The sequence below is a fragment of the Amblyraja radiata genome, chromosome 26, assembly GCF_010909765.2.
Source record: "Amblyraja radiata isolate CabotCenter1 chromosome 26, sAmbRad1.1.pri, whole genome shotgun sequence".
Classification (NCBI taxonomy): domain Eukaryota; kingdom Metazoa; phylum Chordata; class Chondrichthyes; order Rajiformes; family Rajidae; genus Amblyraja; species Amblyraja radiata.
In genome coordinates this window covers 16,864,453-16,974,502 of record NC_045981.1, presented here as the reverse complement: position 1 = coordinate 16,974,502, position 110,050 = coordinate 16,864,453, and the positions used below count along the sequence as shown (strand labels likewise).

At 42.9% G+C, this 110,050-nt stretch overlaps 1 protein-coding gene across 1 annotated transcript; it reads left to right on the top strand.

Moving 5' to 3' along the window:
* Positions 1 to 2,500: 2,500 nt before the first annotated feature.
* Positions 2,501 to 75,160, top strand: arsg (arylsulfatase G). Its single transcript, XM_033044331.1, has 12 exons — positions 2,501 to 2,647; positions 8,862 to 9,155; positions 11,410 to 11,597; positions 34,608 to 34,655; positions 38,773 to 38,884; positions 43,603 to 43,740; positions 45,624 to 45,820; positions 50,968 to 51,048; positions 54,117 to 54,225; positions 59,416 to 59,536; positions 66,447 to 66,537; positions 74,457 to 75,160. The coding sequence occupies exons 2-12, from the start codon at positions 8,935 to 8,937 to the stop codon at positions 74,732 to 74,734; spliced, it is 1,584 nt and encodes a 527-aa protein (XP_032900222.1). The 5' UTR covers positions 2,501 to 2,647; positions 8,862 to 8,934; the 3' UTR covers positions 74,735 to 75,160.
* Positions 75,161 to 110,050: the final 34,890 nt, after the last annotated feature.

The window sequence follows — 110,050 nt, the reverse complement described above, 5'->3', positions numbered from 1 at the left end:
ACAGATAAAGTTTCTCCTGCAGATTTAGTTCTCAATGCCAGACACTATATGTGCTGAATAAGATTTTCAAAAGCAGTTTAAAAATGAGCAAAAAAAGCAATTAAGTAGTTTAGCATGATTAGCAAATCCACATACCTCAGCAAATAATTCATCAGTTTCTGATGAGGTAATGGAAAGGGGTCCTAGCTAAAGGGCAGAGCAGTCGACTTTTAAATTTTATGAGGCAGTACTGTATAATGAGTTTGTTGAGAGGGACAGATTTTTTCCGTAGTCAGTTCAGTAACGTGACAGATGCTAGACTGACCACTGTCTAATCTTGTCTGTCATCTCCACCAACTTAGCTTCTAAATGGTGAAAATAAATGGTGCCACAGTAAATTAAATGTCGACGGGGTCAAGGACACCTCAAAACAGAAACATTGCTTGATCTACTTGTATCTCACACCTTATTATTTCTCATCATAATGAGCCTCAGAATTCCCACGGTGTTTTGCTCTGCTTTTGAGGTTCATTATAATAAACAACTTTGAAGAGACTTCTCTGCTAGAAAATACTAAAACTGGTTTGATAAGAATAACAAGATCTCCAGGAACTAATTTATCACAAATGCATTGTGTTCTCAGAGGGAAATGGCACATGGTACATGGGCCAAAGGAGCAGGTCCGCAGGTATATGAAACTTCTGAATTACAAGTCAATGGGTGAGTGAATAGAAGGCAGGACACCAACCAACCAATCACAAATGCAATGTGTTTCCAGAGGGAAAGTACTGTTATGGCACATGGAACAAAAAAAGCAGATCCGCAGACATTTGAAACTTAAAAATCAGCTGGTAGGTGAATACAAATCAGGATATCAAGCAACCTGCCAATAACCATTACAATGCAAGAATATGTCTCTAGTAACCAAGGTCATTTACAGTCAAAACAGAATACCCTATCAAGAGCCAGGAATAAAGGAGTACAGAGTGGCAGTCACTGTCTGCTGGAAGGTGATTGTTGAATATGATATTTATTCATATCAATATTCATATGATATGAATGATTGATCCCATCCCACAGCATGCTATCCATTACAATCTTGGAATTCCCCAAATCTAGCAAAAGCCATCCATTAGAAGAAAAACAATAAGGCCTCTGAAGGATATGAAACCCTACGTGAGGCAGAAAATAACTTTTCATGCAAATTCATGATCTCATCACAAAAAAGAAGAGCATGTCATAGGATGTCTGATACACCATAACTGTGACCGTATTTACGAGAGAAGGGCGTCCACGCAGTCTATTATAGACAGCTTTCTCCCCTCTTCCTTCTAGCCACAGAGACAAGAGGCACAGTACATATTCCATCCATCAGGGGTTATAGTACTGCCCAGTAAATCCACTGAATTCACAATACAGCGCATGGTCTTTTTTGATTTCATGAAAGGCTCTGTCAACCAAGAAGAAATATGAGAATCCTTCTCAAATTGCAATGCCCTCGGAAATTTGTTCGCATTTCACATTTGCCACACAATGACGTGCAAAAGATTAAAGATGCTAGAAATTTGGGGTATAAACAGAACATGCATTGGTTTATTTTTGTCATGTGTACTGAGGCATTGTGAGAAATTCTGTTTTGTGTGCTATTTGGGCAAATTATGTTGTACATGAGTGCATCGGGTCATGCTATAGAAAAAATAAACATAGTGTAGAATATAGTGTAGGAAAGAACTGCAGATGCTGATTTAAATCGAAGGTAGACACAAAATGTAAATTGAAAGTAGACATAAAATGGTCAGAATATTATGTTGCACAGAGTCGCTTGCCCAGAGTTGGGGAATCGAGAATCAGAGGACATAGGTTTAAGGTCATAGGTTTAAGATTTAATAGGAACCTGAGGGATAACTTTTTTACACAAAGGGTGGTGTGTACATGAAAGGAGCTGCCGGAGGAGGTGTTGAGGCAGGTACTAACGCAACATTTAAGAAACATTTAGACAGGCACATGGATAGGACAGGTTTAGAGGGATATGGGCTAAACTCAGGCAGGTGGGACTGTGCAAGTTTCATCTGTGTGCAATATGGGTCTGTTTCCATGTTGTTAGACTTTATGAATGTGAGCAATGAAGGACATGCACAACCACCTCTGGTGGGTGGATCACATTTTTTTTGCATGAAAATGTACCTTGGACAGGTACATGGACAGGAAAGGTTTAGAGGGATATGGGCCAAACATAGGCAGGTGAGACCAACGTAGATGGACACATGGGTGGTTTGGGTAAATTGGACTGAAGGGCTTGTTTCCGTGTTGTATGACACAAGACTCCTGGAACAAGCACTCTTCCCTGAGCTCTGTTGTGGCAGGAATCTTCAAAAAGGAATTAAAATGTTTCAAGGACATTGTTAAAATCTCCTTGAAAACATGTCCCCGTCTCATAGGAAACACCGAGACATGACCGGACAGAAGAGAGAAGAAGCATCTCGGCAGACACTGAACACCTTCTGTTTTTCTACAGCATGTCCACAAGTCTCGGTTTCTGCAGAGATATTTTCAACCATCTCATAACTTGACTGGAAGCAAGAATTCCTCGACTCCGGGCAACTATCCAAGAAGGAAAAGATCACAAACGTTGCTCTTCTTGATACCTATGAAAGACTTGGAGCTGGAGGTAGGGGATGTCATTTAAAGGTAACTGAAGAATATTTGCAAAAGAAAAGAAGCAATAATGACTAAATAAGGAGATTTTTTTGGTCCACTGAGACCATACCAGTTGTACATCTATACCCTCTCCCCAATAAAGTTTACATATTCTTATCCAGCTCACTTTAAAACACTACAATTGAATCTGCTTCTGTGATGTACTTTTCAGGTAGCCTTCTGTGTAATTTTGCACAGTTTTGAAGAAATATTTAATTGTGTTTTCAGTCAGGCATTGGAATGTCTGAGCTGAACTTCAACACTAGTTACTGTTTTCCTAGAACGTTTGGCTCCTTCAGTGATAGAGAATACATTACTAGCAAATAGTTTATGAGTAAGAGGCATTCCAAAAGAATGACATGCAATGGGAATGTTAAATTTGCAGAAAATAGTGTATGGAGATGTCATTGGAAGCATATGTCTGTAACTCCCATGGAAAAAAATCCACCCTACTTAGAAGGTTCTAGGCATTTCCCTTGTTCTAGATGGGTCATTGATTGTCCTCCTACCTCACCTCTAACATTTCTTCAGATTTCTCCTGGCATCCCTTTCATCATCTTTCTGCAGTTCTGTTCTCACCATCACTCTGTCACATCAAGAAACAGCTTTCCTCCCAAGAATTCATAAAGTAAGGGCCTAACACAACTCAACATTCATGTTAGTGATAGATTGTTGAAGGTCCTCCAGCAGGCCAATCCAAGGAGCCAGTCATAGGTTCAAATAGCACAGAAACAGGCCCTTCACCTCAATTCATCCTTGCTGACCGAGAATGGTCATTTTTTAAAATCTAACGAGAATGGTGTGAGGTATTTCCCTTCTAGTCTAGACATTTATATCTTTGGGAATGCAAGTTTCAATTCTCCATTTGTTCACACATCCTAAAACCTGCAACCCCAATAAATAGCTAATGTCATCACGGGTGCTCCTTTTATAAACTTGGGTTAAGCATGTCAAATATTTTAATATTTATTTTGACTTTATTGATGAACATTTCAGCTCCAATTAATTGGGTGCCACTGTGGCGCAGCTCATACAGTTGTTGCGTCATAATGCCAGAGGCCTAGGTTCAAGAAGTACAAACATTGTTAACAAATGGGTCAATGCCAATGTTGAATTATTTTGTATTTACCATTAAAAGAGTTAACAGGTTTAAAATCCATCATGCTCTTCACAATGAATGAATGAATGTTTATTGGCCAAGTATGTACACATACAAGGAATTTGCCTTGGTGCTCCGCTCGCAAGTAACAACACGAAATAGTAACAATTAAGAATGACACATAGAACATGAAACATCTATATAATTAAAAGTCTCATCTTGACCACTTACTGTCTGTGCTGTACATTGATTTTTTTTTAAAACACTATCGCTATGATTTTTGGCCATCTTACTCACAGTCCTCCTCCGCTGAGCAGGCCCTGAGGATTTTTCGCATCGATGAAAAAAAAAAAAAGTTATGGGTGTTTAAAAAACCTTGTGATCCTCTCGCCTGTCAATCACCGCGATGAAGCACCTTCCGGGGGGGGGGGGGGGGGGGGGGCAGGACTATAAAACCCCGGATGCCTGTACATGACTCAGTCACTCTGCAAGATCGCGAGGGAGAGGCCACGACTCTCAATCTAAGCTGTGAATCAACTGAACTGTGAGTCTGCAATGTACTTGCAATAAATGATTTCTTAACCCTTAATGAAAATGAAATTAGCTGTTTGGTCTGCCATGGGCTTGAAACTGCAATGGCAATGGATATGAAATGAAAATGCAATGAACTGTTTGGCTTGGGCTGCCCTGTGCTTGAAACTGAAATGGCAATGGAAATGAAATGAAAATGCAATGAGCTGTTTGGCTTGGCCTGCCCTGTGCTTGAAACTGCAATGGCAATGGAAATAAAATGAAAATGCAATGAACTGTTTGGTTTGGTCTCCCATGTGCTTGAAACTACAATGGTAATGGAAATGAAATGAAAATGCAATGAGCTGTTTGGCTTGGCCTGCCCTGTGCTTGAAACTGCAATGGCAATGGAAGTGAAGTGAAAATGCATTCAGCTGTTTGGCCTGCCCTGTGCTTGAAACTGCAATGGCAAAGGGAGTGAAATGTAAATGCAAACAGCTGTTTGGCCTGCCCTGTGCTTGAAACTGCAATGGCAATGGAAATGAAATGAAAACGCAATCAGCTGTTTGGCTTGGCCTGCCCTGTGCTTGAAACTGCAATGGCAATGGAAATGAAATGTAAACGCAATCAGCTGTTTGGCTTGGCCTGCCCTGTGATTGAAACTGCAATGGCAATGGAAGTGAAATGAAAACGCAATCAGCTGTTTGGCCCGCCCTGTGCTTGAAACTGCAGTGGCAATGAAAGTGAAATGAAAATACAATCAGCTGTTTGGCCTGCCCTGTGCTTGAAACTGCAATGGCAATGGAAGTGAAATGAAAATGCAATCAGTTGTTTGGCCTGCCTTGTGCTTGAAACTGCAATGGCAATAGAAGTGAAATGAAATTGGACCCACAATACCTCAACACTGGTCAAGAAGGCTCACCAGCGTCTCTTCTTCCTGAGGAGACTAAAGAAGGTCCATCTGTCTCCTCAGATCCTGGTGAACTTCTACCGCTGCACCATCGAGAGCATTCTTACCAACTGTATCACAGTATGGTATGGCAACTGCTCTGTCTCTGACCGGAAAGCACTGCAGAGGGTGGTGAAAACTGCCCAGCGCATCACCGGTTCCTCACTCCCCTCCATTGAGTCAGTCCAAAACAAGCGATGTCTGCGGAGGGCGCGCAGCATCGTCAAGGACTGCTCTCACCCCAGCCACAGTCTGTTTACCCTCCTCCCATCCGGGAGGTGCTACAGGTCTCTCCGTTGCCGGACCAGCAGGTCCAGGAACAGCTTCTTCCCTGCGGCTGTTACATTACTTAACTCTGCACCTTGGTGATTGCCAGTCACCCCTCACCCCCGGACACTCCTTCCCCCAGAAAAATTGTACTACTACTACTGTATATATATTTATTGCTCATTATTCTATGTTCGCTCTTCTGGGGAGATGCTAACTGCATTTCGTTGTCTCTGTACTGTACACTGCACAATGACAATAAAGATTGAATCTGAATCTGAATCTGAATCTGATGAAAATGCAATCAGCTGTTTGGCCTGCCCTGTGCTTGAAACTGCAATGGCAATAGAAGTGAAATGAAAATGCAATCAGCTGTTTGGCCTGCCATGTGCTTGAAATTGAAATGGAAATGAAATTAAATGAGTTGTTTGGCGTGCTTGAAACCACTAATTTCGTCCCACAAGGCCCCTATTAGCCGAGAACCCAGTCCTTTTTGCCCAAAATGCCCGTATTATTCCAGGATAATCTTGGCCCAAAAGGCCCATGCCAGCCCAGGAAAAGTCCAGAAAAAGTGCCTTTCACTGAGATTTCACTCTTTAAAGAAAAATAGACCATTTGGCCCATCAGGCATGTACTAGCCTAGGAGGAGTCCCTTCGGCCCATCAGTAAGTATTCCCCCTGCAAGTATTAAACCTCACCCCAGTATTTTTCTCCATTGGCTCCCTGTGAGATCCAGGCCAGGATAGACTTTCCTCCTTCATTGCTGTGATCTGCAGAAAAATATGAAAAATGTCTAAAATTGATTCTCCACCCTCTCCCCTTTCTCTCTCTCTCTCTCTCTCACAGAGTCTCTCACCTGTTTTGGGCAGAATTTCTGGCAGTTTCTGAGCTGCCAGCCCACAGGCCTGAGTGACTGAGCTGCCAGCCCACCAGGCCTGAGTGATTGAGCTGCCAGCCCACCAGGCCTGAGTGACTGAGCTGCTAGCCCACCAGGCCTGAGTGACTGAGCTGCCACCCCACCAGGCCTGAGTGACTGAGCTGCCAGCTCAATAATCCATTCGGCCCACAATGTCCATACTAGCCCTCTGGAAACCGGTCCCTTCGGCCTACAACACCCATACTAGCGCTCCAGAAAGCCCCCCCCCTCCCTTCCCCCTGCCCACTGGCCACCAATATTGGAATTGGTGGAGAGGTGGAATATTGCATTGGGTGACCAGCCCTCCCATGTGAACATGGGACCCAACTGGTCCCACTTTAGTCTAGTTCAGGGACGGGGAAACTTTTCATGTTGGAAGGCCGCATTAAGTTAGCTGTAATCTAATAAGGCCGCATCCTAGAAACTACAATTAGACATAGGATTATTTCATTGAATCTTCTTTTACTCTTTGGTATTTTAAATTTAAAGATTAAAATTCATTTAAAGATTAAAATAAAAATAATAAAAGACGAACAAAAACATATTAATAAAAATAAAAGGATTTGTTCTACAAAATTTGGATTTATTCAAAAGGCCGCACTTAATGGCCTAGAAGGCCGCATGAGGCCTTAAGGCCGCAGGTTCCCCACCCCTGGTCTAGTTAATAATAAAACAAGGGAGAATCTAATCACCTGCACTTGACATTCAATACACACAGCATCACTGAACCTTGCACTATCTAACAGATGACAGTTACTATTGAACAGAAATGTACTGGACCAGCTACACAAGTACTGTGGATGCAAAAAGGACAGATCGGTGCTTCCTGTAAATTAATTAATAGCATGAGAGAAAAAATATCATTAAACAGAAATGAGGCCATAAATAAATTGCTGCATTTTTTCCACACGCCACACCATTTCTACACTTGTTTAAAAACCCTTTAACTAGCATATATGTACGACAAAATGACTTTTTATCTTTATTTCAACATCATAGGTATTTTAGCAGAACTTGACTAATATCTTGCTTAATTTATCTCAAAAACTCAATAATATTACAAACAGCATCTAGTGTGTGTAATGTAGTTTTATTTAAGTTACTAAAGGAGGTCAGATATCTGTAAGGATTGCTCCAATCATCTAAGAGCTTTGGTGAGGAAGTTGTAGCAATCCCAGAAAGATGATGTAAGTAGAATTATGTTTTTATGATTTTTAAACCATGAAATGAAATATAGAGAGAGGAACTGAAACATAACAAAGTCATAGATGGGTGATATTTTTGCTATTTTTGTAAAATCTGTTTTTTATATATTGATACATGGCCACAGACTAAATATACAGTATCGTATCAAAATGGCTGGAAGAATTATATCAGAAAGCATGACAGTTTATCGGAAAGAAAACATATTGCTAAAGGGCAGAGACACAGAGTGAGCTGATATGTGCTGAATGTATTTCTGTGAGATAAAAATAGTGGTAATTCTGGAAGTAGGAGAATTGAAAACAGTAAAGTGAAAATAATAAAATCCTCAAATGGATTCAAACATTGCACTTAGAAAAAGGACAAACAGACTTTTGCATCGGGAGGGATTAAATAGAAAATCAAGTGGGCTATCATTAGTTGGTGCAAGTCATTGTTAAACAAGAGTTGAAATATATATATAACCTTTGGGCAAGAAATTTAAAAGAATTTTGAAACCATGGAATTTTTGGAATGCTGATTAACCAGGATGTTAGCAGGCATTAGAGGATTTAGTTATGATCAAAAACTTGAACATGCACATGGGTAGAGCAGAGAAGGCTGAGAGGGAATGTTGAAAATATTGCAGAGAGATTTGAGATATTAAATAGTAAATTGCTATTTCAATGATTAGCAAATTGACATTAAGGAGGGTATAAATGTAGGATTAATTCCGAAAGTTAAATAAAGTGTGTTTTATACTTGCTGCCGAAGGTTATCATAATATTGAATGCATTATACATCTGTTACCCCAAATCTACTTCAGAATTTTACCATCTGAAGCCTTTTTAAATTTCAATTGTACAAATCATACATTAATTCAATTTTTAATTCTCCCCATCACATCTCCCCGACAAGATAGGGACAATTTTCCATGGTCAAGTAACGCACAAACTGGCAGATCTTTGGGGTGTGGGAGGAAATCAGAGTACCCAGATAAAACCCAGGCAATCACAGGGAGAACATGCAAAGTTTGCACAAAAAGCATCTGAGGTCAAGATTAGGCCTATTTCTCTGGAGCTATGAGGCTGCAGCTCCACTAGCCCTGTCATTGTACTGTGCGGTACTTAGCTAGCTTCAGTTTTTGCCCAGTATTGAAACAATGCACTGAATGGGCTCCCTGATCCAAAAAACTCTTTATTGAAAATATAATAATTTTGACTAATTTGAAATCTAACATCAGAATTATTTTGTTATTGCAGTAAAAGCAACATGACTCTGGCTTAATGGCTGAGAAGCTTTGGCAATATCAGGAAAAAGCATTGACCAAGGGAAATGGAAGCTTTCTTCTTCATGATCATCATCACTGCAGCACTCATCAGTGGATTCATTTATTGTAACATTGGCTTCTATGAGGCTCAAGTTGACAGCCATGTAGGAAAGCCCAACTTCATCATAATTTTAGCTGATGACATCGGATGGGGAGATCTTGGTGCAAACTGGCCACTGACTAAAGAAACACCAAATCTGGACAAGATGGTTCAGGGTGGAATGAGGTATGGATGTTGGGGAAGGGAAGATGGAAGGGGGGAAAGAAAGGATGTGAGAGTTGAGAAGATGTTGGAAGGAGGATGTTGGGTTGCCAACAATCCCATATTTTAAAGGATGCCTCGTGAGAAATTCAGCTTAAATCATTCTGTTCCTCATATAAATGTTCCAATCCAATACTATACTTAATAGGATTGAATTTCTTGCTGGTCCCGAATAGTTGGGTGACTGTAGGACAAGGAAAATCCAGGTGTAACCCAACTGTTGATAGCTCAGGATTTTGTGATCAATGAAAAATGCTGTCAGCTCATTGCTGAATTCAGCATTAAATACAACCTATCCTTGAACAACCGTCCCAGGTCTACTTCTGGGTTTCACAGAAACCCAATGTCAATCAAGCCCCATCCAAATGAGCAGTGCGGGAGCCCACTCTTACTGTACCCTTTCCAAAACATCATTCCACAGTAGGCTCTTACAGTTTGGCTTTCTTCCCAACCAATTGTTCAAGCGCTTTTGATTGCAACATGCGCCTTAATTTAGTTCAACAAAGAAACTGACAAGTTACTAAAGAACCTACACTAACCACTTTACAGTGGCCGAACAATTTGCTACTCACGGCAAACAACACCCTCAAATGCACTGCCCACAATTCATCCCTGAAGTACAATGCTGACAAATTGAGGGTTCTCTCACCTTACTGTTAGGTAAGGAGTTAGGTAATGAGTTGCAGGATTTAAACTTTGTGATGATGAATAAATGGTGAAATGTGGTGGAGTCAGATCCAATCACTACTTTTTAGACAGCCACTAAAATAACTAAAGCATATAAGTAAATAGACCTAATGCTGGCAAATGGGATTAGTGTAGGTGGGCAAAAAGGTCCGGATGGATATGATACGACTGTGAATGTATATGATGCAGCCAAGAATATCCTTGGGGGATAACAGAGATAACAGGAAAATGACCTCTTACAAGTGACTCTCTGGCTAGGACGTAAATGAAACCAGGGTCTAACCTCACCCAGCTGGATGCAAGTACAATGCCTGAAATTTTAGAAGCGTTTGTGCTTCCACAACAATTACTGAATAAGCAAATAGATGAATCCTTCAAATTGTGTACTCCCCTGCTTTGCCTTGGTGCCATTATGAAACATAGAAACATAGAAAATAGGTGATGAAGTAGGCCATTTGGTCCTTCGAGCCAACAACGCCATTCATTATGATCATGGTTGATCATCCAAAATCAGTACCCCGTTCCTGCTTTTTCCCCATATCCCTTGATTCCGTTAGCTCTTCTAACTCACTCTTGAAAACATCCAGTGAATTGGCCTCCACTGCCTTCTTTAGCAGAGAATTCCACAGATTCACAACTCTCTGGGTGAAAAAGATTTGTCCTCATCTCAGTACGAAATGGCCTACACCTTATTCTTAAACTGTGGCCCTTGGTTTTGGACTCCCCCAACATGGGAAACATTTTTCCTGCATCTAACCTGTCCCCTTAAGAATTTTATATGTTTCTATGTTGAGATAGGATTTCTTAAAACCCATTCTTGTGATTGATTGACGTTGATTGAATGGCAAGTGATGGAGGCTGTTCTATTCCTACAGGAGTTGCCTATTTTTGTAGAGACACGCATCTACTCACAGTTCAGTCACAAAATGATTTGCATTTGTCTCCTTTTATGTTCAGCCACTTGGGGAATTGGCAGGATGACTACAAAGAATAACACTGGCTTTCTGGAACAACAACAAAGACTAGCAGCTGTGGAAATAGAGCAAAGAAGTGGTCGGGTTATTCTTTGCAACAAACATAATGTAACTTGAATCTGAACCATGCTTCTATGTCTAATGGAAGGCAGTGGCTGATGTGTGAATGAGTATCTCACACCACAATGATTATCATGTGTAGGAATGAATTGCAGATGCTGGTTTATACCGAAGGTAGACACAAAGTGCTGGAGTAACTCAGCAGGTCAGGCAGCATCCCTGGAGAAAAAGGATGGGTGATGTTTTGGGTTGAAACCCTTCTTCAGACCCTTCTTTAGATAGATTGACTATCTACAATGATTACAGCTCTGGATAACAAGTAAAATCACCGCTACTTTGAATAGAAAGTAAGGGAAGTAGTAATTCCAGTACTTTGTGTGGGCTGTTCTTTTACTTTCCATCTGAACGATCCTCCAGCTATTTAGAAGAACAAGATTTTGCTTTATGAGAGGATATTTGTAATAATATTCTAATTTCGCTTTTCTTTTCTATTTCAGATTTAAGGACTTCCATGCAGCTGCCTCTACTTGTTCCCCGTCTCGTGCTTCACTGTTGACCGGGCGTCTGGGTTTACGGAATGGCGTCACCCACAACTTTGCTGTAACCTCAGTTGCTGGCTTACCGCTAAATGAAACTACATTGGCTGACGTTCTGAAGGAATCCAATTATTCTACAGCAGTCATTGGTATTTATAGTTTTGTTCTTGTTTCTCCAATCCTGCTATTTCTTGGTCCATTTATGAACGGCATTATTGTAGGATATAACATTTTGTGCACAATTAGAAGCACAGATAAAAAGAGACATGTGCATTCATATAAAGCAGATTCATTTTCACCTTAAATTTGTAATGTTACTCTGATTTTTATGAAATTGCAGGTAAATGAAGAACTAGTTGGCTTGCTGCATTTACGTTTCAAAAAAAAAAAATCTTAGTTCATTAGTTCAACATTTGAGGCTTAAGAATTGGTCAGTTTAATAACAGGCTAATTACTATGTTATGTAATTGCTACTCCTCACAATTAACAATTGTATCCACATTTTCCTTCCCCAGGGAGTATGAAGGATTAATTGCAATTACTTCTTGACACTGAGCGCCTGTACCATGCAACTGCAAACATATTGCTATAATGAATGAGAAAATGCCCATAACCTATGTACATTATAAAGTGCAATTCCATGCCATCTTTCAGTTCCTAATGATGTACTCCTTACTTCTTTTCGCAACAGTCAACTAAATGCAGTTTCATGTCTATTATAATATTATTTTATCAATAGCAACATTGATTTCAATTTGGAAATTTGGAAATTTGCCTAAATTTCTAGCACTGGTCTTTCTTTGGTGAATAAAGAATGGCACAGTTATGTATCATATAAATCCAGCAGTATTTCCGAATGATACAAAAAGGTGCAGTTAGGATTGCCTTCCAAGCCTTCTCACAAGTGCCAAATGAGTAGCACTTTAAATTTACTCATGTGATTTTATCAGGAATATTGACAGTGTAACGATATAGATTGGGTAATCTCCAGAACCAGGCATAGAAATTGTATTCTGGCAATAACCCACACCTTGTACATGCAGTCTGAAGAAGGGTTTCGGCCCGAAACGTCGCCTATTTCCTTCGCTCCATAGATGCTGCTGCACCCGCTGAGTTTCCCCAGCAATTTTGTGTACCTTGTACATGCAATTTAGTTTTAGGTTTATTGTTGTCATGTTGTAATGGAATCACAGACCTTCTGGCATGCAATCTTAGTTTGCTGACAAGCAAGGTGAGCTTGCTACCATGCAAACTGAGGTCAGGAGTGCTAACACATGTATGATAATCATGTTCAAAGCTTGGAGGTTTCACAACAGTTAAGGATTCTATCCTCCAACAGCATTTGCCCAGGTATTGGCAGGGAGATCTCCATTAAGGATGCAATTACAATCTGTGAATGGTCTGACATAAGGACAGAGATGCGGTGGCACAGTGGCGCAGTGGTAGAGTTACTCCCATTACATTGCCAGAGACCTGGGTTCGATCCTGACTGAATGCTGTCTGTACGGAGTTTGCACGTTCTCCCAGTGACCACGTGGGTATTGACTCTTTAAAGAGAAATGGGGGAGTACAAATCTGGATGTTTTGAGAGTAATTTTTTGGGGGGACTGCGAGTTTGGAAGTGTGGTTGCAAATAAATTCTGTGTAACAATATTGTGGACATTATTTGAGGGAGTTTTACACTGAAAAAAACAGCTGCAGCAAACAAAAGGGCGCAGTTGCTAATCCTTTACATTGTTGTTAATTGGTTGGTGTCCTGCTAGTAACGTGTTCAGCCAAACAAGATTAAGAGAGGAGTTAACCGGAGCGCTATAATCCAGATTAAATCTGTAGGATCACATCAGCATTGCATTTTCATTAATGTTAAAAACAGATTGTAATAGATCTGGTGAATAAATGTAATTCCGGAACCAACTGTGCACCTATGCTGGCCAGAATGTTAATGTTATGCCTGATGTGCTTTAACCTCCTTCATGCTACAAAGAAAATAATATCATCCCTTCACTGATTGCTTATTGTTCCTTAGGGTATAGTGTATTTTTTGACTCCACACCGAACCGTAGGAATAAAAGTCAGCCTTTCGTGGTCATGGAGATAAATTTCCCAACAGGTGCTTAGGCAGTGAGAAATGTTATGAATTGACCACATGTGCCTGACACGTGCAAAAATACTTCTACTTTCCATGAATTTCATAAACGTTTATAGTCCCCCTCAACCTACCCATGTTTTACTATGACTCTGGCTGTAAAATATAAGAAGCCATGTAATAACATCCAAAGTCCACAGATTTGTTCTATTGGATCATACAGTAAATGATCCCGATTGTGCAAACTGCTTTAAGAACATGAAATTGGCTCAAATTTCTCCTCAAGTCTTTAGCAAAAATGTTGCTCTCAGATCTGAACAGTATTACAGCATTTTCTATTTGGCGGTAACTAAGAAACCAATGTAAGTTTATCTTTGTCTGCAAGGGTATGGATTTCTAGTTATGTCCAGCGTTGTCTCATAATTTGATATTTAGTGAGGCCTGAGTGATTTGAATATGAGTGTAAAAATGACGATACTCTCCTTGCAAATAGGAATAACCCAGCTGTTCAAAATGCAAGATGGAATAAACCGTGAACTGTCTGTACCAGTTGTCAAATGAAGCAAATTTGGAATGTTTGTCACTTTGCTGGGTGAGAAAATATAAATATAACTTGCTTCAGAGGGTAAGAAATTAAGTGATTTAATCATTTGATCACAATCATGAGTTCAATGTACTCTAATAGTTTCAATAAAAATAAATATATAAAGGGATGATTTTTCAATCTAACTGAGAAATAAGACACGTACCTTAAATAATTCTTATACATTTACACTGCACACTGATAGAGTGAAATCTTTCAACTTCTCTAACCCAGAAACTGTAATTAATGGAAGTACCCAGCCTGGGTTCAGTGGGGATCCGATAATAGAATAAACCCAGATTGACTTTGGTTCCTTCTAGATCCACATGACTCCAGATGAGAACTTCTCAGTTGCTATTTTGACTGAACTACCATCCTTGCTCCACGATATGAATTTTAGGAATCCGGTCTCATGACTTTCAGAATAAAAAGAAACACCACACAGCACATTATAGCACAGGACCAACGCACAAAGTGGTTAATTATTTATCAAGTGATTGTTTAAATAAAATAATAAAATAAAACTTAATGTCTCCAAAGCACTAATTGCTTTCACTCTTTGTTTGTATTGGTCTGATATAAGAACTGACATGTGGAGAGATGTCTTCACTTAGAGGGGGGTGAACCAACAGAATTCCCCAAAGATCTGCAGAGGCCAAAAGGCTGAAGATTGAAAAAAAAGACAAAGCTGAAAGTGGTTGATAAATACCTAACTACAAGAGGCATCAAGAGATACGGGAACAGAAATATGGAATTGAGACAGATTATCATATTGAATGATGGATCTTAGTTGAAAAGCTGCATGGCCCACTTTTGCTATTTTCTGTGTTTCCATGTTTGTGTTGCAGCTTAGTAATGCATGGTACTAACATTCTGGTGATAACTTTACTGTTGACTGCGGTAGATAAGGGGTTAAACATGTTTTGAATTGCATTACACACTGTTGCCTTTTTTAGATTGCATGCATATCTCTGCCACTCATTAAAATATTCGGATGTGGTTACCACCATGCAGTTGGGAGCCAAATATAGTTAGATATAGTCGGCCTGCCAGAGATCGCACAAACTGGGAAATTCAATAGCCAATTGGGATATCTAAACAAATGATGCAAAGTCCTGCAGTAACTCAGCAGGTCAAGCAGCATCCCTGGAGAATATAGATAGGTGACATTGCAAGTCGGGACCCTTACTTCTGACTGATTGTAGCGGGGGGAGAAAGCTGGAAGAAAGGTGGGGCAGGACAAAGCCTGGCAAGTGATATGTGAACACAGATGAGGAGCACAGATGATTGGACAAAGACCAGATATGGAAGGACAAAAGGCTATGAGATAAGGAGAAAAGAGGCATGCTATGTGAAGCCATTGGAAGGGATGTGGTTGGGAGGAAACGGAGAAGGGGAAAATGGGGAGTATTATGGAAGAAATAGTTGTGCATTCAGGTGGGGCACAGGGAAGAGAGAGGGAGTCTACATTTGGTCACTGATGTAAAGGAGGCTACATCAGGAACACCAAATGCAGTAGATGAGGTTAGAGTAGGTGCAGGTGAACCTCTGGCTCACCTGGAAGGACTGCTGAGGTCTCTAGGTAGATGTGAGGAAGGAGGTGAGACAGGTGTGTTATATCTGCGATTGCTGGGGAAAGTACCTGCTGGAGGAGATGGTGTGGGTGGGAAGGGATGAGTGAACCAAGGAGTTGCAGAGGGAGCGATTTTGCAGAAGCAGATAGGGGTGGGGATGGGATGATGTGGGATCACTAGTGGTGATGGTTTCAGTAGCATCAAAAAGGTATGTGCTTTGTAACAACATTTTTGCAAGGCTGCATCCAGACCAAGGATAAAGATCAGTCCCAGGACTATCTCCCTGGTGTCGTAGGTTGCAAATTATGCCTTCAGTAGACGATCCAGATGAATGCTTCAATGGGAATTCTACAAAAGGAGAAAGATTTGTATGTCCCTTGAAACATTTGATGGGTTTGTTGGATTCTAGGAAACCTGAGAAAATTGTCATGGGCTTCAACATAATTTTAAATATTTTCTGCAGAGCTTGGCTGTCTCCATTCTAGGACTGAAGTAGTAGTAGTGGTATATCCTGTTGACATACTTTTGAATGCAGGATCAATTACTAAGATTGCCTGTTCTATTTCAGCAGAATCAAATGCCACCAAAAGTAATTGTGTTCATTTGAGACTTAGGGTCATACAGCATTGGAAATGGGCCCTGAGGCCTAACTCTTCCGTGCCAACCATTCTCCTGATCTAAGTGCTCCTCTTATTCCTTCTCCTCAGCAGGTCATATGATAGAGAATGACCAGATCTGCACTCTTAAGAATATGACCTTGTGCAGTAAACATTTGAATTCCATTAATCTTTTTTACCTTCTCAGCTGAACACAATGGAGCACCCTCTAGGGTAGACAAGGTAGACAATAATAATTAATTCAGCATAATAGTGTTCTGCCTGCTTCCCCCTCCCATGCATGGGTTGTGCAGTGCTGTCACGGGTCATGCCATCAAAAGAAAGCTAACGGCTGCCCCTTGTCTTGTCATTGTGGTAGCTTGCATGACTGAATTCATGATTGATGCACAGCATTACAGACCATTTGTATGTTGCAGGAACTGCAGTGTATCTTAGAATTGATATGAAACAACTGTAAATTGACATGCAGGCTTGTACCATTACAAATCTGTGCAATCCTTGGGAAACTGTGTGCGTGATCCACTTGCTGCTCTTTCTAAGAGGAAAACAACTTTAACAACTATTTTTATGTAGGGAGGATCCGCGATCCAGCTAATGCCACAGCAGTAGGCAAACTGCATGATTTTTCCATCCACGGAGTTCATACAAGTTCATCCCTCTTCTTGTCATCAGGAATTAAGTGACCACCCCTCTGCTAACTATGCCTATGATTCCTGAATGGATTTCCACTGGTTGTTGGTGATTTCAGATATTAATGTGATTTGCTGAAATCAGTAGGGAGTTGCATGGCGGATGCTGAACAATTTTCTTCTCAAGTATCAGGCAAAAAAGTTGATCGCAGATCTGGAAGGTGTTATGATATTTCCTATTTAATCTTGGCTTTATCTAAGAGGCAAAAGTAAGTATATCTTAATCTGGGAGGAGTAGATATTGATTCCAAGTTATGACCAGAGTTGTCTTATAGTTTGTTATTTTGTGAGCCCTGAGTGATTTGAATACCATGTAAAAATGATATCTCAGTGTAATCTCACCTGACTGCCTGTGACTCTGGTCTAAGGACCAATAAACAACCCAATAACATCACAATGCCAAGCTTCTGATGGATTCATTTTCAGTAAACCTGGCACCAGTCAGGAGCATATAACGCTGTGTGTTACCTAGCTTCTTGATTTAGCAAACCTGGAAAGTTTATTTTGATGGTTCTGGTGAATTTGTAAGATGTTGAAAAGAAAGTTGTTTGAGACTGCAGTCAAAATTCTCAAACCTTCTCGAATGCGGCGCAAACTCGATGCATCATGACAGAAGGGGGAGGAGTTGTACAGGTGGAGGTGGTTAGTGTGGCGGCACTCGGCCATTTCCGTGATGGGCAGCCAGGAGATGTGCCAATACTGTGAGATGTGGGAATTTGTCGACACCATTGATGTAGATGATCCCTACAGCTGCAGTAAGTGTTTGAGGCTAGCGGAACTCGAGCTCCGCATTGATGAGCTGGAGACCCAACTTCATACCCTGCGGAACATCAGGGAGGGGGAGTATTACCTGGATGTTTTGTGCCAGGGGATGGTCACACCGACCAGTTTAACTAATTCAGTAGTTAGTGAGCAAGGAAAGGAAGGTGTGGCCATAAGCGAGGCAGGTAGGGGGAACCAGGAGGAGATGCGGCAGGAGCCACAGCCCTTGTCCCTGACGAGCATGACCGAGGCTCTTACTCAATGTGAGGACGGGATCAGGGGCTGTGGGAGGGATGAGCAACCTGGCTGCAGCACCGTGGATCAGGGGGCCATTCAAGAGGGGGGAGTTAGAAGAAATGCCGTTGTGATAGGGGATAGTATTATTCGGGGGGTAGATAAGGTTCTCTGCGGCCAGCAGAACATGTCCCGAAGGCTGTGTTGCCTACCCGGTGCTAGGGTTAAGGATATCTCTGCGGTGCTGGAGAGAAATTTGCAGAGGGAGGGGGAGGATCCAGTGGTCGTGGTCCATGTGGGGACCAATGACATAGGAAGGACGAGGAAGGAGGATCTGCTGAAGGAGTTTGAGCAGTTAGGGAATAAATTAAAAAGCAGAACCTCGAGGGTACTGATCTCCGGATTGCTACCTGAGCCACGGGCCAAATCGGCGAGGGTACGTAAAATTAAAAAGCTGAATGCGTGGCTCAAAGACTGGTGTGGGAAAAATGAGTTTGGTTTCTTGGGCCACTGGCACCAGTACTGGGACAGGGGGGATCTGTTCTGTAAGGACGGACTTCACCTGAACGGTGCTGGGACTGGGGTCCTGGCAAATCATATAACTAGGGCAGTAGAGAGGTCTTTAAACTAAGTAGCGGGGGGGAGGTATCAAGGGGGGTAATAACGGCAGGGGTAGAGGAAATAGAGCAGGGTATCAGTGGGGAAGCGGAAAATCAAAATGTGACAGGAGGATCCAGAATGTGTGAAGATAAAGCTCTAGATGTAAAAGGGGCAAAAACGGAAAGGAAGGGTAGTAAAAATCATCTAAAAGTGCTTTATCTAAATGCACGGAGTATTCGAAATAAGATAAATGAATTAACGGTGCAATTAAGTATATATAGTTATGATATCGTGGCCATTACGGAGACATGGCTGCAAGGGGATCAGGACTGGGAGTTAAATATAGAGGGGTACTCGACAATTAGAAAAGATAGACAGGAAAGAAAGGGAGGAGGGGTGGCCCTTTTAATAAGGGAGGGAATAACGGCAATAGAGAGGAAGGATATTGCGTTGAAGGATCAGGATAGTGAAACAGCTTGGGTACAGATAGAGAATAACAAGGGGAAAAAAACACTAGTGGGTGTAATTTATAGACCTCCAAATAGCTGTGACGCTGTTAGTCAGAACATAAATCTGCAAATAGTTGACGCATGTAAAAAGGGAACTGCTGTAATCATGGGGGACTTCAATTTTCATATTAATTGGGCAAACCAAACTGGGCAGGGTAGACTAGAGGAAGAGTTTATAGAATGTATTAGAGACGGGTTCCTAGAACAGTATGTCGCAGAACCGACAAGGGGGGAGGCAATCTTGGATCTGGTCCTGTGTAATGAAGCAGGATTAATTAAAAATGTCATAGTTAGGGACTCGTTGGGAACAAGTGACCACAATATGGTCGAATTCCATATTCAAATAGAAGGGGAGCAGGTTGAAACTCAGGCTAGGGTGCTTAGTCTAAATAAGGGGGATTATGAAGGTATGAGGACTGAGCTGATCAAAGTTGACTGGGATAGCAGACTCAAGAATAAGACGGTACATGAGCAGTGGTGTACGTTTAAGGATCTACTGTATAACCTTCAAGAAAAATTTATTCCTATGAAGAAAAAAAGGGGTAAGGGTAAGAACAGTCAGCCATGGCTCAGTAAAACTATAAAGGATAGTATTCGGCTGAAGGCAAGGGCATATAAGGTAGCCAGAGATAGTGGGAGGGCAGAGGATTGGGAAGCATTTAAAGGTCAGCAAAAAATAACTAAGAGATTAATTAAGACGGGGAAAATAGACTATGAAAGGAATTTAGCGAACAACATAAAAACTAATAGTAAGAGTTTTTATAGCTATATAAAAAGAAAAAGGGTGGCTAAGGTGAACGTTGGTCCATTGGAGGGTGAGACTGGAGAGTTGTTGGTGGGGAACATGGAAATGGCAAAGGCATTAAACGAGTATTTTTTATCAGTCTTCACCATAGAAGACACAAAAAATATTCCAACGCTGGATAAACAGGGGGCGGTAGGAATGGAGGAGCTAAATACTATTAAGATCAACAAGGAGGTGGTATTAGGGAAATTAATGAGACTGAAGGAGGATAAATCCCCTGGGCCTGATGGATTACATCCAAGGGTCTTGAGGGAGATAGCGGTGGGGATTGTGGATGCATTGGTGATAATTTTCCAAAACTCCCTGGAGGCAGGAACGGTCCCAGTGGATTGGAAAATGGCCAATGTAACACCTATATTTAAAAAAGGAAGTAAACAGAAGGCGAGTAACTATAGACCGGTTAGTCTAACATCGGTGGTGGGTAAAATGTTAGAGACAATTATTAAAGAAACACTAACGGGGCACTTGGATAAACATGACTTCATCGGACAGAACCAGCATGGTTTTGTGAAAGGGAAGTCCTGTTTAACGAATCTGCTCGAATTCTTTGAGGAAGTAACAACCCGGGTGGATAAAGGGGAACCGGTGGATGTGGTATACTTGGACTTCCAAAAGGCTTTTGACAAGGTGCCACATAAGAGACTATTGCTAAAAATAAAAAATTATGGGATTGGGGGTAATATATTAGCATGGGTAGAGGATTGGCTAACAAATAGGAAGCAGAGAGTGGGGATAAATGGTTCATACTCGGGATGGCAACCGGTAACTAGCGGGGTTCCGCAAGGGTCGGTGCTGGGACCCCAGTTGTTCACAATTTATATAAATGATTTGGAGGAGGGAACCAAGTGTAATATATCAAAATTTGCGGATGATACAAAAATGGGAGGAAAAGTAGGGGATGAGGAGGATAGGAAGAGTCTGCAAAAGGATATAGATAAGCTAGGTGAGTGGGCAACAACTTGGCAGATGAAATTTAATACTAATAAATGTGAAGTCATTCACTTTGGGAAAAAAAATGATAGGGCAAGTTATTTTCTAAATGAGGAGGAGCTGCGTTGTAATGCAACGCAAAGGGATCTAGGGGTATTAGTACATGAATCACTAAAAGTTAGTATGCAGGTACAGCAAGCAATCAGGAAGGCCAATGGAGTTTTGGCCTTTATTGCTAGGGGGATTGAGTATAAAAACACGGAGGTCTTGCTGCAGCTGTACACAGTATTAGTGAGACCACATTTGGAATACTGTGTACAGTTCTGGGGTCCATACTTAAGAAAGGATGTACTAGCCCTGGAGGCAGTGCAGCGAAGGTTTACAAGATTAATTCCTGCAATGAGGGGATTGACATATGAGGAAAGGTTAAGTAGGCTGGAACTCTACTCTTTGGAGTTTAGAAGAATGAGAGGCGATCTCATTGAAACATATAAGATCGTGAGGGGCCTTGATCGGGTGGATGCACCGAGGATGTTCCCAATGATCGGGGAAACTAGAACTAGGGGACATAGTCGCAGAATAAGGGGGGGCTCTTTTAAAACTGAGATGAGGAAGAACTTCTTCACCCAGAGGGTGGTTAATTTATGGAATTCACTGCCCCAGGGAGCAGTGGAAGCAGAAACGTTAAATATATTTAAGTCTAAAATAGATGTTTTTTTAGCTGCCAAGGGGATAAGGGGCTACGGGGAGAGGGCAGGGATATGGACCTAGGTATGGTTAGTATAGTAAGACCTGAGTGATCTCCTGGACAAGTGTCGATCGCCTGGATTGGGGTCGGAGAGGAATTTCCCGGATTTTTTTCCCGAATTGGACCTGGGTTTTTATCCGTTTTTTTGCCTCCCCCAGGAGATCACGCGGTTCTTGGGGTGGAGAGGGGTGATAGCGGTATAAAGGGGAGGGTAGTGTCTTGTGTTCTGTGTCTTGTGTCTACTGTTTGTGGGTAAGTGTGTCTGTTTAGTGTTCAGCCATGAGCGAATGGCGGTGCGGGCTCGACGGACCTGGTGGTCTACTCTCGCACCTACTTTCTATGTTTCTATGTTTCTATCAGATGATGTTTTGCTCCCCATCAATTTTGCACAGTTGCAATTAACCTAATAACTGGAATAATGTTGGTTTGTTGTGACTGATGAAAGCCTCTCTTTTCAATGGCTGATTTTGTTTGGAAACTGCCCATTTCACACAGGGAAGAAGTACTGTAATTTCTGTAACTGCAAGTTCCTTTTTCAGTTTTGGTTATCAGATTCAAATACACCATAATTATTTCTATCTTATAAATATGTCCTGGGTCCTTTTCTCAAAAGCACAATAATGATCTGGAACCTGAATAATCTGCTTGTTGCAGAATCATTACTCCTGAGGATTATGTTTTAATTTTCCATAAATAAGGAATGGGATGGTGAAATCAGGCATTGAATGAAATGTATTTAGAATCTACAGTATTTTACCTTTTATGGATGAAGAAAGTTGATATGATATGATATGATTAGTTTTAATCTGCAATTTGAGAAGGAGAAGGTTAATTCGGAACTGTCAGTGATGCAGTTGAACAAAGGGGACTATGAAGGCATGAAAGAGGAGCTGGCCAAGGTAGCCTGGAAAGGGATCCTAGCCGGAATGACAGTGGAACAGCAATGGCAGGAATTTCTATGCATAATCCGGAAGATGCAGGATCATTTCATTCTATATTGGCTATATTGGTGACCCCAACGATCCAAAACGGTTATTTTGGATTTGAAAAATGCAAGCAGTCAACGCTCAACCCGAGGTTGCCACCGATCTGGCCCAGCAAAATGCTGTCGCTCTTAAATTGAATTGAATTGAATTGAATTGAATTCCTTTATTGTCATTCAGACCTTACGGTCTGAACGAAATTTCGTGCCTGCAGTCATACATACAATCATACAATAATAAACAACACTAAACACAAATTAACATCCACCACAGTGTATCCTCCAAGCACCTCCTCACTGTGGTGGAGGCAAAAATCTTAGGGCTGCAGTCTCTTCCCTCCTCTTCTCCCTCTGCGCTGAGGCGATTCCCCACCGGGCGATGGCACAAACAGTCCCGCGGCTCACCGAACCCCGCAAACGGGCCGGCTCAAACACCGCGGCCCGGGGTGGTCGAAGCTGCCGCCCTCCAGTCCAGCGGACGCAGCCGGGAGGGCGGCAGTTTTACAGAGGTCATTACCTAAAAACCTGCAGGTCGGGAAGATAGGCCTGCCCTCCAGTCCGACGGGAGCGCCATTCCACCCTCGGGATGGGCCGCTCCGACGGGAGCGCCACAGCCCCTCACGGGAGAGTCTCAGCCCCTCGCCAGGCCGCCCTCACGGGAGCGTCACAGCCCCTCACGGGAGCGCCGTTCCAGCCCCAAGCCGGGCCGCCCTCACGGGAGCGAGCCCAGGGTGAGTCCTGACTGGCTGCCTCCGGAGTCTCGAGGTCGCCAGCTCCGCCATTAGGCCTCAGCGCAGACGGAGGCAGAGAAGGGGGATACGACAAAAAAGTCGCATTCCCCCGAAGGGAGAGACAGCAAGCCACATAAACGCAGCCCCCACATAAACACAACCTAAAAACCAAAAACTTAACTAGACAAAACGAAAAAAAACAACACAAAAAAGTAAAGACAAATGGACTGCAGGCGAGCCGCAGCCGTTCACCAGCGCCGCAACTTCCGGATTGCCCGTGTACTGGGCATTGCAGCTCCAAGTGTGGTTTCAGCAGGCCGAGGCCCAGTTCCACATTCGCCGCATCACGGTCGATGACACCCGGTACTATTATGTGGTCAGCGCGCTGGAACAGGAGACGGCCGGTCGCCTGGTCCCTTACCTACGTGCGCCGCCAAGAAGTCATCACGTGGCTTAGGTGTGTGCCCTGTGATATGTATAGAACTTTGGGAGAACCCTCCCCAGTCACATGTGAGCTGTTCTTTGTTCAACTTAATAAAAATCACTTTGTTTAACGATATGTGTCTCGCTATAATAACATAGAACCCGTGTGAATGGGTGATCGATGGTCAGTGCGGACTTGGTGTGCCGAGTGGCCTGTTTCCATCTTGTGTTTTTTTAATCGATTCAATCAATCAAAGATGTTAGCGGAATACATATTTAGAAAAAAAACAAGTCCATAATCATGCAAGAAGTGGTCTGTAGTGTTTTGTTGCTAAGGTAGGATTAGAGTTGTGTGGGATGGTTCAAGAGCCTGATAGTTGCAGGCAAGTAGATGTTCCTGAACCCTAGTGGTGTGCAACAGTATCAACAATTTCATCATTTATTTTTTTAATGTTTTGAGATGCAGCATGGAAGCAGGCCCTTCGAACCCACCAACTTTACGCTGAACAGCAAGCACCTTCATTGCAGTATATAGCCCTATGACATGTCAGTGTTTTATTTAATATATGATAGGGCTATATAAATACAACTCCCTATTGTATTAATCATCACATTAATGGAATATTTTATCTTACTAAATATGAAATCACTGGAATAATGTTGCAATAAAAAAATCACTGATAACATCTTAGTAATGTTCATAGGGCATTGGACGTGGGGGTACAAATGCAAAAAAACATCTTTAGCAGAGAAATATCACAATTTTATTCAGTTAAACCATTTCATAGCTAGCATAATGGCACAGCTGATAGAGAACCTGCCTCACGGCTTCAGAGAGGGGTTCAATCCTGACCTCAGGTGCTGTCTGTGTGGAGTTTGCAAGTTCTCCCTGTGACCACATGGGTGTCATTCAGGTGCTCTGGTGTCATCCCACATCCCAAAGACCTGCAGGTTTTTAGGTAATGACCTCTGTAAAATTGCCCCACGTATGTAAAGAATGGATGGGAAAGTGGGATAATGAACTAGTGTGAAGGGGTGATCGATGGTCGCCCGTGAACTTAATGGGCTGAATGGTCTGTTTCAATGCTGTATCTCTAAACTTTAAACTAAACTGCTGAGATAACTGAATGGATTAGCAGCCTTTCCAAAAGACAAGGTATTCATGCTGCACAAATATACATGTTAAGCAATGGGGGGAGGTGGCAGGAATATGTATTTTAATTGCGTCTGATATCTCCAATTACGCATGCTACTCTTTCATACAATAAATTAATCCTTCAACTAAAACTTAGTGAGATTAATTTGAGCTTGGATAATATATTCGGCTTTTCAGTCAAGTTTGTAATTCTAAGAACTCTTCACATCTCTTGAGATCAGTATCAACAATTTCACAAGGTTAGGCTGAACAGCAGGTTGCAACACCGCAGCAAGTTTATGTTTTTTCTCTGATGTTAGTAGTTAGAATTAATCAGTTCATGACCACAGTGGGAGAATAATATGAAAAACAAAATCTCACTGTAATGTAGTTCCGCTTTGTGTTAAATAATGTTCTTGTGCACGTTGGGATAAAGATCGGAAATTGCTTTACAGCTCCTGGAGTCTGTTCCACCAATGCGTGAGATAATGACTGAACTCTGCATCTTTGTCTTTACCGTGCGTTCACCAGTAGCTTTGACAAACAAATATCTATCAATGGTTGATAGACACAAGAAGGTGGAGTAACACAGCGGATCAGGCAGCATCTCTGGAGAAAAGGAACGGGTGGCATTTCGGGTCGGATCCCTTCTTCAGAGTTCTATCAATGGTTGAACTATCTTCAATTGTCATCAGTAGATGAGTGCTCCAAACTTCCACTATCCTTCTTCTCGAAAAATGCTTCCTTAGTTCACTCCTAAAAGTCATGGCTCTAATCATTAGTCTAAACCCACTGATTCAAAACTGCACATCCAGCAGAAATAGTTTCATAACATAAGAAACAGAAGCTGAAGGAAGCCATTTGACCACTCGTGCATTCTCTGCCAGTCATTAAGATTGTGGTTTTCTTTTTTACCTCAGCACCCTTTCCTGTACTAATTCAATCCAATGTCATTTGATTCCTTAAATATCTAAAAATCTATTTCTCTCTGCTGCATCACAACATTTCTAAAAGTCAACTCACCTTATGCTCATCTCATCACCTTATCTACTCTGTTAGTCAGACATCATTTCTCCAGTCATTTCAGTGCAAATTTGGTATATCCTGCCTTGTAATATAGTGATTTTCAATATACCTGGGTATCACTAAGGAGGTAGAAATGGGGTAAACAATACATACTTATAATACAGGTGTTAAATTTGTCATTTGACACCCCCCTTACGCCTCAATGAACCATTGATTTATTTTCTAAATGCTCTGTTTAACTACAAATTTGCCTTAATAACAACTTTGATCAAATTCTCCTGTAATCTAATTTCAGGAAAATACAATTTTGATTTGTGTAATCTGTTGTGTCATCTTGAGAGCAGCACAGTGGTGCAGCTGGTTGAACTGCTGTCACACTGTGCCAGAGACTAGGGTTCGAACCTGACCTCGGGTGCTGTTTGTGTGGAATTTGCATGTTCTCCCTGTGACCACGTGGGTTTCCTCCATCTGCATTGGTTTCCTCCCACATTCCAAAGGCATGCGGGTTTGTAGACAAATTGGCCTCAGTAAAATTGCCCCTTAACAAGTAGGGAGTGGATGAGGAAGTGGGATAACATAGAATTATTGTGAATGGGTGATTGATGATCGGAGTGGACTGTGGGCTGAGGCTATGTTTCCTTGCTGTATCTCTAAACTAAACTGTAGTCATAATCTACACCTTATTGCTATGACTAATATTTATCTCCCTTGGTGTGGTTCACACAACTGCTTGTAGTATTTCAGATTAGATATAGCCAGGGCATGGTGTTGAGATTGCATAACATCCCCCACTTTAAAGGCAGGCGTTCTAAAATACTTGATTTTTTTTATACCTGTCCATGACTTTTATCTATTTACGTGGCACTCTAAGACTGTTTTGTTTTATTTCCTGCTGTTCCCCAGCTATTTGCTTTGTTGTAACCTACCCACGTCGAAAGAGGATGTGCTCACATTTTCCCACATTAAAATAGGTTTGTCACAGTTTTGCTCATTTGACGAATCCGTTAATTTTTTTTTCTCTGCAGAACGATTTACCCACCCACATTGTTCATAACGAAGTCTATTTTTGTGTCGTTGACAAACTTGGGTGTGTATTATTCAGTCATGTAATCTAAGTCCATTATAAACAGGAAACAGCAGAACAGATCCTTGAGAGACACTGGTAGTCACATCCTTCCAGTTTGAGCACCTGGCCATCATCCTCACCCTCTGTTTGCTGACTTTCAGACAATTTTCTAGCCAGTCAATTACATCCATTCAGTTCTGTGAGCTTTAAGTTTAGTTTGCAGTCTCTTATGAAGGACTATTTCTCGAAGTCCATATAAATATCTGAAGGCATTTCCTTGTCCATTACTTCTGTCACCACTTTAATAATTCTACCAGTTCCATTCGGGATGAATTAAGTTAAAAATCAATGCTGTCTCACCCTGTTAAGGTGGACTTGTTCAGTGTGTTTAGTCTCCCTGACCTGCATATTTGATTCTAATAATTTCCTGAGAGAAGGCATTGGACTAACTAACACAGTATCCCCCATTTTCTCTCTCTTTATATATTTAAATAGTTGAGTGATATGTACAGTTTACCCATTTGAAGGAGATAAACCTTGCTAAATAATAATTGCTAAACTGGGGGTGGGTGGGCGGGCAATATGTATTTTGTCCAAGATTGTAGATTGTGTCAATCTAGTGTCTAGTCCAGAGATACTGCATGGAAACAGGGCCTTCAGCTCACCAAATCCACGCCGACCTTCGATCGCCCATTCACACTAGTTCTATGTTATCATACTTTCGCAGTAATGAAGAAAAATAGTCGTGTGTGAATGCCAGGACCAAAGTCAGAGCATTGGGTTGTAGGGGAGGGGTTTGGTGGCCTGTGAATGAACACAGGAAATTGATAGTGACGATTTGTAGATGTCGTAGTCAAATCAGGTACAAATCAGGTATGATGCTGGGGAAGCAAGAGGGGGCTAAGTCAAGGGATCCCCATAGTAAGGATCAGTATTTAACTTAAGGAAACCTTATTCACAATTATTTGTTGTTGTATGACTTAACAATTTTTATGTACACTTTATTTTATGTTTTTCTCTTTCCCTTAATTATGTTTAATAGTGTCAGGAGAAGTAGAACTACTGTAGAAATTATGAAGGACAACTCTGGATTCGGGATTCCGAGGTACTTGGCTGCATCACATGAATCATACAGTCTGGTAATAATAGCCAATGCAAGATAATAGTCGAATAAATATCGGAGGTCTCACCTTCTGTAGTTGGAACATCAGAGGTGCGAATGAGCCAATTAAGAGGGGTAAAATTCTGGCACAATTAAAATCATTAAATATGGATATTGCTTTCCTACAAGAGACACATCTGAAACAACAAACTCAGATCAGATTAAGGGCAAATTGGATAGGTCAAACCTATTACTCCTCATTCACCTCTAAAGCAAGAGGCATGGCTATTATAATTCGGAAGGGTATACCTTTTAAATTAAAGAAATCTATATCTGATAAAGAGGGAAAATATGTTATAGTCACGGGAGAAATTTACAATACACCATTAACTATGATAAATATTTACGCGCCTAATTTTGATAACCCACAATTTTTTAGGAAAATAATAGATTTAATCGCAGAGCATAATTATCAAAATATAATAATGGGGGGAGATTTTAACTGTGTTATAGATCCATACTTAGATAAATCAATAAAGCTAGGGAAGCGTCTTGTTAAAACTAAGACCTGTGAATTTTTAAATACTTATATAAAAAATAATAACATAGCTGATATTTGGAGAATAGCAAATCCAAGTGGTAGGGAATACTCATTTTATTCATCAGTTCACAAAACTTATTCGCGAATTGACTATTTTTTATTGGACACAAAATTAATCCCGTATACGAATAAACCATCATATCATAATACAGGTGCACAACCTTTTATCCGAAAGCCTTGGGACCAGACACTTTTCGTAATTCGGAATTTGTCGGTCTTCGGAATGGATTTTTTTTAGCGTAGATTTTAATGGCTGGCTCAGTGGTAAAGTGCTCGGCTCATATCCGCAAGGTCGCGAGTTTGCGCCTTGATCACGGCAGTTCCTCGGTCGCGAGTTTGAGTCTTCAATGTATTTTTTTCTTGCAGAATAAATGTCTGTATGAAATGCAGTGTGTTGAATGAATTCCTGAATTTGTAAATGTGACCGCAGCATTGAATCACCTCTCGCACTCATGTCACCCTAGCGGGGCTTCATGCCCTTAGGCGGCCTAAGGCGACATTTTCACACTCTTATATCCGTGTGCAGCAGAGGCGACGTGCGTTTGGCGCCAAACGTGAGCTTTGGTGAGCTTTGGTGTGCAGACGACATCCTGGAAAAAATGTCCGGTTTCTTCCAGGTAGGCGATATACCCTCCCGGGCAATATACCCTCCACTTCTCTTTTATGAAGGGGATTTAGTTCCCCTTTCTTCGAGGACCGACCGGAGGTTCCGCTGTCACCTCTGCGGGCCGCCCTGGGATAGTAGGGGGCGATCAAACAGCACAATACCCCCCTCCCCCTCCAACTCCAGAGGAATCCGCTCCCCGATGGGCCGCTACGGCGACAAGTGGCAGTTCGCCCACAGCCCGAGCTGCGCGACCCCAAGAACAAGACGTACCTTGCACACCATCAGCTTCTCCCCATACGGGGAGCGTGTTCCTCTGGAGTTGGAGCGGGGCTGGGCTGGAGTTGCTGATCTGGGATCTCCGTGCTTGCAATGGGCCTGGGGGTCGGTGTCCCGATGAGGGGGCTGTGGGCGAACTGCCACTTGTCGCCGTAGCGGCCCATCGGGGAGCGGCTTCTGGTGGTCCTGATGTCTCCGGCCAGTTTGCAGTTTTCCTCTGGAGTTGGAACGGGGCTGGGCTGCTGCTGGCTGTGGGTCTCTGGGATCTCCGTGCTTGCAGTGGGCCTGGGGGTCGGTGTCCCGTTGGTCCTGACGTCTCCGGTGATTGGCACTGACCTGCTAGCATCGCCGACATGAAGACAGTGCATAGCCCCCGCGGCGGTGCAATGGGCGGGGAGCTGGAGAGGGGAGGGAAGGGGTCACACACATGGCCGGGAAGCAGAGGGGTGTAGGTGGGGTGAAAGTGAAGGCAGCAACAATCTGCTGCTGCCTGCCCGCTGAGTTAAAAAGTTCCCACGCAAGACTCACGATACACTGTGTATCGTGCTACCGTGGGAACTTTTTAACTCAGCGGGCAGGCAGCAGCATATTGTCAATTATTAACCCTCCCGCGCAATATACTCTCACCTTCTCTTTTATGAATGGGGATTTAGTTCCCCTTTCTTCGAGGACCGACCGGAGGTTCCGCTGTCACCTCTGCGGGCCGCCCTCGGTGAACGTTTTCAAGGACCTTTCTTCAAGGACCGAAAAAATGTCCGCTATTCGGAGGTTTTCGTTATTTGGATCTTCGGATAAAAGGTTGTGCACCTGTAGTATTATTTCTGATCATTCACCATTGACTTTTATACTTAAAATTGAGGGAATGCCGAGTATAAAACCTTTTTGGAGATTCAATGTACATATATTAAATAACCCGCAGGGTTATGAGTATATAAAAGAACAAATAAAACTTTTTTTCGAAATAAATGACACGCCGGGTATTTCTGCACCGCTATTATGGGAAACCTTCAAGGCATATATTCGCGGCGTCATAATTTCTTACCAAAGTTTTCAAAATAAGGAAAATAAAAGAGAACTTCAGCGGATAGAACAGAAAATAAAACTACTAGAACTGGACAATGCAACTGACCCAACCATAAATAAACATAATAAGATAACTTTATTGAAATATAAAGTCAATAGAATACTATCGGCTAGAGTAATAAGATTATTCCAAATTACAAAACAAGCACACTTCGAATTTGGGGATAAGCCACATAAACTACTTGCGAGGCAACTGAAGCAACAAGAAAAGGAAAAAACTATTACTAAAATTAAATCGGATAAGGGTGAGTTTTTAACACTGCCTAAGGATATTAACAAGAGGTTTGCCCAATTTTATCACAATTTATATACATCTAAAATAAATACAGATGTAAGTAAAATTACAAATTTTTTAGATAATTGCAAGCTCCCAAAATTGGATAGTTTAGAACAAGAGCAATTCGGAGCACGGATTACTAGTGAAGAAATAAAACAAATAATAAACTCACTGAAAAATGGGAAGACCCCAGGACCAGGCGGTTTTAGTAATGAATTTTATAAAGGATTTCAGGAGTCAATTATACCAAGATTATTCAATTTATACACGCAGGCTTATACCGAAAATAAACTACCAGAAACCCTAGCAGAAGCAACAATAACACTTATACCAAAAAAAGATAAAGATTTAGATGAACCGGGTTCTTATAGAGCCATTTCACTACTAAATACGGATCAGAAAATTTTAGCAAAGATTCTAGCTAGAAGGCTAAATAATTATATTAACAATTTAATAAATACGGATCAAACGGGATTTATACCCAAAAGACAATCATTTAATAATTTGAGAAGGCTTTTCAATATAATGTACTCTCATAATGAGGACAATGAAGATATTTCAGTTGTCACGCTGGATGCAGAGAAGGCATTTGATCAAGTAGAATGGCAGTATTTATACAAGGTACTCCAAAAATTCAATATGGGAGAGAATTTTATTAGATGGGTTAAACTACTTTACGATAGACCTACGGCAAGAATATTAACTAACAATACGCTATCTCCAAAATTTTACTTATCAAGGGGTAATAGGCAAGGGTGTGCCTTATCACCATTGCTATTTGCCCTTATGATAGAACCGTTGGCCGAAAGGATTAGAAATCACCCGAATATTCACGGATATAACACTAAGGATTCAAAGAATAAAATTTCACTATATGCTGATGATATTCTTTTATATATTACTAATACACAAACGAGTATACCCACCTTATTAACACTAATTGAGGAATTCGGCTCCTTTTCAGGATATAGAATAAATTGGAATAAAAGCGAAATTATGTCTTTAAAACCACAGGATTCGAGACACTTACTAAAATTCCCCTTCAAAATTGCAACAGAAAAATTCAAGTATCTGGGTATTCAAATTACGAGAAGACACAAATCATTATTTAGTGCCAATTTTATACCACTATTAAATAAACTGAATGATATGATTAAATTTTGGAAAACACTTCCGCTCTCATTGATAGGTAGAATTAACGCTATAAAAATGACTTTCTTACCACAATTAATATATTTGTTTCAAGCGATCCCAATATATATTCCAAAATATTTTTTCAAAAAACTAGATTCCACTGTCACTAATTTTATATGGGATTACAGAACACATAGAATTCAACGAAAGCATTTGTGCAAATCTAAAGAAGTTGGGGGTTTATCATTACCTAACTTTATGTATTACTACTGGGCAGTGCATATTAAGAACATAATGTACTGGCTGGATAGTTCCACTCAGCAGTTGGAGTGGATAAGAATGGAGAAAGAGGAGTGCTATCCGCACGATATAGGAACGATCCTGCTCTCACCGATAAAATTGAATAGTATAATATATAAGAAGAACCCAATTATTCACAATATAATAAGAATTTGGAAACAAATACAGTATCCTTGAAATTAAATAATTTATCAGTACTAACCCCACTATTGAACAACCCCGCATTCAAACCTTCTCTCATCGACAACACATATCAACAATGGGATAGACTGGGGATTAGGAAAGTAGGGGATATGTATGAATTGGGTAAACTGTTATCATTTCAACAATTAAAATTAAAATTTAAATTGAAGGATAATCAATATTTTAAATATATACAGGTATGTGACTTTATGAAGAAATATACACATAGATTTCAAACTATATTTTTAGACCCTTTAGAAGAAGCAATGAATATTAAGGCTGATTCACAAAAATTAATATCATACTTTTATAATAATATATTATATAGAGAATCACCCTCAACAGAAGCACTAAGGGAAGATTGGGAACATGAGCTGATAAAGATCTCGAAGGATAGATGGGAAAAGTATTTGATGAATACACATAACTGTTCTATTAATACAAGACATAATTTAATTCAATTCAAATTATTACATAGACTATATTATTCAAAAACGAGGTTGAATAAATTTTATCCAAACGTCTCTCCCAGATGCGATAAATGTTTGTTTCAAAACGCTAATATAACACATTCATTTGTAGGATGTACAAAGTTGAATAAATTTTGGAGTGATATATTTGATATATTTACAAAGCTCTTCAAGTCAAGAATAGAACCCAAAATGGAATGGATTATATTTGGAATAATAGGAGAAGATACCAATTTAAATAAAGACCAAAATGTTTTTTTTAAATTATGGGTTAATAATTGGAAAGAAATTGATACTTAAATTTTGGAAAAATACAACCATACCAACTGTTAAAATGTGGATTAGGAATATGATGGACATAGCACGCCTTGAAGAAATGAGACTCCGACTAATAGATAAATATGACCAATTCTTAAGGAGTTGGTCTCCTTTCATCGACTTTTTGGAATCATGTGATGCAGCGGTACCATAAGGATTGCTGATTTCAGTTCATGACGTGGATAGATCTACATCTCCGAATATAGATTTGAAAAATTCTCTTTTAAGGGGCCTTCTCTTCTATTTCTACTTTCCACCTTTTCTTTTTTATTTTATTTTTTTATTTTTATTTTTATATCCACAGTTCACATTTTTCTACTCTCTACCATCTATTTTTCCACTCTTTCCCCTTTCTATTGTTTTCTTTTTCTTGTCTTGCTTACTTCCTTCTCATAACATAAAACTAGAGGTTGTACATAGAATGGATTACGGTATGACATAGTTGGCACCTAAAATTAGGTGCCACTGTATTGTTTTGTATTGTATTAACTTCTAATAAAATAAACAAAAAAAAAACACAAAAAAAACAAAAAAAACTTAAGGAAACCTTCCTGCGGGCTACAACAAGTGTCAGACTCCATGCACTATGACTGAAAATTAGAAAAATTGCAGCTTCTGGAATGCTGATGCTTGGTCTAATGAGCTTCTCCAGAACTTTCTGGTTTATTACATATTCTGTGACCTGCAGAAGCCAATAATGATTAAGTAACACTGAAGCGGGTCTCAAAGTTGTTGACGAGTTTGCTTCTAGACATGTGGTCTGTTATATCCGATTGCTACGAGTGGATAGTTTAATTTCTAGAACTTTAATAGAAAGATGCTGTGAGTGATGTTGGATATTACTGCACGCCTGCGTGTTAGTGAATAATACATACAGAGAAACCAAAAACAGCTTTATTTCGAAGATAGACACAAAAAAATAGGAGTAATTCAGCGGGTCAGGCAGCATCTCTGGAGAAATGGAATAGGTGATGTTCCGGATCGAGACCCTTCTTCAGACTCGACAACATTAAACTTTGTTGAAGGTGCAGAGAGTATCCAACTGCATTCAGAATTGGTTTTCCAATCAACTCTGGTGCATAGCACACGTAAAGGTGCACTGCATGATAGCATCTCTGATCCCCCCCAATCTAACCTGTTCTTATTCCTCCATGTCTAAATATGTCAGAATTATTTCAAATTCTATTTCAAAGTAATCAGTAACAATGGTGGTAAAACATTTTTTCATTTAATATAAGAATGCTTATCAGTAAAATTATGACCACTTTGTCAAAAATAACTTCAAATATATTTATTTATTTCATGCAGGTAAATGGCACCTCGGACATTACGGGCCTTATCACCCTAACTTTCGTGGTAAGTAAGATTTTTTCTGTTAGAAATTAAGTCCAAAGCTGAGCTTTCTGGAATTTATAGAAAATAGAAAAGCGCCGGAGACCCGAATTCGATTCCGACTACGGGTGCTGTCTGTACGGGGTTTGCACGTTCTCCCCGTGACCACGTGGGTTTTCTCCGAGATCTTCAGTTTCCTCCCACACTCCAAAGACATACAGGTATGTAGGTTCATTGGCTTGGTGTACGTGTAAATTGTCCCAAGTGTGTGAAGGATAGTGTTAATGTGCGCAGATCGCTGGTCGGTGCGGACTCGGTGGGCCGAAGGGCCTGTTTCCGCGCTGTATCTCTAAACTAAACTAAACTACCGTTGTAAATAGTACATTGCAGAGCTCAGCTTTTCCTAACTTTTAAGAGGATATGGGATAAGTAACAAGAAAACACAGACACCTGAGCCAACACCTGAGCCAACATGCCTATTTGTTATAGCTACGAATAAAATATGCTTCGGTGTCACCTTGCATGGAACGCCGAGGAAGAAGTTATTAATGGCAGCGCATGCATTAACATGATTAGGTATAATTTTTCCAGAAAGATGACTGAAAGATTGCCTCGACAGAGCACAGAGAACTTAAATCATGTTGGCTATTAAATTATCACATTCACCTTTTCTGCACTGTAGGGAGCCATGTTCAGAAATGAAGCAGCAGCAGAGAGTGGAGGAAATCTGGTGTTGCTAATTTAACTGCTGGAAGTACTTAGGTAATCAGCTAATGAGTTCTGGCAAGAAGCCTGAAACCTTTTTTATAATTAGTTTTCTGATTACTTTACAGCAAAGTCTGCAAATGCTGCCTGCTCCAACTCATCATGCATGCTGCCAAAACATCCCTGTTCTAGGTATTTCAAATGACAGAAAAGAATCACCAACGTAATATTAGCACTGCTTTCCTAAATTAATGATAACAAACAAATGTGAATTGGATAAGATCATAAGGAATCATAAATGATAGGAGTAGAATTAGGCCATTCAGCCCATCAAGTCTATAAAGTATAAAGTATTCTTTATTGTCATTCAAACTTTTGGTTTGAACGAAATTACATGCCTTTGTAGTCATTACAGAGAATAAAATAACAGAACACACAATGAACACAGTTTAACATCCACCACAGTGAGTCTACCGGCACCTCCTCACTGTGATGGAAGGCAAAAGTCTTAAAGTCCTTGTCTCTTCCTTCCTTGTTCTCCCTCTGCGTTGAGGCGATCCAGGCTTTCGATGTTGGGCCCCCCCCCCCAACTGGTGATGGTAAGTCCGAATCCATGCTCCGCGAACGGGCCGGTTCAAACACCGCGGCCAGGGGCGGATGGAGATGCCACCCTCCAGTCCAGCGGACGAAGCTGTTGTTGCGGGAGCTCCGGAGAATTGGTCACCAACCTGGGACCTGCGAGCACCCGATGTTGTCGTCCACTGGGCCCGCGGCCGAAGCCTCTGAGGCTCCGAAGTCGGGCCGCTGCCGCAGGGCCACCACAGCCCCGAAGTCGGCCAGCTTCGCGATGGTAAGTCCTGGCTCTGCCTCCGGAGCCTCGTGGTCGGTCCCAATTGGAGGCCGCCAGCTCTGCAATTAGGCCTCAGCGCAGAGGGAGAAGGAGATAAAGCAAAGAAAAGGTCGCTACCCCCCGAAGGAAGAGACTAAAACAAGTTTCCCCCGCCCCCCCACACATACACAACTAAAAATAAACTAAAACATGCGTCCAACAAGACAAAAGAAAAAGATAGACGGACTGCAGGCGAGCCGCAGCTGCTTGGGCAGCGCCGCCACTTCCGGATGGAGAGATCTACTCCGCCATTTAATCATGGCTGATCTATCTCTCCATCCTAACTCCATTCTCCTGCCTTCTCCTCATATCCTCTAACACCCGTAAATTAATCTATCGACTGGATTAATTGGTAACATTTTTTCCCGCAAATTTTTCACTTTTAGTGAGTATGGTGGCAATTCAGCAAAGAAAAATAATCGTGACAAAAGTGACACCGTGCCAAAGCTCTGCTTCAAAGGTGGATTCTAGAATCTTCCTGTCATCCTGTTATAACCTTCATCCCTTTGCCAGTAGGTCACCACTCCACACTTTGTATTTAAACAAAAGGGAAGACATTGTTAAGTGTAATTGCCCCCTCTTGAAAATGTCCACTGGTGCTACTGAGTCTGCAATATGGTCCTGAAATGGGAAACAGCTTGAAAGGTGACAAGTCACACAAGAAAATTATTCCACAATATCCGTCATCTTGTAATAGCAAGGAACTGCAAATGCTGGTTTACCAAAGAAAAGCACAAAGTGCTGGAGGAACTCAACGGGTCAGGCAGCAACTGTGCAATGTGGTGACTGTGCATTTGTGGGTTGTACAAAAGAATTTCACTATGCTGTGCATACGTGACAATAAAAAATAATTGAACCATCTCTGGAAAACATGTTAAGTGAAGTATCAGGTTGGGACCATTCTTCAGACTGAATGAAGCAGGAGCAGAAAAGAAAGCTGGAAGAGAAGAGGAGCAGGACAGAACATGGCTGGTAATAGGTGAACAGTGTCAAGGGTTTTTTTTTTGATTGGCAGATTGTTGGACAAAGGCCAGGGATGTAAAGACAGGTGTGAGCCCAAAAGGATAAGGATTTGTGAATTGTGAAGCTCAGGGATAGAAAAGTTGTGAATTGCGTAGCCAGTGGTAGGAGTGGAGGGGGAGGAGGGGGCTTGCTTTTTCCTTAAAAACCTTCTTGAAATCTGCCTCTTTGCCAAAACTAAAGATAAATACTGAAATGATTCTCTGAATGCTACAGCAACGTGAAAATTAATGGAGTAGCAAAAATAGATATGAGCCCCATTGAGAACTGATCAGAAAGGTTATCTGGGAAACAAAGAAATGACGGCAGTTCTGGCGAATCTGTGGGGAAATGTATTTTTCCTCTGTGTTCACTGCATAATGCACAAACAAAACAAGGCAGAATGCAATCTGATGTTCTAGGTGCAGTGAGCAGCTTAAATAACTAATATTACTAAAAAGAAATATCTAGAGATATTAGGATGATTAAAATATGACATATCCTAGAGATATGATATTCTGCATCCTAGCATTCTAAAGAAGTGGCTATCCAGGTAGTGGACACATTTGTGATGATCGTCCAAAGTTCTCTTGATTCTGGAGTAGTCCCAGCAAGCTGGACAGTATTAAATTTAACATCACTATTCAATAAAGTGTTGCATGATAAATAAGAAACTATGGGCCATTTTGACTGACATCAGCTGTTAGCTTTCTGATTGCATCTACAGTAAAGCAAATAGCTGGAATACATCATTAAAGCTATGGTAACTGAGTGGGCCTGTTTCCATTCTGTATGTTTCAATCAATTAATCAAGACCATTAAGAGTCCATAGATCTGGGAGTGGTGAGAAGATGCTTGTTGATCCTGTCCATTTCCTATGAAATGGTGTTAGTTTATTCAAGAAATCGAAACAGGAAATGGCCCCTTGAGCTTCCTCCAACACTTTGGGAAGCCAGCATTGACATTTCTGATAATAAACCATAGTCTTTTTGACCTTTTTGTTAATTCAACTGCTAGTGTTCCAACTAGTAATCTTCACCAGTACTTAATTTCTGATAAAGGGTTTCAAAGGTTTCATGGTTTCAAGGTCAGTTTATTGTCACATGTACTAATTAAGGTACAGTGAATAGGTGTCGTTTGCGACTTAAAAGAGAGCGGTAAACACTCCCAAAAAATTAACTCAGTCAAATATGGCAGTCTAAGACTACACCTGATTTATATTCATTCCGTTACAGACTTTCAACATAAATATAAAAGGAATGTGAGTGAAAGTATTCTCGACATATATAAGCCATGGTTACGAAAGACACAAGGTGCTGGAATAACTCAGTCATGTAGCATCTCTGCAGATCATGGATAGCTGATGTTTATATACACAAGAAAGGTCAGAAGAAGGGTTCTGACCTGAAACATTACAAATCCATGGTCTCCAGAGATGCTGCCTGACCCACTGAGTTATTCCAGCACTTTATGTGTTTTTTAGTATCTGCAGCTGCTTGTTTCTAAGCCATGGTGAACAACATTAACCATTGTTTTTGTTTATTACAGGTTTTGATTACTATTTTGGAATCCCTTACAGTAATGACATGGGTTGCACAGATGATCCTGGGTACAATATTCCTCCAAGCCTACCATGCCCCAAGGATCCTGTAATGGAAAGGTAGTATTTTCTAATCCAAACCAGTCTGAGTAGCAATCAGATATGCAATTAACCATTGACAGTTAGCATCTTTGGAATCAAATGAACTGTTAAGCATGAGTATACAGTTGCACATAAGTATTACCTGAGATGCTTGATGTAGCTGAAAATTGCCTCTGGTTCTTAGAAGCTAGAATCTGTAGCACGGAAGGTGACTAATTGACCTAGTGTGTCCGTGCCAACACTCTGCCAGATCAACTCATTCATTCCACACTCTTCTCCCTTTCTTTGAGGCCTAGCACTTTCTTCACCTTATATATTTTTCCAGTTCCCACTTGGAGGTCATGAAGGAATCTGCCACCACCGCATCCACAGGATATGCATCTCGGATTCCATCTACAGTACATGCTGTGAAGAAAATATTTTTCTTATGTCACTCTTAATTCTTTTCACTTTGATTATATATCTATTACTTCATTTTTGTGTCATCCGCAAACTTACCTTTTTACATAGAGTTGTGAGTCTGTGGAATTCTCTGCCTCAGAGGGCGGTTCTCTGGATACTTTCAAGAGAGAGCTAGATAGGGCTCTTAAAGATAGCGGAGACAGGGGATATGGGGAGAAGGCAGGAACGGGGACTGATTGGGGATGATCAGCCATGATCACGTTGAATGGCGGTGCCGGCTCGAAGGGCCGAATGGCCTACTCCTGCACCTATTGTCTATTGTCTATTGTCTATTACTGATCATACCTTGTGGTTTAGTTTATTAATTTATTGTTATGTCTACCAAGACACAGTGAAAAGCTTTTTGTTGCATGCTATCCAGTCAGTGGACTATACATGATTACAATTGTGCCGTCTACAGTGTACAGATACAGTATGAAGGGAATAATGTTCAGTGCAAGATAATGTCAAGTAAAGTCCGATTAAAGGTAGTCCGAGGGTCTCCAATACCACTGTCTACTTGTTGATAGGATGGTTTAGTTGCTTTATGACGGCTGAGAAGTAACTGTCCCTGAATCTGGAGGTGTGCATTTTCACGCTCCTGTACCTCTTGCCTGATGGGAGATGGGAGAAGAGGGCATGACTGGGGTGATACTCATCCTTGATTATGCTGGTGACCTTGCCGAGGCATCGTAAAGTGTAAGATGGAGTCAATGGAAGGGAGGTTGGTTTGCGTGATGTTCTGGTCTACGTCCACAAATATAAATATAAACGTACATATATATAATTCCCAGAAACTTACGACACAGGTGAACAGGGTGTTGAATAAGGCACGTTGCCTTTATCGCTCAGTGCATTTATACAGGAATTTGGATGTCATGTAACAGCTGTAAAAAAACGCTGGCAAGACCAAATTTGTAGAATTGCATGAAGTTCTGATCACAATGCTGCTGAAAGGATGTCATCAAGCTGGAAAGAGGGTACAAAAAAATCACCAAAATGTTGTCAGGACTTGAGGGCTTGAGTTATGAAAGGCTGGGATGTTTAGGAAGCTGAGGAATGACCTTCCAGAGGTATAAAACAATCGTGAGGGGCAAAAAAAAGATGAAAAGTCTTTTTCCCAGGATTTCCCTGAGGGGAAAATTTCTTTGGACAGGGGGGTTGTGTGTATATAGAATGAGATGCTGGAGGATGCTGTGTAAGTCAAGACAATGGTGACATTTAAAAGACATTTTGACATGGGTAGAAAAGATTTAGAGAGACATGGGCAACACACTGGCAAATGGGATTAGCTCTGTTATAATAGACAATGGACAATAGGTGCAGGAATAGACAATTGGGCCCTTCGAGTCAGCACCGCCTTCAATGTGATCATGGCTGATCATCCACAATCAGAACCCCGTTCCTGCCTTCTCCCCATAATCCCCTGACTCTGCTATCTTTAAGAGCTCTATCTAACTCTCTCTTGAAAGCATCCAGAGAACCAGCCTCCACCGCCTTCTGAGGCAGAGAATTCCACAGACTCACAACTCTCTGTGTGAAAATGTTTTTCCTCATCTCCATTCTAAATAGCTTACTCCTTATTCTTAAACTGTGGCCCCTGGTTCTGGACTCCCCCAACATCGGGGACATGTTTCCTGCCTCTATCATGTCTAAACCCTGAATAATCTTACATTTTTCGATAAGATCCGTTCTTATCCTTCTAAATTCCAGAGTATACAAGCCCAGTTGCTCCATTCAATCAAATGACAGTCCTGACATCCCTGGAATTAACCTTGTGAACCTACGCTACACACCCTCAATAGCAAGAATGTCCTTCCTCAAATTTGGAGATGAAAACTGCACACAATACTCCAGGTGTGGTCTCACTAGGGCTCTGTACAACTGAAGAAGGACCTCTTTGCTGCTCTACTCAACTCCTCGTGTTATGAAGGCCAACATGCCATTCGCTTTCTTCACTGCCTGCTATACCTGTATGCTTACTTTGTGACTGATGAAATAGGACACCCAGATCCCGTTGTACTTCCCCTTTTCCCAACTGGACACCATTTAGATAATAATCTGCCTTCCTGTTTTTGCCACCAAAGTGAATAACCTCACACTTATCCACATTAAACTGCATCTGCCATGCATCAGCCCACTCACCCAACCTGTCCAAGTCACCCTGCATCCTCACAGCATCCTCTTCACAGTTCACACTGCCACCCAGCTTTGTGTCATCTGCAAATTTGCTAATGTTACTTTTAATCCCGTCATCTAGATCATTAATGTATATTGTAAATAGCTGCGGTCCCAGCACCGAGCCTTGCGGTACCCCACTAGTCACTGCCTGCCATTCTAAAAGGGATCCGTTAATCCCTACTCTTAATTTCCTGTCTGCCAACCAATTTTCTATCCATGAGAGCACCCTACCCCCAATACCATGTGCTCTAATTTTGCCTACTAACCTCCTATGTGGGACCTTACCAAATGCTTTCTGAAAGTCCAGGTACACTACATCCACTGGCTCTCCCTTGTCCATTTTCCTAGTTACATCCTCAAAAAATTCCAGAAGATTAGTCCGGCAGCTTTTGCATTGATCTCCTCGCACCCCTCGGGATCGCCCACAGCTGGAACGTTGACTACGCCCGCGGGCCCCTCCATCCCGACCCACGCCCGGGGTGCCCCCGACCCACATGCAGGAGCCGCCCTCGACCATGCTTGCGAACCTTCTTGTAGAAGGTTAGCGCATTCTATTCCTTCCTCCGGTTCTGGGGGGGGTCCTGTGGCGTCAGCTGATACACAGACCACTTATGGTTGAATCCTCGTCAGTAGTTACGAAGGCTGTCACGTGACGTCAAGAGCTAAGGGGAGTGTCCTGCTACATTAGCATATCTCACCTTGAGATCAGCCCAGTCAACAGGTAGTTGAGCTCGAGACAACACCCTCGCTCAGCTACAGCAGCAATGGCAATTATGTTAGTGGACCAAACTTACTTTTAACACCTGAATAAAGCAACTGTTTATTCACCACGTTTGGTGACGCTACACAAGCATGATTTCCTCTTCATAAATCCATGCTGACTCGGACTGATCCTGCTACTGCTTTCCAAATGTGCCGCTATTTCATCTTTTATAATTGACTCCAGCATCTTCCCCACCGCCGATGTCAGGCTAACTGGTCTATAATTCCCTGTTTTCTCTCTCCCGCCTTTCTTAAAAAGTGGGATAACATTAGCTACCCTCCAATCCACAGGAACTGATCCTGAATCTATAGAACATTGGAAAATGATCACCAATGCGTCCACGATTTCCAGAGCCACCTCCTTAAGTACCCTGGGATGCAGACCATCAGGTCCTGAGGATTTATCAGTCTTCAGTCCCATCAGTCTAGCCACCATTTCCTGCCTAATGTGCATTTCCTTCAGTTCCTCCGTCACCCTAGATCCTCTGGCCACTAGTACATTAGGGAGATTGTGTCCACCTTAGTGAAGATGAATCCAAAGTACCTGTTCATAAAATCTGGTCTGCATAGACGAGTTGGGACAAAAGGCCTGTTTCAGTGCATTATGACTCTATGACTTGTTCATCCATTTGACATTTCTGACTGAACAATGTTATGAATGGTTCAGGTTTAAAAGTACGTTCAAAATGTAGTTTAAAATTCTTGACTGCAAAGAAAAGACTATGTTGAAGAGTCACACTGCCAAATTAGTTCCAGCCAGTTCAGGGTGATCCAATGTAAATTTTAATTATTCAGAAACTAGTTAAGAAGGAGATGGGATCTTAACCGAGACAAAAATTAAATTGAAACATTGCGTGCTTCATTAGTATGGACCTACGCCCAAAATATAGAAATCAATCAGAGTGTTGGCTGCTGTACCAAAATAGTCATGTGCATACTTACTAGTTATCACTAATGAGACAGCATTTTCAACGTTATCACTGTAATCAAATCTATATATACCTTGCATTTGTTAGTGAAGTGATGAATGCTTCTTTGTGTGGCATTTTAAAAGCTTTACTTGAAACTGCATCAAAGTTTATGTGGTAAATATTTTTATTTAAAGCCTTACAAAATCCCTAGGTTGAATTGTTTAGTTTGGGTTAGTTTAATTTATTATTATTGTCACGTGCACTGGGGTACAGTGAAAAGCTTTAGTTTGTGTGCTATCCAGTCAATGAAAATACTACACAAGAATACAATCAAGCCGTCCACGACGCACCATTATAGGATAACATTTAGCGCAAGGCATAACCTTTCTGTTTTAAACCCAAAATCAAATGCTTATGTTCCCCTGTTTTTTTCTGTTTTAGCTGGAAAGTCAACCCACATACAAGAGGTGTAGCATTGCCACTCCTTGAAAATAAAAGGATTATAGAACAACCGGTCAATCTTAGCAGCCTGACAGAGAGATATACAGAACAAGTCATACAATTCATCCAGAAAGCGAGGTGAGTGAAAGCCAATAAATCATTCAACAGAAATGACACATAACTCTGCAATTTACCAAAAATGACCTTCACTCAAGTGTAATCACAGTACTGGTTGTCATTACTTAATACAACGCTAAAATAAAAATCATAATACTATCCAACACGTGACTATGATCTCTCACTCAGAACTCGACATTTGTGATACTGTGCCACTGGCACGGGTACATAGTGGAACTGGAATACAACTGTGGTTATTTGAAGGCATGCATTGCCATCCAAAACAACCACCCCCACAACAGAAATGGTGCATGGCACTAGTAACTATTGTAAAGAGAAAGTAAACGTCTGGGGAGAAGTGATAATCTGGCTACAAAATTGTACCTGCAGCATAGGGTTGCCAACTGTCCCGTATTAGCCGGGACATCCCATATATTGGGCTAAATTGGTTTGTCCCAAACGGGACCTCCCTTGTCCCGTATTTGACGGCTACTACTCGGGTCGAAGAGACTGTCGGGTCGGAGTGCCGGGTCCTGCCTCGCTTCACCTGTCCCGATGTAGTACAGCCCATGGAGTGCAGCAGCAGCGCCTCGCCCGTCGCCACGTCGGTCGGCAGCCCGGCCAGCTGTCCGACCTTCAGACCTTTGCTTATCGCCGACACCACCACCCCTCCTTCTCATGGCCGATCATCAGTTCATGAATTGGATGGGGTGCCGGACTTTGTGCGCCACATCGTGCGCAAAGTCCGGCACCCGGGCGAAAACGCCTCAATTGGCCTGCCGGCTGGGCTTTGTGTGCTGTCCAGAACCCGGGCCAACTCATCGTTCACCCAGCCATGGCCAAGTTGGTCAACAGATTACCGTTATTTTGACCTTTTGTCTCTTATTTGGGAGTGAGAAAGTTGGCAACCCTACTGCAGCACCAGTTTGATTTTTGAGTTATATTTTGTCTAAATTCCACCTCCCATCCACTATCCCACTGTGTGCCGTCGTGGTGTTCCACACCTGCCTGTTAGTCTCTTGATCTCATCCAGGAGTTCAACTCCAGAATGGAGGGGCACTTGAATGGAACTGGATCTGTAACCATCTGACATCGAACATCAGCGCCCTGATGCTCAGTATGTGCTGTACATTAACAGATTTTTCTTTGAGAATGTGACATTACACGGTGATATGACTTTAGCTTATGCAGGGTAGTTTGAACAGAACTTTACAACTAAGAGTAAATATGACAGATTTTTTGAATGTCAGTAGCAACAACTTGTGGGTAATTAATCACCCATTTTTACATGAATAACGTAGCCCAGTAGTGAGGGTGCATTGTGAACCAGTGTGGAATGAAAGTGACTCCTGTTTTATGGGTGACCTTTCCACCTTTTTGCGCAAATATCATTGTATGGAGAAAAGTGACTTTCCCTACTTAACCCAAGGATTAAAGGAATTATAGCACAGTTTCTGCCAATGAAGATTGGTTATCACACTTTATAGATTTCTGTTCTGTATGGACTACTTATGCTACTATATGGAGTAGAACCTCCAAACCTCAACCCCTGACCTTTCATGGTCTCTCACCTGATCTGTGTTTAACATTGAAGGCATTGTTAAGTGTAAATGCCCACTCTTGAAACTGATGGTATTCCTGACCTAAATGGATTTGGGACATCCAAAGCCATTTAGGTCAGAAATACTGGAATCTGTCAACTCAAAGGTTTTGTCTCATCAGTTTGAGCTGAATTGGACCTGGTGTTTGAAAGGTTAAAAGGTTGATTTGCCAATTGGGCAAACCTGCTGTTATCAAGTTGCCTCTGTCACCAAGGCCTCGGTTACAGTATTATCAGATTGCACATTAAAAAATATTTTTTTAATCTCATGATCCTGTTGACTATCCTCTTCTGTTTTTCTTAGGAAGAGCATGCATCCGTTCTTCTTGTACTTTGCACCAGCCCATATGCATGTTCCTTTACAATATGATTCTCAGTTTGCTAACACCTCCACACATGGTCCCTATGGAGACGGCCTACGAGAGCTGGACCATGCGATCGGCCAGATCCTGGAGGAAGTTAATGCAGATTTTCAAAATAACACACTAGTGTGGTTTGCTGGTAGGGGATGTGTATTCATCCTTTTTCATTCAGATCCTTTTAAGATCTTATCTTCCACAGCTAATAGAGTTAATAATTCTCATGTTTTGTACTGTACATACTATTATCATAATGTTTCTATACATGGGGTGGCACGGTGGCACAGTGGTAGAATTGCTGCCTAAAGCCCCTGCCCCACTTAGGAAACCTGAACGGAAACCTCTGGAGACTTTGCGCCCCACCCAAGGTTACCGTGCGGTTCCCGGAGGTTTTTGTCAGTCTGCCTACCTGCTTCCACTACCTGCAACCTCCGGCAACCACCTGCAACCTCCGGGAACTGCACGGAAACCTTGGGTGGGGTGCAAAGTCTCCAGAGGTTTCCGTTCAGGTTTCCTAAGTGGGACAGGGGCATTAGGTAGTGGAAATGTAAAAACATCACTGCTGTTTTAACAATAGTATATCTCCAGTCCTAAAAAAAATGGACCACATATGGAGAAGCTGATTGAAATAAGCGGAATAGGGATATCCAACTTGTTTACTCATTTGTGGATGTTTAATCTAAGTTATAATGCTAAATGATTGTTAGATTGCAACATAGTTAATGAATGATGCTTGCACCTTAATGATACATGTTATTTGAAATCTGTTGTGAACTTGTGCATTTTAAACATTCATCATATTTCAGCTTCAATCCTTCTGTGGCTATAACAGAGCTTAAACATGTCCCATAAGTTAAAAAACAACACACATCTAACAGGTGAATATTTGTAAGAAGAGCGGCATAGTGGTATCGTAACATTGGCCATTCCATCTAAAACATGTGTGTATATGTACTGTATGATGTGAGAGAACAAGTGACAAAGAAAGAGAGGGTGTTATTGAGGGAACCAAGTGTGCAGTTTTGAGTGTTTTAAGGCTGGGTTTTGTGAGCTGCCAAAGTATTGCATAATAACATTTTGTTCTATTCACACGCTCTGCCTTCTTCTGTCTCTGCATGTTTGTCTCTGCTTTCTGTACAGGATGAGAAAACTCTTGCTCTTGTGCAATTTCCATAAATTACAAAACTTCTGCAAATAATCTACTGCACAAATAATCTGTTACAACAGCAGCTAGTTTAGAGTACAGTAGATGTTGCATAAACCTACAAAATTATAATATTTCATGTAGGTTTGCAATGCAAGGTGATGAATAATGAAAGAGAGCGTGTATTAGCTGCAGGAGGACACAGATATTTATCATCTTGAGGGCATGCCAGATACTGGTGAGGTCATCATTAGGCAGTCGGTCGAGCTGGAAACACCCCTTTTGCCCCTGTCCCACTGAGGAAACCTGAACAGTAACCTCTGGAGACTTTGCGCCCCACCCAAGGTTTCCGTGCGGTTCCCGGAGGTTTTTGTCAGTCTCCCTACCTGCTTCCACTACCTGTAACCTCCGGCAACCACCTGCAACCCCGGGAACCGCACGGAAACCTTGGGTGGGGCGCAAAGTCTCCAGAGGTTTCCGTTCAGGTTTCCTAAGTGGGATAGGGGCATAAGCAATTCAATGATTGATGTCCAAAGAATTAAGTCATGTATGGTACCATTTCATACTGGCAAATATCCAAATTCATACAATAATAAAGATGTTGCGATGGTTCTGATTTTCTAGTGTCCATTGGTGTTTTCCATTGAAGTTTGACTAAAATTAAAAGCTCACTGCATTAGAAATTACATATGTAGAAGCTTGCAACTTAGATAGACACATAATGCTGGAGTAACAGCGGGTCAGGCAGCATCTCTGGAGAGAAGGAATAGGTGACGTTTCGGGTGACAGACTGATCAAGGGTCTCGACCCGAAACATCACCTATTCCTTTTCTCCAGAGATGCCGGTTGACCCACTTAGTTACTCCATCCAGTGGTAGAATTGCTGCCTTACAGTGAATGCGGCGCCAGACACCCGGGTTCGATCCCGACTACTGGTGTTTGTACGGAGTTTGTACGTTCTCCCCATGACCTGCGTGGGTTTTCTCCGAGATCTTTGGTTTCCTCCCACACTCCAAAGACGTACAGGTTTGTAGGTTAATTGGCTTGGTAAATGTAAAAATTGTCCCTAGTGGGTGTAGGTTAGTGTTAATGTGCGAAGATTGCTGGTCGGCGTGCACCCAGTGGGCCGAAGGGCCTGTTTCGGCGCTGTATCTGTAAACCTGCAGTTCCTTCTTACACACAAAGCTTGCATCTTACCATGTTGTACGGTACCCGGACGTGGCGTTGAAGGACGAGAAGCCGAAGCAAAGAAGTGGAAGCTAAATAACCAAACGGAAACAAAGCCAAAGCGCCAAATAACCAAAACCGTACAAAGCCGAAATGTCAACTAACCGAAAGGTTGGGACGCCTAAAAGCAAACTAACCAAAAGGCTGCTCTGCCGAAACGCCAATTCACTGAAAGGTTGCGTCGCTTACAAGCCAACTCACCGAATGACCGCTCTGCCAAAGTCAAATAACGAGCATGACGTCGATGGGGGCGGGACTTATCAGTGATTGGTCCAGATCCCCGCGTCCATCACATCACTGCCCGATCTCCATCGATCTCCACGGGAGGGTGGGAGTCATTTTCCCACACAAGCCATAGGTGACTGGGCACTCTGAACCCGAGCACCAAGTTGTAAGCGGCCGAAGGAGCGCATCCCTCGGGACAGCCCCCACTCTCCCACGGCCACGGCCGCCCTCCGCCTCGTCTCCCCCGTGCGGCCACACTGTGACGGCCTGTGTGTCAGCATCACCGGGTGGAGCAGAGGTGTGGACAGGCTGGTCCATCCGCCCACCCAGAGTCACTGACCGCAATGCACCGCATTAAAACTCAAAAAAGAGTTACTGATTTAAAAACAAAAATGTTTCATGTATAAATAGTGCTTACATTCAGGAACCTGGTTAATTAAGTGGTGGGATTATTTCCCTGTCCTAACCATGCCTTTACTTTAGCCGGTGGTTACATCCATTCCATCCCTCCCTCGCAAAGATGCGAGATTTCATTAAGAGCACACTTGGATGAATAGATGCATAGTCTAGCAACTCTTCCATGCGTGCAATACATGATGCCGATGAAATAAGACAACTGTCACACCAAAGATAGACACAAAATACTGGAGTGACTCAATGGCACAGGCAGCATCTCTGGAGAGAAGGAATGGGTGGCGTTTCGGGTCGAGACCATTCAGACTCAGTCTTCATGTCTGAAGAAGGGTCTCGACCCGAAATGTCACCCATTCCTTCTCTCCAGAGATGCTGCCTGTCCCATTGAATTACTCCAGCTTTTTGTGTCCATCTTCAGTTAATACAGGTTACAGATTATCTGGTGTTTTGTGCATGGGAGCTTGTTGTGTGCGTTACGCAGGCAACTAGACGGTAATAAATAAAACATGCTTCTTGTTGTCGGGGGGGGGGGGGGTTAGTGTTAATGTGCGAAGATTGCTGGTCGGCGTGGACCCAGTGGGCTGAAGGGCTTGTCATCGACCCGCTTGTCATCGGCCCACACTTGTCATCGGCCCGCCAGGGAATTTGTGTGTGTCCCCCGTCTGTCCCCGTGGCCGGGGTGGGGGGTGAATCACCCGGTGTGGGTGTCTGGGTCCGGGGGTCGGGGGAGGTGAATCGCCCTGGTGTGGGGCAGGCACGTGCCGTGAGTAATTAGTCAGGGTAGGCAGTGGCTTTTAAAAATCTTGAAAACGGCACATGCGCAGATTGTTCTCTCCCCGGTGAGCTGTCAGTCAGCTTTAAAAAATCTTGGAAACCGCGCATGCGCAGATTGTTCTCTTGACTTTTATCAAGTAATTTGTCTCCAATAGGTCCTATCTCTTAATAAAGTATTTAAAAACATATAGCTCAAAGAAATTTACTTACCATATTATTTGTACACGAAATCCATTCTTCTCTCTTTGTTTCCTGTTGTACCAAGCTGTTTTAAATGTTCTAATTATTTTTGTTCCTTTGCGCTGTTGAAGTTCTTTAAGTTCCGGCGTTGGTCTGCCATTTTTAATTATTTTGGTCTTTTCCTCGTAAGTTTGCTTCGAGAAACTCTTCAGGTAATCAATATCCATCTTTGAAAAACCCGCCAAGAAACTTGCACATGCGCATGCGCAGTAAGATGGTGCACGTGCGCATCGCAGCACATGCACGCAGTCCAGGGTGTAAAGGCAGAATTTCAGCTGCCTTTATGGACCGTTCCCACCGATGGCTTGAAGCATCGTCGATGGCACGTGAGTAGCACATACTTCTGCATTTTTAATGTATTGCAGATGAAAGGCACGGGAGAATTATGCCTCCCTAAGAGATCATAATTCTCCCGTGCCTTTACCATTTATGATAATTTATATATGTTTTATATATATTTTATATATATAAAATAATGACCATTTTATAATTTTAGTCAGAGTAGGCACTGCCTACCTTGCCTACCCTGATGGCACGTGCCTGGTGTGGGGGTTGGGGTCCGATGGCGGTGCATTGCGGTCAGTGACTCTGGGTGGGCGGAGGGACCAGCCTGTCCCACACCTCTGCTCCACCCAGCGCTGCCGACACACAGCCCAGTGTGGCCGCACGGGGGAGACGAGACGGAAGGCGGCCGTGGCCGTGGGAGGGTGGGCGCTGTCCCGAGGGATGCGCTCCTTCGGCCGCTTACAACTTGGTGCTCGGGTTTAGAGTGCCCAGTCACCTATGGCTTGTGTGGGAAAATGACCCCCACCCTCCCTGGAGATCGATGGAGATCGGCCAATGATATGATGGACACGGGGGTCTGGACCAAAGCTGACAAGTCCCGCCCCCCCGGCGACATCATGTCCTTTATTTGACTTTTCGGCAGAGCGACCACTCGGTGAGTTGGTTTGTAGGTGACGCAGCCTTTCGGTGAGTTGGCGTTTTGGCAGAGCGACCTTTCGGTGAGTTTGCTTTTAGGCATCCCGTCCTTTTGGTTAGTTTGCTTTTAGACGTCCCACCCTTTTGGTTATTTGGCGTTTTGGCTTTGTTTCCGTTCGGTTATTTGGCTTCCACTTCTTTGCTTTGGCTTCTCGTCCTTCGACGCCACTTCCGCACACATTTTGTACAGTACACTTGGATTCATATAAATATCTTTTACTGACCGGCATTTTCAATTTTACCCATCTCCTTGTGATCAGTTTTTAATTTTCTTTCCTATGCAGGTGACAACGGGCCTTGGTCTGAGAAATGCCAGTTCTCTGGAAGTGCTGGCCCATTTGTAGGCAAGTGGCAAACACAACAAGGTAATAAAACAGATAAAATAAGTTGTTTTTCCAAAAAATGAAATGTCTCATAATTTTAAATGTTGATACAGGGATTTAAACCAGCATCTGCAGTTCTTTCCTAAACATACAGCTGTACATCCAGATATTTGTGTTTTTGTTTCTATTTCAATGTTTTAAACTTTAAAATGGCTAATTGGAAGGAGATGAAAAACAGATTTGGTTGAGAATGTGTGGGATGGAGGAGTGGGTGTTGGTGGGTATTAACTTCCTGAAGTGATCAAAGTTGGGAACTTATCACAGGCCACCAGACAGTGTTTGTTTTTGCTGTGTGTTGGTTCATAAGTTATAGAAGCAGAATTAGGCCATTCGGCCCATCAAGTCTACTCCGCCATTCAATCGTGGCTGATCTATCTTTCCTTCTCAACCCCATTCTCCCGCCTTCACCCCATAACCCCTGACACCCTTACTTATCTAGAATCTGTCAATCTCAGCCTTAAAAATATCCATTGACTTAGCCTTCTGTGGCAACGAATTCCACAGATTCACCACCCTCTGACTAAATAAACCTCCTCATCTCCTTTCTAAAGGTACGTATTTTTATTTTGAGGCTATGACCTCTGGCCCTAGATTCTTCCACTAGTGCAAACATCCTCTCTCCATCCACTCTATCCAGGCTTTTCACTCTTCAGTAAGTTTCGAAGAGGTTTGCCCCTCATCCTTCATAACTCCAGTAATTACAAGCCCAGTGCCGTCAAGCGCTCATCATATGTATCCCAATCAATCCTGGGATCATTCTCCAACGCCAGCATATACTTCAGATTCCCCCTCAGAAATGTGGTGCAAAACTGCTCATAATACTCCAAATTATGACCAGTGCCTTATAAAGCCTAAGCATTACATCACTGTTTTTATATTCTCGTCCTCTCGAAATAAATGATAGCATTGCTTTTGCCTTCCTTCCCACCGATTCGATCCAGTACCAGCACTCCCAAGTCTCTTTGCACCTCTGATTTCTGAATTCTTTCCCCATTTAGAAAATAGTCTACACCTTTATTCCTACTACCAAAATGCATGGCTGCACATAATTCTACACTGTATTCTATCTGCCACAATAGACAATAGGCAATAGGTGCAGGAGTAGGTAATTCGGCCCTTCGAGCCAGCATTGCCATTCAATGTGACCATGGCTGATCATCCCCAATCAGTACCCCTTTCCTGCCTTCTCCCCATATCCCCTGACCCCGCTATTTTTAAGAGCCCTATCTAGCTCTCTCTTAAAAGCATCCAGAGAACCTGTCTCCACTGCCCTCTGAGGCAGAGAATTCCACAGACTCACCAGTCTCTGTGAGAAAAAGTGTTTCCTCGTCTCCGTTCTAAATGGCCTACTCCTTATTCTTAAACTGTGGCCCCTGGTTCTGGACTCCCCCAACATCGGGAACATGTTTCCTTCCTGTAGCATGTCCAAACCCTTAACAATCATATATGTTTCAATGAGATTCCCTCTCATCCTTCTAAACTCCAGAGTGTACAAGCCCAGCTGCTCCATTCTCTCAGCAGATCACAATCCCGCCATCACGGGAATTAACCTTGTAAACCTGCGCTGCACTCCCTCAATAGCAAGAATGTCCTTCCACCAAAACTGGTGCTGTGCCAGGAGCTCCATCAGACTGCATAGAGCAGCAACAAAGGATGCTTGAGATGCTGGGAGATGTCCCAACTACATTCCATTGTTCCTTCATAGCCACTGAGTCTTAAGTCCTGGAATTCCCTACCCAACAACACTATAACACTGTAAACAATTCAAAAAAAGTAACTAAGCACTACTTTTTCAAGGGCAATTAGGAATGAGTCATGATTTCTGTTGGAAAACACACACCCAAAAATGTACTTAACATAATCCACCCTGTCAATTGTTCAGAACATCTTGAAAACTGAGCTAAATTATTGAATTACCTTTGTACCAGGGATTGCCATACTGGTTTGTGGAATAATTCCTTTTAATTTAACCCTTGGAATCTGCTTATTGCCGCTTTAAATCTACTCTGCAAAATCTTCTAGGTCAGTTGGGTGATTACTCCATAAAACCGGGAACTGTAGTATGTTTAGCATCAGCTATCCCGACAATGATTTAATTTTTGTCACTTGTTGGCATCTTATTCAACACGATACGATATGATACGATAGAACTTTATTTATCTCAGGAGGGAAATTGGTCTGCCAACCATCATAAAACACAACAAGATACATGAAACATGAAATTAAAGTGGCGGGTGAAAAATCCATGAATGGGAATATGCAAAGATTGGGGGAAGGGTCAGTCTATCCCACGACAGAAGGGGAGGGAGTTGTACAGTTTGATACCCACAGGGGAAAAGGATCTCCTGTGGCATTCTGTGCTGCATCTTGGTGGAACCAGTCTGTTACTGAAGGTGCTCCTCAAGTTAACCAGTGTGTCATGGAGGAGGTGAGCTGTATTGTCCAAGATGCTGCGCAGTTTGTGGAGCATCCTCCCCTCCAAGATCATCTCCAGTGAATCCAACTCCGCACCCAGGATGGAGCAAGAAGCAAGAAAACCACCAAACAACACCGGTTTAATTGTTACCAAATTTCTCGAGCCTTCAAACTAATGCTGGATGTGCTTAAGTCTAAACTATCCCATTGGTTATACCAAGCAAAATGTTACATTGTAAATTATTGCTTTCACAGTGTTCGCCCAATGGGAGATGTAGGTCTTGTTATTACATGATGTGATAGGGGTTTGCATGAGAAACACTCCTTGTTAATTACAGCGAATACAGTTGCTCAGCTGAACTTTTTTGGTGTGGGTGGGAGAGAAAATACTCAGTTTTCAATGCACAATCTGGGTAAATTTGCAAGTTAAGAAGTTTATTATTAATCTATAGAAACAAGGAACAGCAGATGCTGATTCACCAAGGAAAGACAAAAAAGCTGGAGTAACTCAGCAAGTCAGGCAGCATCTCTGGGGAACATGGATAGCTGACGTTTTGGGTCTGGACACTTCTTCAGACTATTATTAATCCGTTGACTGCGATATTGCATAATTCAATTATAATGATTCGACTCAGGTGGCAGTTCAGCCAAAAGAACTACGTGGGAAGGTGGCCATCGAACTCCAGCTGTAGCGTATTGGCCAGGCAAAATCCCAGCCAACACAACAAGCAGCTTACTGCTAAGGTAGGAGAATGATGAAATAATTTGAGTTTGCTGCACTGACATGCTACAGAATCAGGTTAGCCAAAATAATTTTCAAAACAAACGCCATTCACTTTGTTGTTGTATTAGTGACCTTTATAGGTTATCTTCCTCCTCGAGAAATGATAACTGTAGACATAGTGTGGCAATTGAAGAATGTCCCGAATTATTCTTCGATATGTATATAATATGTTGAGTGTCAACAGTTATTATCAAGAGCAACTGCTTGAACTTAGGCAAGCGCCAGTGGTTTCACAAGAGAGGAGAAAGCTGGCAAAGATATCAAAACACATGCTTGTTTGTAATCACTCCCATATAACCATATAACAATTACTGCACGGAAACAGTCCATCTCGGCCCTACAAGTCCGTGCCAAACAATTATTTTCCCCTAGTCGGGAACGACAGATGGCACAATGGGCTAAGTGTTCGGCTGGCAACCGGAAGGTAGCTGGTTCGAATCCCGCTTGGAGTGCATACTGTCGTTGTGTCCTTGGGCAAGACACTTCACCCACCTTTGCCTGTGTGTGTCCTTGGGCAAGACACTTCACCCACCTTTGCCTGTGTGTGTGGATGTAATTATGCGAAGCACTTTGGGGTCAATGCAAGTTGACTAAAAATGTGCTATATAAATAAAAGAAAAAAAAAAAGTCCCATCTACCTGCACTCAGACCATAACCCTCCATTCCGTTCCCATCCATATACCTATCCAATTTATTTTTAAATGATAAAATCGAACCTGCCTCCACCACTTCTACTGGAAGCTCATTCCACACAGCTACCACTCTCTGAGTAAAGAAGTTCCCCCTCATGTTACCCCTAAACTTCTGTCCCTTAATTCTGAATTAATGTCCTCTTGGTTGTATCTTCCCTACTCTCAATGGGAAAAGCTTGTCCACGTCAACTCTGTCTATCCCTCTCATCATTTTAAAGACCTCTATCAAGTCCCCCCTTAACCTTCTGCGCTCCAGAGAATAAAGACCTAACTTATTCAACCTTTCTCTGTAACTTAGTTGCTGAAACCCAGGCAACATTCTAGTAAATCTCCTCTGTACTCTCTCTATTTTGTTGACATCCTTCCTATAATTGGGCGACCAAAATTGTACACCATACTCCAGAATTGGTCTCACCAATGCCTTGTACAATTTTAACATTACATCCCAACTTCTATACTCAATGCTCTGATTTATAAAGGCTAGCATACCAAAAGCTTTCTTTACCACCCTATCTACATGAGATTCCACCTTCAGGGAACTATGCACAGTCATTCCTAGATCCATCTGTTCAACTGCATTCCTCAATTCGCTACCATTTACCATGTACGTCCTATTTTGATTTGTCCTGCCAAGATGTAGCACCTCACACTTATCAGCATTAAACTCCATCTGCCATCTTTCAGCCCATTCTTCCAAATGGCCTAAATCTCTCTGTAGACTTTGGAAATCTACTTCATTATCCACAACACCACCTATCTTAGTATCATCTGCATACTTACTAATCCAATTTACCACACCTTCATCCAGATCATTGATGTACATGACAAACAACAGTGGACCCAACACAGATCCCTGAGGCACCCCACTAGTCACCTGACTCCAACCTGACAAACAGCCATCCACCATTACTCTCTGGCGTCTCCCATTCAGCCACTGTTGAATCCATCTTGCTACTCCTGCATTTATACCCAACAATTGAACCTTCTTAACCAACCTTCCATGAGGAACCTTGTCAAAGGCCTTACTAAAGTCCATATAGACAACATCCACTGCTTTACCCTCATCAATTTCCCTAGTAACCTCTTAAAAAAATTCAAGAAGATTAGTCAAACATGACCTTCCAGGCACAAATCCATGTTGACTGTTCCTAATCAGACCTTGTTTATCCAGATGCTTATATATATTATCTCTAAGTATCTTTTCCATTAATTTGCCCACCACTGAAGTCAAACTAACCGGTCTATAATTGCTAGGCTTACTCTTAGAACCCTTTTTAAACAATGGAACAACATGCGCAGTACGCCAATCCTCGGGCACTGTTCCCGTTTCTAATGACATTTGAAATATTTCTGTCATAGCCCCTGCTAATTCTACATTAACTTCCCTCAATGTCCTAGGGAATATCCTGTCAGGACCTGGAGACTTATCCACTTTTATATTTTTCAAAAGTGTCAGTACTTCTTTTTCTTTGAATCTCATAGTATCCATAGCTACTCTACTTGTTTCCATTACCTCACATAATTCAATATCCTTCTCCTTGGTGAATACCGAAGAAAATAAATTGTTCAATATCTCCCCCATCTCTTTTGGCTCTGCAGATAGCTGTCCACTCTGTCTCTCTAATGGACCAATTTTATCTCTCGTTATCCTTTTGCTATTAATATAGCTGTAGAAACCCTTTGGATTTACTTTCACCTTACTTGCCAAAGCAACCTCATATCTTCTTTTAGCTTTTCTAATTTATTTCATAAGATTCTTTTTACATTCTTTATATTCCTCAAGCACCTCATTCACTCCATGCTGCCTATAATTATTGTAGATCTCTCTCTTTTTCCGAACCAAGTGTCCAATTTCATTTGAAAACCATGGCTCTTTCCAATTTTTACTATTTCCTTTCAACCGAACAGGGACATAAAGATTCGGTACCCTTAAAATTTCCCTTTTAAATGTCCTCCATTTCTCTTCTACATCTTTCCCATAAAACAAAATGTCCCAATTCACTCCTTTTAAATCCCTTCGCATCTCATCAAAGTTAGCCTTTCTCCAATCAAAAATCTCAACCCTAGGTCCAGTTCTGACCCTCTCCATAATTATATTGAAACTAATGGTATTGTGATCACTGGACCCGAAGTGCTCCTCAACGCATACCTCCGCCACCTGACCTGTCTCATTTCCTAACAGGAGGTCCAGAGGTACCTACTCTAGTAGGTACCTCTATGTAATGCTGCAAAAAACTATCCTGCACACATTTTACAAACTCCAAACCATCCAGCCCATTTACAGAATGTGTTTCCCAGTCTATGTGTGGACAATTGAAATCTCCCACAATCACTACCTTGTGCTCATTACTAATATCTGCTGTCTCCTTACATATTTGCTCTTCCAATTCTCGCTCCCCATTTGGCGGTCTATAATACACCCCTATAAGTGTTGCTACACCTTTCCCACTTCTCAGTTCCACCCAAATAGCCTCCCTAGACGAGCCCTCCAATCTATCCTGCCAGAGCACTGCTGTAATATCTTCCCTGACAAGCAATGCAATACCTCCACCTCTTGCCCCTCCAATTCTATCACACCTGAAGCAACGAAATCCTGGAATATTTAGTTTCCAATCACAGCCCTCCTGCAACCATGTTTCACTGATCGCCACAACATCATACTTCCAGGTATCAATCCAGGCTCTAAGCTCATCCACCTTTCTTACAATGCTCCTAGCATTACAATATGCACATTTAAGAAACCCACTGCCTCTTATTCTCTGTTTATTTTCTTTTTCTTCTTTCTCCCCTAGATTTTGGGTCTGAGTGCTTCCCTTCTCTGCCTCCTGCCTCACACTCTGTCTACTAGCTTTCTCTATTTGAGTCCCTCCACCCAACCATTCTAGTTTAAAGTCTCCCCAGTAGCCTTTGCAAATCTCCCCGCCAGGATATTGGTCCCCCTCGGGTTCAAGTGCAACCCCTCCTGTACAGGTCACACCTTCCCCAAAAGAAGTCCCAATGATCCAGAAACTTGAATCCCTGTCCAGTGCATCAGTCCTTCAGCCACGCATTTGTCCTCCACCTCGCTCCATTCCTACTCTCACTGTCGCGTGGCACAGGCAGTAATTCTGAGATTGTTACTTTTTTGGTCCGTTTCCTTAACTCTCCTCCCAACTCCCTATATTCTCCCTTCAGGACCTCTTCTCTTTTTTTACCTATGTAATTGGTACCTATATGTACCACGACCTCAGGCTCCTCTCCCTCTGATTTCAGGATATCTTGGACACGTTGAGATACATCCGAAACCCTGGCACCAGGGAGGCAGACTACCATCCGGGTCTCCCGACTGCGTCCACAGAATCGCCTATCCCACCCCCTAAAGAGTTCCCAATCACTATTGCCCTCCTCTTTTTTTCCCTACCTTTCTGAGCAACAGGGCAGGTCTCTGTGCCGGAGGCCCGGCTGCTGTCGCTACCCCCGGGCAGGCTGTCCCCCCCAACCGTACTCAAACAGGAGTACTTATTTTCAAGGTGTACAGACACTGGGGTACTCACTCGTCCCTGCCTCTGCCCCTTGCCCTTCCTAAGCGTGACCCACATGTCTGTCTCCCGTGGTTTTGGAGTGACCACCTCCCTATAACTCCTCTCTATGACCTCCTCACTCTCCCTGACCAGACAGAGGTCATCGAGCTGCTGCTCCAGGTTCCTAATACGGTCCCTTAGGAGCCCCATCTCGATGCACCTGGTGCAGATGTGGTCGTCTGTAAGGCTGTCAGATTCCTTGATCTCCCACATCTGACATCCAGAACAGCAAACTGCCCTGGCACTCATACTCCCTCTTACCTAGGACACAATACAAAACAAACTGCCACAATACAATCAGCAGGGATCTGACTCCCAATCAGCTGCTCCCTCTTGTCAGCTTCCACCAATCAGCGGCTTCCTCAAGCACACTTGTTTTGAAGTGCGAATTGAACTTGGAACGTTGCAGATATCCTCCCTCCGCGACCTCTCCAACGGCTCTCGGGCCTCTGTAAGCAACAAGCCCCGCGCTCGGGTTTTATCCCTACCGCTCGGGTGTAGCTCCTCCCTCGGCAACCTCTCCAACGGCTCTCGGGCCTCTGTCCCGAATATCTGTTTAGTTTTTGGATTATTTACGTCAGAGTTCTCTGAAATCTGAACTCTCCTTTACATTTGTATTTGTCCACCAACTCACTCAAGATTCATTCATGCTGTAGAGATAAAGTTGGATCCAAGAGATCCAACTTTTATCTCTTGGGTCATACAGTAATTCAAATACTTTCTTGATTAAAGGTTCGATTCAACACAGAGACTTTTCCAAACACAAAATACTTATTACTATCATCAAAGACATCACTATCTCAGTAAAAATGATTTTACAAAATTATCATTGAAATTCTGTGGTCTATGACCTTACTCAAATCTAATGTTTCTTTCTAAAATTATCTCATTTTTACAGCACGTTAGATATATTTTCTACCCTGATTTCGCTAGCAGGAGCAAACCTGCCTCCAAACAGACGCTATGACAGTTTGGATATAACAAAGGTGTTGTTTGGCCAGTCCCACAGTGGACACAAGGTAACATTTATTATTTTAATATAAACCAGAAAGAAGGCAAATGAAGAGATCTTCATCACAACCAAAAACATTTCATATTAAATGTATTATTTTTGCATTGTCATTCTGTATACAAATAGAGCAATATATTTACATAAATGATCACACTAAATTATGAATGTCCAATTGATCAGTTTTTTGGGGGGGCATTTCGACCACCCTCCTGGCCTTACAAATAATGTGATGTAATCTTTTGCATCTATAAGCCATAGACAAGACTCTCAAACCCTGAACTTATTACTCAAACTGTAAACTCTTTCAGTAACTTAACATTCCATACTTTTTCACAGTTCAGCAGCTTGAAAATCTAATTTTCCACATTTGGTCTCTTTATTAGAATATCTAGATGGAAAAATTCTCTGGTAGCCAACATTTATCACTTTTAGAGAATACCAACAACTTGTACTTAATTTTGTACATTTGATTCTAAAAGTCCGTAGCCTCCTTTTGCTCTGGTATTTTATTTAATTCTTCACATGTTTAAATTATAATGTTTTATTCTTAATTGTTTACTGTATATTGTGTTGTTACTTGTGAGCAAAGCACCGAGGCAAATTCCTTGTATGTATACATACTTGGCTAATAAAATTTATTCAATTCAATTCAGTTCAATTCACTCTTCCAGTCCAGATTGAGGGTCCCAACCCGAAACTGTTCATTTCTCTACACAGATGCTGCTTGACTCACTGAGGTCCTCCAGCAGATTATTTGCTGCCGTCGATTTCTTTCCCCTTTATGTTTACTTTTGTTGCATTACTTTACCGTTGCATTTCAAGTTTGGGAGGCAGAGAGAAAATGTCAGCTGCTTGTTGTGAATTTCTTCTGATATCCATTGGCAATGACCTGGGATCTCAGGCAGGAATGCATTGGAAAATTGACATTTGCAGCTTTGATCTTGTTGCTGATTAGTAATGGCTGAATATCAGGCTTGTAGCAGCAACACAGTTGATGGCAGCATGTCTTTCCCAAAGTGCAGATCAAACCTCAAAATTAAACCAAGTTCTGGTTTTCTGTATTGAATCCACAGTTCATAACACTTCTTCTTTATGTAACGCATACCATGTTTTACTCATTTATGCAATTGTCCACAGGTTTTTATTTATGACCCTTTTCCTTTTGCTATCTTTTTCTTCTTTGGCATTCCCAAAGAGTCAAGGGCAACTTGCTTTTGTTCTGGTTTTATCCCTGACAAGGTCATTGTAGGAAGTGTAGATGCTTCCATAGATAAGGCAGGAGGCGCTTTATGGAGCATGTGGGATGTTAGTTTGTTTGGTGAGACCCTCGTTCTCTTACTTATGCAAAGATCTTGTGTACTTCTGGTACATTGACTTGAATGTTCTCAATACCATTCCAAAGGCTCTTTCTTTGCATTGATCAGCCAGAGTTCCTGAGAGTCAGTAGCAATGTTGTATTTTTTTAAGAAATGCCTTGAATACATCCATGAATCTCTACCTCTGTGCATCTATGCAATACATTCCATTGGCGGAGCTTGAAAAGCAGTGCCCACTTTAGGAGTCTGGACCTTCCCGAGGTAACTGGCCACTTCCACTGCAGTATTTCCATGAACATTTCACTTCTGTTGTGATGGTAGATATGTGGCTGGTAACAGCCCTCTCTAACCAAACAAAGTGGCCAAACTTCACTTGTGGATTCCCAGTGCAATGCCATAATGAATTTTCCAACCGAATAAGAAGGACAATTATCAGTTTGTTATTTCTTTAGACTTTAGTTTTACTTTAGACACACCACATAGAAACAGGCCCTTTAATCTACTGAGTCCACGTAAATTATCGATCATTCGCTTACATTAATTCAGTTATCTCACTTTCACATCCGCTCCCTACACACTAGGGGCAATTGACAGAGGCCAATTACACTGCAAACATGTATGACTTTGGGATGTGCAAAGCAACTGGAGCACCCAGAGTAAATCCATGCGGTCACAGGGAGAATGTGCCAACTGCACACAGACAGCATCTGAGTTCAGGATCGTACCCGGATCTCTTGCGCAGTGAGGCAGCAGCTATGCCAGCTGCGCCACTGTACCGCTAAACATTTAGGGTTATTTCCTGAAGGTTTAGGTTTATTGCTGTCACATATACTGAGGTACAGTGAAAAGCTTTGTTTTGCATGCGACCCAATCAAATCAAATAATACTATGCATAAATACAATCAAGCCAAACTCAAGTGCAATAGGTACAGTGAAGGGAAAAATCTAGTGTGTAAAATATAGTTCTCAGCATTGGAGTGTAATAGTTCCCGAGACAAAGTCTCATGTCCTCAGTGAGGTAGGTTGGATAATCGGGCTGTCCCCTAGCTTATGGAAGAACTGTTCAGAAGCTTGATAATGGAGGGGAAGAAACCGTTCCTGAGTCTTGAGGTGCGCGCTTTCAAGCTGTATCCTTTGCCTAACAGGAGCAGGGAGAAGAAGGAATGACTGGATTTGAACAAGTCTTTGATAATATTGGCTGCATTTTTACGAGGCATCGTGAAGTGTAGATGGAGTCAATGGTGGGGAGAATGGTCTGTGTTATGGACTGGGCTATATCGACAACTCTCTGCAGTTTCTTATAGTCTTGGGTAGAGCTGAACCCAAACTGAGCTGTGATGCAGCTGGACAGGAGGCTTTCTATTTAACCATTACATTAACAGTCCCCTTTAAATGCATTTTAGCAGTAAGATATATTCCACATGCTCCTTGGAGTCAGTGAACCACTCAGTAAACAGACCTTGTAGGTTGGTTAACTTTGCATCCAGAAATGATGACCATGCAAGATAGAACTGCTTGTCCTTATTACTGCTGCTTGGTGGTGAACATATGATCTAAAGCTTAGAGATCACAAATACAACAAGGACAACAGCAACTTCAGATATAATTATATTTAGATTTATAATAATATGAACTGCGGGCATTGCACCCAGCTTGACAGCTGTCAAAACTGTCAAAATTCTTCAACAGTATGATTGTTACTGGCACTCATAAGCATTGGCAAATTTTCATGAAATTACAATAATATTGTTAAAATGTAAATTACATTTGGGTGGTGGGTATATGGAATGAGCTGCCAGAGGAGTTAGTTGAGGTATAACATAATTTAAAAGATATTTGGACATGTACATGGATAGGAAAGGTTTTGAGGTATATGGGCCAAACGTGAACACTAGTGTTGATGACACATATTGGTCGGCGTGGGCAAGATGGGCCAAAGGGCCAGTTTCTATGCTATATGACTATGACTTTAAAAATCTAATATTAAATCTTTAAGACTATAGAATATTTAATATTAACCATTGTTAAATTAATTAAGTAAACAACTAAAGTTTTGTGGATGCAAAAGTTAGATAACAAAAAGCTAACGTGAATGGGTGATCGATGGTCAGCGTACACTCGGTGGGCCGGAAGAGCTGATTCCATGTTGTATTTCTAAACTGAACTTTCTGACTGTAGGTGGTTCATCCCACTCTTTAATGTCCCTCACAGCCAGTTAGCTTCTGCCCAAGATTCAGGAGGGTGGTCCAGAATTGTTGTCTGATAACAAAATCTCAAGAGGATTGAGTGATCATTCATATAATCTTGTTTATGTCAATTTTGCCATTCAACATTAGCTCTAGTTTAATTTAGTTTAGTTCGGAGATACAGCGTGGAAACAGGTCCTTCGGTCCACCGAGTCCACGCTAGCCAGTGATCCCCGCAAATTAACACTATCCTACACACACAAGGGACAATTTACAATTATACCAAGCCAAACAACCTACAAACCTGTACGTCTTTGGAGTGAGGGAAGAAACCGGAGTTCCGGAGAAAACCCATGCAGGTCACGGGAGAAAGTACGAACTCCATACAGACAGCACCTATAGTCAAGATCAAACCCGGGTCTCTGGCACTGTAAGGCAGCATCTCTACCGCTGCGCCACCGTGCCGCTCACAGATTGAATGCTTTGACCTCTGTAGTCATGAAGACACTCGAAAGGCTTGTGCTGGCCAAGCTGAAAAATATCACAAACCCCCTGCTGGACCCTCTGCTGTTTGCATATCGGGCCAATAGATCTGTGGATGACGCAGTCAACCTGGACCTGCACTTCATCCTACAGCACCTAGACCACTAGGGGACCTATGCGTGGATCCTGTTTGTTGATTTTAGCTCTGCATTCAACACCATTGTGCCAGAGCTACTACACTCCAAACTTTCCGAGTGACTATGCCTGAACCCCTCTGTCGGTGGATCACCAGCTTCCTGACAGACAGAAAGCAGCATGTAAGGCTGGGAAAGCACATCTCGGACCTGCAAATGCTCAGCATAGGAGCACGCAAGGCTGCTTACTCTCTCCTCTCCTTTACTCTCTCTACACCAATGACTGCACCTCCACAGACACCTCTGTCAAGCTTCTCAAGTTTGCAGACGACACAACCCTGATTGGACTGATCCAGGATGGGGAGGAATCTGCCTACAGACAGGAAGTGTCACAGCTGGCGTCCTGGTGCCGTCGCAACAACCTAGAGCTCAATGTTCTTAAGACAGTGGTATTGATTGTAGACTTTAGGAGAGCTCGCCCTCCCCTCACCCCACTCACCATCAACAACACCACAGTCACATCTGTGGAGTCTTTTAAGTTCCTGGGAACCATCATCTCCAAGGACCTTGAGTGGGGGGCTACCATCGACTCCACAGTCAAAAAGGCACAACAGAGGATGTCCTTCCTATGGCAGCTGAGGAAGCACAATCTGCCACAGGCAATGAGGGTTCAATTCTACACGGCCATCGTAGAGTCTGTTCTCACCTTCTCCATCATGGTCTGGTTTGGCTCAGCCACCAAGCATGACACCTGGAGCCTGCAGCGAATCGTCCGATCAGCAGAGAAGGTTATTGGCTGCAACCTTCCCTCCATTGATGAACGGTACACTGCAAGGGCCAGGAAGCGAGCGGGCAAGATCATCCCTGACCCCTCTCACCCTGGCCACAAACTCTTTGAATCACTTCCCTCTGGAAAGCGATTCCGGACTGTCAAAGCTGCCACAGCCAGACATAAAAACAGTTTTTATCCACGAGTAGTTGCTCTACTCAACAGCCAAAAATCTGTAGTCTCCTTTTGATCTGGTATTTTGTTGGTTCACATGCTTGATCAATGGTGTTTTATTATTAATGTTTTATTATTATTAATGTTTAGTGTTTTCTGAGTCATTCGTAACTGACACTGTATGTCATGTTGTTACTTGTGGGCGGAGCACCAAGGCAAATTCATTGTATGAGAATACTTGGTCAATAAACTTATTTACTTACTCGCTGGAGTTTAGAAGAATGAGGGGGATCTCATATAGAATAATAAAAGGCTTGGATAGAGCGGATGTGGAGAGTATGTTTCCACTAGTGGGAGAGTCTAGGATTAGAGGTCATAGCTTCCGAATTAAAGAACGTTCTTTTGGAAGGAGATGAGGAATTTCTTTATTTCTAAAATGTCTTTTTTTTTTTAGTCAGAGGGTGATGAATCTGTGAAATTCTTTGCCACAGAAGGCTGTGGAGGCCCAGTCAGTGGATATTTTTAAGGCAGAGATAGATAGATTCTTGATTAGTACAGGTGTCAGAGGTTGTGGGGAGAAGGCAAGAGAATGGGGTTAGGAGGGAGAGATAGATCTGTCATGATTGAATGGCGGAGTAGACGATGGGCCGAATGGCCTAATTCTACTCCTGTTCCTTACGACCTTATGACTTAGGCCGACTTATTTGATGTTCTTCACCAGAAACTGCTTTGCATCCATCCATCCACCTAAAATAATTAAACAGGGGCGAAGCAAAAATAGTTCTGTGTTGAAAGGCACATCATGGAAGCAGGTCTATCCCATTGATATTTCAGGAAGCTATTATTGAATCTGATTTTGCTTGTTTTTCTTGGGAAGTACATTGCATGTGAAGATAGCCCTCCCAGTTCTGATTATGACGATGTCCCCTATTTATAGCGATAACACATAAAATGTCCTACTATATTGGTCAACTATATTGTCATTATTTTAAATGATTATAGCTACTAAATATAAAGCTACTGGATCCACTAAACTAAAACATGCAGTTTTTACATCTGCAGTGCTAGCTGTGGATAATGCATTCCAGGAATTGAGCATTTCATAAATCTCTTCACTGCCTAGTTTTTATTATCTGCCTCCAAACTGCCCTTGGAGCTGCTTGCTATAACTTAGAACCGTGGCAATGTTTAGAAAACTGTTAGCTTGCTGTACTAGAATGCAAAGCGCTGGATTAATAATTCAGGGTCAGAAATTTGAATCTATAGAATTTTTAAAAAAGTTGAATAAATCCAGATCAAGAAGCTTTTATCAGTTATGGCAATTGCTAGATTGTCATAAAATACCATCTGTTCCACAAATGTAACTACGTGGACTGGCCTTTTTATGACCCTATATGCACAGCGATATGATTGACTTTTAACTTCCTTCTGAAATTGTCTTGCAAGCTTCTTAGCCAAAGAGGAATTTACAATGGGTGAATATGCTCCCTTGCAAGCTACACCCACAAAATCCCATAATTTATTACACAAACAAAAATAATATATCATAAAAAAACATTCTGAATGAGGAAACTGACACTGGGGAATTTGGTAGGGACTGAAAGATGAACCCGCAGGGAGGATTTACGGAAATTGTATCGGAAGATGCGATGGTTTGGTGGAATAGCAGTAAGATGAGGACAGAGACACTAAGGAGACCAAACTGAACTGATCAAACTGAAATCAATATTATTGTTGTTCTCTTTGTTAGTCCTGGTGCTGTAATAGATAGCTGCAGCACCACATTTCATCTGCTAAGTAACTGGAAGTATAAGTGGGCGATAAAACTATAACCTGACTCTTCTTGGTGTTCCAGGCCCTCTTCCATCCAAATAGTGGAGCAGCTGGAGAATTTGGGGACCTGAAGACTATCCGTCTAAAGCAGTACAAGGCTTTCTACCTGACAGGTGAAGAGAATGAACCTAGCGTGATTGATTCTTTACTATCATGTGAATTGGTACAGTGAGATTGTTTGTATATAGCATGGAGTGCACTAAGTTACAAAAGTAGTCAATGTAGTCCCTTCTTCCCTCCTGCCCCCTCTCCCGCTCTCCCCTCCTTTGTTCTTGGCGCGCCCCCCCCCCCCCCCACGCCGGGTGCCTTTTTGTTCTCGGCGGTGCGTCCTCCACTCTCCGATGGCCCTCCACTCTCACCGACAATCCCTACTTCCTCGCCAACGCTTCCTCACTCTGCCGGCGGCCAAGTCCACCCAGTCCCAGTTGGCTCCGCTCCTCGGTGGCCAGGCCCGGTTTCAGCCGGGACACAGTTTGTGTTGAGGGATCCATCGCAACATTGACTTTAGATTGTGGCAAGGGACAGAAAAATCTTTACATATATCACCATAGTACATGAGCCAAGCAAATGTGCTAATTATAGCCAAAGTCATAGAAAGGCTTGGTCATAAATAACAATCTTTTAATTTTACCACATATATCGGTGATATATATTTTTAGAGGCTTTTATTTTCTCTTCAGAGAGAAGATAGGAGTTGTAATTTGTTCATTGTTATATATTTAAGTACAAAGTGATTCATGCAATTAAAAAAAACCTCAACCTACAGCATTGAGGTGCAGGGATGCTTGAAGTACAGACTCACACAGGTACTGGGCTTTCTGATTATTACAATTAATCAATGGAAATATGTAATATAGGAAGCTCGTGGAGTTACTGTATATTTGTCTAGATTTCCAAGAAGCTTCATGGCCTGAAATCTGTACATTTTTGGCTGCCATGAGCAATGCTGGCAGGGCCATATTTTGCTGGTCATCATTAATTGTCCTTGAGTTGACAAAGAACTCCCATATGCTGGCAGTTCCAAGATGTACCAATGAAAGACCAAGACCAGCAATATATTTCCAAGTCAGTTCAGAGGGAATCATGTATTTGATGGGTCTCTATTGCATACACCACCCTTGTCATTGGTGGCGGAAGTTCCAGATTTGGGAGGTGGCATTGGAGTACCTGGGCAAGGCACTGCATGGCATTTTGTAACTGATGTACATTGTAGCCACTGTATATCACCGATGGAGCAAATTAAAGTTTAGGGTGGTTGATTGGGTACTAATCAAGTGGGTTATTCTGGATGATGTAAAATTTCTTGAGAATTGTTGACAATCCAGCCATCCATGCAAGTGGAGAACATTCCATTAGGCTCCTGACTTTGCCTTATGGGTGAGGAAATGTTCTTGGGATGTCTAAGTGAGTACTCATCGTAGGATATCCAACCTCTGATCTGCTCCTGTATTAATATGGCTGGTCCAGTTGAGTTTATGGCCCAGGGTATTGACAGTGGGGGACTTGGCATAGCTAGTTGAACCCTCACTTGTTGAACATGATCATTGCTCGGCACTTCTGTGGTGCAAAACCTACTTGCCACTTCTCAGTCCATGCCTGAATGAATCTAGGCCTTCAAGCATGGACTTGTTCTGAGTCTTTCAATCGTTGTGCCTGCTTCATTTGCTGAGGAGGTATGAATGTACTTGAACATCAAACATTCCCACTTCTGGCCCCAAAGGTGATCATTGATGAAGCAGCTGAAGATGGTTGGATGTAAAATACTGCTGTGATGGAACTTCCATAATGATATTCTCCCATTTGCTCTGTTAGTGGGTGTCATACAATGACCATTATAGTCAGCGATCGTAGGTGGCAATCAGGATATGTAGCTTGACTCTATGGCTTTGGTTGTTGAGTCGATGTCCAATTGCAGACTTGGTGCTGGGCAAACTGCAGAATGCCACCCTGTATCTGCGACATTAGCCAGTTGGAATAGACACCACTCACCTGTTCCCTGTGTTCTTCCTGAGAAATATTACTCACCCTGTCTATAATTCCATTTATTGTTGATTCATTTGGCTTGAATATTGTAACTTCCTTAACGAATACTTTGGCCAATTCTTCCCAACATCACTGAATGTGTCAGACTCTTTAAATCTAAATGTTGCCACCCTCTGTTTCTTCCATTTCAACCGTTTTCCACATTTTTAATTATTTCAGAATAAAAAAACAATTCCCTCAAACCCTCTTTTTGAAAGGTGGGGTCTGATGTAATCAACTGGCCAAGTATTCCACAGATCCTTATTTACATTTTACCAGACTCTTACTGAACTTCAAGCAGAGGCTGCCCAGGCTTACAGCCAGCATGGAGAAGAAGCTTTAACTCCAGCTCAACTCTGCCTGTCCCGCTGGGTTAACTGACAGCCCTGGACTGAAAGGACACCGGCCCGGAACAGTGGCGGCCCAGGCTTACAGCTAGCGCAGAGAAGAAGCACTAACTCCACTGCTGTGGGCCAGTATCCCATCAGTCCAGGGCTGTCAGCTGCCCCCTGACAGGGATGGGACACTCGGGAGGGGACGGGGACGGTCCAGCAGCAATTCAACAGCGCTTGCAGCACCAGAGACCCGAGTTCAATCCTGACTACGGATGAAACGCAGGTCTGTATACATGCAGCAGCACAGCTGCCGAGAATGTTTATCACAAGTTAGCTATGAACTGGGCATGCGCAATCGGAATACCTAACTCGCTTACTGGCAGGAAACCTGGCACTCATTAGCATTTTGCAAGACAAATACAAGGCAATGGATAATTCCATGAAGGACCAGGTTTGGACAGCTGGAGGCAGCCCGGGATTGGCAAATGCTGGTGGATGTGGACCAGCGGCTTACAGTTCCATCAGAGATAGCCATCACCAACTTGAGGCCTGATCTTGTCCTCTGGTCGAACTCTCAGCGCATGGTGTATCTTGTGGAGCTCAAGTTCCTTGGGAGGACACTGTGCAGGAAGCCTTCGAAAGAAAGAAACTGCGATATACAGAACTTGCAGCGGTGGCAGAACAGCGGGGCTGGAGATCTAAGATCTGCCTAGTAGAAGTTGGATGTCAAGGATTCGTGGCAACATCAACCGTAAGACTGATGAAGGACCTCTGGATCAGCGGACAAGCCCTACCCCAGGCCATCAAAGAAACATCACGGGTGGCAGAGCGGAGTAGCCAGTGGCTCTGGCTGAAGAGGAAAGACCCCATTTGGTCTCCCAAATAACCGACTAGACAGATGCAGAGGGGGGTGTTTCTGGGATGCCGGAATGCACCACTGAGCCTACTGGAGACGTCAATCAATCAATCAATTGCATATAAAGTGCAAGTAAAATGAATTTGCCAGCAGCGGTACAATGAGCGGTCGTGGGTCCAATCAGCGAAACGTGGATGAAAGTAGGGGCCCACTTGATAACACCAATGACGTGTCTGCCTAGCCTTTCTCAACATCGGAGGAGCATAGGTGAGTGCATAAGGCTCCCATCACCACCGGGAGCAAGTTGACATTTGGCACTTTGGATTTTTAACATCTCGTCCTGTGTATTTGGAAACATGTGATTACATCATAACAAGCTTCCCCGAAAGAACTCAAAACCAGTAATTCAAAAGTCTTCAGAGTATGCGTGTCCTGTTTGGGAGAGATCATCCCATGCCAAGAAATTAGACCCAGCGTTGAATAACACCTGCCGCTCAATCACTGGCTGCTTGAAGCCCACCAACATAAACAACCTGCACCTCCTCGCTGGCATTGCCCCTGCTGATGTGAGACGGGAAGTCGCCAGCCGAGTAGAGATGACCAAGGCCACCAGTGATGAACGCCACCTCCTCTACGGACGTGTACCCCCGGCCCAACGGCTGAAGTCCAGGAGAAGCTTTCTCAGCCATGTCTAGCCCCTAATAACATCACGGGAAGAAACCAGACTCCAACTATGGACAAAAAGGCTTGAGGACGACCCCCCTCCTACTGACATGGGTATCCCTCCTTCTGAAGCCCTCCCTCCGGGCTCAGAAGCACCATGGGTCCAGTGGAAGACGCTCAACCGCCTGAGAACAGGAACAGGGCGATCAAAAGCTGCCATGGCCAGATGGGGCTATGAAACTGACCAAACCACCTGTGAATGTGGAGAAGAGGACCATACAATGCAGCACTGCCTTGTCTGCCCCCTACTACCCAACCAGTGCAGTTCAAAGGATCTTGCAGTGTTCAATAAAAACGCAAAGGACTGTGTAAAGGAATGGGAAACTGTCATATAGTCAACCAGCTTCAAAGACACGAAAAGAAGAAGAAGCAATACCTTTTAGCCTTTTGTACATCATTGTTATGGTTATCTCCCAAAATACCAATTTTAAATTTGCAAATCAACTAAACACTAATCATTAACTTACTGAAATCCCAATTTCTCTCTGATATATTGGCATCACATCCAGAAAAGACACGTTCACAGTTCTCACTGGTATGCCATCGCCACCGGGTGGTGCCTGTAATGGCCGCCGCGCCAACAGTCTGTCTCGTCCCTTCCCTGTTATTATTGTTTAAAGTATGTCTTGAATGTATGTTTTAATATTTCTTGGTATGTTTCATGTGGGGGGTGGAGGGGGGGGGGGGGGGTGATCGGGGGAAACTTTTTTCTGCCACTTACCTCGACAGAGATGCAATTTTTCTCCATGTCGCATCTCTGTCCCCACTACAGTCTAACAACGTGGAATGGTGTGGCCTTTCCTGGCGACCGGCCCTGAGCTTCAAGCCGCGAGTGCGGCACGAACTTACCATCTTGGAGCGGGCGATCCTTTGCCAAGGATCGCCAGCGAAAGTGCTCCGACCGCGGGCCCTGTGGACTTTAACACCGTGAAGTAGCGATCTCCGGTAAGAAGAGGCCGAATCGGGAGCTCCATGCCGTGGAGCGTTCCGATCCATCCTGACGGCGGAGTTTCGATCATCCTGACGCGAGGGCTTGAACATCGGACCGTCGGCTGCAGCAAACTGCGGAGGGTTCAAAGGCCCCGACGATGGGTGAACAAAGGAGGAAGATAACTGATCTTTATTGCCTTCCATCACAGTGAGGAATGTTGATCCTACAGTGGTGGATGTTTATGTTGAATTTTATTTTATGTGACTGTGTGTATTGTTGCTTTTCACTTAGAATGGCTGCATGGTAACTCAAATTTCACTGTACCTTAATTGGTTAAGTGACAATAAACTGAACTTGAACTTCCTTTAAATTACCTTCACTTTGTTAGCCTTATTTTCTATCATACTTCTCCAGCGTGTAAGGTTCATAGGCTAACCATATTACAAACTTGCTTAGTTTTCTTACATTTTTGGGGAATTGCTATAGCAGACTCCAACTAATGCAGTGCTTTCCCTTTGACTTCAATTTTATACAATGCCGTGATGCCAGATTTGGTCAAATGCTACCTCAATGTTAAGGACAGCACTCTCAGCATACCTCTGGTATTCAGCTCCTTGAGCTGTGTTTGGAACAAAGCTGTGAGAAATTCTGAAGATGAGTGGTTCTGGCTAAACACGAACTAGGCATTGGTGAGTAGGTGCCCTGCCATTTAAGAGCAGGGTTGATGACATCTTCCTCACTTTGCCAATCACTGAGTCGACTGATTAGGTGGTAATTAGTCAATTTGGATTTGTAGAAGGCTTTCGACCCGAAATGTTGCCTATTTCCTTCGCTCCATAGATGCTGCCTCACCCGCTGAGTTTCTCCAGCATTTTTGTCTACCTTCAATTTGGATTTGTTCTGAGTTTTGTGAACTGGACACAACTGGACAATTTTTCACATTGGTAGGTGCGTTTCAGGTCGAGACCCTTCTTCAGAATTAAGGAATAAGTCTGAGGAAGGGCCCCAACCTGAAGACATAGTCTGAGGTAGGGTCCCAACCGGAAATGATTCCTATCCATGTTCTCCAGAGATGCTGCATGAACTGCTGAATTACTCCAGCAATTAGAAGATTTTTTTGTAGCATCTGCAGTTCCTTGTGTTTTCAAGTTTCCATATTGTTTGGTTGTTGACACCACTGCAACTCTACTGGAGTATCTTGGCTTGAGGCAGAGCTGGTACAGGAGTGTAAATTAGTGGGCAAAATTAGGGCACATAGTATTGGCGTAGAGTGCTGACATGGATAGAAAATTGGTTGGCAGATAGGAAACAAAGAGTAGAGATTAACAGGTCACTTTCAGAATGGCAGGCAGTAACTAGTGGGGTACTGCAAGGCTCGGTGCTGGGCCTGCAGCTATTTACAATATATATTAATGGTTTAGATGAAGGGATTACAAGTAACATTAGCAAATTTGCAGATGACACAAAGCTGGGTGGCAGTGTGAATTGTATGGAGGTTGCTATGAGAATGCAGGGTGACTTGGACAATTTGGGTGAGTGGGCAGATGCATGGCAGATGCAGTTTAATGTGGATAAATGTGAGGTTATAAATGTTGGGGGAGTCCAGAACCAGGGGCCACAGTTTAAGAATAAGGGGTAAGCCATTTAGAACAGAGATGAGGAAACACTTTTACACACAGAGAGTTGTGAGTCTGTGGAATTCTCTGCCTCAGAGGGCGGTGGAGGCCGGTTCTCTGGATACTTTCAATAGTGAGCTGGATAGGGCTCTTGAAGATAGCGGAGTCAGGGGATATGGGGAGAAGGCAGATACCGGGTACCGATTGTGGATGACCAGCCATGATCAGTTTGAATGGCGGTGCTGGCTTGAAGGGCTGAATGGCCTACTCCTGCACCTATAGTCTATTGTCTATTGTAAATATGTTAGCATATGAATGACAGCTCCATCCAAGACCGCTAGGAATTTATACAATTGTGGATGCAGCCCAGACCAACCTCCCTTCCATTGACTCCATTTACACCTCACGTTTCCTCGGCAAGGCCACCAGCATAATCAAGGATGGGTTGCACTCCGGCAACTCCCTCTTCTTCAAGATTCAAGATTCAAGATACATTTAATTGTCACATGTGCCAGATGGCACAGTGAAATGAAATTCCCATACAGCCTTACAATAAAAAAATAAAGAACACACACTAGAATTTGACATAAAACATCCCCACACAGCAGAATCAAAGTTTCCCACTGTGTGGGAAGGCACCAAAGTCAGTCTCTTCCTCCACTGTTCCCCGTGGTCAGGGCCTCCCCAAGCCCTCCGCAGTTGCAGCTACGGGCGGCCCGATGTCCCTCTTCCTTCTCTCATTGGGTAAAAGGAATCGGAGTGTGAAAGAATATGCCTCCAGATTTAGGATCAGTTTCTTCACAGCTGTTGTCAGACAACTGAACCATCCTACCAACAACTAGAGAGCAGTCCTGAACTATTATCTACCTCACTGGAGACACTCAGACTATCTTTGATCGGACTTTAACTTGCACTATACGTTATTCACATGACATCCTTTCTCATGTATCTGTATAGTGTGGACAACTCAATCGTAATCATGTATTATCTTTCTGTTGACTGGTTAGCACGAAAACTTTTCACTGTACCCTGTTACAAGTGGCAATAAACTAAACTCAAAGCAAGGGAATAGCAAGGGAAAGCAAGCCATGCTTTGCCTCACAGTCTCAAATCCCAGTATCATTCTACTTAACCCAGAAGGTCCACATTGATTGGTATGGGTGTCAGGGGTTATGGGGAGAAGGCAGAATGCGGTTAGGAGGGAGAGATAGATCAGCCATGATTGAATGGTGCAGTAGACTTGATGGGCTGAATGGCCTCATTCTGCTCCTATTACTTATGACCTTATTGCTGATTAGAGCAAAGTGACAACTTCATCTTCCTCATGCACATAAGTAACTCCCTCATTCCAAAAACATCGCCATGAAAAAAAACGTATCACATATTTGTACAATGGGGAAGCATTGAGACCGGGACAGAGGTTGTAACATTGTCATCTTCAACTTCATGTCACCGGATTGACATTTAAATGTGCTGCATAATTCTTATAAAACCGGGTCATAGAGTTGTGTAAGAACAATAACAATATATTGTTTTCTTATGGTTGTAGGTGGTGCCAAAGCCTGCAAGGGTGGAGAGGGGCCGGCACAACAACATGACCCTCCTCTGATTTTCAACCTGTTGAATGATAGAGCTGAAGGTCAACCTCTAGATCCGCTCGATGCTGAGTACCGCGCCGTGTTCCCACAGATACAGAGGGCCCTGGACAACATCATCCGGGACATCTCTACAGACAACACCTCAATGGCTGATTATTCACACGATCCCGCTGTAATTCCATGCTGCCAACCAAAGCACGTAGTGTGTAGGTGTGAGAATGTGACCTGAATACCTCTTCATATTTTAATTATTGTTTTCACCCAGAATGACTTTAGGTTCCAATGTAGTGTAGAGAATAACTGTGAAAAATAGCAGGTAAAGAGGTATTGGCAGGAAGTACTGTGCCTAAGGTACCAAAAATACCTTGGGTAGATTTAAAATAATTGTAACCTTCCGAATAAGAAAAGAAACTGTGGCCGTCCTGAAACCAGAATGGTTTAGATCATGCAAGGAGCAGCATGACACAAAATACAATTGGTGTCAGTGTGCTTGTCTCAGCCGAAGGTGTTTTTTAACAAGAAGCTGAAAGACAAGATCATAATCATAATCATTATAATCATAATCATTATAATCATACTTTATTAGCCAAGTATGTTTTACAACATACGAGGAATTTGATTTGCCATACAGTCATACTAATAAAAAGCAACAGAACACACAATTTTTTTAAATCAGAAACATCCACCACAGGGACTCCTCCACATTCCTCACTGTGATGGAAGGCGAAAAAAAGTTAAATCTCTCCCCTTCTTTGTCCTCCAGCGGTCGGGGGCGTCTAACCTTCTGTTGATGGGATGATCTTACTCCCATAGCCAGTGGCGGGCCTCCTCATTGGGGCGATCAAGCTCCTGCATCGGGGGGGAAATCTCAGCTCCCCCACGCCAGGCGATCTACCCTGGGTCGGGACTAGTTGAACATCGTGCGGTTTTGGTGCTTCCCGATTCGGTCTCTCCCGAGACTGCGAGCCCCTTTATGTAAAGGTCCATGAGCGTCGATCCCAGGCAAGGAATCGGCTCCGATGGTAAGTCCACGTCCCGCAGCAGGGCTCAGACAGTCCCGAGCAAGGCCACCAGCTCCACGATGTAGGCCGCAGAGCGACCGGAGATACGACCCGGACACAATCGCATCTCCGGCAAGGTAAGAGATTGAAAAAAAGTTTCCCTGACCCCACCTGCCCTCCTCCCACATAAAACAAACCGGAGAACATTAACACAAACTTTTTAAACACATTAAAAATAACAAAATTTGTGACCGCATTTAGAATATTGTCTTCAGTTCTGGGCACCATGTTATAGGAAAGATATTATCAAGCTTGAAAGGGTTCAGAAAAGATTTACGAGGATGCTGCTCGGACTAGAGGGTGTGAGCTAAAGGGAGATGTTGAGTAGGCTGGGTCTCTATTCCATGGAGCATAGGAGGATGGGAGATCTTATAGAGGTATACAAAATCATGAGAGGAATAGGTCAGGTAGATGCACAGAGTATTTTGCCCAAGTAGGGGAATCGAGGATCAGAGGATATAGGTTCAAGGTGAAGGGAAAAGGTTTAATAGGAATCCGAGGGGTAACTTTTTCACACAGAGGATGGTGGGTTTATGGAACAAGCTGCCAGAGGAGGTAGTTGAGGCTGGGACTATCCCATCGTTTAATAAACAGTTGGACTGGTACATGGATAGGACAGGTTTGGAGGGTTATGGACCAAGCGCAGGCAAGTGGGACTAGGGCAGCTGGGACATTGTTGGCCGGTGTGGGCGAGTTGGGCCGAAGGGCCTGTTTCCACACTGTATTACTCTATGACTCTAAGACTGTAGACGAGGTTGCAATCGAAGCGCCACCATAGAGGTCATCATAGTCATAGAGAGAGTAATAGTCTTACAGCATGCAAACAGGCCTTTCGGCCCAACTCATTCATGCCAACTAAGATGCCCCATCTAAGCTAGTCCCATTTGCCTGTTTATGGCCTATGTTCCTCTAAACCTTTCCTATCCATGTACCTGTTCAAGTGACTTGTGCCTGCCTTAACTATATCCTCTGATAGCTCGTTCCATATATCCGCCACCCTCCCTGCTTAAAAGTTGCATCTCGGTTTCTTATTCAATCTTTCCCTTCTCACTTCTACTTTCATTGACAAAATGGAATTGGCTTACTTCTCAATGTGGAGTTTTGAAGAAAATGTAATGGAAAAAAAGGGAGTGAATGGAAAAGTTGAACTTAGATCTGCTAGATGTATTATACAGTGTAGATTTTGTTCATTTTTTTTCTGTGATTTTGGGCAAGCTTTTCGTTTCCTCATCCTGCTGTGTGCTTATTTACCGAGGCTGGATATTTACTAAATTCATAGCAAGACTGTCTTGACCTCGTACATTCAGGCACAATACATCTTTTGATGTAGTGTTCATCTAATTAAAAGGATATGGTTGTTTAATGGAATCTACAGCACCCTGGAAACACTAGGCACAGCATAATGAAATTTAACATGATTTTGGAGTATGAATATCTTGGACCAGAAGTCAGCGAATAAACAAAACAAATTATGGGAGAAAGTTCAAGGACATTTCAGCACAGTAAGTGTGGAACATATTTAGAGGTTGAACATGTAGTCCGATTATAGAATGAGCAGGTTCAGTAGAAAAAGTGAGGCAAGAGTATACGTGAACTTTTTAAATTCTATAGGAGGAAAGAGAATGATAAAATATATTAATCGTTGATTGAAGCAACAAAGATGGATCTCGAGAAATAGCATAAAAGAGAGGGTCAAGGAAATCCTTTCCATACTACAACAGCTATCACAGAAGAAGACCTAGGTAGAGTGCATGTGGAGCGGATGTTTCCTGTAGTGAGAGAGTCTAGGATCAGAGGGCACAGCCTCTGCATAAAAGGATGGATCTTTGGAATGAAGTTGAGGAAGGATTTCTTTAGCCAGGGGGTGGTAAATCTGTGGAATTCGTTCCCACAGACAGCGGTGGAGAGCAAGTCATTGGGTATTATTAAAGCAGAGATTAATCGGTTCTTGATTAGAAAGGCATCAAAGGTTATGGGGAGAAGGCAGGAGAACGGGGTTGAGAGGATAAATAAATCAGCTATGATTGAATGGCGGAGCCTACTCGATGGGCCGAATGACGTAATTCTGCTCCCATGTCTTAGGATCTAATGAGCTTATGATCTTATAAGGGGAATTTTACTTCAGAGTCACGTGAGTGACTACGTGAAGAACCCGCCAGGATGCATGCGTGTCATATCGCTTCACGCATTGCGAAACGACAGGCGGGGTGGACGTTCCCCCGCAGCGGTAATTTTGAAACCGAGACCGCAGGTAAGTGAATTACTCTGTGGTCGTTTTTTGTTTCCCGCGCTGTTTTTTACAGGGGGAAACTGGACAAAAATAGAGTCCACAAGGGCTGTGTCTAAAGCTGGCTGGGGAGGACCGCGGAGTTGCGGGCAGCCAGCAGCAGCTGAAGGCACCAGCATCACCATGAGTGGGATCAGCTGTGCCCGACTTGGCACCCGCACCGGCCAGATCAACACCACGGCCGGGCGGGAAGACTACACAAAACAGAGCCATTGACTCTGACAAGTCACAACGGCAAGCGGAGGGAGCGTTCCCCCGCAGCGGCAAGTTTAAAACCGAGACCGACAGGTAAGGGAATTACTCTGCGGTCGTTTTTTGTTTCCCGTGCTGTTTTTCGCAGGGGAAACTATGGACAAGAGTCCACAAGGGCTGCACTGGCTGGAAAGAACCGCGGAGTTGCGGGCAGCTAGCAGCGGCTGACGGCACCAGATCACCGTGAGTGGGATCAGCTGTGCCCGACTTGGCACCCACGCCGGCCAGATCAACACCACGGCCGGGTGGGAAGGCTATACGGAACAGAGCCGTTGACTCTGACAAGTCGGACTGCAAGAAATGCCGCGGGGGCCAAATGGAGCGGCTTATGGAGCAGATGCTCCAACTTGACAGACTCCGGGAGATGGAGTCTAGTCATCATGGGTTATACAAAACACCCACAGCAGCACCTTACGTAGGGCTGCACAGTGCATCTCCCTCGACAGAGGGGAGTACTGGGGGTCATTTCTGGGCTGACCCTGAAGAGGGGTTTGCTGAACAAACAACAAGTGTGCAGGGGGTGCAGGAAGGAGAAAAAAGGAGCTCGATGAGGAGGCAAAAACCCTGGGGCTCATAAAGGCGACAACAGGAAGGACCTCCTACATGCAAAGACAGCACCCTTACGCACCCACCAGCAGAGCAAGACAATCAGAAGCTGGTGAAAGCTCAAAGGCCGGACATACAGTACAGCGGTCTTTTTTAGGCCATGGCCCAGACCGGCCTTCGTGGAAAATGCGCAAACCCCAAACCCAAACCCAGACACCAAACTCAACCTCCTCGAAGACTACACAGGAAGAAGTAAACTTTCCACTGGTAACCATGGAGGTAGGTGGGTCTGGTCCCTTACAAATTATAGGAAGTGTGGATAATACACATATCGGTGGGAGATTACACTTATTTTGGGAGGCATGGAGTGCATTAACAACAGACACTTATATCCTAAACAGTATCCAGGGATATACCATTGAATTTGTGCACAAAAATAGCCCCAGTTCAGCATGTACCGAACCGAACGTTCGTACTTTCACGAAAAGAAACATTGGAAGCACATGCTGAACTGGTGAGACTCCACGCTAAGGGGGTTATTGAAAAAACCCAACACGATTCTCTGGAATTTGTATCTAATATCTTAACCAAAAACAAAAAAGATGGTGGTTGTCGCATCATCATAGATTTGACCAAATTGAATACATTTGTGCAGTATATTCATTTCAAAATGGAAACCTTTGTTACTGCCAAACAATTGATTTCGACGGGCTACTTCATGGCCAGCATCGACCTAAAAGATGCTTACTATTCAGTGCCTATACGGACTGATCACAGACGTTATTTAAAGTTCAACTGGATGGGGCAGCACTGGCAGTATAGAGCTCTACCAAATGGATTAACATCAGCCCCAGGCTGTTTACAAACATTTTGAAACCAGCCCTAGCGTTGCTTCGGAAACAAAAACATATGATCATGGCCTATCTAGATGACATATTGATTGTGGGCTAAACTTTGGAATTAGCCAAACTAGCTGTATCAGCCACCAAACAATTGTTTGAGAAACTGGGGTTTATCATCCATCCAGTTAAATCTAAACTAACGCCTTCCACCATAATGGATTATTTGGGGTTCACGATTGACTCAGTTCACATGTCGGTGACTTTACCAAAGGACAAGGCTACAGTCTTAACTGAGGCCTGCAACAACCTCATTGACATCAGTGAACCATCTATCAGATTGGTAGCAAAGGTGATTGGCAAAAAAGTGGCTGCTTTTCCAGCCACACAATTTGGACCTTTGTATTATCAAAATTTACAAAGGGCAAAAATACAAGCACTCAAAATTAATGCTGGTCATTTCGACAGACCAATGAAGCTACCAATCAAAGCAATTATGGAATTAAAATGGTGGAGGGATAACATTCGGCATTGTTCCAGCCCTATAATTATCAGCAACCCCTCAGTGGTGCTACAAACTGATGCCAGTGCACTTGGTTGGGGTGCTACCAATTCCATCTCCAGCTGTGGAGGTAGATGGAATGCACAGGAGGCATCATTACTACAGACACTTGGCATAAACTACCTGGAAATGTTGGGTGCGTTCTATGGCCTAAAGTCATACTGTTCTGGAATATATCACCAGCATGTTAGACTACAGATTGACAATACCACCGTGGTGGCATATATTAACCATATGGGTGGAATCAAATCGACATCATGTGACAATCCGGCTAATACAATTTGGCAATGGTGTATCCAGAGAAATATTTGGACATCAGCTACTTACCTACCAGGTAACCTAAATTCAGTGGCAGACACCAGGTCACGCTAATTCAATGAAAACATCGAATGGATGTTGGATATAAAAGTATTTGCTGATATTGTAGCATGGTATGGAACACCAGATATCGATCTATTTGCATCTAGACTCAATCACCAGTTACCAAACTATGTTTCTTGGGAGCCAGACCCTGGGGCATCAGCGATAGATGCTTTTTCGCTGCATTGGGGGAAATTAGTTTTTCTATGCATTCCCTCCTTTCTGCCTCATCAGTTGGGTATTACGCAAAATACAACAAGACTCGGCGTCTGGTATTTTGGTAGTGCCCGATTGGCCTAATCAACCATGGTTCCCTGTGATACTCGACATGGTCTTAGAACCATGTATCACCATCCTGAAACGACTAGATTTGTGGTTCATCCCGTAACTGGGGATAGCCATCCATGTCATAATACGACAAACTTACTAATTTGTGGGGTTAAAGAAACCTCTACTGGAACTGGGACTGACGGACCTAACATTGAACATTATCTCAGCGGCTCACAGGCAGTCCACCAAAAAACAATATCTGGTATACATCAGGAAATGGGAGATATATTGTCACAGAAACAACATCACTTACAGCTCGATGAACATAACGTCTGTTCTGGAATTCCTGGCAGGCCTCCATTATGATGAGGAGCTCAGTTACAGTGCCATTAACTGCGCCAGAAGTGCCCTTTCAGCATATCTATGGCGAGGATCAGAGCGTCATTCTGTTGGGACTCACCCCCTGGTAACCAAACTTATGAGGGGAATTTTTAATATCAATCCCCCAAGAACCAGGTACTCTCAAATATGGGATATGAGTATTGTCCTAACGTTGCTAAGGAACTGGTCTCCAGCAACAGCTCTGTCCCTGCAAAAACTGACGCATAAAACAGTCATGCTGATGGCTTTGGTCACAGCACAAAGGGTACAGTCTTTACATAAGTTAAGGCTGGACAATATGACTTCTTCAACAAGAAATATAACTTTTCATATTCACGAATTAGTCAAACAGAACAGACCGGGACCATCAGGCCACAAAATAAATTTAGGGCTTACCCTATAGATGATCGTCTCTGTATAATAAGACATTTATTGTTATATATGGAGAACACCAAAAACATCAGAGGCTATGAGATGGCACTACTAATCAGCCACAAGCAACCCCACAAAAAAGTGTCAGTTCAAACTATTTCCAGATGGCTGAAACAGGTTTTAACAACAGCTGGAGTGGATACTAAAATATTCAAATCTCATTCCATCAGGGCTGCAGCTACATCGGCTGCTATGGAGTTGGACGTACCGATGGACCAAATCCTGGAGACAGCAGGATGGTCAAGGGAAAAAACGTTCCAACAATTCTACCATAAACCAGTGGTTAAACCTGGAACTTTTGCAGAATCAATTTTAAGTTCTGTAATATGATTTCATCCCATGAAATAGGGGCTATAATTTGTTGTTAATAACTTTATCATGGATTTCAATGTCGGATTCATGTTTAAACATGTTAACACAATTCCTCCCTTAGTCAATTAAGGCAGATGTGATGCATGGACTCGTTTCCACGGCATGAAATCACAGAGCTTTGAAATCTTCACGTAGTCACTCACGTGACTCCGAAGTAAAATAGTAAGATTAAACGAGAACTTACCAGTTCGAAGTTTGATCGTTATTTTATGAGGAGTAACGTTGAGGGATTACGTGCCCTCCGCTCCCACCCTTGATCATAAAGTTCAACTGGTATCCTCTTCTCTAATCTTACTATGTTCAGTCATTTACTGTTATCTGTGATTTCACACCGCTGCTTTGAAGAATGACACGCATGCATCCTGGCGGGTTCTTCACGTAATCCCTCAACGTTACTCCTCATAAAATAACGATCAAACTTCGAACTGGTAAGTTCTCGTTTAATCTTACTATTAATAGGCAGAAACAAAGAACTGCAGGTGCTGACTTACAAAAGATACAGCATGCTGGAGTAACTCAGCAGGTTACTCTGGAAACCTGCAGAGTAGGTTCCAGCATCTCTGGAAAACATGGATAGGTGGCGTGTACTTGAGTTGAGTTGTGGTTGAGGATGTGGTTAGTATTTCCAGGATGCAGCAGATTCCATTATTGCACAGGTGAATTGTAGGAGCAGCACAAAGCCCTAAATACCCTGATTTGCCATTTCTCCAGAATATTCACATGATAGGATACCTTTTGTGGAAATGGTGTCCAAATAAAATCATTGAATTTGAATAACTTGGAAGTGACAAGATTTGTCAATGATTTGAGGGAATAAAGACACTGCTCGAAAACAGAAATGCAAATTATATGTACACATAATAAACTTACGAAGATAAGAATTACACAGCTTAAAAGTTTATCTACTTATTTCATGAATGGTTTTATAATAGGTGAGGATGAATATGATAGAGATCTAGGAGTTCCGGTGTCCAACACATCTAACTAATGCAGAGCAGCAATCAGCACGATCATAATATATTGAACAGTTTGGTTGAGTATAATATAAATCAGAAGAGATAGCGATCAAACTTTATGGTATCCAGATAAAATGTATCCTCATTTCAGGAGGTTGGTAATTAGTGAACAGATTAGACACCATCGCAAAGTTAAACACAAAGTGCTGGAGTAACTCAGCGGGTCAGACAGCATCCCTGGAGAAAAAGGATGGATCACGTTTCTGGATTGGACCCTTCTTCAGACTGAAAGTAGGGGGTGGCAGGTGGCGGAGGGGTGTGGAGACAAGAAAAGCCCAAGATCTAAAGCATCTGCAGTTCCTTGTTTCTACAGTTTGGCTAGACACCATAGTAGTTGTATATCTTTATTTTTTTTAAATCTATTACTCATAGCATCTGGACTTTGTTGATCTCATCATTTCATGTTTATTCCTAAATGCTGTTTACCTAAGTAGTTAATACTAATAGAATGTTATTGCTTATTGTAAGGGGAATTGAATGCCAGCATGCAATTATTCTTCAGTTATATGGGGCACTGATGGGACCAAATCTGGACCACTCTGTACAATGTTGATCGCCTAATTTAAGAAAGGATATTAAAAGCAATTCGGGGAAAGTTTGCTGGACAAATGCAAAAAATGGATGGGTTGTTGTATGATTAAAGCTCATAGAGGCTAGACTTATATGTGCTGCAGTTGATAAGTGTCAGGGTGACTTGATTGAAAAGTAAATGATCCTGAGAGGTGTTGACAAGATAGATGTGGGGAGGATGTGTAAAACTAGAACCAGGCTTGATGGAAGTTTAAAAAAAAACACAAATCCGAAAATAAAAAATCCTGGGAAAACTCAGCAAGTCAGGCGGTATCTGTGGAAAAAGAAACATTGGAGGTTAGTAATGGGAGGGAGACGGTTCATAAGTTCGCAGGCGATAGGAGCCATTCGGACCATCAAGTCTACTCTGCCATTCAATCATGGAATATGTTTTCCATCTCAACCCCATTCTCCTCCCTTCTCCACATAACTCCTGACACCTGCACAAATCAAGAACGGCCAGGTACACCATCAGGGTCAGATGCCTTCCAAGGGATTTTCTGACATTGGTCTTGGCGACTGAGATTACAGTGTCGCAGGGTGCAATGGGGGCCCTGAGAAGTCACATTGATATTCTCTCGTTCAAAGTCAGCATAGGGAGTATTGAGCGCATCTAGGAGTGATGCCACTTGAGCTACAACTTGGTTTCACCTTCTAGGAAGTGATGTTGTGCAAGCCCTGCCACAGTTGCTGAACGTCCATTTCATTGAGGATTGTCAGATGAGCAATGATCTTATTGAACAGCAGAACAGACTTAAGAGGCTGAATGGTCAAATATTGCTCCCAATTTGTATGTTCATGTGGTAGTCCAAAAGTTTATTTAGTTAATCACATTCAAATGTTCTAATTACCATTGTTGGATATGATCTTCTGTCTCCGGATCATCAGTGCAGGTCTCTCAAGTGGTAGTTTATGTTGTTTCTTTACATCATCAATAAATATCGGTAACAATATCTCTAAACTTTCTAGGATTTAATGAAAAGAAGACAGAGGTGATTTTGTTTGATCCCAATGGCTGCCGTGAACCTCCATTTGTTGATTTAGGTCCATTGTCACGGTACGTGATGCCAACAGTTTTGAATCTGGGTTTTAGGATGGACAGTGACTTTAAATTAGATCGCCAAATAGGCGCGGTGGTTAAGTCCAGCTCCTTTCACTTAAGGAAGCTGGCAAAGGTGAAACCCATTCTCGAGCGGCAGCATTTTGAGACAGTAATCCATGCCTTTATTACATCTAGGCTGGATTACTGTAACGCACTCTATTTTGGAGTTGCTCGTTCTTCACTGGCTCGTCTCCAGTTGGTTCAGAATGCTGCTGCTCGCCTTTTAACTGGAACTCGAAAGAGGGAGCACATAACATCAGTTCTGGCCTCCCTCCACTGGCTCCCGGTGCTCTCTCGAGTTCATTTTAAAATTCTGTTATTTGTTTTTAAATCTCTGAATGGGCTCACCCCGCCTTACCGCTCTGAGCTGCTCCACCCATACGCTCCTGCCCGGTCCCTCAGGTCAGCTGATCAGCTGCTCCTGGAGGTACCGAGGTCTAAGCGGAAGCTCAGAGGGGATAGAGCCTTCTCTGTTGCTGCTCCGGCACTCTGGAACGCTCTGCCGTTGCACGTCAGGCAGGCCCCCTCACTGTCCATCTTCAAATCCAGTATTAAAACACATTTATACTCCCTGGCTTTTGACCATGCATGAGACTTTGCTCCTGCTTGTAGTGTTTTTAATATTTCTTTATTTTGAATATCTTTACTTACTCCATCTTTTAACTGTTATTATTGGTGTGTATTAACTTTTTTGTCAATGATTAGTGATGTACAGCACTTTGTTGCAACTATGTTTGTTTTTAAAGTGCTCTATAAATAAAATTATTATTATTATTATTAAGAGGGGATCTTATTGAAACATATAAGATTGTTAAGGGTTTGGACACGCTAGAGGCAGGAAACATGTTCCCGATGTTGGGGGAGTCCAGAACCAGGGGCCACAGTTTAAGAATAAGGGGTAAGCCATTTAGAACGGAGACGAGGAAACACTTTTTCTCACAGAGTTGTGAGTCTGTGGAATTCTCTGCCTCAGAGGGTGGTGGAGGCCGGTTCTCTGGATACTTTTAAGAGAGAACTAGATAGGGCTCTTAAAGATAGCGGAGTCAGGGGATATAGGGAGAAGGCAGGAACGGGGTACTGATTGGGGATGATCAGCCATGATCACATTGAAAGGTGGTGCTGGTTTGAAGGGCTGAATGGCCTACTTCACCTATTGTCTGTGGTAGTTTATGTTGTTTCTTTACATCATCAATAAATAGCTTTCTTCTTGTGATTTATATTTTTATTTTCTGTTATAAATGGATTACTGTTTGTGTTAAATTAAGCCGTAAATGAAAATGAGATGAATTATTTAGGATATTTCGCGTGGCAAGCTGGTAGACCTGCAGTCTCACAGCACTAGAGACCCAGGTTCGATCCTGATCTCGTGTGCTGTCTGTGTAGAGTTTGCATATTATCTCTGTGAACGCGTGGGTTTTCTCCGGATGCTCCGGTTTCCTCCTACATCGCAAAGATCTGTGGATTGCAGGTTAAGTAGCCTATGTAAATTGCTCCTGGTGTGTACAGAGCTGATGAGAAAGTGGGGTAAAATAGAATTAGTGGGAAAGAGTGGTTGATGGTCGGCTTGGACTCGGTAGGCCGAGGGGCCTGTTTCCATGCTGTAACTCAAAACTAGTTTGCTCAATCATATTACTCATTAATTTCCATGTTTAAAGGTCATATCACACACGATCTGTTCAGTACTCTAGTTTCATAATTGGTAATGTTAGCTGCAATAATAATACTGTAAATGGGGGGGGGGAAATGGTGGAGTTCCTGTTTTAATTAAAACTGAGTCTCTGGTGACGCTTTCATAGCAGTGTGAAATGTGATCACATATTACAGCTCACCATGTGGTTTGTGGAAAATCTGAGAGCGATCATTTTGACTTCCTGCTCCATAAAAGTATCCTGGATTAACAAAATATTTCAAGCCAGTCTTTTGAGTTTTGCCAAGATCTTGAGATGTGAGAATTCGTGTTTCAGGAAGTCAGTTTTATTTTGAATTCTGGAAGTCTAATTTTGTGTTTCGTTAAGTAAGCAAGAAAACTCGCTGCAACGCAACTAAGTACTTCCTCATCCCCTGAACACTTGATGTGCCGCAATGAGAACTTCATCTCCACAGGAAATTGTTAGTATAAGGATGTGACTTGAAGGATATTTAATGCGTCAGAAACTGGACCGCACATGTAAATCCATCCGTACACTAGGCAGATCCCAGCCCAAGGCTTGTTCACAAAATTCCTGGGCCATTTATTAGGGAACAATTGTTGAGATTGGTTCCCATTGTATTTCACCTTTTTAGTTGGCTAAAAAGCCCCACCTACCCTTTACAATGGAGGCAGGACAACACGTACAACCATTGATCCCGCAAGTGTGTTTGCAGAACATCAATCTGGTACTTCAAAACTAACTTTTTATCTTTGTTTACCAGGGCAAGAGGTACAGAAGTGTGAAAATGCACATCTCCAGATTCAGGGACAGTTTCATCCCAGCTGTTATCAGGCAACTGAACCATTCTATCACCAACTAGAGACAGATTCCGTCCTAACATCTACCTCATTGGAGACTCGCGGCCTATCTTTAATCGGACTTTGCTGCACTTTATCTTCCACTAAACGTTATTCCCTTTATCCTGTATTTGTACACTGTGGATGTCTTAGTTGTGATCATGTATAGTCTTTTCATTGACTGGATAGCACACAACAAAAAAAGCTTTTTACTGTATCACAGTACACATGCCACTAGTGGGTAGATGAATGGAAGAATCAGGGAGAAGTTAATGGGAAGACAAAGTGCTGAAGTAACTCAGCAGGTCAGGCAGCATCCCTAGAGAATACGGATAGATTATGTTTTGGGTCAGGACCCTTCTTCAGACTCAGATCCAGTCTGAGGTAGGGTCCCTTCCCGAAAATCACTTATTCCTGTTCCCCAGGGATGTCTCAACCTAACACATCACCTATTCCTCTGCTCCAGAGATGCTACCTGACCCGCTGAGTTACTCCAGCTTTTTTTGTCTATCTTCAGATTAAACAGCATCTGCAGTTCCTTCCTACACATGCTGCCTGACTCGTTGAGCTACTCCAGCATTTTGTCTCTTTCCTTGGTAAACCAGCAAGTGGCTTATAGAAGTTAATGGGAATGTGGGGAGTATCAGTTACAGGGAAAATTACTGGGGAACGACTCCGTGTACCAGCATAGACTGGATAGGCCAAAACACTTTCTCTCTGTGACATATGGAAATATGAAATTCAACAAGATCACCACTGAAATGTAACTGCTAATCAAGAAAGAGGAAGAGGGAAAATTGTCTGGTTTATTAAGGAGTGATAGAATTAGAACATAGAAAGTGTAGCATGATAAGGCAACGTCAACCTATGACCCTAAGAAAGAGAAATCCTGTGTTACAAATTTATTATGAGTTCTTAAGTAACAGGGCTGGGAAAGTGGATGCCAATGGGCATATCATATTTGGATTTCTGTAAAGCATTCAATGGAGTAAGAAAGAACTGCTGATGCTGGTTTAAATCAAAGGTAGGCACAAAATGCTGGAGTAACTCAGCGGGTGAGGCAGCATCTCTGGAGAGAAGGAATGGGCGACGTTTCGGGTCGAGGCCCATATTCAGACTGATATCGGGGAGGGGGCGGGACAAAGATAGAATGTAGGTGGAGACAGTAAATCTGGTGGGAGAACTGGGAAGGGGGAGGCTTCTCGACCCGAAATGTCGCCCATTCCTTCTCTCCAGAGATGCTGCCTCACCCGCTGAGTCACTCCAGCATTTTGTGTCTAAGCATTCAATGTAGTTACATTTAAGAAGGTTATCGTTCACAGGTTCATGGAAATGAAAATAATATGTTAGCATGGATGGAAGATTTGGTAACAAACGGAAAACTGTGGATAAGTAAGTTACTTGAAGTTTTACAGACACAAACTATTGGGGACCTCACACTTCGGTGAAGCAGCCTTAGGCATTTACAATCAAAATTAATCATGTCAAGGTCTCGATCTCAACCAATTCACTTTTTTCACTTGTAGGAACAAGGAACTGCATATGCTGGTTTAAAAAAACAATGTCATAGAGTGCTGGATTAACTCAGTGGGTCTGGCAGCATCTCAGGAGAATATGGATAGGTGAAGTTTCGGGTCTGAAGAAGGGTCCTGACCTGAAATGGCACCCATCCATGTCCTTCAGAGATGCTGCTTTGACCCGCTGAGTTACTTCAGTCTTTTTTTTCCTGTTATGCACTTCATTGCCACTCCAGTGGTCTGGGTCTCTCTTTGTCAACATCCTCGGCTTGACTATGATTCCTCTCCCACTTCCCACTTGCCAAAATGCAACATTGTGATATTTTTATCTTTAACCTGCCTGTCAAAGCATGGAGGTCCGATGCTTCTGGTCTTCCCTCAACCAGCAAAAGCACAGAGCTCCAGTCCTTCCCTACTCCCGTCCACCAGCCACATTACAGAGGCAATTTGGTCTACATCCATCAGCTAACCTGTCGCCCCAGGCATAGTCATAGATCCAGATTCCAGTCAGCACGTTTTCAACAACTGAGATCTGTCATATACCACAAAATGAGTTTCAACCATGCGTTTAGGCCTGTGCAGCTATGTACATATGTGAAGCTCAGTGTGATGATAATTTTCAACTTCTTATGTAAGTTGAATTTAGTTTATTGTCACATGTACAGTGAAAAGCTTTTGTTGCATGCTAACCAGTCAGCAGAAAGGCAATACATGATTATAATTGAACCATCCCCGGTGTGTAGATACATGATTAAAGGGGATAGCGTGAATAATGTTTAGCGCAAGATAAAATACAGTGGGGGGGGAAGAAAGAGCGGAGTTTCGGGAAGAAAGGGGAGGGGGAGTGGAGGGGTAGTTAGATGTTACTTAAAATTGGAGAATTCAAAGTTCATACCGTTGGATTGTAAACTACCCAGATGTAATATGATTGTCAAGTCAAACTGAAATGCAAGAAACTTGCGAGCAGAGAAATGCTACAATTGAAATCACGAGACAGTGATTAAAGTGGGCGGAACCCCAGCCTGCCGAGTTCTGCCTGGGGGTCAAAAGGGCACAGAGCACCAGAAGCCAGTGGAGGAGAGACAAGAAACTTGCGAGCAGTGAATCCAGCAGTAAATCAAAAAGACTGTCCGAAAAGACTGCCGCGAGAGCCAGAAAAGGCAAGCAGGACTGATTTTTCTACAGACCCGATTGGCAGCCGGTTTTTCACCTGTTAAAGACCAAAACTGTTAAAGACCAAAACTGATAAAGACCTAAACTGATAAAAACTAATCTGCCAAAATAAAAGAAGGAGAAAATAAAAGGTGGAAAAGAAGTGTTTGGTCTGAGTGAATCCAGTTCATCATTTCGGGGTAGATAAATCAAATCCCTTTCAAGCGGGGAAACTGCACAAACATTAGAAGACTTGACAATGATGCTGTTCCTTCAGTGTGTGTGAGTGTTCTCACTATGGCAATGGAGGAGGCTCAGGACAAAAAGGTCAGTGTGGGATTGGGAAGGGGAGCGAAAATGGTTAGCAACCAGGAGATCCAGTAGGCCTTGGCAGACTGAGCGAAGATGTTCGGCGAAACAGTCGCCAAGTCTACGTTTGGTCAAGTTTGGAGATTTGGGAAGAGTCAACTTTGAAGACGACAAACGCATAAACGTACAGAGTCATACAACACGGAAACAAACCCTTCAGCCTAACTCACCCATGCTGACCAAGATACCCATCTATGCCTGTTCCATTTGCCCATGTTGACCTATCCAGAGTCCGATTTACTGGATGCTTTCAAGAGAGAGTTAGATAAAGCTCTTAAAAATAGCAGAGTCAAGGGATATGGGGAGGCAGGAACAGGGTACTGATTGTGGATGATCAGCTATGATCACAGTGAATGGCAGTGCTGGCACGAAGGTCCGAATGGCCTACTCCTACACCTATTGTCTATTGTCCTCTAAACATTTCCTACCCATACAGATATGAATATACATGAACGTACCTTTCAGCAGCTGATGAGCTGACTGATGGCAGGAGCCAAGCAACTGTGGAAGGGGAGATGGCAATAGTGGAAGGGGAGATGGAAAGAATTTGAAATCCAAAACTTAACCCAGGGTTAAATATATCACCAAGGTTGCACGAGGCCTAATTTAATTTTAGATCATTGACAGGAAAAGGGATGGAGTCAGCATCTGGGGAATGGTGTGAGTGACCCAATATTTTATTACCATTTACATAGAAACTAGGTGCAGGAGTAGGCCATTCGGCCCTTCGAGCCTGCACCACCATTCAATATGATCATGGCTGATCATCCAACTCAGTATCCTGTACCTGCCTTCTCTCCATACCCCCTGATCCCTTTAACCACAAGGGCCACATCTAACTCCCTCTTAAATATAGCCAATGAACTGGCCTCAACTACCTTCTGTGGCAGAGAGTTCCAGAGATTCACCACTCTCTGTGTGAAAAATGTTTTTCTCATCTCGGTCCTAAAGGATTTCCCCTTTATCCTTAAACTGTGACCCCTTGTCCTGGACTTCCCCAACATCGGGAACAATCTTCCTGCATCTAGCCTGTCCAACCCCTTAAGAATTTTGTAAGTTTCTATAAGATCCCCCCTCAATCTTCTAAATTCTAGCGTGTACAAGCCGAGTCTATCCAGTCTTTCTTCATATGAAAGTCCTGACATCCCAGGAATCAGTCTCTGTACTCCCTCTATGGCAAGATCTACCATGTGGAGTGTCACTAAACTACACACTAGGTCCTGAAGATGCAGTACTGCTTCTGATATTTGCTACCTTTCAGTTGTGTTCCACTATATTCCACAAAAAGAAAGCTTTCTTTGCACTGATTCAGTCATAGAGTCATACAGAGTGGAAAAAGGCCCGTCCAACTTGCCCATGCTGACCAGCATGCCCCAATCTATACTGGTCCCACCTGCCTGCATTTGGCCCATATCCCTCTAAACATATCTATCCAAATGCCTCAACTACCTCCTCTGGCAACTTGTTCCATATACCTACCACCCTTTGTATAAAAAGGTTGCCCCTCAGGTTCCTATTTAAATCTTTCCCTCCTCGCCTTAAACATATGTCCTCTGATTCACGATTGCCCTACACTGGGTAAAAGACTGTGCATTTACCCATATAACCATATAACAATTACAGCACGGAAACAGGCCATCTCGGCCCTACAAGTCCGTGCCGAACAATTATTTTCCCTTAGTCCCACCTGCCTGCACCCATTCCATAACCCTCCATTCCCTTCTCATCCATATGCCTATCCAATTTATTTTTAAATGATACCAACTAACCTGCATCCAACACTTCCACTGGAAGCTCATTCCACACCGCTACCACTCTGAGTAAAGAAGTTCCCCCTCATGTTACCCCTAAACTTCTGTCCCTTAATTCTGAAGTCATGTCCTCTTGTTTGAATCTTCCCTATTCTCAAAGGGAAAAGCTTGTCCACATCAACTCTGTCTATCCCTCTCATCATTTTAAAGACCTCTATCAAGTCCCCCCTTAACCTTCTGCGCTCCAGAGAATAAAGACCTAACTTATTCAACCTTTCTCTGTAACTTAGTTGTTGAAACCCAGGCAACATTCTAGTAAATCTCTGTACTCTCTCTATTTTGTTGACATCCTTCCTATAATTGGGCGACCAAAATTGTACACCATACTCCAGATTTGGTCTCACCAATGCCTTGTACAATTTTAACATTACATCCCAGCTTCTATACTCAATGCTCTGATTTATAAAGGCTAGCATACCAAAAGCTTTCTTTACCACCATATCTATATGAGATTCCACCTTCTAGGAACTATGCACGGTTATTCCCAGATCCCTCTGTTCAACTGCATTCTTCAATTCCCTACCATTCACCATGTACGTCCTATTTTGATTTGTCCTGCCAAGGTGTAGCACCTCACATTTATCAGCATTAAACTCCATCTGCCATCTTTCAGCCCATTCTTCCAAATGGCCTAAATCACTCTGTAGACTTTGGAAATCCTCTTCATTATCCACAACACCCCCTATCTTGGTATCATCTGCATACTTACTAATCCAATTTACCACACCTTCATCCAGATCATTGATGTACATGACAAACAACAAAGGACCCAACACAGATCCCTGAGGCACCCCACTAGTCACCTGTCCCATTTCACTCCAACCCGACAAACAGCCATCCACCATTACCCTCTGGCGTCTCCCATTCAGCCACTGTTGAATCCATCTTGCTACTCCTGCATTTATACCCAACAGTTGAACCTTCTTAACCAACCTTCCATGAGGAACCTTGTCAAAGGCCTTACTAAAGTCCATATAAACAACATCCACTGCTTTACCCTCGTCAATTTCCCTAGTAACCTCTTCAAAAAATTCAAGAAGATTAGTCAAACATGACCTTCCAGGCACAAATCCATGTTGACTGTTCCTAATTAGACCCTGTTTATCCAGATGCTTATATATATTATCTCTAAGTATCTTTTCCATTAATTTGCCCACCACTGAAGTCAAACTAACAGGTCTATAATTGCTAGGTTTACTCTTAGAGCCCTTTTTAAACAATGGAACAACATGCGCAGTACGCCAATCTTTGGGGACTATTCCCGTTTCTAATGACATTTGAAATATTTCTGTCATAGCCCCAGCTATTTCTACACTAACTTCCCTCAATGTCCTAGGGAATATCCTGTCAGGACCTGGAGACTTATCCACTTTTATATTTTTCAAAAGTGTCAGTACTTCTTTTACTTTGAAACTCATAGTATCCATAGCTACTCTACTAGTTTCCCTTACCTCACATAATTTAATATTCTTCTCCTTGGTGAATACCGAAGAAAATAAATTGTTCAATATCTCCCCCATCTCTTTTGGTTCTGCAGATAGCTGTCCACTCTGTCTCTCCAATGGACCAATTTTATCCCTCGTTATCCTTTTGCTATTAATATAGCTGTAGAAACCCTTTGGATTTACTTTCACCCAAAGCAACCTCATGTCTTCTTTTAGCTTTTCTAATTTCTTTCTTAAGATTCTTTTTACATTCCTTATACTCCTCAAGCACCTCATTTACTTCATGCTGCCTATAATTATTGTAGATCTCCCTCTTTTTCCGAACAAGATGTCCAATTTCCCTTGAAAACCAGGGCTCTTTCCAATTTTTACTGTTTCCTTTTTAACCGAACAGGAACATAAAGATTCTGTACTCTTAAAATTTCCCCTTTAAATGTCCTCCATTTCTCTTCTACATCCTTCCCATAAAACAAAATGTCCCATTTCACTCCTTTTAAATCCCTTCGCATCTCATCAAAGTTAGCCTTTCTCCAATCAAAAATCTCAACCCTAGGTCCAGTTCTGACCCTCTCCATAATTATATTGAAACTAATGGTATTGTGATCACTGGACCCGAAGTGCTCCCCAACGCATACCTCTGCCACCTGTCCCGTCTCATTTCCTAACAGGAGGTTTCCCAGTCTATGTGTGGAAAGTTGAAATCTCCCACAATCACTACCTTGTGCTTACTACTAATATCTGCTATCTCCTTACATATTTGCTCTTCCAATTCTCGATCCCCATTTGGCGGTCTATAATACACCCCTATAAGTGTTGCTACACCTTTCCCACTTCTCAGTTCCACCCAAATAGCCTCCCTAGATGAGCCCTCCAATCTATCCTGCCAAAGCACTGCTGTAATATCTTCCCTGACTAGCAATGCAACACCTCCACCCCTTGCCCCTCCAATTCTATCACACCTGAAGCTACAAAATCCTGGAATATTTAGTTTCCAATCAAAGCCCTCCTGCAACCATGTTTCACTGATCGCCACAACATCATACTTCCAGGTGTCTATCCAGACTCTAAGCTCATCCACCTTTCTTACAAGCTCCTAGCATTAAAATATGCACATTTATGAAACCCCCCGCCTCTTATTCTCTGTTCCCGACCTGTTCCTCTCATGATCTCATACACTTCAATAGGATCATCCTCTGCTCCCAGGAATGAAGCCCTAGCCTGTTCAACCTCCCCCTACAGCTCAGGCCCTTGGGTCCTGGCAAAATCCTTGTAAAAGAGGGTCATCATCACAAGGTGTGTGATCTGTCACTCCATCCTGTGTAGTGATCCAATTCCTCCCTTTTTATGTTTTCAACCCACCCATAGAGTCCTCGAAAAGAACAACACAGCAGTTTTAATCACACCACGTGAAATTTTATTTGCAGCCTTGTGGATGAGTTCCAGCCTCCACACCATCACATCAGGCAAAGTCTCAGTGCCTGTTCCAAACTGAGCAGTGTTTAAAGTTAAGAAGCAGATAATGGATCTGCTTTTCCATTGTTAGTGATAGGCCCAAGTGTGTTTTTAAGCTAATATCAGGCAACTGATTAATTTTCGGCATGCCATGTCTCTCTCTCCAGAAACAACCATGAAGGTTCACATTTGAAGTGATAGAGAGGGCAAATTCTACCAGGCTATGTTGAAATTCCTCTGTTATTTTTAATGGATAAGTTGAATGCTGGATAGCCTTACTCCTATTTGAAACTACTGTTGGAACTCATTTTCATCTTCCTGAGTAACAAATATATTTTGCAATGCTTTGGTAATTTTTTCCCCTGATGTAAAGATATTAAAGGTTCACTGGGGAACAACAAAGGAAGATAGGAAATATTACTGACTCAAAATATTCACAGGAAGTGACACCCCATGTCAACAGAGGTAAAATTGAGGATGTTGTAAACATAGATTTTTAAAAATAATTTGGTACAATAAAGTACAAATGTTGCCAGTTAAACTCAAAATCCAAGTACAAATAGGAATTTAGTTTGCCAGTGAAAAATAATAGGTTCTTGCTTCAAAATGAATGACTCCAGTTATTTGTCTACCGGTAAGTAAAATGTTGAGTTACTCCAGCATTTGGTGTCTTTATTTGTACACTGGCATATGCAGTTCCTTGTGGCTCCAGTGTATCTCGGATATCAGCAAATGTGACCCAAAACTGCGTCTTACAATGTACAAACGACTTTGATATAAGAATCAAATCTATTTGGGTGATTTCCAGTTGACACAAAATTAATCGATCATAAGTAGCAGCTTGGACATCTCAGTGAGATAAACAAAATGCATGAATTGCTAAACAATAGCAAGAGGACCGGTATAACATATCACACACAGGAAGGAAAATAGGCTGTAACATTTCCTTAATAAATGGCACTGAGGTTGAGGTTAAAAATAAATCTTTGGATTTTAGGCACAGTATTAGTCAGTCCAAGCAATGCAGGCAGCAAACAATAAGGCAATAGGAAGTTGAAGTACATGACCAAAGAATGAGAAATCATAATGAAGATGTACATTTCCCTGTGCAGGCCAGTCTCCAGGTTAAATAAGGGCCTGTTTCTGAGAACGATTCATCAGCCAATTATTCTTTGTCAGAAACATCTACTTTTTGTAGCTATTTGCATTGTATCATCTTACATACAGTTGTTATCATTCTTTAGTTTCATTGAATAATCATTTTTACAGTATCCACACTTAAAATATTGGAATACATATTGCATCCTATTATTAAAGAATACCGTGAAACATTTTATTATTATAACCAGCTTGAAATATGTGTTGCAAATGTATGGGAGAATATTTGTAAAGTTAGACGTCCACAAGTCAGGTCATTCGTAGCTCAGGCTGTCCCTGTATATTGAGGTAGAGCAGTGCTCAGGCATAAAATTAACACCTGACCTGTAAGTAACCTAGCCACAGTCAATCTGAACCTAAACTTGAGAATCTTTTTACGAAGGTGGAACAAAAAAGCCTTTCATAACTTTATTAGTGATCAGAAACAGCAAACATATGAGGCAACACAAAACAAGTCAGCATGACCAGGTTATACTGCTAAAGCAGGTTAGCGTGACATTACTCGACCTAAACCTGAAGTTTTCGTCAGGATATATTCCTGAACTGGATCTTCAGGCCTGATACGAGATACAACATACAAGATACATTTATTTGTCACACGTATCAATTGCTACAGTGAAATGTGTGGTCGCCACACAGCTATACAAATAATAAGAGCACAGAACACGAAAGTCTTTAACACAGACATCCCCACACAGCTGGTTCAAAGTTTCTCACTGTGAGGGAAGGCTCCACAAATTCAGTCATACTCCTCTGTTGTCCTCCCGTGGTCGGGGGGCTCCCGAACCCCCCGCTGTCGCTGCTACGGGCGGCCCGATGTTCAGGCCCGCACGCCGGGGTGATGGAAGTCCGACGTCGGGACTGGAGGACATCCTCAGCGGCTTGGACATCCGAAATGGCCACCTCCTACCGGAGTCCACGGCTCCCGAAGTCCACAGGCCACGCTGGGCTGAGATTCAACGCTGGCGGCCCTCGGCAGAGGGCCCCAGGACTCTGCGGTGTTGGTCAGCGCCGCCCGCGTTGGGAGCTCTGCGAACCACAGCTCCGCGATGTTAGAGCAGTGGCCCAACACTCCGGAGCTTCAATGGCGATCCAGGTAGACATCGCCCAGCTCCGCGGTGAATCCAACACTGCACCACCGCTGCTGAAGTTCTGGTCCGGGTCCCCGGCAGGAAAGGCCGCTCCAATCCAGGTGGTATGCCGCGAGGAGGGGGGCGAGGACGTGACTCAGAGAATAGTCGCCTTCTCGCCAGGAAGTGACTGGGAAAACGGTTTCCCCCTTACCCTACCCCCCCTCCCCCACATAGAAAAGCTAAAGAGTCCCCAAAACTTTTAAAACTGACTAAAAATTAGACAAAATACAGAAAAACAGACAGACTGTAGGCAGAGGCTGCCATCAATGCGGCGTCCCTAGTGACCCGATGTTCAGGTCTGGTATTACAGAGTCAAATAGGAAGTCCAGGTAAAGCTAAAGAATCTTGACCTCGATCAAGCTATCAGAAAAACAAGGAGACTCTATTGGTCTAAACTGGAGGATGAGACAGACGTCTGATAACTGTGGCAGGGCTTGCACAACATCATTTCTTAGAAGATGAAAGCAAGTAGTCACTCAAGTAGCATTAATGCTTAATGCTCCCTATGCTGACGTCAAAAGAGCAGCATCTCTGGAGAACATAAAGGGTGATGTTTCAAGTTGGGACTCTTCTTCAGAACATGTAGTTTGTGGGTCTGCATTAGTCAGCTGCTACCTGATAATGCCTGAACCCACCATCTCTACTCAAATCATTTGCATGATAAAGCATTGCAACATCAGTGAATATAATTGATAGAATGCCATATAAAGGAAGCCAGCCCCACTCGTGCTTTGTATAGAAATTGGCTATTTGAATGAGAGCCACAGGGCTCTGCTGGTGGGCATAACATTGAGCATACATATAAGTGCACCAATACCATCTCGGAAATGGAAACCAGAGCACAGATCTGCAGTGTGCTCACCTAGAAAATGACAATATTATCACAGCACCAATTGTGCTGTACTATATCTATTATCTGGATCTTTAAGCTGCCATAGAAGGAAGTTGAGGCGTTAAAGAGTTTCCTTTGTGATTGTGTTGATGTGCTTGGCCCAGGACAGATTTTCAAAGATGTGCACACTCATGAACATGAAGCTCACTCTCTCCACGGCATTACCCCTCCTGTAGTCAACAATCAACTAGGTCTTGCTGACATTGAGAGTAAGAATGTTGTTCTGGCACCATACAATCCCGTGTCGATAACAATCAGCATGGGAGCACCTCAAGGCTGCGTGCTCAGCCCCCTGCTGTACTCCCTCTATACTCATGACTGCGTAGCCGGTCATAGTGCGAACTCCATCATCAAGTTCGCTGACGACACCACTGTCGTGGGACGTATCACTGATGGGGATGAGTCCGAGTATAGAAGAGAGATTGAGCAACTGTCCATATGGTGCCAGCACAATAACCTGGCCCTCAACACCAGCAAAACCAAGGAACTGATTGTGGACTTTGGAAGGAGTAGGATGTGGACCCACAGTCCCGTTTATATCAACGGGTCAATGGTTGAAAGGGTCCAGAGGTTCAAATTCCTGGGCGTGCACATCTCTGAAGATCTTTCCTGGTCCGAGAACACTGATGCAATTATCAAGAAAGCACATCAGCCCCTCTACTTCCTGAGAAGATTACGGAGAGTCGGTTTGTCAAGGAGGACTCTCTCTAACTTCTATAGGTGCACAGTAGAGAGCATGCTGACCGGTTGCATCGTGGCTTGGTTCGGCAACTTGAGTGCCCTGGAGAGGAAGAGACTACAAAAAGTAGTAAACACTGCTCAGTCCATCATCGGCTCTGACCTTCCTTCCATCGAGGGGATTTATCGAAGTCGCTGCCTCAAAAAGGCTGGCAGTATCATCAAAGACCCACACCATCCTGGCCACACACTCATCTCCCTGCTACCTTCAGGTAGAAGGTACAGGAGCCTGAAGACTGCAACGACTAGGTTCAGGAATAGCTATTTCCCCACAGCCATCAGGCTATTAAACCTGGCTTGGACAAAACTCTGAACATTAATAGTAAGATTAAACGAGAACTTACCAGTTTGAAGTTTGATCTGTATTTTATGAGGAGTTACGATGAGGGATTACGTGAAGAGCCCACTCAGCACGCATGTGCGACATACTTCAAAGCAGCGGTGTGGAATCACAGATAGACACAGTTATTGAAATAAACATAGTAAAGAAAAGGAGACCTCAGTTATCAGTTTGACCCATATTATTGAGGGTGGGAGCGGAGGGCAAGTAATCCCTCATCGTAACTCCTCATAAAATCCTGGGTGGACAAGAGGATGGGGACTGGACTTTGTGCCACTGTGGGGGGATGTTTTTGTGTTTTGGTGTTGAACTTCTTGAATGCTATGTTGTATTTTTATTAGTGTGCTGCAAGGATATCTGAATTTCCCCTGAATAAGGGGATTAATAAAGTAAATCTAATCTAATCTAATCTAATCTTACTATTTTACTTCGGAGTCACGTGAGTGACTACGTGAAGATTTTAAAGCTCTGTGATTTCAAACCGTGTAACAGTTCTTACTTCACTCACTGCCGAAGTCCTTGAGGGAGAAAGTGTGTTATCGTAATCAACCAATGAATCTGTTTGTAAAAACAACAACGGTATTTATTAACAATAACAACAAAGAAATTAAATTGCTCCCCTGGGCTTAAATTAAATATTTGCAGACTGTAAAATTTTCTCTGCAAATAAAGCAGGTTTTGCCAATGGCTTATTATAGAAAGTTCGGAACGTTCTTTCCCCCGACCACCCTGCTGTAGCCAGGATGTGGTCTATAGATACGTCTATTCTTTTGGCCGTCGACGTGGATGCTGCCCTGGTGGAGTGAGATTTGTACATGTTAGTGTTTATACCAGCAGCTATTAGCACCTGCTTGAGCCTTCTCGAAATGGTTTGGCTCGTCACCCGACCATAAGGTTTTTTGTGACTGACCCATAAGGCTTTTTCACTCCCTCGAATTATTTTGGTTGTGTCTATGTAGGACAGTAGGTGGGTCATGGCACATAACTGTGGGTCTGGCGGGTAAGCCCGGAATTCCACGACTGGGTCGGGTGTTCCTGGTCTGCTCTGTTTGATCAGTCCCTGGATAATGAAAGAGACCTGGTCTGGAGCTATGATCATGTTGTCCAGTCGCAAAAGGTGTAGTGACTGGACCCTCTGTGCAGACACAAGTGCCATCAGCATGATAGTCTTGAGCATAGATTGTTCCAGGGTGAGGGACCTGGCTGGTGGCCATCCCCTGAGGTATGTCAGGACCACACTGACATCCCATATATGGGTGTACCTTGGTCTGGGGGGGTTAGAGTTGTAAATTCCCTTCATTAGTTTAACCACCAGCGGGTGGGACCCCATGGCCTGATGTCCTGGTGCCTGAGTTAAATAGGCAGACAGAGCACTTCTAGCTGTGTTGATGGCACTGTAGCTGAGTCCTTCATCGTGGTGAAGGGCTGCCAGGAACTCCAGTACGTTGGTAACTGTTGCGGTTGAGTAGGTGGTCCCTGTCTCCAAGCAGTACTTCTCCCACTTTTTGATGCTGGACAAGTACTGTTTTCTTGTGGATGTTCGGTGGGATGCTGACATGGTGTTGACGGTTTTTTCTGACAATCCCAGTCCCAGTAATGGTCTTTTCAAAATCTGCAACCCAGGAGTTTGATTTTATCATGGCATGGGTGGCTTATGCCAGATACTGGGTGGGTTAATAATTCTGGGTTACTGGGAAATATCATCGGGGTTTCAACAACCATGTCGTGGAGTAATGGGACCAGTCGAGGCCAGTCGGGTACTATCAAAATACCTGAAGCAGAGTCCATTTGTATTTTGCGTAGTACCCGGCTGATGAGGCAGAAGGGAGGAAATGCATAGAAGAAATTTCCCCAATCCAGCGCGAACGCATCTACCGCTGCTGCCTCAGGGTCTGGTTCCCAAGCGACATACATAGGTACCTGGTGATTTAGCCTTGACGCAAATAGGTCGATATCTGGCGTGTCATATTGCTTGATAATTTTAGCAAACACTTTGGGGTTTAACATCCATTCGGTGTTGTCATTAAATTTGCGTGACCTGGTGTCTGCCACTGTATTTAGCTTACCTGGCAGGTAAGTTGCTGATAGCCAAATATGTCTTTCGACACATCATTGCCAGATTGTGTTGACCAATTTGTAGCATGATATCGATTTTATGCCGCCCATGTGGTTAATATAGGCCACCACCGTAGTATTGTCTATTTGTAACTGAACATGCAAGTGATGCATATTTGATGCATATGCTTTTAAACCGTAAAAGGCACCCAACATTTCTAGATAGTTAATGCCCAGTGTAAGTAGTAACGATGACTCTGGGTTAGTCCATCTACCACCTGTGCTGGATATGGAGTTAGTTGCTCCCCAGCCTTGAGCACTGGCATCTGTTTGGATAACTAAAGTAAGGTTAACGATGATGATAGGGCTGGAACTATGCCAAACGTTTTCTGCCCACCACTGTAGCTCTGATATTGCTTCAGTGGGTAATTTCATGATACAATCATAATGACCTGCATGTCGTTTTAGTGCCTGTACCTTTGCTCTTTGTAAGTTTTGATAGTGCAAAGGTCCAAATTGTATAGCCGGAAATGCTGCTACCATTTTCCCAATTACTCTTGCCACTTGTCGAATAGTTGGTCGCTCGTTGACCATTAAATTGTTACATGATTGTGCCAATTCAGTTGTTTTGTCTTTTGGCAAAGTTACAGACATGTGGACTGAGTTAAAAGTGAAGCCCAAGTAGTCCATGGTTGTGGATGGCTTCAACTTAGATTTATCTGGATGTAAGACAAATCCCAAGGTTTCAAACAATTGTTTGGTAGCTGACACAGCTGATATAGCCAATTCCATGGTTTTGCCTACTATTAAGATATCATCAAGATATGCCATGACAATATGTTTTTGTCTCCTTAATATTGCCAGGGCTGGTTTTAGTATCTTGATGAATAATCTTGGGGCTGATGTTAAACTGTCGGGTAACGCTTTAAACTGCCATAGTTGCCCCATCCAGGTAAATTTCAGGTATCTGCGATGATCCTTATGAATGGGTACTGAATAATAAGCATCTTTGAGGTCAATGCTTGCCATGAAGTATCCTTTGGAAATCAGTTGTTTGGCAGTAACAAACGTTTCCATTTTGAAATGTACATACTTAACAAACATATTTAGTGAAGTTAAGTCAATGATGATGCGACATCCACCATCTTTTTTAGTTTTAGTAAATATATTAGACACAGATTCCAAGGGTTCATGTTTTGTTTTTTCAGTGATTAGTCTCACCAGTTCAGCTTGTCCCTCTCGTTTTTCTTTAACTGAGAGGGAAAAAACCCTCTGGGGTGAATGCTGAACTGGTGGCAATTTTTCTAGTGCAAATTGTATTTTGTATCCACGAATGCTATTGAGTATATACTTGTCACTCGTGATAGACTCCCATGCTTCCTTAAACAGGTGTAATCTCCCCCCTGTTAGCATAGTGCCCCTACTTTCTATATGCTGGTAGGAACCAGACCCACCTACCACCATGGTTATGCGTGTTTCTTCTGCTTCTTCGCAGGATGACGAGTCTTGTGCGTTGTCTGACGTGTTGGTGAGGTTTGGGGTTGGCGCATTTTCTATGGGGTCCGCTCTGGGCCTTGGCCTAAAAAAGGCTTCCGTTGGTGATATGCGGACCCCGAGCTTTCACCAGTCCCATAGGGTAGACGTCGACTGGTGGACGCGATGGGGTACTGCCGCTTGGGTTTTGTGGTTTTGGTTTTGCTCGTCCCGGGGCCTGCCCTCATGAGGCCGAAAGTTTTGGAAGCCTCCTCCATGTTTTTGGTGAGGTCTTTGCCAAAGAGCAGTGTATCTGACTCAATGGTTGGAGTTTTGCACAACCCCGCGAATTTCGGGTTGAGGGCAGGTTTTATAATCTCCTTGCGGAGGTTATTTATCTCAAATTGAGTATTGCACAGCAGTGCGAGGGTGTCCTGCTGGTTTGTGGTCATTTTTGTACCATCTACAGAACGAGCAAATGAGGTGATGGCTGACGTCAGGAGCCTGAGGATCCGCTGAAGTTTTAGTTCCTGATTTCAAATATTTGACCCAACGTTCCCCCAGATTTGGCTGTTGACAGCCGGCACTTTGAGCGATTCACAATTTTCAGGAGCCGTATATTGTTCTAAGACCTCATTAACCACCTGCTCCTGTAGGGGCCTGTTGGATAGGTGGTTAATGCTGGCCGCTAGTTTTGACTCTAATGGCCGTCCTGCACGTGGGGCTGCCACGTAGCGGTCCACCACACCCAGCAGCTCTTCCTGTTCCTGTACCCCTGGCATACTCCCGACTTCTTCAGCCATTAACCCCTCTTCTTGACCAGCCCAGCCCTGGTCGCCACAGCTGTCCTCGGATGAGGAGGAAGCGATGGCCAGTGCATGAGGCACTGTGGAGGGAGTGCCTAAACTCCCTCTGCGAAACTGCTCCTCACGAAGCATGTCTCGCTGGAGCATACGCTCCACGAGCCGCTCCACGCGGCTCAGGCGGCTGTCTCTGCCCCGAGCGGGCGGTGAGACGTCCCCGTCCGACGAATCGGAAACCACCGGCCGGATGGTCTTCTTAGTGGCTTTACATCCAGTCCGCTGCTCAGGCGCTAGCGAGACTGGGCTCGGCTCGGTGTCGAGGATGGCGGAGCGCTGGGTTAGCGGTCCTACCACCTCCTTCCCCCCACTGATGGAACGCTCCTCCGTTGGAGTCGAACGGGGGACAGGCTTCTTGGAGAGCCTTGTTCTGTTCATTTTTCTTAGCTGTTGGAACAAAGCAAAAACTCTCCTTTTGCCAAGAAAAACCGACATCAGAGTAGACTTACCTGACGGTCCGTCTTTTTTAAACTGTAGCGGGAGCGCCTGACTCCCGCTGCGTTGCTGTTGCCTGCGTGAACGCAATGTCGCGCATGCGTGCTGAGCGGGCTCTTCACGTAGTCACTCACGTGACTCCGAAGTAAAATAACCCATTATCTGTCATTTTGCACTTTATCAGTTTATTTATTCATGTGTTTTGTAGTCAATGCCTATTATGTTCTGTGTGCTGAAGCAAAGCAAGAGTTTCATTGTCCCATCAGGGACACATGACAATAAACTTGAACTTGAACAATCAGATTTTCAATCTCTCTCTTGTATTCTGACTCAGCATTACCTGTTATTCGTCCAACAATGGTGGTATCATTGGCGAACTTAAAGAAGGCATTAGAGCTGCGTCTGGCTGCAGACATACGGGTATAGAGGGTAGAGCAGGGGACTGAGCACACTGCCATGAGCTGCTCCTGTCATCATGGGTTGATGTTTATCGAGGAGGAAGTGTTGCTGCCAACTCGTACTGACTGTGGTTTGCCGATGAGGAAGTTGAGAATGCAATTACATTGCCGTGCACTCATTTTGCTGCTACCATCAATACCCAGTTCCCTGATCTTGATAACAAGTTTTGAGGGGATGATGGTTGAACGTTGAGCTGTATTTGATGAACAGCCTGATGTACATGTTCTTATTGTCCAAGTAGACCAGTGCAGAGTGGAGAGCCAACGAGATCACATCTGCTGTTGATCTGCTGTACCAGGGGATCCACTACACTGTAACAGTGTAGTGGATCCAGGTTCTTACCAAGGTAGGAGTTGATCTACATCAAAACCAACCTGTCAAAGCACTTCACCATCATGGACGATGGTTCCTCCGGTCTGTCGTCACTGATGTATGTCACCTTGCTCTTCTTGGGCACCATTATTATTGATATCCATTTAAAGCAGGTGGGAACCTTGGAGGTAAATAATGGGAGGTTGATGACGTCCACAAAACCTCCAGTCGGTTCATAAGTTCACAAGCTATAGGATCAGCATTCAGCCCATCAAGTCTACTCTGCCATTCAATCATGGGTGATCTATCTTTCCCTCTCAACCCCATTCTCCTGTCTTCTCCCCATAACCCCTGACTCCCACACTAATCAAGAACGGGTCGGTTGGTCTGGCCAGGTCCACCATCAGGGTCAGATGCCTTCCAAGGATTCATCCTCATGAGGGATCTTCTGACATTGGTCTTGGCGACTGAGATTACAGTGTCATAGGTCACATTGATATTTTCTTGCTTAGCCCCATCTGGTTTCCATTTCCGAGATGGTATTGGTGCACTTATGTGTATGCTCATTGTTATGCCCACCAGCAGAGCCCTGTGGCTCTCATTCAAATAGCCAATTTCTATACAAAGCACGAGTGGGTCTGGCTACCTTTATATGGCATTCTATCAATTATATTCACTGATGTTGCAATGCTTTATCATGCAAATGATTCGAGTAGAGATGGTGGATTCAGGCATTATCAGGTAACAGCTGACTAATGCAGACCCACAAACTACCTGTTCTGAAGAAGAGTCCCAACTTGAAACATCACCCTTTATGTTCTCCAGAGATGCTGCTTGACTGGCTGAGTTACTCCAGCACGTGGGTCTTTTTAAAAAAGAAACTAGCATCTGCAGTTCCTTGTTTCCAAACCTCACGTTCTAAACCTCATGTCAACGCACACCTCCAGATTCAGGGACAGTCGCTTTCCAGCTGTTATCAGGCAACTGAACCACAACCAGAGAGCAGGGCTGATCTACTGTCTACCTCTTTGGTGACCCTCGGATTATCCATGATAGGATTTTGCAGGCTTTACCTTGCACTAAGCATTAATCCCTTATCATGTGTCTATACACTGTAAATGGTTTGATTGTAATCATGTATTGTCTTTCTGCTGACTGGACAGCATGCAACAAAACCTTTTCACTGTATCTTGGTAAACTAAACGGAACTGAAACTGAACTACACTGAAGTGTTCTTATTCCAGTCTAAGAAGTTGGTCAGAATCAAGGGGGTATAAGAGGGCCCTGTATCAGGGCCATTCAGAAGCTATGCAAAGGCCTGGCCATTTTAACATGTGACAAAGCTGGGGACGATCCTTTGCTGATTGTCCAAGTTTTTCTCAGCAATTCTAGAGCATGCACACCCACACCAGTCAGGTCCTTTTCACAAGTCAACATGGTTGTCCATATGTGAACCACATACATTTAGGGCTATGGAGAATTCAGGTAGTGACTAATTCTGGCCCAATCAAATTTTATACCTGAAAAAAAATTGGAAAGAAATGATATAGCTGAAAGGAAAAAACAAAGTCAGTCTCTTTGTTATTTGATTTTGCTACATCTGGCATGTTCACCCACTGTTATACAATAATGAGTCAACAGCCCCATCAGTCACGCAAGGCATGTCTGTCGAACGATTTGTGCTTTTCCTCTTGGCATTTTGGATTTCCCTTCAGTAAAAACACATGTTTGAGATTCACGCATTCTTGCCATGCATTAATGAATAATATAGCAAAATGCTAGCAGGAATATTTGTTTCCATTTACAATGTTTTCTTCTTTGTAGAGGCTCTGAAATTTGCATGCACAACATGTGATTCACTTCTAAAGATCTTGCATCGCCTGGCGCGGCTTTAATGGCTGCGAGACTTACCATCGCCCGCCGGGGGCTTTGACATCAGGAGAAGAATGGAGAGCAGGGGAGAGACAAGACTTTGCCTTCCATCACAGTGAGGAGGAGATTCACTGTGATGGATGTTTGTGTAAATTGTGTTGGTGTGTGTCTTGGTTCTTTTCTTGTTGTATGACTGCAGAAACCAAATTTCGTTTGAACTTCATTTGAGGTTCAAAATCAAACGACAATAAACGGTATTGTGCGTATTGTATTGTAAATGCATGTTATTGCATGTTTTAAATGTCTCAAGTATTTCTCTTCTATATTGAGTGGTTTAAACCTGCAAGCATTGAATTGGTGATGTGCTTTCTCTACCCTTGGAGGTGTAATGTGATGTTCAATCTTTGAATTCTTCTGTAAATTATATTCTACAATGAATAATTTATTTTTGTACCTGGGTATATTATACTGTACTCTGAGGTGATAACGGTTCTCTCAAAGCAGCTCACCAATATCTGTCCAATATCTAACATGTAGGGGGCAATCAGTCGGCATTCAATTTATTATAGGCCATTTGGTACATATGCAATACTGTATATGTTGTTGCCCCATAGCTCTAATTTCCTTCTGGAATAGTGTCACCCACTAATCCCTACACGCCTATCCCTATTCCTTCACCCACCAAAGCGCACCACTATCCTAAATGATCAAATTATTTCATTTGTATCTTGCAGCTTCGACCCCTTCCCCATTGAAATAATTTATCCTTAAATTGATAATAAAATCTCTTCTCCAAGGGTTCGAACCATTTGCGAGACCTACACCACAATCAGATGGTCAATATGTGTAAGTTTGCTCTTCAAGCTGGTACTTATAGACAATAGGTGCAGGAGTAGGCCATTCGGCCCTTCGTGCCAGCACCGCCATTCAATGTGATCATGGCTGATCATCCCCAATCAGTACCTCGTTCCTGCCTTCTCCCCATATCCCGACTCCGCTATTTTTAAGAGCCCTATCTAGCTCTCTCTTGAAAGCATCCAGAGAACCTGCCTCCGAGGCAGAGAATTCCACAGACTCACCACTTTCTGTGAGAAAAAATGGTTCCTCGTCTCCATTATAAATAGCTTACTCCTTATTCTTAAACTGTGGCCCCTGGTTCTGGACTCCCCCAACATCAGGAACATGTTTCCTGCATCTAGCGTGTCCAAACCCTTAACAATCTTATATGTTTCAATGAGATCCCTCTCATCCTTCTAAACTCCAGAGTGTACAAGCCCAGCTGCTCCATTCTCTCAGCATATGACAGCCCCGCCATCCCGGGAATTAACCTTGTAAACCTACGCTGCACTCCCTCAATAGCAATGTCCTTCCTCAAATTAGGGGACCAAAACTGCACACAATACTCCAGGTGTGGTCTCACTAGGGCTCTGTACAACTGCTGAAGGACCACTTTGCTCCTGTATTTGATTCCTCTTGTTATAAAGGCCAACATGCCATTCGCTTTCTTCACTGCCTGCTGTACTTGCATGCTTACTTTCATAGACTGATGTACAAGAACCCCCAGATCCCGTTGTACTTCCCCATTTCCCAACTTGACACCATTTAGATAGTAATCTGCCTTCCTGTTTTTGCTACCAAAGTGGATAACCTCACATTTATCCACATTAAGCTTCATCTGCCATGCATCTGCCCACTCCCCCAACCTGTCCAAGTCACCCTGCATTCTCATAGCATCCTCCTCACAGTTCACACTACCACCCAGCTTTGTGTCATCTGCAAATTTGCTAATGTTACTTTGAATCCCTTCATCCAAATCATTGATGTATATTTTAAATAGCTGCGGTCCCAGCACCGAGCCTTGCGGTACCCCACTAGTCACTGCATCTAATAAGATCATGCATGGTCGAGACTTGTAACCCCCAACTAACCAAACCGTGGGAGTCCTCTCTGCAGGTCGCACTTTACCCATGTAATCTCCTTAGGACGCTTCATTCCTTTGGTTAAGACGTATTTGGAGTATTGCCTGCAGTTCTAGCCTCCCACTCCCCATTATAGGAAGGATGTGGAGGCTTTGGAAAGGGTGCAGAAGAGGTTTCTCAGGATTATACCTGGATGAGAGGGTATTAGCTACAGGGAGAGGTTGGACAGACTTGGATTGTTTTCTCTGGCATGTTGGAGATTGCTGGGAGACCTGATATAAGTATATAAATAATATAAGAGGTATAGATAGAGTGATCAGTCAGAACCTCAGAACCAGCATAGGAACTGCAGGTGCTGGTTTATAAAAATTAAATCACAAAGTACTAGAGTGACTCATTGGATCAGGCAGCAACTCTGGAGGACATGGGCGGGTAATATTTCAGGTTCTGACTCGTAACGTCACCTATCCATGTCCTTTAGAGATGCTCTGTGACCCACTGAGTTTTGTTTAGTTTAGAGATACTATGTGGAAACCAGCCCTTTGGCTCACCAAGTCCACACCAACCAACCATTACCTGTTATCTGTTATAGCATCTGTAGTCAAAGTTATGCTAACATTATTGGTTAGATCAACATACATTGTAATTCTCTATCTCAGAGATGTGGATGGTGAGTCATGCACGAGCTGTATGCAAAGCTGATTTTGATGGCTTCCTGATTCCTGTAGTCAGACAGAGTTCCATCCTGCACACTAGGGACAATTTACAGAGGCCAGTTAACCCATAAACATTCACGTCTTTGAAATGTGGGAAGAAACCAGAGCACCCGGAGAAAACCCAAGCGGTCACAGGGAGAACATACAATCTCCGTATAGAAAACCCTCCTAGTTCAGGATTGAACCCGGTTCTCTGGCGCTGTAAGTTAATTCAGCACCATGGGGGTCTATAGGGTTGGAGTGGATGTAAGTTGCTAATCTATCCCCGAGACAGGCAGAGAAATGCAGAACATGAAGAGAGATGGACCCTGTAAAACTGAGAGCAGGATAGAAATGAGCTGTTATGTAATGAAACCAAGTTTCTGTCTGACTACATGAAACAAGTTATGTAATGAAACCAAGTTTCTGTCTGCTACATGAAACAAGAAGCTACTTGTAGCAGCTTTGAATACACCTCATGCATGACTCAGTATCCAATTCTCTCTGAGATAGGGAATTGCATTGTATGTTGATCTAAAACCAGTAATATTAACATCACTTTTACTACAGACGCAACAATGGAGAATCAAATGCACATTCACTGTGTAATAGGTAAAACGGAAGAAACTTATTTTGTTAAAAATTTAAAGTCCTTCACAATTTCATTGCAGAACTGCTTTGATGCATGCTTCCAGTTGTCCAATATGTTTTTGCTGTTTATATTCCATCACAGATGATTGGAAATAAATTTGAGGGATAGCCTTTTGCAAATGTTTAGATGGAAATGTTTAACTATGCAAGCTTACAAATGTAAATTACTTTTAATGACACGGAACTAAATATAATATCACAGCCATTGATCCCTATGTCAGGCTTTTCACATTAAACTTTACACGATCATCAGACTACAATAGAACATT

Bases quoted from the DNA above. Each gene is read 5' to 3' on its own strand.
- arsg (XM_033044331.1), top strand. From the start codon at position 8,935: ATGGAAGCTTTCTTCTTCATGATCATCATCACTGCAGCACTCATCAGT. The intron at 45,821-50,967 runs GTAGGGGATGTG...TTTCCTATGCAG, and splicing joins CACACTAGTGTGGTTTGCTG to GTGACAACGGGCCTTGGTCT. The intron at 66,538-74,456 runs GTGAAGAGAATG...TTATGGTTGTAG, and splicing joins CAAGGCTTTCTACCTGACAG to GTGGTGCCAAAGCCTGCAAG.